This window comes from Bombina bombina, chromosome 8 (genome assembly GCF_027579735.1).
Source record: "Bombina bombina isolate aBomBom1 chromosome 8, aBomBom1.pri, whole genome shotgun sequence".
NCBI classification, from domain to species: Eukaryota; Metazoa; Chordata; class Amphibia; order Anura; family Bombinatoridae; genus Bombina; species Bombina bombina.
Window position 1 is genome coordinate 137,858,017 of NC_069506.1, and position 144,179 is coordinate 138,002,195.

At 37.0% G+C, this 144,179-nt stretch overlaps 1 protein-coding gene across 1 annotated transcript; it reads right to left on the reverse strand.

The window, feature by feature from the left end:
* Window positions 1–24,867: 24,867 nt before the first annotated feature.
* On the reverse strand, window positions 24,868–85,113 carry LOC128638888 (vomeronasal type-2 receptor 26-like). The gene is made up of 8 exons (XM_053691015.1): window positions 85,072–85,113; window positions 83,230–83,353; window positions 73,895–74,078; window positions 67,175–67,466; window positions 53,931–54,740; window positions 53,064–53,288; window positions 45,977–46,100; window positions 24,868–25,835 (listed from the first exon to the last, which is right to left on the reverse strand). Exons 1-8 carry the CDS (start codon window positions 85,111–85,113, stop codon window positions 24,868–24,870), a joined length of 2,769 nt encoding a protein of 922 aa, XP_053546990.1.
* Between the last annotated feature and the right edge of the window lie 59,066 nt (window positions 85,114–144,179).

The following is a 144,179-nucleotide window of genomic DNA, read 5'->3' on the forward strand; positions in this document are numbered from 1 at the left end:
CCAGAATTTTTTAAGAAAACATCTGTAAATATTGGAAGATCCAAGATACTCTGGATCATCCTCATATTGAATAGGACAGACCAGTTCAGTATAGCTGTCACCTTGTTTGCACCCATAGTAATATAACCTGGATACAATATATACTGCAAAAATTTAGATGATGAAACTGAAAATGAACACTTGGCAAACAGACTAATACGATGTGCATTAGTTTTCGTACAAATGCACAATCATCACTACAATTGGATTTTAATTTAGTTTTAAAGAAACGAATATTCAAATGAATGCACAACGAAAAAAAATATTGACGAAAATCACCAGTATTCATTCTCTTACTTTAATTTTTTTAAAGGGTTATTATTTAACTTAGCAAACTCCAGAGCACATTTAGGTAAGTAGTGTAGCTATAGGTGAACTTTTTACCTATAGCTTTGAAACATTTACATTTGTTTTAACGAAAACGGATGTAAATGTTTAATGATAATTCAGTATTCGTTACTTTTTTAACTAAATGAATACTGAATAGTGCAGCCAAGGAATATTCGGGGAAATTAATTTCCCTGAATATTTGGAATGAAAATTTCATCCAAAGCGAAAAAATATGGCTGCACATCTCTACAAAATATTTAACATGTCCATAGCATGTGGTGCAAGCCATTTCTCACTTATCTCTCTCTTATATGCATACTAGGTTATAGGTATCTCTAAGTTTGATCTCAGTAAAAACTTAGTATACTCCCTTATACTCCTTTGATCCTATCCATCAGCTCAGAAATTAGAGACAAAGGATAACTGTTCCTAATCATAATGCTGGTGAGCACTTTTGCTCTGTAATCCACACAGGGCATGAAACCGCCATTTTCTTTTTCTGTAAAATAATCCATCTCCAGTGGATAGGTAAATAAACCCCTTTACAAGATTTTCATCAATATATTCTTTCAGATGTTGCAGTTTAGACCCAGATAAAGGGAAATGTTGTCAAAACGGAACTGGTGCACCAGGGACTAAAACAATAGGGCAGACATAGGGTTTCTTAGGATGAAGTTGCTCTGCCCCTTTTTTCTCTAACATATAATAAAACTCTCTATGTTGTTTAGTAATAGCATTGAGAGTTTGTTGGTGACTAATTAGTATACATAATATTGAGATACAAGTTTAAGGAAAGTCAAACAAGGAGTTATATTGTAGCGATACCTTGATGTTGTCACAATATTAGGTTGCTAAAGAGACATTATTTCTAACAACTTATGGCTAAATAGCCACAACTTTAAAGGGACACTGTACCCAAAATATTTCTTTCGTGATTCAGATTGAGCATGAAATTTTTAAACACACCAAGTGTTGTAATTATCAGGACATTGAAAAGCATAGATTGTTTTTATTTTTTTTATTTTTACACAGAGCTCTGTGATTGATTGAATGTTTGATTGAATGTATGTTTGTATGAAGATTTTTCAGACAGATATGTATATCAGAATATTTGAATGTTAACATTAGAGACACCAGTGTCATTTATATTTTTACACCGTTTTTTATCATTTGTATGATGTATCTTTTTTATTAAATTTGTGAAAAAAGGCAATCACGTAAGTTTATTGTAATAGTAAGCTCTGCATTGGAGTCACTAGATCCAAACCTGCATATCATTTGCGCTACCTTAAACTTGTTGGTATTGTATTCAGATTGCTGATGGCCCATAGCTGACACTCGGCTGGAAATCGGAGAAGCTTAATCAAATATTTGAGGTTTACTCAAATATCTGAAAAAGTGAGGGAAACAGCTATGACTTGTGTCTGAGTTTGCAAACCCTTTATTCTTGCATGGAGCGAGCCAAATTTCATAGTTGTTTGGTTGTATCAATCAAATTAGCCATCACTGCTATATTCATTCCATTAGTTTGGGTATTATTTAAAAGCAAAATAGTATTACCTTTATTAATTTTAGCATAAAAAATGCAGTGTTTAGTTTGAGTGCACAGGTCAAGAGCAAGCCAGCATCAGGAACCAGAATGTAATTCAGGAACCAAGCAACAGTACATTGAGAAGAGAAGAGCCAGAAACATTAATAAGTTTACAATTTAAAATGTCAAAAGTAAGGAAATCCACACAGTTCAGACAACACAGTAGAGGATCAGACACAAAATATAACCCAAAATCAGTCAAAGCACAAACCAAGAGGGATCATAAATCTGAAATGCAAAGATTATATAGAAGAATAACCAAGCACAGAGTCCCAGTTGCACAATCAATTTATAGATTTTTGCTTCTTTCTTGGTGCCCTTTCTGTTTATTTATATAGAGCGTCATCAGATAGCACACCCTTAAGGGGTATATTTATCAACGTGCGAGCGGACATGATACGAAGTAGCATATCATGTCCACTGCACATCGATAAATGCCAACAGCATACGCTGTCGGCATTTATCATTGCACCAGCAGTTCTTGTGAACTGCTGGTGCAATGCCACCCCTTGGAGATTGCAATGCCACCCCCTGGATCCTGTTCATTCAAGAACCCTGATAGTGGGTCTTCCGAATACTCCACCCCAGGAAACCCATAATAAACAATAACTAAACAGCATTTCACATAAATTGCTCGTGGAAAAACGGAGACACAGGAACAAGCCTTGACGGAGAGAAAATACTGGTAGTCCATAGTGGACTAAACGGACAAAAGAACTTCACAGACCCAGACTGAGGTTTCTCCCTGATTGTGTTAAATGCATTTTATACTATTTATCTTGTGTTTTGAACCGTGTGCTGTGTGCCAATAAATTAAATCTTCTACCTTGAAGTGGGGTTGCGCTCTTCTCTTTTGTCTTGCTACAGATTCTTTGTGAATAGAGAGTGTTCAGTGACACAACTCTGAGTTTGGCAGCACCCTGCACATAAAGGAAATTTGGAGGACCCTGAAATTCTGGAGTTGGTAATCGCACTTCTTATGCACTGAGTTGCAAAGATGTTGACGTATGATGCCAGCTTTTAATTCCTATTTTTGATTGTAATTTTATTTATTAATTGTTTCATTTTCATTTTTATTCATTATTTTTTATTTTATTTTATTTGTTTTCATAGTATTATTAACATCATCTTCTAGACCATCCTGTACAGTTCATAGTCCCATTTTTTAACAACACTATCCATTAAGTTGCGCTTTTAATACATTTTTGTATTTTGTTTAGCTAGAACGTTACAATGTAAATAAAAATGATTGCCTTATGAGCCTAATGTCTCTCAGGATAATGCTGTTCAGGCAAGGTCGTAGCCTTCTCCTCAAATGTCCCAAGCCTCTATGGCGTCACATACAGTGCCCTGTGGTTCCTCTCAACCTCCTGGTGGGGTATATTTGCCTGCAGATTTCGCTGCACAGATATCTTCTACGGCAGAGCTTTCCAAACTTTTTATGTCGGTGACACACTTTTTAGATCTACATCATTTCGCGACACAGTGATTAAGTTGTACTAGCAAACAGGAGGTTAAACTAACTTGTTTTAAGAGATACGGACACATACAGTAAATGATATAATAACGAAATGTATTTACAAGTAACAGTAAGTATGTGCAAGAATTAAAAAAAAGTTTAATAACACCAATAGTTACTTACTATTTTAATGGGATGTATGAGGTTGATGGGATGAACACAGTTTCTGAATATTTGGTGGGATATTAGACACTCGCATTTTTAAGCTTCCCCTTCCTATCCATATATCAAGAGCAGGAACAGCAATGCACTACTGCAAAAAAAACCCCACTGACTTCAGCTCAGCGTTTAAGCTGCCGTCCTCAGAGCTCGGTGAGTCCGATTGAGTACTGCCCACGCTGCAAACACACTGCTGTGCCACTCACTGACTACACATGCAGCCACCAGCCAATTGAGGAGACTACACGTGCAGTCAGGTGCCAATGTGCCCCCAAAGCCACCAATGGGAATAGTTTCAGTTCCCACTGAGCTGCGCCAATAGGTTAAGATGATCTGTGACCCCCTAGGTATCAATCACGTGTCAACCATGTGATATGCGTAGCAGGCAGGCGGAAAGTCAGAAACCAAAAAAAAAACATTAAAAAAAATTAAAATTTAAAAAAAATTGTGCTGAAGCAGGGACACACCTACACATTGCTGCCGACACACTAGTGTGTCCCGACACACAGTTTGGAAAGCACTGTTCTACGGTATCTGCAGCTTTATCTGCCTTTCCTGTTTTAGGAAAACTCAAGAGGAAAACTAAACACTTAATAGATTGTAAAGTACCTGTTTCAGCAGCTTCTATACAGGTTGATCTTCCTCATAATTCTACGAAGGATGTTACCTCAGTTCCTTCTGAGGGTGAAATCTCTGATTCTGACAGTGTTAATCTTTTGTCTGAGGTAGAAGAAGTAAGCTTTAGGTTTAAGCTTGAACACCTTCATGTTTTATTAAAGGAGGTTTTGGCTACTTTTGATGATTCTGACTCTCCTGTTGTAGTTAACCCTAAGAAATCTAGTAAGCTTAATAGATTCTATGATGTCTCTTCATCTACGGAAGTGTTTTCTGTTCCAGACTGTGTGACAGAGATTATTGCGCAGAAATGGGAAAAACCAGGGATTCCTGTCTTCAGTTTTTAAGAAGATGTTTCCTATTGCTGAATCCATTAAGGATTCTTGGTGCACAGTGCCTAAAGTAGAAGGGGCTATTTCTTCTCTGGCTAAGAGAACTATGATCCCTATAGAGGATAGTTGCTCTTTTAAGGTACTGATGGATAAAAAGCTGGAGGTATATTTGAAGAAGATGTATGTGCATCAGGGTCTTCAATGGCAACCTGCAGTTTGTATTGCCACAGTGGCGAGTGCAGCATCTTATTGGTGTGATGCTTTATCTGAATATATTTTAGAGCAGACTTCATTGGAGGAAGTTTAGGATAGGATTAAGGCTCTTAAGCTAGCCAATTGTTTTATTTCTGATTCTAATAGGCAAGTTCTTAAATTGGGGGCCAAGCTGTCTGGTTTCTCTGTCTTGGCTCACAGGGCTTTGTGGCTTAAGTCTTGGTCAGCTGATGTTTCCTCCAAGTCTAAGCTTTTGGCGCTTCCTAACAAGGGTAAGACTTTGTTTGGGCCTGGACTGGCAGAAATAATATCTGATGTTTCGGGTGGAAAATGATCTTTTTTACCACAAGACAAAAAGATTAAATTTAAGGGACATCAAAGTAATTTTCGTTCCTTTCCTAATTTCAAAGGTCAAAAGCCTTCCTCCTCCACTCCCAAACAGGAACAATCCAAGTCCTCTTGGAGACCCAGTCAGTCCTGGAGCAAGGGGAAGCAATCTAAGAAACCCTCAGCTGAGTCTGTCAGCATGATGGTTCGGCCCTCGGTCCGGAGTCGGATCAAGTGGGGGGGCTGACTTTCCCTGTTTTATCGGGAGTGGTTACGAGATGTCCCAGATCCTTGGGCTGTGGGCATTGTTTCTCAGGGTTACAAGATAGAATTCAATTTTCTCCCTCCCAGGGGCAGGTTTCACCTCTCAAGGTTGTCTGCAAATCAGGTAAAAAGAGAGGCATTCTTGAACTGCGTTCAGGATCTTTTCTCTCTGGGAGTGATTGTTCCCATTCCAGTAAAGGAACAGGATCTAGGATTCTATTCAAATCTATTTGTAGTTCCCAAAAAAGAGGGAACTTTTCATCCCATTTTAGACCTAAAGTGTCTCAACAGGTTTCTCAGGGTGCCGTCCTTCAAAATAGAGACCATTCGGTCCATTCTTCCTTTGGTTCAGAAAGGTCAATTCATGACGACCATAGACCTGAAAGACGCTTATCTTCATGTTCCTATTCACAGGGATCATCACAAATTTCTGAGATTCTCTTTTCTAGACAAACACTTTCAGATTGTGGTTCTTCCATTTGGCCTTGCCACAGCTCCCAGAATTTTCTCAAAAGTTCTGGGGGCTCTTTCGGCAGTGATCAGGTCTCTGGGAATTGCAGTAGCACCTTACTTAGATAACATTCTGGTTCAGGCGCCATCTTTTAAACAAGCAAGCTTCCATTCAGAAATCTAGTTATATTTTCTACGTTCCCACGAATGAAAAGCGAATCTTGGAAAGAGTTCCCTTTTTCCAGCTACAAGGGTGGTGTTCTTAGGGACTATAATAGATTCCCTATCTATGAAGATTTTTCTGACGGAGGTCAGGACATCCAAAATTCTCTCTGCTTGCCTCTCTCTTCAGTCTACTGTTCGGCCATCTATAGCCCAATGTATGGAAGTAATTGGTTTAATGGTCACTTCCATGGATATCATTCTTTTTGCTCGATTCCATTTGAGAGCTCTGCAATTTTGCATGCTCAAGCAATGGAATGGAAACCATTTGGATCTGTCCCAGAGGATAGATCTAGACGTGTTAACAAGAGACTCTCCTCCATAGTGGTTTTCTCAGGAACATCTGTCTCAGGGCACATGCTTCCGGAGACCTTCTTGGGTAATCGTGGGGAGAAGTCTGGGACTTGTTAAAGGTGCAGGGATTATGGACTCGGGAGGAGTCTGCTCTCCCCATAAACATTCTGAAGTTGAGAGCGATTTATAATTCTTTGATAACTTGGCCTCAGTTGGCTTTTAGCCCGATTTATCAGATTTCAGTCGGACAATATCACCTCTGTGACTTACATCAACCACCAGGGAGAAACTCTGAGTTCCTTAGCCATGAGGGAGGTGGCTCAGATTATTCAGTGGGCAGAAGTTCACGATTGTTGTCTATCTGCAATCCACATTCCAGGAGTGGATAATTTGGAAGTGGATTTTTTGAGCAGACAGGCATTTCATCCCGGGGAGTTGTCTCTCCATCTGGAGGTGTTCTCCAGGTTAACCCTCAAGTGGGGGCTGCTGGAGTTGAATCTGATGGCATCTCAGCAGAACGCCAAGCTTTCCAAAGTATGGTTCAAGGTCAAGAGATCCGCAGGCAGCTCTAATAGATGCTCTGGAGGTGCCTTGGGGGTTCGGTCTAGTTTATCTGTTTCTTCTGTTTGCTATTGTTCCACGAGTCATTGCTTGTATCAAAGAAAAGAGAGCATTGGTAATTCTAATAGCTCCTGCATGGCCTCACAGGATCTGGTATGCAGACCTAGTTAACATATCATCTCTGCCTCCTTGGAGGCTGCCTCTAAGGAAGAGCCTTCTAACTCAGGGTCCTTTATTCCATCCAAATCTTGTTTCTCTGAAACTGACTGCTTGGAGATTGAACACTTAGTTTTGTCTAAGCGTGGTTTTTCTGAATCGATCATTGAGACCATGATTCATGCTGGCAAGCCTGTTACTCTGAAAATTTACCATAAGGTATGGCGTAAATAACTTTATTGGTGTGAATCTAAGGGCTACAATTGGAGTAGGTTTAGAATTTCTAGAATTTTGTCTTTTCTCCAGGAAGGTTTTGAGTAGGGGTTGTCAGTCATTACTCTGAAAGGTCAGATTTCTGCTTTATCTATTCTGTTACATAAGAATTTGGCGGTCGTGCCAGATGTTCAATCTTTTTGTCAGGCCTTGGTCAGAATCAAGCCTTAACCTTGTTCTTAAGGTTTTGCAGCAGGCTCCGTTTAAGCCAATGCATTCCATTGATATTAAATTGTTATATTGGAAGGTTTTGTTTCTTGTTGCAATTTCTTCTGCGAGGAGAGTTTCGGAACTCTCGTCTTTGCAGTATGATTCTCCTTACCTTATCTTTCATGCGGATAAGGTGGTCCTATGTACTAGGTTTTCTTCCTAAAGTGGTTTCGGTTAGGAATATTAATCAGGAAATTGTTGTTCCTTCTCTCTGTTCCAATCCTTCTTCTCATAAGGAGTGTCTGTTGCCCAACTTGGATGTAGTGCGTGCTTTAAAATTCTATTTACAGACAACTAAGGCTTTTTGCCAGTCTTCTCCCCTTTTTGTTTATTTCTTGGGAAAGCATAAGGGTCAGAAGGCTACTGTTAGTTCTCTTTCCTTTTGGTTAAGAAGAATGATTCATTTTGTTTACGAGACTTCTGGACAGCAGCCTCCTGAGAGAGTTACAGCTCATTCCACTAGGGCTGTCTCGCCTTCTTGGGCTTTAAAAAATGAAGCTTCTGTGGAACAGATTTGCAAGGCTGCAACTTGGTCCTCTCTGCACACTTTTTCAAAATGTTATAAATTTGATACTTTTCCTGAGCTCAGCTTCTTTTGGGAGGAAGGTTCTTCAAGCAATGGTGCCTTCTGTTTAGGTCCACCTGTCTTTTTCTCTCCCTAGTCCTCTGTGTCCTCTAGCTTGGGTATTGGTTCCCACTAGTAATTGATGATGTTGTGGACTCACCATATCTTAGGAAAGAAAACATAATTTGTGCTTACCTGATAAATTTATTTATTTACGGGTATGGTGAGTCCACGACCCCACCCTTATATTTAAGACAGTTATTTTTTACTAAACCTCAGGCACCTCTACACCTTTTTATTATTCCTTTCTCCATTTCCCTTCGGTCAAACGACTGGGGATTATTGTAAGGGGAGTGGTATTTAACAGCTTTGCTGTGGTGCTCTTTGCCGCCACCTGCTAGACAGGAGAGATATTCCCACTAGTAATTGATGACGTCGTAGACTCACCATATCCGGAAAGAAATACATTTATCAGGTAAGCATAAATTATATTTTTTTATGTTTAAACACGTTATAAAATTACTCATTATGATATGAAATAATTAACTGCAAATATGTAATTAATTACTATTATTAGTAAAGAAAATGTATTCAAATATATTACAGAGTGAACATCTATATGAATTATTTCTCACAACTTAATTTAGCTTTTTTACGTTTTGAAGAATCTGAACCTACTTGCAAACAGCACCATAACCTCTTTTTTTTTTTAAAGTTTCCAATTTGTTTTTCTCTGTAGCAAAAAATGCAAATCTGAAAATTTTTGGAAAAGCGTTGGAAAAAACAAACAAAAAAACAAGGAGATTACAAATATTGAATTGCTGTTTATAAATATAAAAAATGCCAGTGTATGCTCATTCCACATAGCTGCCACAAGATGGCAATACAGGCTTTTAACTTCAGCTCTTCAAGATAAGCCATTATTTGTAATATCATTTTTTTAGACCATGTACCTTTTTAATAACCCTCCTTTGAACAGATTCTTGTTTATTTATATACTTCTGGAGATATCGTCACCAGAACTGCACACACTAGTCACAATAAGGCCTAATTAATGATTTGTAAAGTGGCATAAGAAGCTTACTATTTCTGCTGCAAATATCTCTGCCTGTTACAATAAAGTATTTTACTGTACTTACTCGCTGCAATACAATATTGTTTATCAATATTTTTCAATTACCTCCCCAGTAGCCTTTTGCTGAAATCACTAATAAATATGTTAAGTCAAATAGAGCCCTGAACTGACCGCTGAGGAACACCATTTGTAACTGTCCCCTCTGTTGAATGCACTCCATTTATCAAGACACTGGGGGATATTTATCAAGCTGTCAACCGCAAATACGCTGGAAATCCATGTCATAATTGTTGCGAGATTAATCCGACCTCGTTATCAAAGCCTCAAGATCGTCAAATGTTGAAATATGTGACGTAACATACGAACCGGCGATCGATGCTTAAGTCATTACAGATGTTCCAAATACACATTCGGCTCTATTTGACACTTTTTGCCATTTATCAAATAGTTAACAGGTACGCTCGCATATTTTTTGACACAGTGTACCTGGTTTTCAATCTGCCACCCTTGAGGCCGTGGATGCCATAGAAATCAATGGGAATCTGAAAGCACCAAAAGCTTATGTTCGATGCTGCCAGAGAATGAAGCATATCCCATTGATTTCTATGGTAGAAAACAAGTGACGTTTACACCTAACGTATCACCCTAACATAAACACCCCTAATCTGCAGCCCCCGACATCGCCGACAACTAAATACAATGTAATAACCCCTATTCTGCCGCTCCCCAACACCGCTGCCACTAAAAATAAATGTATTAACCCCTAAACCTCTGACTCCTCCCACATCACCACCACTAACTAAACCTATTAACCCCTAAACCGTCAGCCCTCCACATCGCAAAAAACTAAATTAAGCTAATAACCCCTAAAGCTAACAACCCCCTAACTTTAAATTAAAATTACAAGATCCCTATCTTAATATAAATTAAAACTTACCTGTAGAATTAAAATAAACTATTATTAAACTATTAATTAACCTACAATAACTATTATACTACAATAAAATTAAGTTACCAATTAAATAAACTAAATTACATATTAAAAAACCTAACCCTACTACAAAATTTTAAATATACTATTAAACATTAATAAAAGTACTACATTACAAAAAAAAAAACACAGTTACAAAAAACCTCCCACTAAATTACGAAAACAAACAAACCAAATTATAAAAAAAAAATGCAAGTGACGCAATTCAAAATGGCTTCCCTTGCATTTCTATTGGCTGAAAGATTCAGATCAGCCAATAGGAATTAGAGCTGCTAAAATCCTTTTGGCTGTTCCAATCAGCCAATAGGATTGAGATCTCATCCTATTGGCTGATTGGAACAGCCAATAGGATGAGAGGTAAATCCTATTGGCTAATTGAAATCTTTCAGCCAATAGGAATGCAAAGGACGCCATCTTGGATTGCATCACTTGCATTCAAGTTTCAGTGTACGGCGGCGACCGTATGAATAGTATTTTCTGCGCCGGATGTCTTCAGGATGGACCCGCTCCGCGCCGGCTGGATGAAGATAGAAGATGCCGCCTGGATGAAGATAGAAGATGCCGTCTGGATGAAGAATTCTTGCCGCATGGATGATGACTTTGCTGGATGGATCCTTCAAGCGGGACTTCAATAACTGTAAGTGGATCGTTGGGGGTTAGTGTTAGGATTTTTTAAAGGTTTTTTTGGATGGGGTTTATTTTTAGATTAGGGTCTGGGCAGTAAAAGAGCTAAATGCCTTTTTAAGGGCAATGCCCATACAAATGCCCTTTTCAGGGCAATGGGTAGCTTAGGTTAATGTAGATTTTTTATTTGAGGGGGTTGTGTGGGTGGTGGATTTTACTGTTGGGGGGTATTTGTATTTTTTTACAGGTAAAAGAGCTGATATCTTTGGGGCAATGCCTCACAAAAGGCCCTTTTAAGGGCCATTGGTAGTTTATTGTAGGGTAGGGTTTTTTTATTTTGGGGGGCTTTTTTAATTTGATAGGGCTATTAGATTAGGTGTAAAAAAAATATTTTTGATAATTTAGTGGGTTTTTTTTGTAACTTAGTGTTTTGTTTTTGTAATGTAGTACTTTTAATAATGTTTAATAGTATATTTAAATAATTTTAGTAGGATTAGGTTTTTTTAATATGTAATTTAGTTTATTTAATTGGTAATTTAATTTAATTGTAGTATAATAGTTAGGGTAGGTTAATTAATAGTTTAAAAATAGTTTATTTTAATTCTACGGGTAAGTTTCAATTTATATTAATATAGGGATCTTGTCATTTTAATTTAAAGTTAGGGGGTTGTTAGATTTAGGGGTTACTAGCTTAATTTAGTTTTTGCGATGTGGGGGGCTAACAGTTTAGGGGTTAATAGGTTTAGTTAGTGATGGTGATGTAGGAGGACAGAGGTTTAGGGGTTAATACATTTATTTAGGTTGCGGCCATGTCGGGGGCAGCGGGATAGGGGTTAATAATTTTATTTAGGTTGCGGCGATGTCATGGTGCAGCAGGTTAGGGGTTAATAACTTTATTTAGGTTTCTGTGGTGGCGGGATAGGGGTTAAACATTTTAGTATAGTGGCGGCGTTTAGTGAAATGATATAAATAAAGTTGGGAAAAACACGAGTAGCAGCGTCATCGATGATTGTTAGTTAACAACAGTCCGATGCTCATCATCCGTACTTGGTGCGCATGTTTTTGATGGCTTTTTTTTATAAATATGGAGATCGTATTGAGATCTGCGGCCGCGATGTTAGGCAAGCGTATTGATGCCGGTGAATGCAACATAGTTGACAGCTTGATAAATATCCCCCACTGTGTCATCTATCTTTACACCAGCATTCCACATATTTCACAAATTTTGAGTCTAGAAATACAGTTAATTTGTTTTGTCGGTGTCAAGGCTTTGCTTCAATCTAGATCAGAGGTTCTCAACCCGAGTGACCTTAAGGCCCGGAAAATTTAAGCCAGACGTGTCCAGGGCCCGGTTATCATCGGAAGTGGGTTGTAAAGTGTGAAGTATTTATACACACACACACATATATATATATTTATATATATATATATATATATATATATATATAATAAAGCCACTGAATAAACCCACTGACACCAATGAAGTTTGCATATAATCTATACTAACCCACTGGCACCAATGCATATACAGTCATGGTCAAAAATATTGGCACCCCTGCATTGCTGTCAGATAATGCACCAATTCACCCAGGAAATTGTTGCAATTACAAATCTTTAGGCATTCTCATATGTTTTTATTTTGTTTGCATTTGTATGACACAAAAAAGTGGAGAAAAAAAGCCAAATCTGACACATTCAACGGAAAACTCCAAGAATGGACTGGACAACATTATTGGCACTCTCAATTTAATATTTGGTAGCACAGTCCTTGGAAAAAATAACTAAAATCATTTGCTTCCTGAAACCATCAATGAGTTTTTTTCACCTCTCTACTGGAATTTTGGACCACTCTTCTTTCGCCAACTGCTCCAGGTCTCTCAAATTGGAAGGGTTACCTTAACCAACTGCTGTTTTGAGATCTCTCCACAGGTGCTGTATGGGATTGAGATCTGGACTCATTGCTGGGCAGTTCAGTACTCTCAGCGCTTTGTCTTAAATAATTTCTGGGTGCTTTTTGACACATGCTTTGGGTCCTTGTCCGGCTGTAAGACCCATGACCTCTGATGGAGACCCAACTTTCTGACACTGGGCCCTACATTGCACCACATAATTCTTTGGTAGTCTTCAAATTTCATAATGCCATGCACACGGTCAAACAAACAAAACTGTCCACAGCACCAGTGAAGTAAAAGGAATCTTCTTTATTAAATGTTTAAAAGCATACAAGACAGGTATGCGACATTTCGAGACCGCAGTCTCTTAATCATGCATCATTAAGAGACTGCGGTCTCGAAACGTCGCATACCTGTCTTTTATGCTTTTAAACATTTAATAAAGATTCCTTTTACTTCACTGGTGCTGTGGACAGTTTTGTTTGTTATACATTGTGGAGCTGGAGGTCGCCAGCTCGACCAATTTGCATCAAAGTCTAGGAAGGCATTGCCCTATGCCGGTCTCATCTCACAGTGATGCACACGGTCAAGACATCCAGTGCCTGAAGCAGCAAAGCACCCCCAAAACATCAGTGAACCTCCACCATGTTTGACTGTAGGGACTGTATTCATTTCTTTAAAAGAATCATTTCTTTTTCTGAAAACAGTAGAATGATGAGCTTTACCAAAAAGCTTTAATTTTGTTTAATCTGTCCACAGCACATTGTCTCCTGGTGACAGTGATAGGGAAATTGTAAGTAGGGACCGCAGGAGAGGGAATCGGAAGACTGACAATCATTGCCAGTAAGTGGAGGTAGAGGCAAGACAGATATTCCCCCAAGGGTCAGAAGAGCACAAGTTCTTTGCCGCAAACCCCTACACCCCCCCCCCAAACTCTTTTTCCTCATGCTTCTTCCTGGCTCTACTCATTGTGTTACTGCCTATGAAAAAACACTGCAACCACTTCTGCATGCAGCAGCACTGCCTTGGCGGTCACCCCTGTCACCCCCCTGATGGTGGTCCCTCCCTGCTACTACTAAAGTTAAACTGACAGTCCAATAGGTACCAGAGTGTTCCCAACTTCCCGTTTCATGGAAAGGTACAACATTAGCTAACATCCAGAATTACCCAACTCTCTTTATGGTCAGTGTAAAGTGCATTTCTGACTACTTTTTTGTGAGACCTAAGCTTCCACAGACTAGGAGAGAAAGGATTAAGAATGGGTACAGAAATTATGTTTGTATGGTGCAGTGCCTCAGCCTAAAGGGATCACCATGGCTTAGTAGATAGCATTGCCACCTTTCCTGGAATGACCCGGACAGTTCAGGTTTCCATTTATGAGTCATGTGAAAGTCTAGATTTGGTGGGAAACAGCCACAGCCAAAAAGGTGACATTGTGCATTACTAACACATTGTACATGCCTACAGTTATTTCTCTCTTGCGTGTGTTTTGGTGTGTTTCTGAGTGTGGGAGTGTGTCTGTGTGTGTAAGTGTGTTTGTGTGTTAGACTGTCTCTGTCTTTGTGTTTGTCAGGGTCTTTATGTGTATGGGAGTCTGTGTGTGAAATAGTGAGTGTGTTTTTATGTGTGTGAGTGTGTGTTTGAGAGAAAATGTTTGTGTGTTTGTGATTGTGTGTTTGAGAGAGAATGTTTGTTAGAGTGTGTGTGTTAGTGTGTGAGTGTGTGTGTGTGAGAGACAGTGTTAGTGTATTTGTGTGTGTGAGAGAGCGAATATGTTTGAGAGTGTGAGCGTGTGAGAGAGTGAGTGTTAATATCTATGTGTGAGTTTGCGTTTATGTGCTATTATACATAGTGTGTACTCTGCAAAAATATGTTGCTTTGGCCTGAACTAAAGGTGGCAACCAAAATTAAAATAATCACACATTTGAAATATTACTGTGATTGTGGTAAAGTACAGCAGAGACAAATAGGCCTAGATTACAAGTTAAGCGCAAAATATTCCTTCCGTGAAATCGATATATACGCTCAACTTAGTAATACTAGCGCACACAAATGTGCAGTGGTATTACAAGTGAAATGCACCTCACGTTCGCATTGCACAAAAGTGTTGCGCTTATGAAAGCACGCTTCCATAGGCTTCAATGGAATCCTCGTTCTCATGCCGTCAGACATGGAATGAGAACTAGCGCAGCAAAGGGGGTAAGTAGCACAGCGATGGGCAGCAAATATAAATACAGGTATACCCCGCTCATACAGCGGGTTAGGGACCGGAGCCCCGCTGTAAAGTGAAAACCGACAAAGTGAGTCAAGGCATTTTTCACTTGTTTTTCACTTGCCAGTGTGTTTACAAGCTTAAAAACATGTTTGAAATAACATATATAGGTGTGCAATAGTGCTAAGTTTAGTTTAACACTAGCACAAGACAGTACACTACTGTATTCAGTTATGCAGACAGTAGAAAGGGATACATATACTGTATACAGGTACTGTACAGTACAACATGTAGTACAATACAGTGGTATGTGCTTTATTGCTTACCTTTGCTTATGATTCATACTGACAATATGACAATAATACTGTATACAGTACAGTACATACAGTAACACTGCATATACTGGTACTTGTACTGTACCTTTATTGGCCAAAAAATACTGCTTATGAAGAACTAGACTTGTGTGTACGGTACAATTACTGTATGGACTTAACAAATAATCCTGTACAGTACTGTACCTTTAATGGACAAAAAATACTGTAATGCTTATGAAGACCGGTATAATTATGGACTTACCAAATTATCTGGTACAGTACAATACTGTACTGCACAGTTTTAGCAACCCTAAAGTCTTTCCAACGTACTCTGTAAAACCGCATGCAATTTTTCTCCTTACTTGCGATGTCTAAGTCCTGTGCTGTGCCGCGCTTAGAAACTACTTCCGGGTTTGCGGCGGCGACGTATTAGCGAATCGACGTAAAGCGAATCGACGTAAAGCGGGGTATACCTGTATGATTATATACTGTACATATATATTTATACACATAATGTGTATGTACACATATTACCACATAAATATATAATTTTACAAGCATATATATATATATATATTTACAGGAAAAATATATAGACTGTAATGTAAAGGCACTTTTCAGAGCATTTTTTTTGTTTTTTTTAAAACACCACACAGTCACCAAATTTAGCCCCCAAAAACTGCCAAAATTAATTGTGGGCCAATTTTGGTCCATTTTTAAAAATTAACCAGAGGTCTGACCTCTGGTCAATTTTTTGAGCGCTAATTGCTACCGCAAGCTGGCGGTAGCAATTACCATATACAAATAAAGGTGTTTCAGCACTCTAGCCAGGTATTGCAGGTCACCTAAGGGCCACTTCCTTAAGCTCAAAAAAATTGTAACAAATAGCGGAAAGGTGACAGCAAATTCCAAAATTTATTTATAAAAGACAAAAATACAGGGCAACGTTTCGGGACCTTATCCCTTAGTCATGCCATGCCTAACAAACACATCTGAGTGATTTATATACTAGTGTGCTCTATAAATCTATACCTATAGTCTAAGTCTACAATCAACATTATTATATTCTCTACTTAAAACTCTTTATATGTAAAAAAGTAATGATAATACATAATGAAACATCAGTAAATATTGATGAAAAATATCCATCATTCATAGAAACACTGTTAAATCCCATTCTTTATTTAACCCTTTAGGTTCTAAACATTCTAATTCATACATCCAGTAGGACTCTCTCTGTTTAAGCAATAGCTCCCTGTTCCCACCTCTACGTGGTATATTAAAGCAGTCTATAATCTGAAACTTCAATTGACTGATTGAATGGCCCGCTTTTAAAAAATGAGCAGCAAGAGGGGCTTTTGTGTTACCAGTGTGTATATTGCTCTTATGTTCAATAATTCGGTCCTTAGCGGACCTTGTCAACTCTCCTATATAGACACCCCCACATGGACATTTTATCATGTATATTATAAATGTAGTTAAACATGTAAAGAAACTTTTTATATTATATTTCTTTCCAGTGTGGGGATGATAGAATATTGCTCCTTTGGTCATATTACAACAACATGAGCACCCCAGAATGAGTTAAATGTTCTTGAGCGCCACCTAGTAAGGCTAGCAGAATGCTTGGATGTATTGGTAGAGGTATTTGCAGCAGAAATAGTAAGGTCCTTATGCCACTTTATAGATCATTAGTTAGGCCTCATCTTGAGTATTGTGTGCAACTCTGGAGACCATATCTTCAGAAGGATATTAACAAATTTGAATCTGTGCAAAGGAGGGCTACCAAAATGGTACATGGTTTAAAAAATAAAACTTACCAGGATAGACTCAATGACCTAAATGTGTATAGCTTAGAGGAGAGAAGGGAAAGAGGTGATATGACAGCAACTTTCAAGTACGTTAAAGGGCTTAGTAAAACTGAGGCTGTGGGTATTTTACATAAAATGGAAAAATCAAGAACAAAGGGTCATGATCTCAAGCTGAAGGGTAGTAGATTCAGGAGTAATTTGAGGAAGCACTTCTTTACAGAAAGAGTGATTGATTTATGGAATAAACTTCCTCAAGAGGTAGTAATGACAAACACTGTGGGATACTTTAAAAATGCCTGTTAAAAGCATAAGGCTATCCTACGAACTAGATGAGTTTATACTATTAGGTAATATCGGGCAGACTTGATGGGCCTATAAATCTTATCTGCAGCCAATATCTATTGGCTAGATTATGAGTTTTGCGTTATGAGTGAAAAAGCCTCATAACGCTACTTTTTCACTACTGCTGGTATTACAAGTCTTGCAGGTATAAGTGTACCGCACACTTTTTTGGCCGTAACGCAACATAACTACCGCAGCTTTCAAAAAGTCCTTTTTCAATAGGACTTCCATAGCGCCGGTATTACGAGTTTGCCTGTCCGGGCCAAAAAGTGAGCGGTACAGCCTATAACTACAAGATCTGTACCGTAAACTGAAATTCAGTAGTTATGGGTTTTACGCTACAAAGCTGTAACATAAAACTCATAACTAAAGTGCTACAAAGTACACTAACACCCATAAACTACCTATTAACCCCTTAACCGAGGCCCTCCCGCATCGCAAACACTATAATACAAATATTAATCCCTAATCTGCCGCTCTGGACATCGTCGCCACTATAATAAACATATTAACCCCTAAACCGCCACACTGCCACATCGTAAACACTAGTTAAATATTATTAACCCCTAATCTGCTGTCCCTAACATCGCCACAACCTACATACACTTATTAACCCCTAATCTGCTGCCCCCAAAATCGCTGCCACTATACTAAAGTTATTAACCCCTAAACCTAACCCTAAGCCTAACCCTAACACCCACTAACTTTAATATAATTAAAATAAATCTAAATATAAATTACTATCATTAACTAAATAATTCCTATTTCAAACTAAATACTTACCTGTAAAATAAACCCTAAGATATCTACAATATAACTAATAGTTACATTGTAGCTATCTTTGGTTTTATTTTTATTTCACAGGCAAATTTGTATTTATTTTAACTAGGTAGACTAGTTAGTAAATAGTTATTAATTATTTATTGGCTACCTAGTTAAAATAAATACAAATTTACCTGTAAAATAAAACTTAACCTGTCTTACACTAACACCTAACCTTACACTACAATTAAATAAATTACATTAATTAAATACAATTAACTAAATTACAAAAAAACTAAACACTAAATTACACAAAATAAAAAAGAAATGATCAAATATTTAAACTAATTACACCAAATCTAATAGCCCTATCAAAATAAAAAAGCCCCCCCAAAATAAAAAAACCCTAGCCTAAACTAAACTGCCAATAGCCCTTAAAAGGGCCTTTTGCAGGGCATTGCCAAAAAGAAATCAGCTCTTTTACCTGTAACAAAAATACAAACAACCCCCCCAACAGTTAAACCCACCACCCACACAACAAATCCCCCAAATAAAACCCTATCTAAAAAACCTAAGCTCCCCATTGCCCTGAAAGGGGCCTTTGAATGGGCATTGCCCTTTAAAAGGGCATTTAGCTCTTTTTTCATCCCGAACCCTAAGTTAAAAATAAAACCCACCCAATAAACCCTTAAAAAAAAACTAAAACTAATCCCTGAAGATCCACTTACAGTTTTTGAAGACCGGACATCCATCCTCAACGAAGTCCAGGAGAAGACTTCATCCAAGCGGCAAGAAGTCCTCAACAAACGGGCAGAAGTCTTTATCCAGACGGCATCTTCTATCTTCATCCTTCCAACGTGGAGCGGCTCCATCTTCAAGACATCCGGCACGGAGCATCCTCTTCTTTCGATGGCTACTGAAAAATGAAGGTTCCTTTAAGAGAAGTCATCCAATATGATGTCCCTTGAATTCTGATTGGCTGATAGAATTCTATCAGCCAATCGCAATTAAAGTTGAAAAAATCCTATTGGATGATGCAATCAATCAATAGGATTGAGCTTCAATCCTATTGGCTGATCCAATCAGCCAATAGGATTGAGCTCGCATTCTATTGGCTGCTTCGAATGTCTTGAAGATGGAGCCGCTCCACGACGGAAGGATGAAGATAGAAGATGCCGTCTTGATTAAGACTTCTGCCCGTCTGGAGGATGACTTCTTGTCGCTTGGATGAAGACTTCTCCCGGCTTTGTTGAGGACTTCTTGCCGCTTGGATGAAGACTTCTCCCGGCTTCATTGAGGATGTCCAGTCTTCAAAAACTGTAAGTGGATCTTCGGGGGTTAAGGTTAGGTTTTTTAAGGGTTTATTGGGTGGATTTTATTTTTAGCTTAGGGTTTGGGATGAAAATGAGCTAAATGCCCTTTTAAGGGCAATGCCCAATCCAAATGCCCTTTTAAGGGCAATGGGATGCTTAGGTATTTTAGGTAGGGTTTTATTTGGGGGGGGGTTGGTTGTGTGGGTGGTGGGTTTTATTGCTGGGGGGGTTATTTGTATTTTTTTTATTTTGGGTGTAATTAGTTTAAATATTTGATCATTTATTTTTTTATTTTGTGTAATTTAGTGTTTAATTAATGTAATTTATTTAATTGTAGTGTAAGGTTAGGTTTTAGTGTAAGACAGGTTAGGTTTTATTTTACAGGTAAATTTGTATTTATTTTAACTAGGTAGCTAGTAAATAGTTTTTAGCCGGCTCTCCCCATTGATGTCTATGGGGAAATTGTGCGTAAGCATGTAAAACCAGCTCTAAGCAGCGCTGGTATTTGGATGCGGTATGGAGCTCAATGCTGACATATTACCTGCTAATGCCGGGTTTTTGCAAACCTGTAAAAGCAGCACTATAGGGAGGTGAGCGGTGGAAATAACTTGCAAGTTAGTACCGAGCCGCTCATAACGCAAAACTCGTAATCTAGCCGTATGTTTCTATGAAGCAAGCATGAATATTTTATAGATGGCTTTGTACGCTTAATAAACCTTTTAGAGATATCTGCTAATTAGGCAAATTAGTTTTAAAGACGCTTGATTTGTTGATGAAAAAAAATGGCTTACTAGGAATTCCTCTTTAATGGAACCATAAAGTCAACATTAAACTTTCATGATAGACCCTAACATTTTAAACATCTTTCCAATCTAATTCTATTTCTAATTAACTTTGTTCACATTGTATCCATTGTTAAAAAGCATATCTAGGTAGGCTCCAGAGCAGTAATGAACCTCTGGGAGCTAGCTGCTTATTGGTGACAACAGATATGCCTATTGTCAATGGCTTACTTGTTCAGCTAGCTCACAGTAGTGCATTGCTTCCCTTTCAACAAAAGATACCAAAGGAATGAAGTCAATTTGATAATTGAATTTTTTTAACATTGTTTGCTTCATAAGAATCATTAAAGAAAAATTGTTGTTTTCATGTCCCTTTAAAGGGACATGAAACCCAATACAGATGGCCCTCGTTTTACAACGGTTCAATTTACACCGTTTCAGAATAACAACCTTTTTTTGCAGTCATGTGACTGCTATTGAAAAGCATTGAGAAGCAGTGCATTTATTAAAATAGCCAGTAGGTGGAGCTGTCTGCTTGTGTTGCAGCAAAGCCAAGCAAGCTGAAATTAATCCGTTTAACCAGACCCGAGCTATCGAGCAGATTTCAAAGGAACAAAATCTTCCTGTCTATAAATCAGTGCAGATTGGAATGCATAGAAAGAACTGTTTGCAGAAAAATGCAAGTGAAGTCTGTGTTGTGTGATTATTGTATTAGGTTCATAATGCTGTTTAGCAAATGCTTTTGTTCATTTAACTTAGTTTAATTATATATTCTGTGTTGTGTGATTATTTTGTAAGGTTTATAATGCTGTTTAGCATTTAAAGTCTTCATTTCAAAGCTTTAAAACTAATGTATTAGGTGTTACTTATGACAATTTTGAGAGGGGCCTGGAACCTATCTCCCTCACTTCCCATTGACTTACATTATAAACTGGGTTTCAATTTACAACGGTTTCGATTTACAACCATTCCTTCTGGAACCTAACCCCGGCGTAAACTGAGGGCTACCTGTATTTTTAATTTGCAATTAAGATAAAGCATGCAATTTTGAACATCTTTCCAATGTACTTCTATTATCAAATGTGCCTCGTTCTATTGGTATCCTTTGTTGAAAGAATATCAATGCCTTACTGGGAACTAGCTAAACGAATCTAGTCAGCCAATGACAAGAGACAAATGTGTGTAGCCACCAATCAGCAGCTAGCTCCCAGTAGTGTAGGATATGTACGTATTCTTTTTCAACAAAGGATACTAAGAAAACAAAGTAAATTTGAAAATATATGTGAATTTAAAAGTGTGTTAAAATAACACGCCATGTCTAAATCATGCAAGTTTCATTTTGACTTTTCTATCCCTTTAAAAAGTTTTGTATATAGGAATGGGAAAATGTTTGGTACATTTGTTCAACAACCCCATTAGCTCATTCAGAATTAATTTTTAACACTTGTCAGTTGTTTAATTAATTTTTGTAAAAAAAAAAAAATAATATTCATTTTCCCCTTGATCTAATGTAGCATTTGATTGTCAAACATAGCATTTAATATAACATTTAAATATTTATATCTATACATTTGATGCTGATTCTTCTAGACTTCAAGGTAAATCTATGGAAATAAATAATGATGTAATATTTTAATGCAAACATTCAATACTCAAATATTAACAATTAATATTCACTTATTACATTCAGCCTTTGAATATGTACATTTGATATTTAAAAGTTAACATTTGTCATAGAGAAAAAACAGAAAGACTGAATTTATTTGAAAGGGAACATTTGATCCACAATTCAAATGATAAAATTTTCATATTTTACTGAGTGAAGTTATGGGGGCCCATTTATCAAGCCCCTGACGGAGCTTGAGACTCCGTGTTTCTGGCGAGCCTACAGGCTCGCCAGAAACACCAGTTATAAAGCAGCGGTCTAAAGACCAGCAGGCGGACAGACATCGCCGCAATTCAACCCGATCGAGTACGATCGGGTTAATTGACACCCCACTTTGATAAATAGGGGCCAAAGAGACAAAGTACACAAGATTTTTCTTTGCATAAATTTTTTGTAGATGATCCATTTATATAGCCCACCTGGTAGAGTTTTTGTAACAATGTGTTGTTTTGTTTATTTTATAGTAACATTGTGCTGATTTTCAGACTCTTAACCAAGCCCCAAAGTATCAGATGTAGACTGGAGTCTACAGATTCCGGCTTGCTCCTGTTTGTGTAATGGGTCTTCTCATATGCAGGGTAGGGGGGAGGATGTGCTCTTCCTGCTTTCCCAGCCCCTTTCAGTGGGTGGCACAGCCTAACCTCATCAACAGTGCTAAACTGAGAGCTTCTAAGTAAGTTTTTAAAAGGGGTTATAATAGACGTCTAGCTCAATATCTGGTCATGTTCTTCTTTATAGTATCGTCTGTTACATGCATAATCTGTTATCACCATGGTATAATATAACATTTATGTGTTCTGTCCCTTTAAAGGGATATGAAACTTTTTTTCATGATTCAGATAGAGCACACAATTTTAAACAACTTTATAATTTATTTTTTTTTTTATACATTTTTTCTCGTTCTCTTGGTATCTTTTGTTGAAAAGTATGAATTTAACTTAGGAGCCAGCCCATTTCTGGAGCACTGTATTGCAGCAGTTTTGCTATAATGTTATCCATTTGCAAGAGCAGCAGAGGGCAGCACTATTTCCTGCTATGTAGTGCTCCAGACAACGAAGAAAATGTGATAATTGATGTAAATTGGAATCCTCTTAAAAAATATTGGATTTCATATCCTTTAAAGGGACAGTAAACACCTTGACATTTTTGTATAAATGCACAATGAAACAACTTTGCAGCACACATATTATTTATTTTGCCCCTTTTTTGTGTAGCTTTGAAAAATGTGTTTTTGGTAGTGTTCACAACTTGAATACAGCTCTAATGACATCCCAAAGCTAACCCTGCTGTATAACTTTCCCTAATTGGCTTTAGCTGATAACAGATGCAAAACAATGTATTTTATATCAACATTATGACAGTGGTGGTTGGAGTTTGGATATTGAAAAGTGATTGCAGATAACAAGAAAATAAATTGTTTTACAAATGTTTAGGCTTGGCTGATATGTTATTCTATAGCAAAACAACTGAAATGTTAGTGTTATTATAAGTTATATGTAGAGCGCCGACAAATTCCGCAGCAGTAAAGACATGGGCCAAATACGCAAGGTGACAATTATGGGAGACAAAGGGATAGAGGGCCCTGCCAAGAGTTTGACTGTTGTAAATCATCTCTCATGAAGGTGATCTACAAAGCAGCTAGGCTCACAGGCTTATATTCTAATGGGGTTCAAGGAGATAGTAATGGAGGAGAGGAACTAATATAGGAAGTCTATGTTATATGCATCCCTGAACAGTAGAGTCTTTAAGGAGCACTTGAAAGTTTGAAAATAAGGGGAAAGTCGTGTAGAGGGAGGATGAGAGTTCCACAAAATAGGGAATCTGGAGAAGTCTTATAGATGGGAATTTGAGGAGGTAACACGAGAGGAGGAGAGAAGGAGGTCATGAGAAGAGAGAAGGCAGCGGGAGGGAGAGTATCTGGAGACCAGTTTGGAGATATAGGGGGGAGATTTAATAAGCAGCGGATGCTGCTTTCTCTGCCCGTAGTTTCTGGCTTGCTGGAAACATTAGTTAAGAAGCAGCGGTCATAAGAAATGCTTGTGCAATGTTAAATGCAGACAGCGTATGCTACAGCGAAACATGTCCACCCGACACTTAGTAAATTGACCCCATAGGGTGGAACAGTGTTATTAAGAGCTTTAAAAGTTAGAGTCAGGATTTTGCGTTTTATTCTGGAGGTTAGAGGAAGCCAGTGAAGGGACTGGCAGAGAGGTGCAGCAGATTAAGAGCGACGTGTAAGGAAGGTCAGCAGAGGTATTTATTATGGACTTTAAGGGAGATAGACAGCAGCTACGGAGAACAGAGAGGATGGAGTTGCAATAGTCAAGGCGGGAAATGATGAGAGAGTGTAATAAAGTCTTATTTGTATCTTGTGTGAGGAAGTGGTGAATTTTGGAGATGTTTTGAGGTGGAGTTGGAAGGAATTGGCCAAAGACTGGATGTGGGGGGGTGAAAGAGAGATCTGAGTCAAGTGTGTCCTCAAGATATCGGGCATGCAGGGTTGGGGTAATTATGTTATTATCAACAGTTAGAGAAATTTGAGGGTAGGGATTTTGGAAGAAGGGGGGGATAGGGAGCTCAGTTTTGGAGAGATTTAGCTTAAGGTAGTGAGAGGACATCCAGAATGAAATATTAGTTAGTGACAAATATCTAATAATTACAAGGTGTTTACTGTCCCTTTACGTAATGTGTTTTCATAATTGTATGTCTTTGGGAACATGCTAAAAAGTATGCTTATATTGATGATTTTTAAGGTGCTAAATTTAAAAATGGCTTTTCAGAAAGAAAAAAGAAAGAAACATGTACACAATGAGTACTGAGATTGGAGTCCATCTAAATGTTTTGTTACAAACTATATTTCCCACTGTATGTAGAAATTGAAACATTTAAGTACAATACAAAAATACAGAAGCCTGGCTGAAATATATGAAATATTTATAATAAATTTGGCTTCCAAAGAAGTCTTAAGAAATAGTGCTGGTTAGTGTGTGATCCTTTGTCTCAGTTCGGGTACTGTCTACAATTGATCGATTTCCCTTTTTTCCTATCAGGTTTTCCCTGGTGTTTAGATCTGGCCTTATCACAATAATGTAGCATTTAGGAATAAATATACAACCCATCAACCCTGCACTAGAAGACAATATGGCAAATATTTCAACAGCCACCATATATTTGCCTTTAGTGCTCAGATAGGCTGGGAAAAATGAGACCCAAACGGAGCAAAACAGCAACATACTGAAAGTTATATATGTTGCTTCATTAAAACTATCTGGTAATTTTCTTGCTAGAAAAGCCACTATAAAGCTTAAAGCAGCTAAAAGTCCAATATAACCTACAACAAAGTAGAATGCAGTGACTGAACCCTCATTACATTGTAATATCATTTTATCAGATTTCTCCCGGGTGTCAAAGTCTGGAAATGGTGGAGAGCAAAGAAACCATAAGAGACAAATGAGCGCTTCTCCCAGTGAAGACAGAAACACAAGATAGCTGGTTATTCGGGATCCCACCCATTTTCTCGCTCTGCTTCCAGGCTTTGTGGCATTAAAGGCAATAACAACAGTTATAGTTTTAGCCAATACTGAAGAAACAGATACTGCAAAAATAATTCCAAAGGCAGCTTGTCGAAAAAAGCAGGTGAGTGCCACAGGGCGTCCAATGAAAAGCAATGAGCATAAAAAACACATTGTTAGTGATATAAGAAGAGTGTAACTTAGGTTCCTGTTATTAGCTTTAACTATTGCTGTGTCTCTGCGGAAAATAAATATGACCAGTACTCCTAGGGTCATAATAGCAAAAATAATGGATATTGTAGCTAATGATATGCCTAAAATATCATCATAAGAAAGAAACTCTATGGTTCTGGAGATGCACACTGTTCTCTCTGTATTGGACCACTGGTCTTCAGCACACTTCACACAGTTTTCCATATCTAAAAAGAAATATATATTTATTACGATGGTAAAATAGGAAAGTCACAATTTATTTTCCTTATAGTTCTTTTAGATATTTACAACCAGAATATTTATTTAGAGTTGTAATGACAGATAATAGTTCCAACTCCAGTCCATTTGAATTCCTGTATGAAAACATTGTATGCACTCCAATGAGCCAATATTTGAGCCAAATTGGTAAATAACACATTCAAATAAAATAATAAAAAATAAAGAAAAAGAAAAAGATAAGAAATAGGTGTACTTAAGTCTTTTCAATCGTTTTCACAGACCGTTCATGAACTAAAAGCTAATTGGCCAAAATAAAGTAAAATATGGCAACTAATTGATTTAATAGAGATAAAGGTAACCTAATGTGTTTGAATACGTTTTAAAGGAATAGGAAAGTCAAAATGAAACTTGCATGATACAGATAGAGCATGTAATTTTAAGACCCTTTTAAATTCACTTCTATTTTCAAATGTGCTTTGTCCTCTCAGTATCCCTTGTTGAAAAAGAATATGCACATATACTACACTAGTGGAAGTTAGCTGCTGATTGGTGCCTGCACACATTTGTCTTTTGTGATTGGCTAACTAGATGTGTTCAGTTAGCTGCCAGTAGTGCAATGCTGTTCCTTCAGCAAAGGATAATAAGATAATGAAGCAAATTTGATAATAGAAGTAAATTGGAAATGTGTTTAAAGTTGTTTATTCTATCGGAATAATGAAAGAATAGTTTTCTGTTCCTTTAAATGTGTATAATTCAGACAAAGCATCAGGAGCGTAACTAGGCCTTTATGAGCTCCATAGCAAAGGCTGTGATGGGACCCCTATTTCAACAGACCCCTTCCTGGCTGTTGCAATCAGCAAAAGTTAAGCCAGCAGCTACATAGGAGCAAAAGAAGTGGCTTCTCTGTGACTCTGAGTAATCCTTTCCCCTTGTTTTCTCCACACCAAAGAAAATGTAGCCTGCCTGTTCAAATATGGTGGCAGGTTTTTCTGTACAGCAACATAGTGTGTCACCATATTTGTAAAGGCAAATCCATACCATTTCTTTACACTGTAAACCCTTATTTGCAGGGGGCACACATAGGGGTCAGATATAATATATTTTCTCAACCAGCCCATAAATATCAATACTACTTGGGACTAGAGGTAGGCCCAGTCTTAATTAAGACCTCTGAGATCCATGTAGTTATGCACTTGCAAAGCATACAATTTTAGGAAACTTTACAATGTATTCTTTATGTCAGATTTTCCCCTATCTGTCGATCTACTTGGTTGCAACTTTGTAACTTGGCCCCTTTTTTTAAGAATATACTAAAATAGATTTAGGAGTGTGCATGTGTCACTATGTACAGTATCACCAGGCTGTATAGAAGTGGTTCACAAGCAAACCATAGAGGGATACTTAGAGTGGAGTTGCTTCTGACACTCTTTGGTAAAACTAAGCTAGGGAATATATCAGCTATATAACAGATTCAACCAAGTAGACCACAAGAAAGTGCTACATTCGATAATCAAAATAAATTAAAACACTTTTTTAGCCTTGTATTCTCTGAATCATGAAAGTTTAATTTCACTTCCATTTCCTTTTCCCGTATTTTGTAATGGCTAAACACTGCAATAAAAATGCAATGAACATTTTAATAACTTAATGCTAGTTGTACAACTGTTAATAATTAAAAGTGTTATTTAAGCAATATTGTTAACAGAAAAAGTGTTGTTGCCATATTGGTCCCACAGAGAATGTTCCTTTAGTAGATTGTGATACCATTTAATGGACCAACAAAATGAAAGATCTGCATCTGAAGAAGAGACCTGTGAGGTCTTGAAATCTTATGGAATAAAAAACCTTGATTTTGTTGGTCCATTTAAAGTTATCATAATCTACTAAATGAGCAATATTGTTAAAATTCTCTAAGCCAAAACAATAATTGTAATTATAAGCATGTGACAAAAGACAGTAATATTAAAAAAAAGTAAATGCTAAAATTACCTGTTGGAAATTGGGAAAAATTGGGTTTCAAGAGGTTACAGTTGTTGAATTGCAAAATTTTGAAAACCCTGGGAAAAGATGTCACAAGCAGTTGCTGGTAGAGTGGAATACAGTTTAATTGTAGAGTCTTGTGATAAATGGGTTATCTTGGTGTTTTATAATGGATCAAATCAGGGTTGCCACCCAACGGTATTTTATAGATGCAGTTAGTATTTTTAAGGTTAGATCAATGTAGATAATAAAGAATAAATATTGAAATAAAGACTTTGCTATGAAGAAATTTCTATGTTGGTTGAAATCTAATTATAATCAAATCAGCATTCAAAATCATTCCTAGCAGCATTAGTTTCTAAATTATGCTATTGGATTAATTATGCAAAATTATGCTAATTAGCAAATACATTGTTTTTTCTTATGTTTTCCTATAAAAGTGACTTCCGTTATCACAAGGCTTTATATTTGAAAACTCTTGCAAAAGTTCTACAAAACACTTAACACAGAAAGTTACTAAAATTGATACTTTTACATTAAGGGCTAGATCACGAATGATCTACATTAACATATACCCCCATAGACTTCAAAGGAGAAAAGTGTGTGGGGGGGGGGAACTAACACCCTACTCAAAAGCAAACCCAATTGCATTTTCTCAAGTGCGCTAACCCAACCTGAAAATATGAATATTTCACATTCTAATGTTCTTCACATAGCAGAATATGTCCTGATGTTATCTATATCTATATAAAGATGATTATATATAGGTATAGCTATATACAGATATATAGCATATCTATTTAAAAATACATAGAACATATTCCTCTATGTAAAGAACATGGGAATGTGAAATATTTACAATAAATATACAGTATAATACTTTATTAAAAATTAATATTGGATAAAAATGCTTTAAAATGTTTTCATCTACTTAACTGCAAAGGGCTCCAGTGCACTTATATATACTGTATGTCTATATATGTATATACTTTTATTTATGTGTTTAAGTATGCAATTGTCTGTAAATACATACATATATATATATATATATATATATATATATATATATATATATATATATATACATAAATACATATATACACACAAATAAACAATAATGCATCCCATATAGGTGATCTGACATTTAAGAGCAATCTATTTCAAGCAGAAAACAATCTTTATTTTCATATTTGTTGGGTTAGTCCCTTCACTAGTATTCCACAATTTCTGCTTTAATAGCGTAATTACATAATTGCTTTTTTGCTAACTGCATTTGAAACCACTAAAAGGGTGCTTACAATAGTGGTCTTTCAGCTTAAAACAATTTCATGTACATAAATACATATATACACACAAATAAACAATAATGCATCCCATATAGGTGATCTGACATTTAAGAGCAATCTATTTCAAGCAGAAAACAATCTTTATTTTCATATTTGTTGGGTTAGTCCCTTCACTAGTATTCCACAATTTCTGCTTTAATAGCGTAATTACATAATTGCTTTTTTGCTAACTGCATTTGAAACCACTAAAAGGGTGCTTACAATAGTGGTCTTTCAGCTTAAAACAATTTCATGTACATAAATACATATATACACACAAATAAACAATAATGCATCCCATATAGGTGATCTGACATTTAAGAGCAATCTATTTCAAGCAGAAAACAATCTTTATTTTCATATTTGTTGGGTTAGTCCCTTCACTAGTATTCCACAATTTCTGCTTTAATAGCGTAATTACATAATTGCTTTTTTGCTAACTGCATTTGAAACCACTAAAAGGGTGCTTACAATAGTGGTCTTTCAGCTTAAAACAATTTCATGTACAGTGGGGAAAAAAAGTATTTAGTCAGCCATCAGTTGTGCAAGTTCTCCCACTTAAGAAGATGAGAGAGGCCTGTAATTTTCATCATAGGTATACCTCAACTATGAGAGACAAAATGTGGAAACAAATTCATACAATCACATTGTCTGATTTGGAAATAATTTATTTGCAAATTATGGTGGAAAATAAGTATTTGGTCAATATCAAAAGTTCATCTCAATACTTTGTTATATATCCTTTGGTCAAACATTTTCTGTAAGTCTTCACAAGGTTGTCACACACTGTTGCTGGTATGTTGGCCCATTCCTGCATGCAGATCTCCTCTAGAGCAGTGATGTTTTGAGGCTGTCGCTGGGCAACAGGGACTTTTAACTTTCTCCAAAGGTTTTCTATGGGGTTGAGATCTGTAGACTGGCTAGGCCACTCCAGGACCTTGAAATGCTTCTTACGAAGCCACTCCTTCGTTGCCCGGGCGGTGTGTTTGGGATCATTGTCATGCTGAAAGACCAGCCACATTTCAGCTTCAATGACCTTGCTGATGGAAGGAGGTTTGCACTCAAAATCTCACGATACATGGCCCCATTCATTCTTTCATGTACACGGATCAGTCGTCCTGTTCCCTTTGCAGAGAAACAGCCCCAAAGCATGATGTTGCCACCCCCATGCTTCACAGTAGGTATGGTGTTCTCTCTCCTCCGAACACGACATGTTGTGTTTCTACCAAACAGTTCGACTTTGGTTTCATCTGACCATATGATATTCTCCCAATCCACTTCTGGATCATCCAAATGCTCTCTAGCATACTTCAGACGGGCCCGGACATGTACTGGCTTAAGCAGGGGGACATGTCTGGCACTGCAGGATCTGAGTCCCTGGCAGCGTAGTGTGTTACTGATGGTAGCCTTTGTTATGTTGCTACAGCTCTCTGCAGGTCATTCACTAAGTCCCCCCGTGTGGTTCTGGGATGTTTGCTCACCGTTCTTGTGATTATTTTGACCCCACAGGGTGAGATCTTGCGTGGAGCCCCAGATCAAGGGAGATTATCAGTGGTCTTGTATGTCTTCCATTTTCTAATTATTGCTCCCACAGTTGATTTCTTCACACCAAGCTGCTTGCCTATTGCAGATTCAGTCTTCCCAGCCTGGTGCAGGTCTACAATTTTGTTTCTGGTGTCCTTCGACAGCTCTTTGGTCTTCACCATAGTGGAGTTTGGAGTGTGACTGTTTGAGGCTGTGGACAGGTGTCTTTTATACTGATAACAAGTTCAAACAGGTGCCATTAATACAGGTAATGAGTGGAGGACAGAGGAGCCTCTTAAAGAAGAAGATACAGGTCTGTGAGAGCCAGAAATCTTGCTTGTTTGTAGGTGACCAAATACTTATTTTCCACCATAATTTGCAAATAAATTCTTTCCAAATCAGACAATGTGATTGTCTGGATTTGTTTCCACATTTTGTCTCTCATAGTTGAGGTATACCTATGATGAAAATTACAGGCCTCTCTCATCTTCTTAAGTGGGAGAACTTGCACAATTGGTAGCTGACTAAATACTTTTTTTCCCCACTGTAAAAAAAGACATCATTCATTCATAAATAAAAATAATACATATAAATATATCCCATTCCTTCTAAGAACACCACTTATAAATGTTAATGTTAAAAACCGTAAAAAAATCATGAAAAATCATAGCGTAGAATAGTGATCCATATATAACATCTATAACAGCTTTCTGTCTGTATATAAACCCCAGTGCCTGTATTCCCTATATTTCCCTATAAATGTATGTATGTCCCTAATTTTATTGTATCAATACTTTCATTGTATAGGGAAACACATCTTAGCAGGGCTATTTTATTTTTGACACTGGTGACTTTTTATGGTTAATTACAAAATAGCAGCCAGGTCAATGTCTTTATTTAGACCCTGTGGATCCAGACTTCTCAAAGCGTGGATCCAAAAGGTCTCCCTTTTTCTGAGTTCCAGCAGCCTATTGCCACCCCTGGGTCCCACCTGTACCTGCTCAATCGCTTTATAAAAAACTGAGAGGGATCAATATTATTCATGTTTTTAAAGTGTCTTATAAGTGGGGGGTTTAAAATCCCTGCCTCTATATTTTTTATGTGCTCCAGGCACCTAACTTTCAAAATTCTTTTGGTTCTACCTATATATCTTAACAGAATCTGACACTTACGCTCCTGCATGTACACAACATAGTTTGACTTACAATTAAGCCTCCCTTTGATGTTAATAATCATCCTTACCAATACGTTTGTTATAGTCCTTTAAATGATGTGTATGGCTACAGCACACACAGTTCTTCCTGAAACATTTAAAGAAACCCAATAATTGGGGTATCCCTGTATTTTTCTTGTCTTTGCTTGGCTCCCTAATAATACTTGGTGCTAAAATGTTCTTAATGCACTTATTTTTCTTGAAGATCACCTCTGGATAGTTTCATATAGTGTATTTTAATAAAGGATCCTTCTTAAGTATATTCCAGTGCTTGCTGAAAATGCTCTTAACCTGTATGTAGCCTGTATTGAAGGTAGTGACAAAGCTAAAACATCTCTTATTTCTGTCGTTGTTAACCTGACCCTGGGACTTAGTGATTGTTGTATCATTATTCTTCATACCCATAACTAAATCACTCCTATTCAAACTATTTGCCTTATGATAGGCTTTCTCAATAGTATCTGGTTTGAAATGTTTAGCTTGAAAACGTCCTTTTAATCTTATGGCCTCCTCCTCAAAGTCTTCCAAATGGCTGCAGTTCCTCCTGATTCTCTGGAATTGCCCGAAGGGTACATTTTCAATCCATTTTTGATGATGCCCACTTCAGCACCCAGGAAACCATTAATATCTGTATCTTTCTTATAGCCTTTTGTGCCTACTTTGTTTCCTGCACTGAAAAGGGTGACGTCTAAGAAATTTACCTTGCTCGTGTCTGAATTGCCTGTGAATTTTCAGTTCATTTTGTTTAGGTTTAACTCTTTCATGAATGTAGACCAACTTGATAGGTCCCCATCCCAGATGATCAAAATGTCATCTATGTATCTTTTCCAGAATACTAGATGCTTGTCCTTCTAGTTACTATTTTCATAGATCAATTTTTCCTCCAGGCACCCAACATACAGATTTGCAAAATTGGGAGCAAATTTTTCCCCATGGCGGTACCTTTCTTTTGCAAGTAGAATTTGTTCTGAAAAAGAAAATAATTTTTCTCCAGAACAAATCTTATAGATTCTACTATAAAATCTTGTTGGGATTCTGGAAATTGTTCATAACTTCTCAGAAAATATTTTACTGCCTCTATCCCACTGCCATGGGGGATTGATGTATACGAGCTGATATATCCAACGTTGCCCACCTGTATGTTGGTATCCAAATGATATTTTGTATCATTTGTAGAAATTGTGGGGTATCCCGTAAGTGGGATTTTAAATCTGTCACCATTGATCTTAGGAACACATCTACGTACTCGGAAAGTTTTGCAGTCAATTAATCTATACCCAATATAATGGGTCTCCCGGGTGGACATTTCTAATCTTTGTGTATCTTTGGCAAGTGATAGAATATAGCAATATTTGGTTCATCAATTGCCATAAATATCCACTCCTTCTGGTTCAATATTTTATCCTTATATCCTTGATCTATCCCCAGGACATACTTGAAAACGAGAGAAATCTCAATGTATCCTTCCTGGTAAAATATTTTATAAATAAATAAATAAATCTATGTGTGATCTATATTCATTCAGGTATAGGGGGTAGATAGCCATTCAATATCTCATATGTCTCCACATTGGAGAGCAGATTAAACGTTTCTTTTAAATAATCAACTTTGTCTTGAATGACGATACCACCCTCCTTATCCGCAGCTCAGAGAATTATATTCTCATTTTCCTTTAACCCTTTTATAGCCGCTTTCTATTTTAGACTGAGATTGTGTTTTCTTATTTTAAAGTTTTTACACATTTCTGTGCATTCCTGGAGAACTGAATCTTTAAATTGTGAAAAATATTTCCCCTGCGAATGCAGAGGAAAAAATATTGTTTTCGGTTTTAATTTGCTATGGGTGAAATCCTCTTTTTCTAAGTTATCATCTTCATGTAGGGACCATAGTTCGAGATCATCCTGAGCTTGACTTCAATACATATACATATAGATCTTTAGACATGCATGTATCTCGATGTTAAAGCCCTTTGCAGTCCTTTTTTCTAACACCTGAGACCATATAACTTTTTTGTGCAATATATATATATTTTTTTTATTAGGTAGTGTTATTGCGAGTGTTACTGTACATTTGTTTTTGATGTGTTTTGTGACACTTTTTTGTTTCGCAAACCAGTTAACCAGAGCTCTGAGATGGCAGTAATCATTCTAGCGTAAATCACAATTGCACTCATGTGTTCGCATTTATTATCAATCTGTAATACAAGCGATCCTTCCAACATGGGCAAACAGCCATGATAAACCTGATAGCGCTCTGGCGAAATAGCGCACCACTCATAATCTGGCCTTAAGTTGTTTAAAATGACTTGAAAGTGATTAACATATTGAAAGGGATATAAACACATTTTACAAGCAAATTATTAAGGTTATTCCCTGCCATCCTCATCACCTTGTTGAAATTTAGCCTTCAATGTATTCCAGTACTGATGTATTTGCACATGTGCAACATCTTCTTGAGATATCTGCAGTGTAGCAAACCAAGGTTCCAAAATGGTAGCAACCATAATTAGAGGGAGGTACATTAAATGTATTTAGGGTTTAACATCCCTTTAAAATGATGAAAAGCATGAATTAAAACAAGCACTTTATTTTGTTTATGTTTTGGACAGACATTTTTTATTTTATGTTAATAAAACTTCTTAGCCCTCCCACCAAAAAGTGATGGCAGAAAATTGGTCTATGCCACCAGCACACACAATAAAAGCTAAACATTATCATTACAAATAAGATTTTTTGTGTATGGTAATTATTAAACAATACTGAATACATCATCATCATCAATCAAATGTAAAAACACAACAAAAACTTATGAACCAGATTCCACACCGACTCGTCTTGTCAATTTTTGTTTGAAAGCACATAGAGAAAGGCTGCTACTCGGCCGAAACGCGTTTGTGCGTTAGTGTGAATGTTTGGTTGTTTTTAAAAATAGTATAATTACTGTTCCTGTCTTTTCTTGCTTACGGCTATCTTGGGGAACTCAGTGCCCTTGGCCATCTCTGTCACCTGAAGCCGGGGTATCCTGATACCGGCCAGGAATACAGGGAGGTGGCTGCACTGTTTTGCCTTCCTTCAATAAGTGGCCGTATTAATTCGTTTTGTTTGGGAACCTAATATACACTTACTAGTGGTTTTATATTTTAATAATATGTATAATAAAAATTCAATTTTTTAAGTCACTCCAAAACCTACAAGTTGAAGCACTTTTCAACTGGCATCACCAAATAGATATTGGAATGAGTGCTATTTAACCCCTTCTTGTCCTTTCTTCCCCATTCCCTCAATTTATTACTTACAAGTAAGCACCAGGGATTTTTCTAATCCTTTAATTCCTATATATATTACTGTCACAGTGCCAAATTATTTTTTTCTGTTTCTTTAACCAGATTCCACAGTTGTAACACACAAAGAGAGAGAGTAAACTGTAAAGAGAGAAGAAATTGCAAGACCAATAGAATGAGGATGAGTGGCCTGGTCAGTTGGTGAGAGCGGTTAGACAGCCTGAAAAGCAGCTGGATTTTTTTGTGTATTAATACAGTTTTTGATGACCGACAGCCCTTATCGGTTTTTAGCATTGATTCAAATCAGTCAATAGGAATGAGATCTGCTTAAATCCTATTGTCTGATTTGAACTGCCAATAGGATTTTAGCAGCTCTAATTCCGTTTGGCTGATTTACATTTTTCAGCCAATAGGAATGCAATGGTACCTTCAGTATAAAAGCGGTACCTTGCATTTGAATCCTCAGTGTGATATGGACGATCGCATGAAGAGGACCTCCACGTCGGATCGATGGACATCCGACCTGGACCTCCGCCTTGGACCTTCGCCTGGACCTCCGCCTCCGTGCATCGACCGCTCCACCTCCGCAGGGATGAAGAAGATACCGGTCCCTAGATGGACGAAGATGGAGCCACCTGGATGAAGATGGAGCCGCTGGGATGAAGACGGTTCAAGCTGGACTTCAATAACTGTGAGTACCTAAAGAGGGGTTAGTGTTAGGTTTTTTAAAGGTTTTTTTGGTGTGTTTTTTTAGAATAGGGTTTGGGCTTGTCTTAAAAGAGCTGAATGCCCTTTTAAGGGCAAGAAAAAGAGCTGAATGCCCCTTTAAGGGCAATGCCCATATAAATGCCCTTTTCAGGGCAATAGTAGATTAGGTTTTTTAGTTCGTTTTTTTTTATTTTGTGGGTTTGGGGGTGGAGGTTTGTAATGTTAGGGGGTGTTTGTTTTTATTTTTTAGAAAAAAAGCTGATTTCTTTAGGGCAATGTCCTTGAAAAGGCCATTTTAAGAATAGCCATTTTTTATTTTTAATGGGCAGCAAAATAGCTGAATGCCCCTTTAAGGACAATGCCCATACAAATGCCCTTTTCAGGGCAATGAGTAGATTAGGTTTTACTTTATTTTTATTTTGTGGGTTTGGGGGGTGGGGGTTTGCTATTTTTTGTAATGGTAGTTATTTTTTATTTTTTGTAATTTTAGTGTTTTTTTATTTTTGTAATGTTAGTTGTATTTTTTTGTAATGTTAGGTTTTAGTGTAAGGCAGCATAGATTTTACTTTTATTTCACAAATAAATTTGTATTTATTTTAACTAGGTAGTTAGTAAATAGTTAATAACCATTTACTAACTAGTCTACCTAGTTAAAATAAATACAAACTTACCTGTGAAATAAAAACCTAAGCAAGCTACAATATAACTAACTATTAGTTAAATTGTAGCTAGCTTAGGTTTTATTTTTATTTGACAGGTAAGTTTGTTTTTAGTTTTAAAAAGGTATTATTTAGTTAATAATTGTAACTTTAATTTAGGTCTATTTTAATTATGTTAAAGTTAGGGAGTGTTACGTTTAGGGTTACGTTTAGGGTTAGGGGTTAATATAGTTTAATTTAGGTTGTTGCGATGTGGGAGGCTAGAGGTTTAGGGGTAATAACTTTATTTAGTGGCGGCGATGTCTGGGAGCGGCGGAAAAGGGGTTAATAGATTTATTTTGGTGACGGCAATATCGGGAGAGGCAGATTAGGGGTTAATAACATTATTTTGGTGTCTGCGATGTCGGAAGCAGACACCAAAGACAGTTATATAGTGTGGGCAATGTTGGGGTGCGGGGGGAATAGGGGTTAATAACTTTATTATAGTGGCGGCGATATTGGGAGCGGCAGATTAGGGGTTATTAGATTTATTTCGGTGGCGGTGATATCGGGAGCGGCAGATTAGGGCTTAATAACATTATTTCTGTGTCTGCGATGTCGGGGGCAGCAGATTAGGGGTGTTACATAGTGTGGGGGATGTTGGGGTGCGGGGGAATAGGGGTTAATAACATTATTATAGTGGTGGCGATATCGGGAGCGGCAGATTAGGGGTTAATAACATTATTTTGGTGTCTGCAATGTCGGGGTCAGCAGATTAGGGGTGTTTAGACATGGAGTTTATGTTAGGGTGTTAGGTTTAAACGTAACTTTTTATCAGCATAGACATCAATGGGGCTGCGTTATGGATCTTTTCATTCTGCGATCGTAGGTGTTAGGTTTTCTCCCCATTGATGTCTATGGGGAAAGCGTGCACAAGCACGTCAAAGCAGCACTTGTATTTTGTGCGATATGGAGCTCAATGCAACCATATCGCACGCACAAAGCAGCTTTTTCAAAACTCGTAATGGCAGTGCTATGGAGGGTGAAATAACGCAACTTTTGTTGGGTTCGTTTCGCACCCTCTATAGCACAAAACTTGTAATCTAAGTGTAAATTAATACATTCAATTACAAATTAGTTACACAGCATAAATGCAGTATTATGACGTTCATGGATATTTAATCAGAATTAATGGATGTCATAGTACATATAAAATATATTTTAAATATTTAATTTATTTTTATATTTTAAGTTTTAAATATTTAAAATTATTGATAAATTAATACTTTCAAATTTAAAGCATATGCTAGAAACCAGGGGGCATATGTATCAATGATGCCCAGTGTTTCTGGCGAGCCTGCAGGCCTGCCAGAAACAGCAGTTATGAAGCAGCGGTCACAAAGACCGCTGCTCCATAACCTGTCCGCCTGCTCTGAGCACACATCGCCGGGTTGATTGACACCCCCCTGCTGGCGGCAGCTTGTGAGCTGCTGGTGCAATGCTGAATACAGCGACATTATTCAGCGACATTTGTCCGACAGACCTTCATAACTAGAGGCCCAGGTCTTTATGACATTTGCAACTGGAAACAGTTAAATAAATACCTATTTCATTCCAATTTTAGCAAAACATAATTTCCATCATAATTTAAAGAACCTTATTATGGTAATATGGACTTATACAATAAATCACCTAAAGAAAATTACAAAGAAAGAATAAATATATCACAATTTCATGCAAACAAAGCTATAATTTTTATTTTAGTTGTATGGATCACTAAAAGATATATATATTTTTTAACTTTTACATGATATTCTTTTCATGCTAAGATCATAATATATTATTATCTCAATATTTCATCATCTCAATTTAATACATGTGATATATTTTCCTGTAATCATTAAATAGACAGTAAAATCAATTTACTTCTGTTATCTAATTTGTGTCATTCTCTTGATAGATGATAGATAGATAGATAGATAGATAGATGTTAGATGCTAAATATATATATATATATATATTTAGAGTAGAGAGAGATAGATAGATAGATAGATAGATAGATAGATAAGATAGATAGATAGATAGATAGATAGATAGATTGATAGATAGATGATAGATAGATTAATAGATAGACAGATAGATTACTTTTAATATTTTATATGTAATATTTCAATATGCGCCATAAGAATACTAAGATTTCATGTGCGCAAACCCAACCACGTTAAAATCTAAATTGAGAAACGGGATGTGTAAAATGCATATTTTACATTCCTATGTTCTTCACATAGAAAATAATGTACTTTTTTTGCATTCAAATGTTATAAGGGCTCAAAGATATGAGGTCTCAGGACTGCAAAGGGTTTTAAAGCTACAGCGCTGCGGAATCTGTTGGCGCTCTACAAATACCTGATGATAATAATAATAATAATAATAATAATAATAATAATAATAATAATTAAAGGGATAGTCTAGTCAAAATTAAACTGTCATGATTCAGACAGAGCATGCAACTTTAAGACATTTTCTAATTTACTCCTATTATCAATTTTTATTTGTTCTCTTTATTGGAAGAAGCAAGAATGTAAGCATAGGAGCCGGCCCATTTTTGGTTCCGCACCTGGGTAGCATTTTCTGATTGGTGTCTAAATGTAGCCACCAACCAGCAAGTGCTACCCAGGTACTGAACCAAAAATGGCCCAGCTTGTAAGCTTTCATTTAAATAAAGATACCAAGAGAACAAATTAAAATTGATAATAGGAGTAAATTAGATAGTTGCTTAAAATTGCATGCTCTATCTGAATCACAAAAGTTTAATTTTGACTAGACTATCCCTTTAACATAAAGATACATACATACATATGTCAAAATATGTATATGTATGAATATATATATAGATAGATAGATAGATAGATAGATAGATTTATTTATTTGTTTACTGTATATTTATTGTTCATATTTGTCATTCCAATCATCTTCACTTACAGGATAATGTCCTTTTTATTGTAAATACATATATATATATATATATATATATATATATATATGTGTGTGTGTGTGTGTATACCTATACCTGCATACCTATTCCAATAGATATATAGGTATAGGTATGTATTTTATATGAACAGTATTAGATATATATATATAGAAATATATATTTAATAATAAAAAGTACATTATTTTCTATGTGAAGAAAATAGGAATGTAAAATATGCGCCCTGGTATTTGTGATATAGATCTTAGTGCAGTCGGGTTAGCGCACATAAAAACATATTATTCTTAAGGCGTGTTATTGAAATATTACATATAAAATATTAAAAATAATTAATAAAAAATATTAAAAATGATTAAACATACTGTAAAATATTCTAAATAATTCATAGAATATATCTATTTTACAGTATGTTTAATAATTTGGAGGCCTTTGCACTCAAATACCTGAAAACATGGAAAGGCTATTAATATCTAATAATTGGCTAGATTTAGAGTTCTGCGTCAGCCGTCAAAAGCAGCGTTAAGGGGTCCTAACGCTGGTTTTGGCCGGCCGCTGTTATTTAGAGTCAGGCAGGAAAGGGTCTAACGCTCACTTTCAAGCCGCGACTTTTCCATACCGCAGATCCCCTTACGCCAATTGCGTATCCTATCTTTTCAATGGGATCTTCCTAACGCCGGTATTTAGACTCCAGCCACAAAAAAAAGTCAGTAGTTAAGAGCTTTATGGGCTAACGCCAGTTTATAAAGCTCTTAACTACAGTGCTCTAAAGTACACTAACACCCATAAACTACCTATGTACCCCTAAACCGAGGTCCCCCCACATCGCCGCCACTATAATAAATATTTTTAACCCCTAATCTGCCGACCGCACACCGCCGCCACCTACATTATCCCTATGAGTCCCTAATCTGCTGCCCCTAACATCGCCGACACCTACATAATATTTATTAACCCCTAATCTGCCCCCCCAACGTCGCCGCTACCTTACCTATACTTATTAACCCCTAATCTGCCGATCGGACCTCGCCGCTACTCTAATAAATGTATTAACCCCTAAACCGCCGCACTCCCACCTCGCAAACCCTATAATAAATTGTATTAACCCCTAATATGCCCTCCCTAACATCGCTGCCACCTAACTTCAAGTATTAACCCCTAATCTGCCGACCGGACCTCGCCGCTACTATAATAAATGTATTAACCCCTAAAGCTAAGTCTAACCCTAACCCTAACACCCACCTAAGTTAAATATAATTTGAATCTAACAAAATAAATTAACTCTTATTAACTAAAGTATTCCTGTTTAAAGCTAAATACTTACCTGTAAAATAAACCCTAATATAGCTACAATATAGCGAATAATTATATTGTAGCTATTTTAGGGTTTATATTTATTTTACAGGCAACTTTGTATTTATTTTAACTAGATACAATAGCTATTAAATAGTTAATAACTATTTAATAGCTACCTAGTTAAAATAAGTACAAAATTACCTGTAAAATAAATCCTAACCTAGGTTACAATTAAGCCTAACACTACACTATCAATAAATTAATTAAATAAATTACCTACAATTACATACAATTAAATAAACCCCCCCCCCACTAAATTACAGATTAGAGTAGGGGTATGTGGGTGGTGGGTTGTAATGTTGGGGGGGGGGTTGGTTTAGGGGTTAATACATTTATTAGAGTAGCGGCGAGGTCCGGTCGGCAGAATAGGGGTTAATAAGTGAAGGTAAGGTAGCGGCAACGTTGGGGGGGCAGATTAGGGGTTGATAAATATAATATAGGTGTCGGCGGTGTTAGGGGCAGCAGATTAGGGGTTCATAGGGATAATGTAGGTTGCGGCGGTGTCCGGAGCGGCAGATTAGGGGTTAATAGTATAATGCAGGTGTCAGCGATAGCGGGGGCAGCAGATTAGGGGTTAATAAGTGTAAGGTTAGGGGTGTTTAGACTCGGGGTTCATGTTAGGGTGTTAGGTGCAGACTTAGAAAGTGTTTCCCCATAGGAAACAATGGGGCTGCGTTAGGAGCTGAACACTGCTATTTTGCAGGTGTTAGTTTTTTTTTCAGCCCAAACTGCCCCATTGTTTCTTATGGGGCTATCGTGCACGAGCACGTTTTCCCAGCTTACCGCTACCGTAAACAACGCTGGTATTGAGGGTTGAAGTGGAGCTACATTAGGCTCAACGCACCCTTTTTTGAGCCTAACGCAGCCCCTCAGACAACTCTAAATACCAGCGTTGTTGGAAGGGTGCGTTGGGAAAAAAAAGCAGCGTTAGCTACGCGGGTCTTTACCGACAAAACTCTAAATCTAGCTGAATGTGTTTAACTATGTATGCAGTGTAAATATTTTACATCCAATTTTCTTCACATAGTGGAATATTTTCTATGTATTTTTAAATAGATAATCATATATATATTTGTATCTATCATCTATCTATATATATATAAAATAAATAGAACATTTTCTTCTATATGAAGAACATTGGAATGTGAAATATTCATTTTTTATGTCAGTTTGAGAGCACTTAGTTAAATGCAATCGAGTTAGCACACAAGTATGGGTGTTTTTGTTTTCCAGTTTTCGCACTCCACTGAAGTCTATAGAGGCTTCTCAACTCGCAAAGCTTTCCGCCCGCCTTCGCTACACACGGGCAGCGGGTCTGTATCATTACACACTCATTGGAGTGTGTAATGGCCACCCCTTCATTCGCCAATTGCGCGACTGAAGGGGTTGTCAATCACCGAGAGCGAGCAAGCTCTCTGTGATTTTCACTCGCCACCTCAGATCTAATGACCGCTGCTTCTTACATTGCGGGAAGCAGGCTCGCATATGCGAACCTGCCCCGTAAGGGCTCCAGAGCAGCTTTTGCTGCTTCGTACATGGAGCCCACTGGGTTAGTGCATGTGCGCAAACTTTTCACTTTCTCTTAAAAGTTGTAATGTTTGAAAACTGGTGCACGGGCACTCACAGCACATGTGCAAATGCTGCTGATATCAGTTATAAGTTTTAACCAAAGCATTTTTACTAATGAAAGTATAATGTGATATTGCTTCTATTTAAACATGAAAATGTACCCATGCACATTACAGTTTGGATCTTTCTATCCCTTTATACAGAAACCAGTGGTTGCATCCGATTTACCTAGTGATTTTAAAATCCCATTTTCCGAACATTTTAACCACATTTGTTCAAACAAAAACAAGATATTAGATTTAATAATAACATTTTTACTTCTTATGAAAGATAAAAGGTTTTTACCATTTAGCAATTAGCGTGAAAAAGATACAATGGCTCAAAATATATTACATTTTAATTTATATGCAACTTGAATAATTAGAGGATTCAAAATAAAACATAGGTTTTGACTAACGCATGTGTTTGTGTTTCTAAAAGGAATTTCCTTTTTTTTTTTAATCACACAATCATTTTATGAAAAATAAAAATAAAAAAAATAATATAAATACAGTAACCCACAAAAGTGAGTAAACCCCTCACATTTTTGTAAATATTTTATTATCTCTTTTCATGTGACAACACTGAAGAAATGACACTTTACTACAATGTAAAGTAGTGAGTGTACAGCCTGTATAACAGTGTAAATTTGCTGTCCCCTCAAAATAACTCAACACACAGCCATTAATGTCTAAACCATTAGCAACAAAAGTGAGTACACCCCTAAGTGGAAATGTTCAAATTGGGTCCAAAGTGTCAATTTTTTGTGTGGTCACCATTATTTTCCAGCACTGCCTTAACCCTCTTGGGCATGGAGTTCACCAGAGCTTCACAAGTTGCCACTGGAGTCCTCTTTCACTCCTCCATGACGACATCACAGAGCTGACGGATGTTAAAGACCTTGTGCTCCCCCACCTTCCGTTTGAGGATGCCCCACAGATGCTCAATAGAGTTTAGGTCTGGAGACATGCTTGGCCAGTCCATCACCTTTACTGTCAGCTTCTTTAGCAAGCCAGTAGTCATCTTGGAGGTGTGTTTGGGGTCGTTATCATGTTGGAATACTGCCCTGCGGCCCAGTCTCGGAAGGGAGGGGATCATGCTCTGCTTCAGTATGTCACAGTACATGTTGGCATTCATGGTTTCCTCAATGAACTGTAGCTCCCCAGTTCCGGCAGCACTCATGGAGGCCCACACCATGACACTCCCACCACCATGCTTGACTGTTGGCAAGACACACTTGTCTTTGTACTCTTCACCTGGTTGCCACCACACATGCTTGGCACCATCTCAACCAAAAAAGTTTATCTTGGTCTCATTGGACCACAGTGCATGGTTCCAGTAATCCATGTCCTTAGTTTGCTTGTCTTCAGCAAACTGTTTGCAGGCTTTCTTGTGCATCATCTTTAGAAGAGGCTTCCTTCTGGGATGACAGTCATGCAGACCAATTTGATGCAGTGTGCGGCATATGGTCTTAGCACTGACAGGCTGACCCCCCCCCCCACCCCTTCAATCTCTGCAGCAATGCTGGCAGCACTCATACATCTATTTCCCAAAGACAACCTCTGAATATGACGCTGAGAGCGTGCACTCAACTTCTTTGGTCGACCATGGTGAGGCCTGTTCTGAGTGAAACCTGTCCTGTGTAACTGCTCAATGGTCTTGTCCACCGTGCTGCAGCTCAGTTTCAGGGTCTTGGCAATCTTCTTATAGCCTAGGTCATCTTTATGTAGAGCAACAATTCTTTTTTTTTCAGATCCTCAGAGAGTTCTTTGCCATGAGGTGCCATGTTGAACTTCCAGTGACCAGTATGAGAGAGTAAGAGCATGATAACACCAAACTTAACACACCTGCTCCCCATTCAAACCTCAGACCTTGTAACACTAACGAGTCACGAGGGAAAATGGCTAATTGGGCCCAATTTGGACATTTCCACTTAGGGGTGTACTCACTTTTGTTGCTAATGGTTTAGACATTAATGACTGTGTGTTACGTTTATTTTGAGGGGACAGCAAATTTACACTGTTATACAGGCTGTACACTCACTACTTCACATTGAAGCAAAGTGTCATTTCTTCAGTGTTGTCACATGAAAAGATATAATAAAATATTTACAAAAATGTGAGTGGTGTATTCACATTATTGATACACTCACTACAGTGAAACCACTGTGAAAATTCTGATGCAATTAAATGTGAGTGGTGTATTCACACTATTGATACACTCACTACAGTGGAACCACTGTGAAAAATCTGCTGCAATTACATTTTTCATAGCAGATCCATTTTAGAAATGGACATTAAAGTCATATTTTTCTTTGTTGCGTTTAGAGTATAATTTAATGTATTATGGGTATTTTTTAAGAGATGCTCCTACACGGAAAAACATAGATTTGTTGTTGTTATGCTTGAAGGGTTTGTCACTCTCTACAAATACGGAGGTTTCCTTATCCACTGAGCTTCTATTCTATGGACCAGATATTAAAAGGTTAGAAATGTGTACAAACAAAATTTTCGGTTTGCCCAAATCTTTTGTTCCAAATATTCCAAATACTTTGTATTTCAAATATTCGGTGCCCGTGCTGTTCTGTATTCATCTCGTTTTAAATAAAATGAATACAAGCCATTTATTAGCCTCCAATTAACGTGGCTGGGGCTCTGTGAAGAAGAGGAGCAGGTTACCGCAGCTCTTCAGTGCTCTTGGGTCAGTATTTTTAACTATCTAAAGGAAACATATTCAGCATTATTTCTTTGTTTTCTTTAATGGGATATGAAACCCCAACATTTTCTTATGTGATTCAGAGAGCACACCATCTTGAAGAGGTTAACAATTTACTTCTGTTATAAAGTTTGCTTAATTCTCATAATGTTCTCTGTTATAGAGATTCCTAGGTAAGCATCTGAAGCACTGCATGGCAGGAAGTAGTTCTGCCATTTAGTGGTTTTGCAAATGGATAACATTTTTGCAAAACTGCTGCCCTAGAGTGCTCCAGAAATGGGTTGGCTCCTAAGCATACGTAATAATAGTAAATTGGAAAAAAAAAAAAAAAAAAATCACAAGTTCTATCTGAATCATGAAAGAAAAATGTTAGGTTTTAAAATGTGCACTGCATTTGGTCGGATATTCATCTCATTAAAACAAGACAAATATCTGTGTTTTGTTAACGAATGTGCATTTGTAATGAAATGGATTCACGTCTAGTAAAGATAAGCCCTTACTTTTAGTTTCAAAACCATAATAAACAACTTCAATGTAAACTTTATTTTATGCAAATAATATTTTTAGTATTTTAATAATTCTTTTTATGCTTTGCAGAAATAGTTGACTGTAATACACTTTTAAATATTAACTTTACCTATTACACAGTGGAGAAAAGTCAGTATTGTATATCACAATTTATCTAATGCTACTTGATAACCATCAAGCACAAACTGTAAAATCTGGACAGGTTTATCACTTAACACAAACAGAAGGTCATAGTGTGAATAGTGGCCTTGAAAAAAAACACACCAGCTCTGTTGGATATTTCCCCATCTGAACAGGGCACACAGTCATAACAACAAATGGGTTTTGATTGCTGAAGTGCTTTCCTGTATCCTGGAGGACAGCTCTTACTGCAAACAGAGCGAGGGGTCTGATGAAGACAACACAGAAAAATAATTGTAAGTATTATTATTATCGTTTATTTTATAGCGCCGCAAGATTCCGTAGCACTGGGTACAAAGATACAGGGTATATAATGACAAGGATTTGTGATAAAATACAAAATATAACAACTAAACAAATCTAGTACAGGAGGAAGAGATATTAGATCAATACTTTACCATATCACATTTCTTCTCATCTAAAAATATAATAGATGATTGATAGATAGAGATAGATAGATAGATAGATAGATAGATAGATAGATAGATAGATAGATAGATAGATAGATAGATAGCTAGATGGAAATAAAGACCAACACAGACAGACAGATAGTTAGATACATAGATAGACAGACAGATTGATGGAAATAAAGACAGAGAGACAGACAAATAGACAGACGGACAGACAGACAGACAGACAGACAGATAGATAGATAGATAGATAGATAGATAGATAGATAGATAGATAGATAGATAGATAGATGGGATAATGTGAATGTTAATGTATGATTGCAATTAAATTGTTGACATTACAAAAATGTTAACCACAGATTATATGAATTGGTTAATTGCATGGCAAACTGTAATAGACTGAAATGGGGACTATGGATTAGAAAAGAAGTGTATAATTAGTTTACTTCAATGTGAGCTACTGAATTATTTATTTTCTGAAAATTGGGTTAAAGTGAATGTAAAGTTTGATGCTAAAGTGCCCGGTTTTTAAAAGTTTGATTAAAAACAGGGGCACTTTAATTCATCAAAATTTACATTTCACTCCTGTTGTGAAAAAAAACTTACCTTTTAAACTTCACAGCAGCTCCAGCTTCCTCCACCCATTTCAAAGCCTCTTCCTGGGTCTAAAATGAGGCATCCAGCTTCCTTCAGTCACAGCGTTGTATCAGACACTGATTCCCCCGGGGGGGGAGCTGTGATTGGAGGATGACCTATCAATCATTTCTGACATCAGAAATGGCTTGTGAGACCAGAGGAAGCTGTAGCTGCTGTGAAGATTAAAAGGTAAGATTTTTTTCACAACAGGAGTGAAATGTAAATTTTGATGAATGAAAGTGCCCCTGTTTTTAATCTAAGTTTTAAAAACCGGGCACTTTAGCATCAAAATTTACATTAGGGTTTAGATCAGTTTAAAATAGAAAAAGAGTTTGGTAGAACAGAGTTGCAGACAAGAGCCTATGGCCGTTAACAATAGAACAAATTAGAAATGAGAGTGAAACATATGGCTAGACAATAATGTCTGCAATATCAAGAGAAGGAACTTAGGTGATAGATAGTGATGGGCGAATGTGTTTAATTTCGAATTCGAATGCTAGAACAAATGTTATTGTAGAAATTTAATTTACATAATTGAATGTTGATAAGAACAAATATTCTTAGAAATTCTATAATCGAATGCTATTTACAGCTTTTGAATGTCACTTTCGATTTCCAATGTTTCTATTTTTGAATATTGCATAATCTGAATATTGCATTTAAAGAAAGCATTAGAAATACTATAACAAATATATAAATTAAAATTTTCCAAATTAGAATATTGCATAATTTGAATAGAATTATTAGAAAAATTTGAATTAAATATTACATTTAAAGAAAGCATTAGAAATACTATTACATTAAACGAATGTTAGAATGTTGTACAAACATTTGAAATTCGAAATAAACGAACAAATGTGTTAAAATTCATTTCATTTTTTAAATGTTGTGAAACATTCGCCCATCCCAAGTGATAGAGAGACTACTGACTTTGCATAGGGAACATTTAGGGTGAAATGCAGCATGAAGGTTTTTTCTTGAGTATATGGCTTTGCCAAAATGAGACTAAGGTCTATTGTGACTGAGAGAGTGTAAGAGTGCAGAGGAAGAACTACGTGAGATTTAGAAGGTGAGACAGTAGATAGATTCATTAAAGGGACATAATACTCATATGCTAAATCAATTTAAAGTGATGCATGAAAATATCGCAGGGAACATCACTGTAAAAAGGGAAGATATTTTACCTCAAAATGTCTTCAGTTCCCAAGAGTAAGTGCTCTCTGAACAGTTAGAACTGCTGTAAAGCTGGAAAAAAATCAACTCAATAGCCAATCAGCATCAACAGTGCTGAGATTTAAGTGAAATTTCACAGTAAACGTCCTTAAACTGAAAAGGGAAATAACATGACTGTGCCTGCACATGCCAGATGCACACTCTCTTGGAAATCTGGGTACTAAATTCTCTTTACAGTGTCTTTTTATATAGAGATCTTCAGGTGCTCCAACATTTGGGTATTATGTCCCTTTAACATTCATTCTGGCCAATCCAGCTTCACCATTCTCTCCAGTCCCACAACTTTCTGTATTATTTTATAGTGCTGCACTTGTCTTTACAGTCTCTAATTAATGGAGCCACAAAATAACATAAAACATGAGAATGGAGAAAGTTGAAAATATAAAGAGGAAAAGACTGCTAATATCTTCCCCATTTAAAGCTTTTCTAAAGAGTGAAAGAAATAGAGAGAGTGTGTGAGATACAGAGAAAGAGAGGAAAATATTAAATTAAAGAAAAACAAACACACATGGAACTTTATATCAAATGAATCTATTTACTTTATGTGAAAAATATTACTTTCTGTTGGTTATAGTGCATAGGGTTTTAAAAAAGAATGCTGTTCTCAAAAAAAAATCTCTCATCCATATAATGAAGTATCTATCAAGTAATGAGCATTAACAGGAAGTATGTAGCAGCCAATATGATTAGTAGGGAATGCCTATCAGCATGTGTATTATTATTATTATTATTATTATTATCGGTTATTTGTAGAGTGCCAACAGATTCCGCAGCACTATAAACAAATGCGGAGTACAACAAAACAATTATAGGGATCAAATGGGTAGAGGGCCCTACCAAGAGTTGCACTGTTGTAGTCAGCTCTTAAGATGGTGATCTACAATCAGCTGGACTCTAGGCTTACATGCTAAGGGGATTCAGGGGATAGCAATGGAAGAGAGGAACAGGTATAAAGAAAGGTTAGCGTAGGTTGTATGCATCCCTAAACAGTAGAGTCTTTAGGGATTGCTTGAAGCTTTGAAAACTAGGGGAGAGTCTTGTGGAGCGAGGCAGAGAGTTCCACAAGATGTGAGCCAGTCTGGAGAAGTACTGTAAACGGTAGTGTGATGAGGTAACAAGAGAGGAGGAGAGTAGGAGGTAATTAACAGAGCGAAGGGGACAGGAGAGTATCTGGAGAAAAGGTCTGAGATATAGGGGGGAGCAGTGCAGTTGAGGGCTTTATATGTCAGAGTGAGAATTTTGTGTTTGATCCTAGAGGTAAGAGGAAGCCAGTGAAGGGATTAGCAGAGAGGTGCAGCAGAGGAAGAGTGACGTGTAAGGAAGATGAGCCTGGCAGAGGCATTAATTATGGATTGTAAAGGAGCTAGGCGGCAGGTGGGGAGACCAGAGAGGACAGAGTTGCAGTAATCGAGGCGGGAAAGGATGAGAGAGTTTATTAAAATCTTAGTTGTGTCTTGTGTAAGGAAGTGTCTAATTTTAGAGATGTTTTTGAGGTGGAAGCGGCAGGCTTTAGCCAAGGACTGAATGTGAGGAGTGAAAGAAAGATCTGAGTCAAATGTGACCCCGAGACATCGGGCATGCGGGGTAGGGGTAATGATGGAGTTGTCGACAGTTAAAGAGAGATTAGGGGTGGAGATTTTGGAAGAAGGGAGGAAAATAAGGAGCTTAGTTTTTGAGAGATTTAACTTGAGGTAGTGAGAGGACATCCAGGAAGAGATGTGAGAAAGACAGTTAGTGACACGGGTTAGCAAGGAAGGAGATAGGTCTGGTGCAAAGAAGTAGATTCAGGTGTCATCGGCATACAAATGATATTGGAAACCGTGGGACATTATTAGGGAACCTAGTGATGATGTGTAGATTGAGAAGAGAAGAGGACCGAGGACAGAGCCTTGTGGTACTCCGACAGAAAGTAGTGACGGGGCAGAGGAGGCCCCAGAGAAGGCTACACTAAAGATACGGTTTGACAGGTAGGAAGAGAGCCACGTGAGGGCTGTGTCACAGATGCCGAAGGATTGGAGGGTTTGGAGCAAAAGAGGGTGGTCAACAGTGTCAAAGGCTGCGGACAGATCAAGGAGGATAAGCAGAGAGAAGTGGCCTTTTATTTTTGCTGTAAGTAGGTCATTGGTAACCTTAACAATTGCTGTTTCTGTGGAGTGATGGGGATGAAATCCAGATTGCAGTGGGTCACGGAGGGAGTTTAATGTAAGGAAGTGGGATAGGTGTGCATATACTAGTTTTTCGAGAAGCTTTGAGGCAAGAGGGAGGAGGGAAATAGGGTGGTAGATGGATGGGGAGGTAGGATCAAGGGAAGGTTTTTTAAAGGATAGGTGTGACCAGTGCATGTTTCAGAGATGAGGAAAATATACCGGTGCTGAGGGAGAGGTTGAAATTGTGTGTGAGTATAGGGGTAAGGGTAGCAGAGAGGGAGGGGAGTAGCTGTGAGGGGATAGGGTCAAGAGGACAGGTAGTGAGGTGAGAGCACAGTATAAGTGCAGAAACTTCTTCCTCAGTAACAGGGGAGAATAAGCTAAGTTTAAGGTTATTTGGGTTGTGGTTGATTGAGAGCATTTGAGGGGGTGACAGAATGGGATTATGTTGAAAGCTGATTTGGTTTCTGGTTGAGTCGATTTTGTTAATGAAGTGGCTGGCAAAGTCTTGAGCTGACAGAGAAGTTGTATTAGTAGGTGGGGGAGGGCGAGGAAGAGTATTGAAAGTGGAGAACAGACGTTTTGGGTTTGAAGAAAGATTAGAGATAAGAGTAGAGAAGTAGTGTTGCTTATGGAGATTAAGGGCAGAATAGTAGGAGATCAAGATGAATTTGTAATGAAGAAAATCAGCTGAACTCCGAGATTTTCTCCAGTGCTGATCAGCAGTACGGGAACATCTGCATAGGTACCGTGTCAGAGGAGTATGCCAGGGCTGAGGATGAGTGTGTGATTTCCAAGCTATGGTAAGAGGGGCCAGATTGTCAAGGACGGATGTAAGGGTGGAATTATAGTGGCAGATAGATTGGTCAGGGCAGGAAAAGGAGGAGAAGGATGAGAGGAGAGATTTGAGGGAATTAGCAAGCTGTTGCTGATCTAATGACATAATGTTTCTGTGAAGTTTGGTGTGAGGAGTAGAAGGAGGGAGAGTTGTAGGGAGGATGATATGTTGCAAGTAAGGAGATGGTGGTCAGAAAGAGTAAAGGGAGTGACAGTCTGTGTGAGTGGGAGAATCAGTCCATTGTGACAAACCGAAAGAGGAAGTGAGTTGTAGAAGTTGTTTTGCAGATGAGGCAGTGGAATTGTCAAGAGGGATGTTGAAGTCGCCAAGAATGAGGGCAGGGGTGTCTGAGGAAAGGAAATAAGGTAACCAGGCAGCCAAGTGATCTAGAAATTGAGTTGAGGAGCCAGGGGTTCGTTATATGACTGCAACACGTATAGAGAGAGGAGAGAATAAGCAAATCATGTGTGTTTTGAATGAGGAAAATGTGAGGGAAGAGATGGGTTGTATTTGTTGAAAGGTGCAACGAGAGGAAAGTAAAATACCTACACCACCTCCTTGTCTATTACCAGACCTAGGAGTGTAGCTGAAGTGGAGACCCCCATGTGACAGAGCAGCAGTGGATGCTGTGTCTAGGGGAGAGAGCCAGGCTTCTGTTAGGGCCAAAAGGTTGAGGGAGCGAGAGATAAAGAGGTCATGTATAGAAGTGAGCTTGTTGCAAACAGAGCGAGAGTTCCAGAGTGCACAAGTGAAAGGGGTAGTGGCTTCTGATGCAAGAGGAATGTGAGTAAGGTTGGCTGAGTTTTGTTTTCTGAGTCTATGGGACGGTACACATGGATGTGCACAGCTAGGCATTTGTTGGGGACCAGGATTAGGGGAGATGTCATCAGCAGTTAGTAAAAGCAAGAGCAAGAGTGACATGAGATGAGATACAGATTTGCAGTAATAAGACTGCTTTTGAGATGAGGTGCAGGGGGGAGAGAGAGTGTTTAGGAATAGGTAAAGTTCATGAGTACAAAAGTAAGGTGAGTTTAAGAGAGATGGGCTAATGAACAGTGCAGGTGGAGAAGGAGAAGGATTGAATAATGTAGTTTGTTATAGTGACAAGAGGCAGCAAAAAGGAATATGAATATATTGAGCATTTTTATAAAAGTGGGACCCAATTAAACACATAAGACACTATATTACAGTAGCAATTGCATAAGGAAACAATGAGGTACATAAAACATAATATTACAAAAGTGTAGGAACTTCTTACAACTTCTCATAGAATGGTTTGATATCACAAAGGAAAAAAACTTGTGATAAGTCAGATTAAGACCAACTTGGTTATTTTTTGTTAAATAGACATGTTACCCAAGCACAAGTTACTTGAAAGTGATGCAGCATATATGTAAAAAGGTGACTAGAAAATATTACATGAACATTTCTGTATAAGAAATAGAAGATATTTTATTTACAAATGTCCTGAGTAGTCACATCCCATTGTAGAGTAACTTTAATCATCCAATGGGAATGCTAGTCCTGGGACATGCAAGGGAGTTTGCGTCTGTTTCAGGTTACGGAAATTTACTAGGAAATCTTGTGAGATTATGGTGAAATTCCACAAGTTTACAGTAAAGCAAAATGTCAGCTCCACACTGATGATGCTGATCGGCTGTAGCTGAAGGATAACTACTGACAGAACACTTACACTGGTATTTCAGGAGAAATACGTTCCCTTTTACATTGAGATGTTCATGTAATATTTTCTAGTCAGCCTTTTACATATATGCTGCATTACTTTCAGGTGATTTAGCATATGGGTAACCTATCCCTTTAACTCTCTGATTGGCAAGAGGGCTTTGTCAACAAATATACTATTGAGCCAATTAAAATTGTAATTAATAGTGAAGGTGTTTTTGTACCTGATTAAATTTCTGATTCCAATTTATGGCATGTCTGTTAATGAGAAGTTGCTCTCCCTGAGACTCGGACATGGAAAAACTACCAATCTGATTTCTCAGAATAGTTTTGTTGGGAACAATGACCCAATTTATAATGTCATATTGTGCTAGAGGTCTTCCATTCTCAAAATAAAACTCTTCTCCGGAGGTTGTATTGAAATGAAGATCCTTCAGATATTGGTTTAGCTGTCCACATAACATAAAAATGAGAAAAATGATTATATTTAGAATATACAGCATTTCCAGACTCTTTATGCTATAACATACATGAAAGCATAAAAGCAAACCTAAGACAGCTCTCTACTGAAAAATATGTGATTTTAATCATTTAGTACAGGTATGAAAACCCTTTACCCAAACTGCTTGGGACCGGAAAAGGTTTGTATTTTGGAACAGTTTGAATTTTGGAATATTCGCGTCTATGAAATGGGACAGTATGGAGAGGGCATGGAACCAAGTGTAAACAACAATATCTTATGTCATTTAGGCAATATTTACATTTCATAATACAGATTATACATATAACTAAAGGTATTTAAACAGTATATAATTTTATAATACTTTTGTGACTTACAGGCAGGGAAAATAGTAATTTTTTATAACTTTATATTAAAAGTTTGGATTTTGGAATAAGTTTCGATTTTGGAATTCCGGATTTGAAATTTTTACCTGTACACACACACACACATATATATAAAAAAAACAATAGTACAATATTAAAATGCTCTATTACAAAAGAACACTTTAATTTTTCTCTTTTATATCCATAGAGGCTTATTGGCGACAGAGAAAAAGAGATAATTATCTAATTATCAATTAATAACTTACCTTAGAGGCATGAAAAGATTCATAAACAGACTGTTGTTTATTTTTCATGAAGGAAAGCGTGTTATGCAATGAATATGCTAATGCATAAACAGCTTTGTAAACGGCATAGGTAAGTCTAAATGTGTCTACATCATAAGCTGGACCAAATACTTTGAGAGTCTCCTTTCCAGTGCAATTACGTGTAAGACCAAATGTACTGCTGTTAAACATGCTATGATTTACAGGAAGACATCCAAATGTAAGACGCCACATTCTGGCTGTTATAATATCATCTGGATATGTGTAAGGAGTAACAGTATAAAGGAAATCTTTCAATCCAGGAATGTTTCCTTTATGTATTGAAATGAGTAATGAGCCATTAAACACAGTTAAATACGAGGCAGACATGTCATCAGCGGACAAGGAAAGCGATGTGGATGTAATCCAGACTTTTGCAGGTACAGAAAATATCTGTGCTGTATAAATCATATCATAAAAACTGAAGTAATCACAGAAGAGAAGGATGACATTAGCTGATGACTTTTTAATAACATTAACTACATTTAACAAATCGATTATAAATCCGTTACTGGAAAATTTTTCAAAGAATTCAACGCAGATTCCACTTTTGATCATTTCTGATTTGAGCTGTTCACTAGCTCTCAGGTTACTTTCATCGTTAGTTGCAATTAACCCAACCCATGTCCAACCAAAGTGCAGGAGAAGTTTTATGATTCCCTTATACTGGGTATTTTCATTGGGTATGGTTTGATAAAAGGATGGGAAGAGGGTTAGATCATCTAAAATCTGATCCTGGGCTCCATAACTTATCTAATAAAAAGAGTACAATAAATAAAAATGTGACCAATATTCTTAAAAGCAGTGTTGGAAATAATGCAAGTTACACAATACAAAAATAGCATATAGCACTAGCTTTTTAAAATGCCTGACATATTATAATTCTTTGTAAAAACGAGTAATTAAGAATCGGTTGTTTTTTCACATATGCACAGCATATATCAGCTATTAAATGGACATGAACCCCCCAGAATTTAATTTTTTATGAATTAGGTAGTGCACACAATTGTAAACTTTTCAATTTATTTCTATCTAATTTAAGGCTCATAAACTGGAAGCTAGCTGCTGATTGGTGGCTGCACATATATGTGTCTTGCCATTGGCTTACCAATGTTTCTAGCTAGCTCCCACTAGTGCATTGCTGCTCCTTCAATAAAGGATACCAAGAGAAAGTAGCAAAATTGATAAAAGAAGTCAAATCGAAAGTTGTTTACAATTGTTTGCTCTATCTAAATAATTAGGTTTTAAGTACTTTATTGCAAACATTCCACATAGAACATTAATAGTTTATAAACATTTAAAACGGCATTTGTTTAACAAACTTTTTAATGTTTTACAGTCCAAAACACCCCTTGCGAACCTCTTCTCTTTATGGCCAATTAGTGACTTACATAAATAAGCTCCTACATTGATTAAAGGGACACTGGCCCCAAGTTATCAAGGTCTGTCGGACCTGATCTGACAGTGCGGATCAGGTCTGACAGACCTCGCTGAATAGGGCGAGCAATACACTCGCCGTATTCAGCATTGCACCAGCAGCTCACAAGAGCTGCTGGTGCAACGCCACCCCCTGCAGACTCTTTGCAGACACCCCCCTGCAGACTTTTGGCTGCCAGCAGGGGGGTGTCAATCAACCCGATCGTACTCGATCGGGTTGATTTCCGGCGATGTCTTTGTGACCGCTGCTTCATAACTGCTGTTTCTGGCGAGTCTGAAGACTCGCCAGAAACAGGGGCCATCAAGCTCGAGGCCACTGAATCCAAATGTTTTCTTTCAGGATTCAGATAGAGCATGCAATTTTAAGTAACTTTCTAATTTACTCCTTTTCTCAATTTTTCTTTGTTCTCTTGCAATCTTTATTTTAAAAAGAAGGCATCTAAGCTAAGGAGCCAGCCAATTTTTGGTTCAGTACGCTGGACAGCACTTGTTTATTGGTGGATGAATTTATCCACCAATCAGCAAGAACAACCCAGGTCATTCACCAAAAATGGGCCGGCATCTAAGCTTACATTCTTGCTTTTCAAATAAAGATACCAAGAGAATGAAGAAAATTTGATAATAGGAGTAAATTAGAAAGTTGCTTAAAATTGCATGCTCTACTTGAATTACATGTTCAATTTCCCTTTAAGCAATCACTGTGTACAGGATTTTGCTATATGTACTCTAGAAGGGAAATAAATATAGCAAAATATATAGGGGTTACATACTGAGCTTAATGGCACTTGTAAACATTTATTTATGGCTAAAATTCTTCACCCTAGATATTTACCACAACAAAGCAGTAACACTGACTGTTGGGACAAGTGTGGGACATACAGGGGACAGGATATACAGAAAGAAGGAAATAATAGTGCTGGTATAATGGGCCCCACAATTTTTTTTCTTGCCCGAGGCCCCGCAAATGCTAATGCATATAGCACAAGTGTATGATGGCAGATAAAGATATACAGTGGGGCAAAAAAGTATTTAGTCAGCCACCAATTGTGCAAGTTCTCCCACTTAAGAAGATGAGAGAGGCCTGTAATTTTCATCATAGGTATACCTCAACTATGAGAGACAAAATGTGGAAACAAATCCAGACAATCACATTGTCTTATTTGGAAAGAATTTATTTGCATATTGTGGTGGAAAATAAGTATTTGGTCACCTACAAACAAGCAAGATTTCTGGCTCTCACAGACCTGTATCTTCTTCTTTAAGAGGCTCCTCTTTCCTCCACTCATTACCTGTATTAATGGCACCTGTTTGAACTTGTTCTCAGTATAAAAGACACCTGTCCACAACCTCAAACAGTCACACTCCAAACTCCACTATGGTGAAGACCAAAGAGCTGTCGAAGGACACCAGAAACAAAATTGTAGACCTGCACCAGGCTGGGAAGACTTAATCTGCAATAGGCAAGCAGCTTGGTGTGAATAAATCAACTGTGGGAGCAATAATTAGAAAATGGAAGACATACAAGACCACTGATAATCTCCCTCGATCTGGGGCTCCACGCAAGATCTCACACCGTGGGGTCAAAATGATCACAAGAACGGTGAACAAACATCCCAGAACAACACGGGGGGACCTAGTGATTGAGCTGCAGAGAGCTGGGACCAACGAAACAAAGGCTACCATCTGTAACACACTACGCCGCCAGGGACTCAGATCCTGCAGTGCCAGACGTGTCCCCCTGCTTAAGCCAGTACATGTCCGGGCCCATCTGAAGTATGCTAGAGAGCATTTGGATGATCCAGAAGTGGATTGGGAGAATGTCATATGGTCAGATGAAACCAAAGTAGAACTGTTTGGTAGAAACACAACTCGTCGTGTTTGGAGGAGAGAAAATGCTGAGTTGCAACCAAAGAACACCATACCTACTATGAAGCATGGGGTGGCAACATCATGCTTTGGGGCTGTTTCTCTGCAAAGGGAACAGGACGACTGATCCGTGTACATGAAAGAATGAATGGGGCCATGTATCGTGAGATTTTGAGTGCAAACCTCCTTCCATTAGCAAGGGCATTGAAGATGAAATGTGGCTGGGTCTTTCAGCATGACAATGATCCCAAACACACCGCCCGGGCAATGAAGGAGTGACTTCGTAAGAAGCATTTCAAGGTCCTGGAGTGGCCTTGCCAGTCTCCAGATCTCAACCCCATAGAAAACCTTTGGAGGGAGTTGAAAATCTGTGTTGCCCAGCGACAGCCCCAAAATATCACTGCTCTAGAGGAGATCTGCATGCAGGAATGGGCCAACATTCCAGCAAAAGTGTGTGACAACCTTGTCAAGACTTACATAAAATGTTTGACCTCTGTCATTGCCAACAAAGGATATATAACAAAGTATTGAGATGAACTTTTGATATTGACCAAATACTTATTTTCCACCATAATTTGCAAATACATTCTTTCCAAATCAGACAATGTGATTGTCTGGATTTGTTTCCACATTTTGTTTTTCATAGTTGAGGTATACCTATGATGAAAATTACAGGCCTCTCTCATCTTCTTAAGTGGGAGAACTTGCACAATTGGTGGCTGACTAAATACTTTTTTGCCCCACTGTATATACTAAAACTGTATAAAAGTAACATATAATGTAAGCTACTTAATTACATTGTGCCATTGGCAGTCTTGTAAGGTTATATTGTCTTCCTACTTTGCTAAATAAATGTAATTAATTTCACTTGCTCTTGTTAATTTATTTACACAAACATATTCCCCCTTTCAGTGACTTACAAAAATACTGTCAACATTCAGCTGATTTCATTTTCTAGAATCAGACTTCTCTGTCACAATGTTTTTTTATCACTCAGATTGCTGAAGAGCTTATTTTAGAAATATGGTTATAAAATGTACTTTAATTATTTATTTCTACCCTGGGTAAACTGCTTCACCACCAGCAATTGTAACTCATATTTGGCACACATATTTCTCACAACCAGAGGATAGAGATGTGTGGAAAGACATGCACCTCAACTAGACAATTAATTTGATTTGTCATAAAATTAATAAATATAATACATGGAGACTATAGTATTGGGAGTGCATTATGTTTTCAATCTACTATTCAAAATGTGCTCCTCCATGACCTGAAAACTCTATCGTCAAAAGATGACATTAAAGAAGTTCTCAAAGAGGTCAGAGGCCTATTAGGGGAATTGTGCAAGGATATTACATAAGTCAAGTAAAAATATCCAAACTAGAAGGAACTCAAACAAAACTGTATAATGACATTGAATAATCTGCCAAACAACCTTATAACAATGGAAAAACAATCAGCTTTCTAGTGGACAAAGTAAAAGACCTTGACAATCCAAGAAACAACATCAGAATTAGGGGCATTTCTGAGTCCATCTCCCCAACAACACTTTATGGCTGCCTCTAGGAAACCCTTCTTCACTAGAAATGGTATTGGAGAGAGCACACCTGGCCCTTAGACCCAAGCCTACATCAAAGGCAAGGGATGTTATAGTGCATTTCCTAAACTATCTGGATAAGTTCTAAGGAATGTAAGAACTAAAGCTTCTATTACCTATGCTGGTTGCCCCATACAAATCTTCACAGGCAGCTGCCCAGCAACAATCCAGAAAAGATGGGAACTTAATTTTATTGCTGAAACATTTTGTTCGGTCAAGTTTCCTTGCCACTGGGGCTTCCCAGTAAGTATTATAGCATCAAAAATGGTGAAACAATAGTCTATCACTTACAAGAAGATCTCCCTATGCTCAAAGAAAAACTGGGAATTGGACATCACCCACCCTTCTGCTATTTAAGACACCCCTGACACGACCCCTAAGCATAAGATCAAGGAGCACAAATTGATCTGATGCTACTTGAAGCCTCACTGCCTGCAAACTACCTAAAAGAGCACAGGACTTGTCATCAGCTCCACCAACTACTCAACTTCGATCCACAGGCAGATAAGTATAACAGTTCCTTATGTTTCCAAAATCTGCTGGACAACAACTAGAGAAAAAAATATATCCTTGGTAATATAATTCCTTTTGTGTTTCCAAAATGTGGATACATCTTACTTTATGTTCTTTATTTTGGCCCTAAAGTTTGGCAGATACCTGCATGTTTTTCTAATAATCACACATGTTTATAGATGGTCATATGGCTATTGTTACAGTCTTACATTACAAGAAAACAATTAAAAATATAATTTTGTTGATTATTTTCAAACTGTTAAGGTATGATGTAACCTAATGCTATTAACTTGTATTTAAAGTTTCAAATGTTTTTTCTTGCATACCTTAATGCACTGGGAAGTTTACTATAAATCGTATTCCTCATATCATTCCTCTAAATGATCTAGTACAGGTCTAATATGAACTTGAGATTCATCTTAACATAATATTCTTATTAAAACACAAACCACAAACCTTGTAGGAGTAGAAGCTCTCCCCCCATAATTAACTCACTTCATACCCACTACCCGTGAATGGTACTAGTTTGAAAGCATCCCTTTTTTACTCCTCTTCCCTTTTCCTAATCTCTATGAGCCCTCCCTCTCTTTTTCTTCTCCCCCCTCCCTTTTTTCTCTCTCCATACTGGCTAGTTGTCAGGGTTTTTTCACTGCCTTGTTTGCCATGTGTTGCTGGCAGCCATTTTACTCACCTCTCTTGCTGACTCTGGTGCATACTGTTTGATGCTGCTCATTTCCTGCACTTCCTTTTATGGCCAGACTGGTGTACATCATCCGTATGAGACAGGATGCAGTCTCAGAATTGTGATGTCATCACTTATTATTTAAAGGGCCTCTGTTCAGTATGCTTTGCCCTTGAGTTGTCTCAGACCTGTTTGTGAGAGCTCCTGTGTATTACCTGGCTGTCTGACGTCCCTGCTGGTTCCTGATCCCTGGCTTGTTCCTGACTCTGCTGTTCTCCTTGTTCCTGATTCCGGCTCGTCTGACTACTCGCTTTGGCTCCTGACTCGGCTCGTCTGACTATTCGCTTTTGCTCCTGACTCGGCTCGTCTGACTACCAGCTCTGGTTTTGATTCCTGGCTTGTTATTTGACTTGTGGACTTTTTATTATTTTTTGCTATTAATAAAGGTGTGATTATTTTTGCACTTCTCGTCTCAGTCTGATTCCTGGCACCCTGACATTACACAAGGGCCATGAATCCTGATGGTGCTAATTTACCTGCCATAATTTCCAGGATGGATGAACAGTATCACCGCTTGGATCAATTTGTACTAGCCCTGCAAACCCTGCTGACTCGCACTGCACATTTGGACCAAAGTGTCCTGCAAGTTATGGCTGCTCCTGTTTCCACTGCTGCACCTAGTCCTACCAGGAGCATGTCCGGTTCTGCACCTCTACCTCAGCGATATGGAGGCGATCCTAATCAGTGCAGAGGGTTTTTGAACCAGGTGGGCATTTACTTTGAGATGTTATCTCAGGCATTTCCCTCTGACAGAGCTAAGGTGGGATTTCTGTCAGGGTTTTTTCCCTGTTTGTTTGCCATGTGCTGCTGGCAGCCATTTTACTCACCTCTCTTCCTGACTATGGTGCATTGTGGGGGATGCTGCTCATTTCCTGCACTTCCTTTTATGGCCAGACTGGTGTGCATCATCCATGTGAGACAGGATGCAGTCTCAGAATTGTGATGTCATCATTTATTATTTAAAGGGCCTCTGTTCAGTATGCTTTGCCTTTGCGTTGTCTCAGACCTGTTTGTGAGAGTTCCTGTGTATTACCTGGCTGCCTGACGTCCTTTCTGGTTCCTGATCCCTAGCTTGTTCCTGACTCTGCTGTTTTCCTTGTTCCTGATTCCAGCTCGTCTGACTATTCGCTTTGGCTCCTGACTCGGCTCGTCTGACTACCAGCTCTGATTTTGACTCCTGGCTTGTTATTTGACTTGTGGTCTTTTTATTATTTTTTGCTATTAATAAAGGTGTGATTATTTTTGCCATTCTCGTCTCCGTCTGATTCCTGGTACCCTGACATTACGCAAAGGCCATGAATCCTGATGGTGCTAATTATCCACCTTTACCTGCCATCATTTCAAGGATGGATGTACAGGATCACCGCTTGGATCAATTTGCACTAGCCCTGCAAACCCTGCTGACTCGCACTGCACATTTGGACCAAAGTGTCCCGCAAGTTATGGCTGCTCCTGTTTCCGCTGCTGCACCTATGCCTACCAGGAGCATGTCTGGTTCTGCACCTCTACCTCAGTGATATGGAGGCGATCCTATTCAGTGCAGAGGGTTTTTGAACCAGGTGGGCATTTACTTTGAGATGTTACTTCAGGCGTTTCCCTCTGACAGAGCTAAGGTGGGATTTCTCATCTCGTTACTCTCTGAAAAGCTCTTGCCTGGGCTAATCCCTTGTGGGAGACTAATAAACCTGTGATTTCAAATTACCCTGAATTTGTGGCCTCCTTTCGAAGGGTATTTGATGTTCCGGCTCGCTCCTCCTCTGCTGCTAAACGACTCATGTCCATTCAGCAAGGTACAAGATCTGTTGCTCAGTATGCTATTGAGTTCCGTACGCGTGCCGCAGAGGTAGGTTGGAACAACAAAGCCCTTGTTGCCGCCTTCTTTCATGGGCTCTCTGATGCCATTAAAGAAGAAGTTGCTGCCAGAGATTTACCCGAGGATCTCGAGGCATTGGTGTCTTTTTTGATCCTAATTGACATCAGACTAAGTGAGAGGCCCTCTTTCAAAGAGCGCTTGCGGAAGCCTCCTGTTCTGTTGTCTCCTTTGTGTTCGTTCCCACCCATGCCTTCCTCTCCTCCCATGCCTCCTGGTCCCGAGTCACCAGGTACTGCTGAGCCGATGCAGTTGGGATTCACGCATCTCTCCATGGCAGAGAGGGCCTTTAGGGGGAGGGAGGGGCTCTGCCTCTTTTGTGGGTTACAGGGCCACCTTTTGAAGTCTTGTCCTACACGGCCGGGAAACGCTCACACCTAAGGTCCTGTCGGGGGCAGACCTTGGGTGGTTTATCCTCGTCCCCGGAACCACTAAAGGAGAAACCTTTGGTCACGGTTGTCCATTCGTGGGTGGACTCCTCCATAGTCACCCAGGCTCTTGTTGACTCCAGTGCTGCAGGCTATTTCATTGACAGTGCTTTTGTATCAAAGCACTCCATTCCTGTTTTGCCTCTGTCCGTTCCGCTTGCTATTGAGGCCATTGATGGAAGGTCCCTTCAGCCCGCACTCGTTACTCACGAAACTGCTCCATTATCCATGGCTGTTGGGGTTCTCTATTTTTAAACCCTCCAGTTCCAGGTGATAAACTCTCTGCATTTTCTGGTTATTCTGGGTTATCCCTGGCTCCAAAAGCACAATCCCAGTCTCAACTGGCGCAGGTCCGAAATTTTGTCCTGGTCTCCGCAATGTATTTCCACTTGTCAACGTTCTATGCCTGACGGTTCCTTGCATCTGTGTGGTTTCTTCTCTAAGAAATTGTCTCCAGCGGAGTGCAATTATGAAATTGGCGACAGGGAATTACTGGCCATAATTTTGGCACTCAAGGAATGGAGGCATCTTCTCGAGGGTACTAGTGTACCCTTCTTACTGACCACAAGAATTTAACTTATCTATCTGAAGCAAAACATTTGTCGCCCCAACAGGACAGATGGGCGCTATTTTTGTCTTGGTTTAATTATGTGGTCTCCTACCTGCCTGGTAGTAAGAATGTTAGGGCTGATGCCCTCTCTCAACAATTTTCGCCTCTGTCCAAGGAGGAGTCTGTACCTACTCCAGTTATACCTCCTGACCATATTTTGGCTACCATACGTACTAATTTGACTTCTCCCTTGGGGGAGGAGATCCTGGCTGCACAAACTAATGCACCTCCTGAGAAACCTAGTGGTAAGTGTTTTGTTCCTGAGAATCTTCAAACTAAACTTTTGCACACTTACCACTATCCTAAAGCCGCAGGTCACCCAGGCAAGAACCAAATGATTTGGTCTGTCACTCGACAATTCTGGTGGCCAGCTCTTCGCTCTGATGTTGCTGCGTATGTTGCCTCCTGCTCAGTTTGTGCACAGAATAAGACTCCTCAACGTCTTCCTGTGGGTCTTCTTTAACCTATTGCTAATGGTGAGCATCCTTGGACACATCTTTCCATGGACTTCATTGTCGAGCTCCCTGTTTCCAATGGCAATACTGTTATCCTTATGGTGGTTAACCGTTTTTCTACAATGAACCGCTCAAGGTCGTTTCCTCAGGCAAATGCAAAAAAGCAGATATGCCTTTATATTGAAGAAATCACCTACCAATGATCCAGCACACTTGAACAGAGATCTTAAATTAATCATTGGACTCCCATTTGTGGACATTTTAACTTTGCAACACCAGTGATCTAAGTATACTATATATCAATTTTTTTGACAGTTTTATTGTTTTTAAAAAAAAAAAAATTTTTTATCATTGTATATTATATTCTGGTTTATAAAATATATTTTATATATTTTTTATGTTTTAGGTGCGCCCCCACTTTCGGATATCCCTTTTGGGCATCCTTGTTTTTACTTACAGAACACAAACTGGCTTCATATGCCGATGACATCTTTATTACACTTACAGATCTTGAAAACTCATTACCAGCCCTACTTGAGGAATTTAAAGAATGCAGAAAATATTGACATTTCCATCGTAACATATCTATATCAGAAATACTAAACATTGCTGTGCCCCTAGAAATTATGACCAATATCAAACTCACTTGCCCCCTTATAATACAACCTTGTAAGTTAAAGTATTTAGGCATCTACCTAACAGCCAACCCCCAAGATCTATTTGGGGCTAACTTTAAACCACTAAAAGACAATAAAACAAATAATCTCTCTAGCTGGAGTAACAAATCTATTTCCTGGTTGGGTAGATCCTAGGTAATTAAAATGAATATACTACCTTGAATCCTCTATTTTCTGCAAACCTTACCTATCCCTCTACCACGCCATTACATTCTAGGGCTGCAAACAAATATAGGGAAATATATATGGAAGAAAACAAGGCCATGAGTACAGAAAAATGTAATGTTCCTCTCAAGCGATATAGGTGAAATAGGAGTAGCAAACATAGCACAATATAGGCAAGCAACAATTCTGCAGTGCCTATTGGAATAGAGCTCTAACTCTGTTGACAAACAATGGGTACAAATTGATAGGGACGTACTGCAAATGGAAAATGTAGGAAAACAAGAGAACTAAAGAACTCTTTTTTTTTTTTTTTGTTAGAATTTTTTGATGAATGGGATGGACTACTAAATACATCCAGGAAACAGACAAGAAATCCAACGAGCTCCGGTAAAAAATAGTGATAAGTTTATTTTAATAATTGAAAAACACACTTAGGAAAAAATGGGGGTAAAAAGATTTAAGTATAAAAAATAGAGAAAAGGACTCTGTGACCATCAGCTGCCAGTCGGTCTACTAAATACATACACACACATTTTTTTCTTGCTATGCACCTATGACACCCTGTAGACACAACCCAGACCTGTTAGCCCCCCCCCCCCCCCCCCCCCCCCGGCCTACCCAACAAAATGCCAACTGTCATATTAATGATTGCATTATAAAAACGTAGAAAACTTTTGCTCAGGACTAAACTGTCAGATAAAGATGATGAAATGTTTTCATCCTGGTTCACCTATGCCCAATTAGTACACTATGTCCAAACACACAAGCAAAGGAATAACTTTACTAGACCCCTTGTTGCATTTGAAAACCTCTGTACACAACAGTCACACCATTTCCAGTATATAAAAACTCCTCATGTCAAATGGTGAAACAGCATTCTCGCCATTTGACATGAGGACCTAGAACATTTATAAATAGAATGAGGACTTAGGTTTACAAATGAATCCTTGAGAATGTGATAGGGTTTCCCATTCATGTTGTAGCATGTGTAGAGAGGAAGCTGATCTGGTACACATATGGTGGTCTTGCGATAGACTATGAACATACTGGCCAGATGTCACAATGCGTATCAATGAAATTTTAAACATACATTTGCAGGAAGGCCCTGGCATTCTTATTTATTATTCGCTACCAAACAATAAGATCAAAAAGTCCCTTTTATACATTATGCTTAATAGCGCTAAAGCCTGATTCCACAAAGGTGGAAGTCTGAGGAGGTGCCCACGTTGGAGTTATGGAAACGACAGGTTACGTATTTGGTTTAATTGGAATGGTACCGCTATATGACTACAGTGAGAATAGAATACATGAGATGGTGTTGGAGCTGTGGAACTCTTCTAGTATATAGTAAAAGACCCACATTAGAAACTGTTTTTTACTTTTTTTCTTTTTTTTCCTTCTCTCCCCAACCCCTTTTTTCCCTTACTGGCTTTCTCACAAGGATGCACAAACTCTATATAAGCAAACTGTTATTAGCACTTTAAAACTAAATATTATTAGCATATATATCCAGATACAAAAATTACTGTAGTAAATGTTATTATTGTTGTTCTTGTTACAAATTTCGTTGGACTCACACTTTATTGCATGTTGATCCAGTTGAACAAACTTGAAAAAAGACTGAGCTATATTATATGGTGGGATACAGACTTTGGATTATCACCTATCATAACATCTGGATTTGAGTATGTCCAACTGAGTCAATGGTTATAATTATGGAAATTATGAACTAATGCTTGAACATAACTTTGTACTTGTGACTCATGTAAATAATGTAATATTCTGTATAATGTTTTATACTCCCAATGTTTATATACTTTTGTATAGTAATAAAGCTCAATTTAAAAAAAAAAAAAGAAGAAGAAGAATAAACCATGGGGCTGATTTATGAAAGTGCGAGCGGACATGATACGATGACAGCATACACTGTCGGCATTTATCATTACTGCTTGTGCAATGCCGCCCCCTGCAGATTCACGGCCAATCGGCTGCTAGCAGGGGGTGTCAATCAGCCTGATCGTATAGGATCGGGCGGATTGATATCCGCAGCCTCAGAGCAGGCGAACAAGTTATGGAGCAGCGGTCTTTAGACCAATGCTTTATAACTCTTGTTTCCGGCTAACCTGAAGGCTCGCGCAGAAACTGGAGCATCAAGCTCCATTCAGAGCTTGATAATTTGGCCCCCATGTATTAAAGGGACATTAAAGGGACATGAAACCCAAACATTTTTTTTCATGATTTAGATAAGGCATGCAGTTTTAAACAACATTCCAATTTACTAAATAGGCTCAGCATCTGCTGATTGGTGACTGGACGTAGTTGCTTTGTTTGATTGGCTCACCCATGTGCATTGCTATTTCTTCAACAAAGTATATCTGAAGAATGAAGAAAATTAAATTATAATCGTAAATTGGAATGTTGTTTAAAATTGTTATTATTTATCTGAATTATGAAAGAAAATGCTTGGGATTCATGTCCCTTTAATGGCCATGTGGACATGGTTCTCAACTTGAGAACCTGTCAGCACAGCTTTGCAATGAACAGGAGGGGGACCACTGCCCATATGTACCCTTACACACTCAAGCGAGTGTGCCGCTACATATCGAGCACCCCGAGCAAGCCTGTTCGGCATGATTTCTCTCTGCCAATTTAGAGGTGGAAGAGAGTTTAAGAAGCAGAGATCTTATGTCAGTTGCTTACATTGTAGGAAGCAGACTTGCATGTGTAAGCCTGCCCATCAAGGACTTAAAAGCAGCTTATACTGTTTAATACATTAAATCTTATATGCAAAAACTTATTTTATCTTGCTGTATTCAATACTCACTTGGGGATATCTGTAGATCCCTGTAAGTCCAGCAATACTATACGTGGAAGAGGATAACAGGTGACCAATAAAGCCAGCTAGTATTCCTTTAGTTCTGCACTGGTATTTTGGAATATTTTTTTGATTCCCTGTCAGTATCTGTAATGTGCTCTGCAGAGATCTGTATTCAAACATGCAACTATCAATCATCTCAATACCTAAGGTGATGTTGGGAAGAAGCAAAGGATTTCTGTTGATTTCTTCAACTGCAAAAACAACAGCTAGTAGATGTCTGTAATAACGTAGACTTGGTCTGAAATAAGAAAAAAATGATTAGATGTTGTCATTTGGTTTACATCCTTATTTCCATCTACATAGTTCAGATGTTTAACAAAAATCAGCTTATATTGGCTGTTTCTTAGTACAATTTAGGTGACATTAAACAATTTGAAATTGTAGCATAAAAATTGTAATTATGTATAGCAAAAAAATTAATTTCAATATGCTTTCCTTATTTAGTTATTTTTATCTCTTTTCCCAGTAATTTAGCTATAAAAATTGTTAGTTTTCCAAGTCCTGTGAGACTGGGATGTGCATAATCCAGAATTCATAAACCCATCACTGTTATATTCTAGACAGACATTGTTTTTTGATTGCTCTAGTAACCCGCATATATTCCCTTAACTGGCCTCAGCAAAGAAGATTCAATAAAATGGTAAGGCAAAATATATTTGGCTTTATTTGTGTTGTATGTCCCTTTAAGCACCACAATGTAATATTTCTGGATATTAAAGGGACACTGAACCCAAATTTTTTCTTTCGTTATTCAGATAGAGCATGACATTTTAAGCAATGTAAGTTTAGATGCTGGCCCATTTTTGGTGAACAACCTGGGTTGCTCTTGTTGATTGTTGGATAAATTCAACCACCAATAAAAAGTGCTGTCCAGAGTTCTGAACTAATAAAAAAGCTTAGATGCCTTCTTTTTCAAATAAATATAAGAAGGGAACAAAGAAAAATTGATAATAGGAGTAAATTAGAAAGTTGCTTAAAATTGCATGCTTTATCTGAATCATGAAAGAAAAAATTTGGGTTCAGTGTCCCTTTAAATAAATAATTTAAAAGCACTTAGAAGCATTTATGCAAAAAACATATAATAATGTCCTAGAACATAGTCGTTAAAAAGCTAATTGAGCATTCTGTTTTTTTCATACTTTGCTGTTGATTTTTATAAAAGAGCCGCTAAAGAGATCAAGTAATCTTTGTGTAAAAATGTAAAAAGAAAATTACAGTAAAAGGGGACAAAATATTTAATAAAAGTGCATTGTAAAGTTTTTAGATTTTTTTACTAAACATAATTGAACAATAAAAAAAAATGGTAAAAAACTAACTTTTGATGTGATCTATATAACCAATTCATTCCATTACTTTCCATCTTATACATTGATATAAATATATTGTACTTTACCTGAACTGAAGTAAACCAAGGACACAAATATTGTGTCACACTACTTCATGAATTGACAAATCTGAAAAAAACGTATTTAATATAAACTTGTACAGTGCCAAAAAATTTGTTTTGTTCAAATCTTTCGGTAAAAAATTAATTTCCTCAAATATTTATTGGTGGCACTATTCAGTATTGCTTTAGTTTTAAAACAAATGAATATTTATTATTCGCCGAACATTTACATTCGTTTTCGTTAAACAAATTTAAATGTTCCTAAGCTACAGGTGAAAAACCTCTAACTTCCACGCTAACCAGTCCTCTTCTTCACAGAGCCCCGGCCACACTAATAGGAGGTAAAAGAGCGGTGACTCCCAAGGCCTGCACGAAAGGACCTTCTCCTTTAGTACGGGGCCTAGGAGCTGCCAAACTAAGCCTTCTATTAGCGCTGTTAAGAATCAATGAAGAAGAGGACCGGGCTAGTGCAGCTCTCAAGCATGCATAAGGTAATTATTTAACCCCTTTAAGGTAATTAATAAAATATATATCATTAAAGCTATACTTCCTACCTTTGATGGATCAGACTTCTACTTCCAGTTTAGTTTTTTTGTAATATAAATATTATTTCTAGCATGATATTTCCAGAAACATAGTTTATACAATTATATTTCCTTTCTATTAACTTGTAGATGGATATCAAGTTTATAAAAAAAATCCACGCATCTCATAGAAGAAATATCTTACAATGAGCTAAATGCATTAACATCTACAGGTTCCGGAATATCTAGACCAGACAACTTTACTCTTAGTTTCATAAGGTAAATGGGATGTGCCCTGATATAAAGGCAAACTGTGAAATCAGTCCCTAAAAAAATAATAGATATTACAAATATTTAATTATGTGTTGTAAGACAACATTTGCATATACTTTGTTTATTTCAGCTGCTTTTCTTGTGATTTATTTCAGAACATTATGGCTTTCCCACTACCCCCAGAGATGCTGGCGTGCATTAGGCATGATTAGGAACCCTGACCACAAAGCATTCTACAGTGGGCTTCATTTATTATTGTGTGGGCAGCTAGGAAACCTGCCTGCCCGTGAGTGCAGCAAGTAGTTCAGTGTCAGGCTGCCCCTCTTTTGAAAAGCTGCTCCCTGCTGTCAATTGCCCTGATTGATGGTAATTTTGAACTGACAGCTCAGAGGTGAAGGTTAGGTAGGAAGAAGCTGTTGGAAGAAGCTGTGGTCGTAAGACTGCTGCATTCCTAACTGTCGGCAACTCAAGCAACTCAAGCAACACTGCACAAGCTTCAAATCTGCAAAGCTGGATACGCAGCTTGATAAATAGATGAATTGATCAGCATAGTAGCTCACATATAACTGTCATTAATAAGCTATAGCAAATAAGAAAGGAAAATCATATTTAAGAAGCTTTTCAAGAAAATGTTTCTAGGTTATAAAATGCAAACATGCAAAACAAAATTACAGTTTTAAATACTATTTATTAATTTATTTATTGCATGCAGATATTTAGCAAAATAGTGCTTACATTCACATAAAACACCATTTTGTTCTTTCATGATTGAGACAGAAATACACAGTTTTATACAATTTTCCAATTTGCTTCTATTATCCTTTACTGAAAAGCAGGTAGGTAAGTTCAGGAGTGTGCACGTGTCTGCAGCACTACATGGCAGCAGTTTTGCAGCACTATTTCCTGTCATCATGTAGTGCTCCAGACATGTGCACACTACCTATCCAGATAACTCTTCAACAAAGAATAACACAAGAACTAAGCAAATTTGATAACTTTTTTAAATGTTATTTTCTATCTGAATTATGAAATAGTTTTTTTGGGTTTCATATCCCTTTAACTGGTGATAAATATATAATTTGCACATAGTAAAAAAAAAATGTAATGCCAATTTAAGAACCCCTTTAAAGTAAGATGTAATTTTTAGTGATTAAAAAAAATCACAAATATTTTTAATTATGTAAGTTTAATTTTAACATCTTTGTGTGTTAATAAAAATATACCCAGCTTTTTAGTAAGACTGAACTATGAACTTTCCTTGGAATGATAACAATGATTGGAAATTCAAATTATATTCTTTAAGGGGACAGTAAACATCTTGTAATTACAAAAAAAATCTGTTGTGTACCTATAGAATAACACAGCCAAATCTAAATATTTTTATAACATATTAACACCTTCTTTGCGGTAATCATTTTCAGTAGCTGAACCCCACCCAGCACTTGTCTTATTGGAGTAGCCAATTCGGGCTGCAGTCTGCAGACAACAAGGCTAACCACAGTCATAATAGTAGCATAAATTACATTGTTTTGCAGTTATCAGCTAAAGTAAATTCGGTAAGATAAGTAGCCTTCAGAAGTAGTAGGGTGCATTTAATGTGCTGAGAATAAGAAAATCCACATTTTCCAGAGCTAAATTACATGAAAAGGAGGCAAAAAATGTTTTTTTTAATAAAGTATATTACACAATTAAACATTTTTTTGTAAAAAAATCTCAAGGTGTCACAGTACCTATAAATCTACTCCTATAGTTCTCTATATAGAGACGTATCAAATAAAATGCAAGTGAATACATTTTATAACATTAACTTCTAGTCACTATTCATTAAAATGATAGTTTTATCTACGGTAGGTTCCAGCCTTTGATAATTAATGGATAATGATGTATGTAGCAGAATTAAGTGTAACTAGCTTCAATTGTTTTTGTATTTGTTATAGCACATTTCTGTTGTTTTAGAGGTCTATGTAAAACGTTTTAGGATTTGCAAATTTAAGCTCTACCCTCTGAAATTTAAAGGGACAGTCTACAATAGAATTTAAATTTTTTTAAACAATAGATAACCCCTTCATTAACCATTCCCCAGTTTTGCATAACAAACATAGTTATAGTAATATACTTTTTACCTCTGTGATTTCCTTGCATCTAAGCATCTTCTGACAGCCCCCTGATCACATGACATTTTATTTATTATCTATTGACTTGCATTTAGTTTGTGTTGTGCTAACTCTTAAATAACTCAACAGGCGTGAGCACAATGTTATCGATATGGAACCACATGAACTAGCTGTCTCCTGTTGTGGCTTAGAAACAGGCAGAAATTTAGAGGTGTAAATGTATAAAGTATATTAATATATCAATGTTGGTTGTGCAAAACTGAGGAATGGGTAGTAAAGGCATTATCTATCTGTTTAAGCAATAACAATTTTAGTGTAGACTGTCCCTTTAAGAGTAGGCATAATGCAAGTAGATTTTGCGGTGATAGTTATAATAATAATAATTATATTAATAATAACAATAATTAAAGTAAAAATAATACAAGGGCAGCACTTATAACAAGGCAGCAGTTATTCACTAAGGGGATTCAAACATATTGTACTATTAAGCTGCAGGCTAAGTGACTTCATATTTCAGTCTCATAGGTGAACAATGAGACACTAAATAATGAAAGTTGATCCTTTTTTTGTAGGAAATGCAAACTTAAATTTATTTGGGCATCCACATAATTTGCAATTTCCTTTGTATATATAGAATATAATACTATAAGATGTGATTCAACATAAATAGGATTCTTAAATTAATTAATAAAAGGAACATTTATAGCAGCTAAAAGACCTCTTTAAAGGCATTCAGAGAAGCCTATAGGACAAGCATGTATTGCCCTTGTTATGTATATTACTTATCTGATTATTAAAAATGTATTGATAGAAAACAAGTATATTTTAATGCACGTATTAATCAAATATTGTTATGCAGTGATTACATTTTAAAAATCACACACACACACATATCTATTTATCTATCTATCATCTATCTATTAATCTATCTATCTATCTATCTATCTATCTATCATCTATCTATCTATCTATCTATCAATCTATCTAAAATTTTATATAAGACTTAAAGATTGCTTTAGGATTTACTATTGTACATGTAAGCAATACTGATGGACTATATACCTTAATCTCCCCTAACCATTTTTATATACTGTATGTATATATATATATATATATATATATATATATATATATATATATATATATATATATATATATATATATATATATATATAAATAAAGTTCAAAGTAGACAAGCACTCCAGAAATCCAAATCACATGCCCAGGGTGCAGCAGATAGGTAAATAGAAAGTAATGAAGAGTGCAGTCACCAGGACTTTTCAAAGTTTTATTCCAATTATGTGAACGTTTTCGGGGGATTAGCCCCTTCCTCAGACATACAAAATACAATATATATAATAAATAGTGTCTGACTCCAAAAGCAGGATAGGCAATACTAAACTATCCATTATATTTGATTCCCACTCTAGGGCTAAAGAGGAAATTGAGCTCTAAATGTTCTTTAAAGTAACTAAATATTTTATGACCTAGAAGTTTTTTTTTATATACCATTGTGAACATTGTTTTAAAAAATGTATTGGATTCTTTTTTTATTATTATTATTATTATTATTATTATTATTATTATTATTTATTGGCATATTCCAATCAACATGTTTTAAAATATAGTCTGAAATAAATACTTTCTAAAATAATTATGTCTTTTAAAGACTGACATCACTGATAAATAGTGAAACACACTGTAGTTATTATCAGCAGTCTTGCATTAAAAGCAGTATTAGAAAGATTTTGCAACATGCTTAATATATGTGCTACATGATACTCTGTCATAACTGTACTGAAAGACAATATTTAATTTAAAAGTAAAATGTTTCAGTGCTGAATAAACTAACGTCTTCTGTAGGAGTGGTCCCTATAAGCTAGTTGTATGTGTCTGCTGAACACAAGAATGCACTTCATGTTAGTTTTAATTTAATTGAATGTATTAACTTTTTTCCCATCTCTCTATCTCTCCCTCTTTCTCTCTCTCTCTATCTCTCTCTCTCTCTCTCTCTCTTTTATATATATATATATATATATATATAATTTTATATATATATATATATATATATATATATATATCAGGTTTAACTGCTGCTGTTTTTTTTCATATACATCAAAGAAAACAGTGCACTGTGTCCCTAAATATTTTTAAGTTTTACAGTATGCAGGTTGTTCGCTAATACCATCAATTTGATTTGTCTGTATAAGACAAAAACAGTTTACTTAACTTCCATCTAAGCTTTAGATATATTACAAATATTACAGAATATTTTAATATTTTGAGGTGTTCTTTTATTTTTGTATTTGTTTCAGATTAGATGAGAAATGATGAGAAAAATAATAATAATAATAATAAAGATACTTACCCTACACAAGTATTAGGTATAGGTTTTTCATCAAACTTGTTTTTTGTCAGTACAGAAAAAGAATACAGCATCATTATAGCACCTATTATAAAATCTCCATTTCTATTGTAGTTCTCTAGAGTCGTACTTTCCAATTGACATGCTGTGCTTGTGTCCTCTATAGCTTCAGGATATTGTAGGGAACCTGCAGTCAGCAATACTAAAAAAGCAAGCAATACTTTGTACAGGACTACCTGAGTATACCCTGGCATTATCAAATACATTTGAAGACTTGATCCAAATGACTGTTAAAATCACAATGTGAAAATAAATATGAAAATCAAAGTGCTGCAGGCTCCAATGATTTACCTTAACAGTTATCTCAATATATAACTAGAAAATCCCAAATATACTAGAACTTAACATATTTTAATTATTGATCAATAATTATATGTATTCTATAATACCATTCAGTTGTATTTTGCTGTTATAAAATATATGAAGTGCAAAGTTTGTTCTGTTTAGATTACTGAGAAAAGGTTAAATCTGGTTAATTAGGACCTGAGATTACAATAATGGAGTGCCTTTTATTCTGCCTGTTTTTCTATTTAGTGCCTTGTTAAATAATTTGCTACTCAGATTGAAATTTAAAATCCTGACTTTGAGTGTAACATTGTCCAGATACGGACATGTAAGTTATTCAGCAAAATCATCCATTGTGCACACAAAAATCTCAGTATCAAGTTCCCTACTCAACCCTAAGAAATGTACAACTGAGGTATGGCAAATACTTTTATAGGGGCAGTCAATAGCTAAGCTATAATTTTTAAATTCTCTTTAGACCCACCTATAACAAATACCTGGTTTGAATATAATAACAGGTTACCTCTATATGATATTCTATAGGGAAAGCTGTGCTTAATCAAATGACTTAGCAAGTCACAAATTACAGATTTTTGAAAGCTGTTAAATTTTTTTTTTTTTTTTTTAAATAATGAATTATAGGACATACTTTTGCAAGTTTTAATTTTAGTACCCATATGTATATGCAATTATATATGCCTTATATATCATCTAATTCCCACTTAGATTAAATAATGTTTGCAGCTAAGCAATATGGGGTATATTGTGAAGATTTGCACTCATCAGGCTTAACGCTCGTATTATGAATGAAAAGTAAATGCGATCGCGTCAGCGCAATCGCAATTTACACTAGAATCATTACTGCTCTAGTTAACCTTAGAGCTCTAGTTAACTGTTTTGTGAAACTAAAAAGTTGCACAAATACATATAAAATGCATTACAACATATAGCTATACTCATAATAACACTATCTAATAAAATTATTTTAAAACAATATTGCACACAAAAGTTATAAAGGCTCAAAGGCAGGCAAAGGGCTTTAACACTGAGATACATACTGTACATATATTTCTAAAGATGGACATATATGTATACTGTATATACAGTATATATATATACCGGTATATATATATATATATATATATATATATATATATATATATATATATATATATATATATGTGTGTGTGTCTGTGTGTGTGTGTGTGTGTGTATGTGTGTACATATGTATTTATGTATTTGTATGTGTATACACATTTAAACACATAAATACATATGTATACAGTACAAATATTGACTTATTTATAAGTGCATTAGATCCCTTTACCGTTAAGTAGATGAAAATATGTAATAGTATTTTTATGCAATATTCATATGTAATAAAGGTTTTAACTAAGTATTTACTGTAAATATTTTACACTCCAATGTTCTGAACATAGCAGAATATGTTTTATGTATTTATATATATATATATATATATATATATATATATATACACATATATATATATATATATACACCTATACATAATCATTTAAATATATAGGTATAAATATATATTGTACCAAAATACCATAAGATATATTTGAACCTGAAGAACATACTCTGTTATGTGAAGAACATTTGAATGTGAAATATTCATATTTTCATGTTGGGTTTGCATGAGAGTGAAGTGTTAGGTTTTTTTTCTTCATTGACTTCTATGGTGGAATACGTAAATGCGCAAGCTATATTCTAAGTTAGGATTTTTGCACTCGTCGGGTTACCGCTAGAGTGAAAACAGTTTACTTTCAACTATTATTACGAGCACAACCCTATGAGCGCAAAAATCTTACTTCTAGAGCAATTAATGCTCAAGTGGGAGCATTCATTTGCACTTCACTTGTAATGTCCCCCTATTTATATTAACCCTCAACTATTTAAATGTAAGTCTGAATTGAATTTGCTCCATCACTATGACACTGGAAACAGTTTCCTAAAAATAAAATAAGAAAATAAGTAGTAAACTTAAAGCACACACGTATCTACAATTATAGTGAAGTGGGACTATCTCAACAATAAAACATAGCTTTTAATTAATCTTAAAACAATGTAAAAATGAGAACTGATTAAAAATGGTGATCTTACTCCTTCAAAAATTCCTGGGGAAACAACACTTAAAGGACCAGTCAACACAGTAGATTTGCATAATCAACAAATGCATGATAAAAAGACAATGCAATAGCACTTAGTCTGAACTTCAAATGAGTAGTAGATTTTTTTTTGACAATTTTAAAAGTTATGTCTTTTTCCACTCTCCCTGTACCATGTGACAGCCATCAGCCAATCATAAATGCATACACGTACCATGTGACAGCCATCAGCCATTCATAAATGCATACACACTTATTCCTGCACATGCTCAGTAGGAGCTGGTAATTCAAAAAGTTTAAACATAAAAAGACTGTGCACATTTTGTTAATGGAAGTAAATTGAAAAGTTGTTTAGAATGGGATGCTCTATCTGAATAATGAAAGTTTAATTTTGATTGAGTGTCCCTTTAAGCAAGTTTTCAAACAAAAGTACTCATGCTAAGGTAGCACAAAATATTATTAACTATGGCTAAGCCCATTGTAATGTGTAGATCAAATAAAAAGATCACTTGGTTAAAGGGACTATAATTTCATGAATACCCACAAAAGGGATAATAATTAGGTTTATCCTATTCTTTTTCAATCTACATGATATCACAATTGTATTTTTTTAAAAAAGGTTAAAGGGCATAGTCCCCTCTGCAAAAGTCAACAATCATCACAATAGACATAAAAAGATAACTTTGAAAAAGCAGTGGACGAAACGCACGTCATGGGGTTAACCAACAAGTATTCTTAAAGGATCACTTGGAATAATTGTGTAGAGCTATTGTGATAATTGTTTATTTTTGCAGAGGGACTATGCCTTATAACCTTTTGATAAGATAAATTACTGTCCTATTTTTGAGGGTCTTCACAGTATCATAGATTATTTGACCCATGAATCTTTTTATTCAATGTTTACACCACAATGGGCTATCTTAGCAATAGTAAGTTTGTTTGAATACTTGCTTAAATGGACAGTCTACTTGAAAATGTTTAGTGCTCGCATGCTAACCCAACACTGCTCTAGACCAATATAAATATTTTTTTTATGTGAAGAACAGGAATTTCAAGTCTTTCTAAATTTATTCCAAAATGTATTCCAAAATGATAAAAGAAAGCAGCTTACCATTAATGGTCTTTATACTTGCTAGACAGAGTTCGCCAATTAAATACTTAAATGCCCATGTGGGCTGTGTTATATAGGTGACATGACACAGGCTGTCAGGGATAGGTTCTGATAACATAAAACCTCGATTAGATCTAAAGACATGGCCTTGCCAGTTTCTGCCCACTTTGTTTAAATGGGCCATTCAGTTAGACAACTTCGCTTCCAGGTCATTGATCACATTCCCCAACTTAGGAGAGAAGGAAATAGGGAACTTAGGCTAAAACAAAAAGAGGTGTGGTGGATTAAATGCTTGAATACCCTTCATCGAAATGGTCTGAATAAGGATTATGATTTGCATTTATTTGATTTTTGTATATATAAATAAGTTTTTATTGTAAATAACAAAAGACAAGAGGGGCGCCTCATGTGTATATCAGTATGTCACAACAAGACAGATAACAAGAAGCCAAATGGGTACTCACATTAGGCCATAGTACATTTATGTACTAATAGATGCAGGCCGGTAACTCTAGGTGTTTTTCAAGTTTTGATTGTAATTGTTCACTGTCACCACTAGATGTCACTGCCTCATTACAAGTATGTCTAAATAGGTAATGGTTAAAATGTGTCAGAGTGATTTGATTGGTTCAGGTAAGCTTTTAAAATGTGTGTGTTCACCCGTACAGCTATGCATGATTAAGATAGATAGAAAGATAGATAGATAGATGATAGAGAGAAAGAGAGAGAGAGAGAGAGAGAGAGAGAGAGAGAGAATAACTCATTGTGTAGTTCATTAACAAATCTAGACAAGGCTTGCTTTTCCCACAGAAAACCTCTGGATACATTGTATCCAATGCAGCTAAGGATTCTGGGTAAGATATGCAAGCAAATGAAGTTCACAATGACTCACTTTCTTAATTAGAGCCCTTCCCATGGTATATAACAAGGTGTTTGACTGGAAAGAAAATAAGAAAATAAGTAGTAAATAAGTAGTAAACTTAAAGCACACACGTATCTACAATTATAGTGAAGTGGGACTATCTCAACAATAAAACATAGCTTTTATTTAATCTTAAAATAATGTAAAAATGAGAACTGATTAAAAATGGTGATCTTACTCCTTCAAAAATTCCTGGGGAAACAACACTTAAAGGACCAGTCAACACAGTAGATTTGCATAATCAACAAATGCATGATAAAAAGACAATGCAATAGCACTTAGTCTGAACTTCAAATAAGTAGTAGATTTTTTTTTGACAATTTTAAAAGTTATGTCTTTTTCCACTCTACCTGTACCATGTGACAGCCATCAGCCAATCATAAATGCATACACGTACCATGTGACAGCCATCAGCCATTCATAAATGCATACACACTTATTCCTGCACATGCTCAGTAGGAGCTGGTAATTCAAAAAGTTTAAACATAAAAAGACTGTGCACATTTTGTTAATGGAAGTAAATTGAAAAGTTGTTTAAAATGGGATGCTTTATCTGAATAATGAAAGTTTAATTTTGATTGAGTGTCCCTTTAAGCAAGTTTTCAAACAAAAGTACTCATGCTAAGGTAGCACAAAATATTATTAACTATGGCTAAGCCCATTGTAATGTGTAGATCAAATAAAAAGATCACTTGGTTAAACGGACTATCATTTCATGAATACCCACAAAAGGGACAATAATTAGGTTTATCCTATTCTTTTTCAATCTACATGATATCACAATTGTATTTTTTTAAAAAAGGTTAAAGGGCATAGTCCCCTCTGCAAAAGTCAACAATCATCACAATAGACATAAAAAGATAACTTTGAAAAAGCAGTGGGCGAAATGCACGTCATGGGGTTAACCAACAAGTATTCTTAAAGGATCACTTGGAATAATTGTGTAGAGCTATTGTGATAATTGTTTATTTTTGCAGAGGGACTATGCCTTATAACCTTTTGATAAGCTAAATTACTGTCCTATTTTTGAGGGTCTTCACAGTATCATAGATCATTTGACCCATGAATCTTTTTATTCAATGTTTACACCACAATGGGCTATCTTAGCAATAGTAAGTTTGTTTGAATACTTGCTTAAATGGACAGTCTACTTGAAAATGTTTAGTGCTCGCATGCTAACCCAACACTGCTCTAGACCAATATAAATATTTTTTCTATGTGAAGAACAGGAATTTCAAGTCTTTCTAAATTTATTCCAAAATGTATTCCAAAATTATAAAAGAAAGCATCTTACCATTAATGGTCTTTATACTTGCTAGACAGAGTACGCCAATTACATACTTAAATGCCCATGGGGGCTGTGTTATATAGGTGACACGACACAGGCAGTCAGGGATAGGTTCTGACAACATAAAACCTTGATTAGATCTAAAGACATGGCCTTGCCAGTTTCTGCCCACTTTGTTTAAATGGGCCATTCAGTTAGCCAACTTCACTTCCAGGTCATTGATCACATTCCCCAACTTAGGAGAGGAGGAAATAGGGAACTTAGGCTAAAACAAAAAGAGGTGTGGTGGATTAAATACTTGAATACCCTTCATCGAAATGGTCTGAATAAGGATTATGATTTGCATTTATTTGATTTTTGTATATATAAATAAGTTTTTATTGTAAATAACAAAAGACAAGAGGGGGCCTCATGTGTATATCAGTATGTCACAACAAGACAGATAACAAGAAGCCAAATGGGTACTCACATTAGGCAATAGTACATTTATGTACTAATAGATGCAGGCCGGTAACTCTAGGTGTTTTTCAAGTTTTGATTGTAATTTTTCACTGTCACCACTAGATGTCACTGCCTCATTACAAGTATGTCTAAATAGGTATTGGTTAAAATGTGTCAGAGTGATTTGATTGGTTCAGGTAAGCTTTTAAAATGTGTGTGTTCACCTGTACAGCTATGCATGATTAAGATAGATAGATAGATAGATAGATAGATAGATAGATGATAGAGAGAAAGAGAGAGAGAGAGAGAGAGAGAGAGAGAAGAACTCATTGTGTAGTTCATTAACAAATCTAGACAAGGCTTGCTTTTCCCACAGAAAACCTCTGGATACATTGTATCCAATGCAGCTAAGGATTCTGGGTAAGATATGCAAATGAAGTTCACAATGACTCACTTTCTTAATTAGAGCCCTTCCCATGGTATATGACAAGGTGTTTGACTGGAAAGAAAAGAACACAGTGCATCCCTTCTAAGAGTAAACATTTTTAATATAACAGATTATGCGCCATATAAAATTGCACTTACAGGATATATATTAAAATCTTGCAGTAATATATAAAAAAAACCAATGGCTCAGAGTCAGTGAGTCCAGCGAATTTCCAGCAGGACCTAGAGATGTTTTTAGTAGCCGCAAACTAGCACAGCGCAAAGAAACTCGTGGGCTCTTCGTCAAGCTTGGATTGTCGAGAGACGTCCGTGACGTCAGAGCGTTGATGACCTCAACACGTTTCGTCCTATAACGTTAGGACTTTCTCAAGAGGAATGAATCAATAAGGTGTTTGACAGGGAAGGGCTCCAATTTGAATATATACAGCTCTGGAAAAAATTAAGAGACCACTGCAAAATTATCGTTTTCTCTGGTTTTGCTATTTATTGGTATGCGTCTGAGTAAAATTAACATTTTTGTTTTATTCTATAAACTACTAGCAACATTTCTCCCAAATCGAAATAAAAATATTGTCATTTAGAGCAGAAAATGAAAACTGGTTAAAATAACAAAAAAAGATGCAATGTTTTCAGACCTCAAATAATGCAAACACAAAAACAGCACAATATTAATATTTTAACTTAGGAAAAGTTCAGAAATCAATATTTAGTGAGATAACTCAGATTTTCAATTACAGCTTTCATGTGTCTTGGCATGCTCTCCACCAGTCTTTCACATTGCTGTTGGGTGACTTTATGCCGCTCCTGGTGCAAAAATTCAAGCAGTTCAGGTTTAGTTTAATGTCTTGTCACCATCCATTTACCTCTTGATCACATTCCAGAGGTTTTCAATGGGGTTCAGGTCTGGAGATTGGACTGGCCATAACAGGATCTTGATCTGGTGGTCCTCCATCCACTCCTTGATTGACCTGGTTTTGTGGCATGGAGCATTGTCCTGCTGGAAAACAAAAATCCTCAGTGTTGGGGAACATTGTCAGGGCAGAAGAAAGCAAGTTTTCTTCCAGGATTCCATTGTACATGACTTGATTCATGCGTCCTTCTCAAAGATAAACCTGCCTGATTCCATCATTACTGAAGCACCCCCAGATCATGACTGATCCTCCAAGACATTTCTGCAGAAGTGGAATATGATATTATCAGTATAATTAAAACTTGGTGGGATAAATCTCATGAATGGGCTGTTAACACAAAGGGTTACACTTTATTTAGGAGAGACAGGAGTAATACATCATATCTGTCAAACTGCTCGTTTTCAGTTTCCTTTAACAACATATCTTGTGATCCTATGCCTCTCTCAGTTGTAGTACCGCAAAGCTCTGTCTTGGGGCCCTTGCTTTTCTCTCTCTATACATCCTGCCTTGGAAAACTTATAGCCTCCTTTGGATTCCTGTACCACTTGTATGCTGATGATACCCAAATCTATCTTTCCTCAACCAATATCTCTCCCTCTTTACTCAACCAGATTTCTGACTGTCTCTCTGCAATTTCCTCTTGGATGTCTTCACACTACCTCCAACTCAATCTGTCCAAAACTGAGCTGCTTCTTATCCCCCCTCTTTAAGACATCCAACACCTGACATTTCTCTGACGGTTGGAGACTCTATTCTCAACACCCCACCCCAGGTCCGTTGTCTTAAGGTCACACTAGACTCAGAGCTCACATTCAACCCACATATACAAGCGCTTACCAAATCCTGCCGTTCACACCTACGCAACATTTCCAGAATTCGTCCCTTCCTTACTCAAAAACCTACAAAAATACTTATTCATTCCCTCATTTTGTCACGCATTGATTATTGCAATCTACTCTTAAATGGCCTTCCAAAATACCGCCTCTCCTCCCTCCAATTTATTATGAATGCTTCTGCAAGACTCATCCACCTAAGTCACCGATCTACTCCCCATACACTCCCGAATACAATTTAAAGTATTAACCCTAACTTACAAAGCACTCAACAGTCTAACTCCCAACTATATTTCCTCTCTCATCGTGAAATATTCCCCATCCCATCCTCTTCGATCAACCTCTGACCTACGTCTCTACACTCCTGTTATCTCTACGTCCCACTCCCACCTCCAAGACTTTGCACATGCTGCTCCTGTCCTCTGGAACTCTCTACCCGCTCCATAAGACTGTCTCCAACCTTGTATAGCTTCAGACGCTCCTTGAAAACTCACCTATTCAGAGAGGCTTACCATTTCTCCTTCATCCCTCATCCGAACCAAACTAATACATGTACATGAACTGCCTGACTCATTGCTGCAAATACAACCGATGTAACAAGCTACCCCAACCTTATGTCTGTGCACCTTTAACATATAGACTGTGAGGCCCTCTTCCTCCTGTACTAGATTTGTTTAGTTTTCTTATGTTTTGTATTTTATCACAAATCTTTGTCATTGCATACTCCTATCATTGTACCCAGCACTACGGAATTTGGCGGCGCTTTACAAATAAATGATAATAATAATAATTACTTAGTACTTTTTTTTTTTTGTCTTCTGGTTATCATCCCCAAACCAATGGACAGACAGAAGTCTATCTCAGAACATATGTCAATGCACATCATTCCAATTGGTCATAATTGTTACCTTTAGCAGAACTGAAAGAACACTCACTGGCACTCCTCTCTATGATGTTCTCCTTTCCAAGCAGCTGCAGGTTATCAACCTCGTGCCTTTCCACTTTCCGCCCCATCCCATGGCCAGGATTGCTCTGATATGGAAATATCCCATGAACATTACAGAGAAAATGTAGAGACATTGCGGGTTGTAATAAAGAGTGGGAAATAATCCAAAACAAATATTACTAGGATCACGCTTAAATCAATTCATCATTAATGACATGGAGGAAATTCAACTGCGAATGCAAGTAGGAAAGGCTGCTAATAATAACAGTGCTGTAATTATGAGAGATTTTAACTACCCGAAATAAACTGGGCTAATGAAATTAGCAATACAACTATGGGAGATAGATTTTTAAATGTTCTCAACGGTAACTACGTGTCACAATTAATAAAGGAGCCAACTAAGTATAAAGCAATATTGGATTTAGTGCTATCAAACAATACAGTAATATTATCAAACACAGAAGTCAAAGAACCTTTTGTTTAATAGCCATCAAATAAAATAGTACAGCCTCGAGGGGCGGAGCCGGCGCTTGATGTAGATGGCCGCACTTTAGGTGAGCTCCGGCGTACTAGCCCACAACAATAACCCGGACACCTCCAAAACTATTGCCACGGGCCGAACAGTATCACCCCTGCATTCCGGATGCTACGCTGAGCATGAGGAAACCTGCAAACCCTGCAAAAGATACCCGATACTACTCTTAAGAACCATGATGGCTGACAGCAATGCAGGACTCAGTGAGTAACACAACGATCCTACTCATGTCTAACAGCTTACTCTTAATCTTAATTTTGAAGAACCGGGACCCATTTGTTAAAACAAGCAAAGCATCTAATGTGTACCGCATACAAAAGTACTTATAAAGCGTTATACGCCCTTAAAAATGCCGGGCGCCATCTTGGTTATTCAGCACACGCAGTAACGATCACACAACTTTGCCCTTAATGCGGCTAGAGAGCTCTGGTCTCCGGACAGTAAAATTAAAGAGGCACAAGGAAAACACATACTTAATCAAGGGATATTTATACAACAAAGGATTAATTCCTGAATCTGTTTAATCTGCCATTCTTGCAATAGCACAAGCAGAGGAACCCTGTCACAACATAAAGAGAGACATTACTCACTATATCACGATAGCGTTTGCTTATGAATCTCATCGCACAGATGATATATTAATCACGCAGCAAGGGATTGGAGGTACAAACAGAGACTGCAGGTCTCGCATCTTTTGCTTTTTTCTGGGTCACAGGAGGATGATGGAGAGACCAGAGTTTCCTTCACCATTGCTACAGTAGTGATCTACAAATATGTCAGGATAATCTATTCCATACTACTGCCATAAAATTACAGCTGCTGTATCACGTCCTCTGCCTATATATATAGAAGGGGAATAGCTTTCAGCCCCCCAGAGGGAGAAAGCAAAGATTAAATCACGCACACACCCCAGGCCACAATAATTGAGTAAAGGAATCAGGTGTATAGAAATAACAAAACACCTAAATCAATCTATGTAAAATAAGAAAAGATTGCATCCTACACTAAACTTCTAGTGATTGCAAGAGAGGAAAAACAAACTTTCACTGAGTAACAACACAGTATTTAATTTTGGAGTACCCTGGTATATTAGCGAGTGCTTACAGATTACAATTAAAAGATACAAGAGATGTCTCCCAGGAAAGCCTCACACAAAGGGAAAACTAATAAAGGTGGAGGATCCACGACACATACTGTGGATGAATATTTCAAAGCCACCCCCTTACCACCTAAAGACCTGGCACAAATATCGCCTAGACAGCATCCTACCTCTGGATCTTCAGAATCAGAATCCGATGACGATGGTGACATGGTCACAGTACCAAAAAATGTAATTTCTTCTATCCCCTCAAAAAAAGACTTTACAACTCTCATAGTACAAGTTAAACAATGCATAAAAGAAGAAATAGCAGATCTTAAAAGAGACCTGGGGGAGATAGGGAACAGGGTGGAAGACCTAGAAGAAACCACACAAGCTCACTCTTCAGAGCTGTCCAAAATGAGTGACCAAATGGAACAACAAGATAAAGTGATTATACAACTAGAAGATAAACTAGAAGATTTGGAAAATCGCTCTAGAAGACACAATATAAGAATAAGGGGTATCCCTGAGACTGTAGAAACCACCGGTCTACAAGAATATCTGCAATCACTATTCTCAACACTATTAAATACACCTGATACCACAGAAGTGGTTATAGATCGAGCTCATAGAGCATTGAGGCCTAAACCCCCAGAATCAAGTCCCCCAAGGGACGTGATAGCGAGGATCAACAACTATCAAATAAAGGAAAGCATTATGACAGCAGCAAGAGAGAAACGCCCGATACAAAAAGAAGGTTCAACCCTGCAGCTTTTTGCTGACCTATCCAACAGAACTCTCCTCAGGAGGAAAGAGCTAATGCCTCTCACGAAACACCTGCAAACCAAAAGCATCAACTACAGATGGGGCCATCCTTTTCACTTAACGGCAATATGGAAGAACAGGAGGGCAACATGTACATCTCCATCAGAAATTGGAGACTTTTGCAAGAAATTAGAAATTGCACCTCCACCTGAAGACTCAGACTCAAGACAAGTCATCACTACAGCTTCATCTTCTCCTATTGCCCCTTTACCCCAACGTAGAGAATGGCAGACGGTCAAGGCAAAGAAGACAATGTCTCAGAAAACATTATCTCAATCTTCACAGAAATCTGTGACCCCAATGGGTTGAAAATAAACTGATTCAGGACATTCTGTATAAGGGGTGAGATTAATGAAAGAGTGTATGTTATACATGTATGATGTAAGTCTGAGTGCAACAATGTGTTTCATAGCTCACAAGTTGGATGTTCCTTGATTATTCTATAAAAACAGATATGCGAATATGGCAAGTATTCGAGATGTGCCTAGATGATAGTCAATAATATGGTACAGTTTCCTTAATGTTTAGTGTAATTGTTTACATACTAATGGTTCGGTTTGTTTAGTTACTGTACAAGTTGAGAGTAAAAAGAGGTGAATGGTATGCAACATAAGTGAAAAAATAAGTGGGTTAAGTAAATTCCGTTTGGAATTGATTAATCATTCCCCCTTCCTATTATCATGATTTTGTTCAGTTAATAGTTATATGTATAGTTATAGTTTATGTTATTAGAAATTTCTTAGAAGTTGTCTTGCAGATTTATCCAATCCTACATACAGGTAAAATATCATGCCGGAAAAGAGGAGGAGGTAAGATTTATGTAAATGGTTGATACATGCATTCAATTGATAACACAAAATGTAAAAGGCTTTAATGTCCCACATAAGAGATCACTTGCTCTTAGAGATCTAGGACACAAAGGGGGGGAGATAGTAGGATTACAAGAAACCCACTTTAAAAGAGGATCTATACCTAAATTCATGCATAGCATTTACCCACAGCATTATCATAGTGCGCATAAAAATAAAAAGATCAACGGAGTGAGCATCCTTATACATAAGTCTATTCCATTTAAATTGTTAGAACAGAAAAAAGATAGGGAAGGCAGATTCCTTGCCATAAGCGGAATCCTATATAATAAAATAGTAACAATAGTAAATATTTATGCGCCTAACCACAAACAAGCTATATTCTTTAAATCTATCAGTCCCCTCCTTCGGGATATACAAAAAGGACAATTGATGGTGTTGGGTGATTTCAATGTGCCAATTAACCCCTCCTTAGACAGTTCAAATGCAAACCGGGTAAGAAACCAGATACACCTGCAAATTACCGACCAATATCCTTATTGAATATAGATCTGAAAATACTGGCCAAGGTGCTAGCGTCCAGAATTAATAAACTACTCCCAACTCTGATCTCTCCGGATCAGGTGGGCTTTGTGCCGCGGAGAGAGGCTAAGGATAATACCGTTAAACTATTAAATATTTTAGAATATATTAATACTAACAAACTTCCATCAATATTCCTTTCCACAGATGCTGAGAAAGCGTTCGATAGACTAGATTGGACCTTTCTTCAGACAACTCTAAACAAATTCAATTTCCCTCTTCCTTTTATAAATAGAATCATGGCCCTATACTCCTTTCCCACCGCCCAAGTTAGAATAAATGGTACGCTTTCAGAACAATTCGAAATACGAAATGGCACCCGTCAGGGCTGCCCGTTATCCCCACTTTTATTTATCCTTTCCCTAGAAACTTTTGCAAGCAGAATCAGATTAAACACCAAAATAAAGGGTATAATAATCAAAAATAGAGAATACAAATTATCGATGTTCGCAGACGATGTTTTAATGTCTTTGGCATGTCCTCTAAGGTCTCTCTCCGCGGTACAATTAGAAATGTTAGAATATGGAGAGGTTTCGAACTTCTTAGTGAACCCTAGTAAATCAGAATTATTACCTTTACACATATCTTCGGTGGAATTAACCAATATAAAAAAAAACAGTCCTTTTGCAATTCAACAAAAATACCTTAAATATCTGGGTATATATCTATCATATAACTTAGATTTAATTCGCACTTTTAATTATTCCAAACTCGTGAATAATATTACTAACCAGGCCTCTTCGTGGCTATCTAAAAACATTTCGTGGATAGGGAGAGTAAATACAGCAAAAATGACATTATTGCCAAAAATTCTGTATATATTACAGACGCTACCACTTCCTAATACACAGTGTTACCTCCTAAAATTACAGAGAGCGTTATTTAGCTTTATATGGAAAAAAAAACATGCCCGCGTAAATAAATCCTCTTTGTATGCTAATAAGGTCATGGGGGGACTGGGGGTACCCAACATAGCACTTTACAAACAGGCGATATCATTACAGAGAATAGTGGAATGGTGTAGATACAATCCGGATGAGCCAAAACACTGGATTCAGATAGAATGTGACATTAGTGATGTACCACAATTAGGAGGGGTATGCTGGATACCCAAATTACTATCTCAGATACAGAGTAACACCACACATACGGTATCAAACTCTTTATCAGATTGGAAACACATACCCGATAATTATAAAGACATCTCCAGCGCATACTCCCCCCTGACTCCAATATTGATGAATCCTGAATTTAAAGAAGGCCAGGTACATCAGTCCTGTAGTAGACACGGATTGAGAGACTTTATTCCTGTTACACTTATAACCACCTCAGGGAAATTGAATCATAGAAAGGAAATACAAAAGACAGGGGTTAGCTTCTTTGACCAATGGTTTAGATACCATCAGGTAAATCACTACATTATGACTCACAGAGATAGGAACAATTTGTTGAGACAATTAACACCCTTGGAAAAGATGTGTATATCAAATATACCACAAAAAGGGCTAATCTCATCCATATACAATATATTACTCATAGCAACTGCCCCAAAACCTCACAATTTCACAAAAGGGTGGGAAAGGGAACTTCTAGGGGCTCAGAGCCCAAAGGCTTGGGAAGAGATTTATCATAGCTTAGCCCACTCTGCACACACAACATATGCCCTGGAAACAAATTATAAAATACTTTTCCGTTGGTATTTAACACCTAATAGAATGAAATATTTATTTCCATCTGCAAACGAGAAATGTTGGAGATGTAAACAGGAAACAGGTAATATGGGCCACATCTGGTGGTCGTGTGAAAAGATAAAAACTTTTTGGGAAAATATAGTCAGGGAAATAAACATTGCAATGGCATGTGATATCTCCTGTGACCCATTGGAATGTCTTTTCAATGTGTTGAGAAGCGTTCGGTGTGTTATCAGAAGAAATGTTATACATGTTATGTTAAACACAGCAAAACAGCTCATAGCTTCAATGTGGAGAACAGATTCAGTCCCCACAGTGGAGGTTTGGAAAGAAAAAGTCGGGGGAGCCTTGATGCTGGAGAGGTACGTTTACCTCAAAACAAATAGGTTAACAGCATTCCATGACATGATGTTTTATTGGGATTCATATATGGGTAGATAACAACAAAAACTTAGGAAAGACAGATACTCACAAATGTCTTTTAAGACAAGATAGGAAGCATAAAATGTATAGACCAAATGTGATAACATGATGATTTATTCTTGCCTGTTAAACTCAAAAAAAAGATTTAAAGTCTGCAAGTAGTTGACTTAGTTAGTGATGTTAATATTCATCGGTTTATGTTTAGTTAACTGTTATTAATGTAATATCATACAACACAGGAAATACTTATGTAAGAAGAACAAATACAGAATACCTACCACTGGGACTGTGAATATTTGAACGATATAACTAAGACACAGCTATGTGTAAACACAGAATAGAGTGATAAAATGGACTTTTGCTTATCAGAACTATTGTAACCCACTGGTGATTGTACATTGTATTTTCTTTTTGAAAAAATCAATAAAGAATAAAATATTAAAAAAAAAAAAAAATAGTACAGCCTCAGCATTCCAAATATATATATATATATATATATATATATATATATATATATATATATATATATGATATATATATATTCCAAAGTAGAGTGCACTCATACCTTCAAATTCAGCTGCCAGGGTGCCAACAGTCTATGGAATAAATGTAAAAAAAGTGGCACTTGCAGAGGCTTAGAAACAAGGTAATCACAGAGGTAAAAAGTATAGTAATATAACAGTGTTGGTTATGCAAAATAAAGAGATTATCTATCTTTTTAAACAATAAACATTCTGGAGTAGACTGTCTCTTTAAAGGGATAGGAAAGTCAGAATTTAACTTGCATGATTCCGATAGAGCATGCCTTTTTAAGACACTTTTAAATTCACTTCTATTTTCAAATGTTCTTTGTTCTCTTGGTATCCCTTGTTGAAAAAGAAAAGTGGGAGCTGCTGATAATTGGTGCCTGCACACATTTGTCTTTTGTGATTGGCTGACTAGATGCGATCATCTTGCTGCCAGTAGTGCAATGCTGTTCCTTCAGCAAAGGATAACAAGAAAATGAAGCAAATTTAATAATGGAAGTAAATTGGAAAGTTGTTTAAAATTGTATGTTTGATTCAAATCATGAAAAAACATTTTTGGGCTTCATGTCCCTTTAATATAAATAAAATACTAGGGGGCCTGAAGTCTCGCCAGAAACACAAGTTATGAAGCAGCGGTCTAAAGACCGCTGCTACATAACCTGTCCGCCTGCTCTGAGGCGGCGGACAGATATCGCCAGAAATCAACCTGATCCAATACGATCAGGTTGAATGACACCCCCTGCTAGCGGCCGATTGGCCACAGATCTGCAGGGGGCGGTATTGCACCAGCAGTTCACCAGAACTGCTGGTGCAATGATAAATGCGGAGAGCGTATGCTGCGGTGGACATGATCCGCAATATCAGATCATGTCTGCTTGCACATTAGTAAATAGGCCCCTTGGTCTAGATTGAATACCCCCAAGGAATTTAAGGGAAATTAGCACTGTTATAGCCATACCTCTACTCTTAATTTTTCAACACTCATAATCCTTGGGCATAGTACCCCAGTACTGGCGTAAAGCTGATGTGGTGCCACTTTATTTAAAAGGGGAAGCAGGGCTGAAACTATAGACCAGTTACTCTGACATCAGTAGATTCTATGAGCAAGTAAGTAAAAATATAGATAAGGGGGAATCAGTTGATGGGATATAATTAAAGGATTGGGAATATCTGAAAATGTTAGCTCATGAATAAAATACAGGGAGCAACAAGTAGTAGTAAATAGATCATTCTGAGATTAGACAAAGGTAAACAGTAGGAGTACCTGAGGGATCAGTACTGGGCCCTGTTCTTTTTAATATTTTTATTAATGACTTGGAGCAAGGATTTAATAGTAACATCTCTATTTTTGCAGATGATACAAAGTTGTGTAAGGTCATTAGGTCAGTGCAGGATGAAATTGCTTTGAAGGGGGATTTACAAAAATTGGAAGAATGGACTGGTAAATGGAAAATGAGATTTATTACTGTTTCTACATTTCGGAAGTAAAAATAAGCAGGCAACCTATTATTTAAATGAGACTAAACTTAGCAAAACAGAAGAGGAAAAGAATTTGGGCATACTTATAAATGATAAGCTAAAAATGCTTGCACAATGCTTGACAATGGCATCTAAGTCTAATAAGATACTAGCATGTATTAAAAGAGGCATTGATGCATATGATGAAAGCATAATTCTGTCACTATATAAATCCCTAGTAAGACCTTACCTTGAGCATGGAGTGCAGTTCTGGGGACCAATCTCAAAAAAAGATGTTGCAGAGAATTTAAACTATGAGGAGAGGTTAGCCAAACTTAATCTGTTTTCTCTAGAAAAAAGGGCTTGATAGGTGATATGATTACTTTATAAAAAAATATATTCAAGGCCCATATAGAGAGTTGGTGGAAAGTCACAATTTAAGGCTGGAGGTACGATGATTCAATCTCCAACAACATAAACCTTTTTTTTTTCACTTTAAGAGCAATCAAATTGTGGAGATCATTATCTAAGGAGGTAGTAAATGCCAATACCTTAGATACATTTAAAAATGGTTTAGATACATTTCTGGCTAGAAACAGAATTCAGGGATATGATTGCTTGTGCTAAATGGGTAATTTTTTTATGGGATTAAACTAAGCTCACTTGAAGCTTTTATTGTAAGTCATTTAAGATCTGTATAGGTGGCACTTAATAGACTTCTGTCTTTTTTCAAAGTCATCTTCTATGTAACTACGTCACCTTTAAACTGCCACAACCTCATCACAATAAACCTCCTACACTATTTAACTTCTAAACCTCCGCAAACCCTATCACAAAAACCTGCTACACTATATTAACCCCTAAACTGCCACAACCTCAATTGCGAAAAACTGCTACACTATATTACACTATATTAACCTCAAAGGCATAAACCGCCACAGCCCCCATTGCAATAAACCCCCTACACTACTTAATCCCTAAACTACTACAGCCACCATTGCACTATATTAAGTCCTAAACCACCACACCCTCATCGCAATAAACCCCCTACACTATACTATCCCCTAAACTGCTGAAATGCCCATCGCAAAAAATTGCTACACTATATTAACCCCATATTGCAATAAACCCCCTACACTATATTAGCTCCTAAACTGCCCCAATCCCCATCACAATAAAATACCCTACAATATTCAATATTAATCCCTAAACCACTACAACGCCCATTGCAATAAATCCCCTAACTGCTAACCCCCCAAGACCCCTAACCTAAGAGCCCATAAGTAAAAAAAGAACAGTAACAGTAAACAAAAAAGTACATTAAAACAATTAAACTAAAGCTAAAGTACCCCCCAAAAAAGCTATCCCTAAAAACCTCTTAACAAAAAACTAAAGTAGAAAACAAAAATCCTATACTAAAATGATACCCCCCCCCCCCACAAAAAAAACCAAACTAACACTATAGAGAACCCAAGTTTTACTACTCACTTCTCTTCTTTTCTTGATGCGAAGGGGTCCTTTTTTTTTCTTGATCCATTGGCGTCTCTACCAATTTTTTTATTTTTTAGGTGTTTTTTTTTATTATACTGTTCTTTTTTTACATTGTCTATTTTGTCCTATTTTTGTGTAAATAAGCTCATTAAAATTGAGCAATTTCTAATTTACAGCTCTTGAAATGCACCCTGCTGACTTCTCAAGGTTAACTCTGCTACATATCTGTCCCTAATTGGCTTTATCAGATAAAAACTGCAAAACTATTTGCTTTAAGCTAACTTTATGGCAGCGGCTAGTCATGTTTTCTGTAGACTAAAGCCTAGATTGGCTACTCCAGTAAGGCAAATGGTCAGTGGAGTTTGGCTATTGAAAAATAATTGCAGTAAAAAGAATGTTAATATGTTTTAAAAACTCTAAGAACTAAAACAACAAGTACTGCTGTTATATGTATGTATGCCTATATTATTATTTATTTATTCATTGATTATTAACTGATAGAGACAGATATTGGGATCTATTTATTAATGTGCGAGCGGACATGATCCAATATTGCGGATCATGTCCGCTGCACATCGATAAATCCCGACAGCATACGCTCTTGGCATTTATCATTGCACCAGCAGTTCTTATGAACTGCTGGTGCAATGCCGCCCCCTGGGCGCTAGCAGGGGGTGTCAATCAACCCGATCGTATTCGATAGGGTTGATTTCTGTCCACGGCCTCAGAGCAGGCGGACAGGTTATGGAGCAGCGGTCTTTAGCATACGGAGCTTGATAAATATGCAGGAAGGTGAGTGGCAGGCTCTGCAATAACCAGACTTGCGCTCCAAAAAATATAATAAAAGAATATTTTTATTAGTGAAAAAATAGTAAAATATACATAAAATATACATATGTGCTTAAGGACAGTGAGATTTCAGTATTATCAAAAGGTTTGGGTTTTGCCCCAACTAATAAGCTTTCATGTTTCAATACTCTTTTGGATGTAAACAAATTTATCCGTAAATTATCATTGAAAAGATTTTTTGCCTTAACTGACACTGGTAGTGAAAGGGAACCAATTGAAAATGTTACATCAAATGCTAAGGAAGTCTGCCCTCATTTGCCGTTTATTGATGCTTGCTCTGTGGTAACTCTTAATGAATTATATAATATGGGAGGCACTGACCATGAGGACCATAAAGAGAAATTGAAAAGACCAAAGAAACATAGATCTAGTTTTTACCCTATAAGTTATAGGGGTCCCATGGTAAATGCCTACCATAGATTGGTACAGGAAGATATACTAAAGTTAGAGGCTGAAATCTCTACAAGCGGCGATGCTGCCACCCATAATCTCAAATTTCAGGAGCGAATTGCTATTAAAACTCTTAGAAGCAATGATGATATAGTCATCAGAGGTTCGGGTAAGGGTGGCAGCATCGTTGTTATGGATAAATCATATTATTTTGAAGAAGCATTAAGACAACTCTCAGATAACAGTGTATATCGGCTATTACCACATAATCCTGTTCACAACTTCAAAAAAGAGATGGGCAAGTTAGTAGCTGATAGCATAATCCTGGGTATTTTTAATGATGAAGATTTAGATACATTAATTCCAGAACACCCTATCACTCCCTTATTCCATCATGTCCCTAAAATTCACAAAAATAGGGACAGCCCGCCGGGAAGGCCTATTGTTGCGGGCATAGGGTCCTTATTAGAACCCTTGGGTGAGTGGATAGATACAATTTTGCAGCCAATAGCACAACGACAACTTAGTTATCTCAGGGACACATCACATTTGTTAACCACACTAAATACCATTCAATGGCAGCCAAAGTACAGTTGGATTACAGCTGACATAGTTTCTCTATATACCAGCATACCCCAACATGCAGGTATAAGAGCAGTCAATTTCTTTCTGAAGAGAGATACGGATTTGAGTGACCATGAAATAAATTACATATGTGAAATTTTACAATTTTTGCTTTCACATAATTATTTCATGTTTAACAAGGAGTACTACTTACAGATCAGAGGGACCGCCATGGGGGCAAAATTTGCCCCAGCATTCGCAAATATTTATGTCTCATGGTGGGAACTAACTTATATGTTTACGGCTACTAATCCCTGGGTCGATGAAGTAGTACCTTTTGTACGGTACATTGATGACCTGTTGTTAATTGTCAGAAATGACAAGGAGAATGTCATTTTGGATAATTTTTTTACTTACCTTAGTGACAACCAGATGGGTTTACAGTTCACAGGTGAACAAAACAGTCAAGAGATTAATTACTTAGATCTAACTCTGAGAATAGTTGACAATCAAATTGTCAGTCAAACTTATAGAAAACCAGTGACAGGCAATACCATCTTGCATGCGGCATCTCAGCATCCAGAACATGTTAAAAAAGCCATACCTAGAGGGCAGTTTATTAGATTACGCAGGAACACCAAAAGTGATTCAATCTATGAGAAGCAGTCTTTAGAGTTAAAAGAGAGGCTAATCAAGAGAGGCTACAATTCAAATAGATTAGAACAATGTAGGCTTGCAGTGAAATCTTATAATAAACCAGCCAATACTGAGATAAAACCTAAAAAAACTACTAATGATACCATTGTATTCACAACTGAATATTCAATGCATTACGATGTGGTAGTAAAAATTCTAAAAAAACATTCTCATGTTTTATTGGGGGATGAAGTCCTTAAACCATATGTGAAAAATTAAACGTTTCTAAAAAACCTATGACATTAGGGAAGGTTCTTGCACCCAGCATGGTCACTGATGTTAAGAGTGGTCCCTCAGGAGATTGGCTATCGAAGAAGGGCCTCTTTAAATGTGGGAGAAGGGACTGCCTGACTTGCCCTAATCTTATTAGGGGAAAATATTTTTCCTCTAGTGTAGATAATAAACAATATGTCATAGATTTTTATGCTAATTGTAAAACTAAATTTGCTATCTATCTTTTGACTTGCAACATTTGCAAATGTCAATATGTAGGTAAAACCTCACATGAAGTTAGAACCAGGTATGGAGAACATGTAAGAGATGTCAAACATTACTCCAAGGACTCAACAGTAGCTAGTCATTTTAATGGTTTGCATTTTACTCATCTGGCAGATATTTCTGTTGAAATTATTGACATTGCTAGAGTCCCAACTAGGGGTGGCAATAGACAATTAATATTAGATAAGAAGGAAATTTTCTGGATAATTAAATTAAATTCATGCCAACCCCATGGAATGAATAAAGCGTGTGATATAGACTACCTCATTGATTATTGAAGAGGTGGTTTATAATATATGTGTCTTTTGAACTTTACACCCTATTGAACATAATGGGTGATTGTGGAAAACATCCTCTTATTTTCTCTTTAATTATGCACAATATTTATTAATGTTCTGGTTCACTGTAAAATTCTATTAAGTACCCCTGTTATACCTATTTAGGTTATGCATACACTGTGTGCAGAATTATTAGGCAAATGAGTATTTTGACCACATCATCCTCTTTATGCATGTTGTCTTACACCAAGCTGTATAGGCTCGAAAGCCTACTACCAATTAAGCATATTAGGTGATGTGCATCTCTGTAATGAGAAGGGGTGTGGTCTAATGACATCAACACCCTATATCAGGTGTGCATAATTATTAGGCAACTTCCTTTAATTTGGCAAAATGGGTCAAAAGAAGGACTTGACAGGCTCATAAAAGTCAAAAATAGTGAGATATCTTGCAGAGGGATGCAGCACTCTTAAAATTGCAAAGCTTCTGAAGCGTGATCATCGAACAATCAAGCGTTTCATTCAAAATAGTCAACAGGGTCGCAAGAAGCGTGTGGAAAAACCAAGGCGCAAAATAACTGCCCATGAACTGAGAAAAGTCAAGCGTGCAGCTGCCAAGATGCCACTTGCCACCAGTTTGGCCATATTTCAGAGCTGCAACATCACTGGAGTGCCCAAAAGCACAAGGTGTGCAATACTCAGAGACATGGCCAAGGTAAGAAAGGCTGAAAGACGACCACCACTGAACAAGACACATAAGCTGAAACGTCAAGACTGGGCCAAGAAATATCTCAAGACTGATTTTTCTAAGGTTTTATGGACTGATGAAATGAGAGTGAGTCTTGATGGGCCAGATGGATGGGCCTGTGGCTGGATTGGTAAAGGGCAGAGAGCTCCAGTCCGACTCAGACGCCAGCAAGGTGGAGGTGGAGTACTGGTTTGGGCTGGTATCATCAAAGATGAGCTTGTGGGGCCTTTTCGGGTTGAGGATGGAGTCAAGCTCAACTCCCAGTCCTACTGCCAGTTTCTGGAAGACACCTTCTTCAAGCAGTGGTACAGGAAGAAGTCTGCATCCTTCAAGAAAAACATGATTTTCATGCAGGACAATGCTCCATCACACGCGTCCAAGTACTCCACAGCGTGGCTGGCAAGAAAGGGTATAAAAGAAGAAAATCTAATGACATGGCCTCCTTGTTCACTTGATCTGAACCCCATTGAGAAACTGTGGTCCATCATCAAATGTGAGATTTACAAGGAGGGAAAACAGTACACCTCTCTGAACAGTGTCTGGGAGGCTGTGGTTGCTGCTGTACGCAATGTTGATGGTGAACAGATCAAAACACTGACAGAATCCATGGATGGCAGGCTTTTGAGTGTCCTTGCAAAGAAAGGTGGCTATATTGGTCACTGATTTGTTTTTGTTTTGCTTTTGAATGTCAGAAATGTATATTTGTGAATGTTGAGATGTTATATTGGTTTCACTGGTAAAAATAAATAATTGAAATGGGTATATATTTGTTTTTTGTTAAGTTGCCTAATAATTATGCACAGTGATAGTCACCTGCACACACAGATATCCCCCTAAAATAGCTATAACTAAAAACAAACTAAAAACTACTTCCAAAACTATTCAGCTTTGATATTAATGAGTTTTTTGGGTTCATTGAGAACATGGTTGTTGTTCAATAATAAAATGAATCCTCAAAAATACAACTTGCCTAATAATTCTGCACTCCCTGTAGAATGTAATTTTGTAGTTATTATATGACATCCTATTCTTTGATAATCATGTTTAGGAAAGTCTAAGATGTCTCTCTCTGGTGTTGGTTAATCTACTCCTGTGTACATATCTTTAATATAAGAGATCCCAATGTCACTTGTGTATCTTTTTAACATGAGTTTATTTTTAAGCCAGTTTAGCACATAAAGGGTTAATCTGTTTTCCCTTTAAATAGGTACCACTCACCTGGTGCTTTAGCCTATGAATAAGCGCCACTAGGGGATGCGAAACGCATCAGGCTTGCTTGTCTTGTCCCCCCTGTTCTGTGTTTAGCCACATATGTATATTTTACTATTTTTTCACTAATAAAAATATTCTTTTATTATATTTTATGGAGCGCAAGTCTGGTTATTGCAGAGCCTGCCACTCACCTTCCTGTTACTATTGATTGTAAGCGATTTGGAGTTAATCGCTGGCTACGGCACTCTGCCATTAGTCTCTATTGGAGGATTACAGTTGTAGTTGCCGGTTCCGGTTCCGGACGCTGCTATACCGCGCACATCTTTCCTGTATCTTGATAAATATGCCCCATAATGTCAATATACATGCAAATGTACATATCAGTAAATAAGCACTAAACTGAATTGTAAAATATCTACATACAAAATAAATGTTTTAATCGTATTTAAAACTGAATTTCATTTTGAATTTAATATCCCTTTAATTATAATATAGTTGTTTTCTGTCAGCCCAACCATTCACAATGTCACCTGACCAATCCACTACTGTGATTAAAGGGAAATGAAACACAAAATGTTTCTTTCATTACAAAGAAAGAAAGTGAAACAAAAAGAATAAAAACATTTTTAATTTCTCTTCGTTTGTTGAAATGCAGGGAAGTGTGCTCAGGAGCCTACGTGTGTCTGAAGCACTATATTGCAGCCGTTATCCATTTTCTAGAGCACTAGATGATAGCACTAGTTCCTGCCACGTTGTGCTATAGACACCTACCTAGTTATCTCTTCAACAAAGAATACTATGGGAATGAAGCAAATTTGATAACAGAAGGAAATTAAAAAAAAAAAAATTAAAGGTTTCATATCCCTTTAAAGGGACAGGAAACCCACATTTTTTTCTTTAATGATTCAGATAGAGAATACAATTTTAAACAACTTTCCAGTTTACTTCTATTATCTAAGTTGCTTCATTATTTAGATATCCTTTGTTGAAAGGCATAGCTAGGTAGGCCCAGCACCTGGGTACTATTTGCTGATTGGTAGCTGCATATATAAAATGTGCAGCCACCAATCAGCAAATATCATCCAGGTGCTGAACATACCTAGCTATGATATGTAAATATTGCCTAAATTACATGAGATTTTGATATTTACACTTCTATCCCCTCTCTAAACTGTCCCATTTTAAAATTCAGATATCCCAAAATCCAAACCTTTTCCGGTCCCAAAGTTTGGATAAAGGGTTTTCTACCTGTACATAGATTCCAAATGGAAATATACATTTGCACCCATTTCATACTAGGGGTGATTAATAGAGCACATATGAATGCTAAAAGGACATGAAAGTCATAATTCAACTGTCATAGGTCAGATAATGCATGACAATTTTAAAAGGAAGGTGTACCCTAAAGTTTATCTCTCTTTAATTTGTTCCCAATGACCCATTTTGCATGTTGAAGTGTATTAAATTGTTTAGAAATAGTGACCTTACCTTTATATCAGTATTTGAAATAAAGGATTTTGGCCTCTAGTTATCAAAGCGTCTACTTCGGATCCACTTGAAATCCGCGTTGTACACGTCGCGAGATTGCTTCGCCTCAGTTATCAAAGTGTCTAAATCGGAAGAAGTTGAATTTTGTGACGTAACATACGAATCGGCACTCTCAATTCGACGCAGATCAGTTCGAGTCGAAAACCTCTGGAAAACTTGTGGAATTCACTGCTTTTGCCCTGCTCTTCGACACAATTAGAAGCTTTCCAATAGTTATCAAAAAATGACCACTTACGCTCGCGTCTTATCCGACGCAGCGTACCTCGTTTTCAATCCGCCGCCTCAGAGTGTGCGGATCCTATAGTAGTCAATGGAAATCGGGTAACTACTATATTCGGTGCTGCTCGATCATGTCACCTAATAAAACTCAATGGCAAACAAATATGTATTTATGTAGCAATTGTTACAGTTTTGGAAAATGAAAAACACATTTACACAAAGGATAGGAAAAGAATGAAAGCACAGCAATTGTTACAGTTGTGAAAAAGAAAAACACATTTACACAAAGGATAGGAAAAGAATGAAAACACTGCACAGCAATTGTTACAGTTGTGAAAAAGAAAAACACATTTACACAAAGGATAGGAAAAGAATGAAAACACTGCACAGCAATTGTTACAGCTTTGAAAAAGAAAAACACATTTACACAAAGGATAGGAAAAGAATGAAAACAATGCACAGCAATTGTTACAGTTTTGAAAAAGAAAAAACACATTTACACAAAGGATAGGAAAAGAATGAAAACAATGCACAGCAATTGTTACAGTTTTGAAAAAGAAAAAACACATTTACACAAAGGATAGGAAAAGAATGAAAACAATGCACAGCAATTGTTACAGTTTTGAAAAAGAAAAACACATTTACACAAAGGATATGAAGAGAATGAAAACAATGCACAGCAATTGTTACAGTTTTGAAAAAGAAAAACACATTTACACAAAGGATAGGAAAAGAATGAAAACAATGCACAGCAATTGTTACAGTTTTGAAAAAAAAAATACATTTACACAAAGGATAGGAAAAGAATTAAAACAATGCACAGCAATTGTTACAGTTTTGAAAAAGAAAAACACATTCACACAAAGGATAGGAAAAGAATGAAAACAATGCACAGCAAATGATAGAATTTTGAAAACGAAAAACACATTCACACAAAGGATAGGAAAAGAATGAAAACAATGCACAGCAATTGTTACAATTTTGAAAATGAAAAACACATTCACACAAAGGATAGGAAAAGAATGAAAACAATGCACAGAAAATGATAGAATTTTGAAAATGAAAAACACATTCACACAAAGGATAGGAAAAGAATGAAAACAATGCACAGAAAATGTTACAATTTTGAAAATAAAAAACACATTCACACAAAGGATAGGAAAAGAATCAAAACAATGCACAGCAATTATGCTATCAATTAATTATACACAATACAAATGAGGCTATTATTTAATTATGCACAATACTAATTAGGATATCAATTAATTATCAAAAACACATGCATATTTACATAGGCATTATATGAATTCTGATTTGGTTTGGATGGCAGCATCGTGGAAGCATAAAAGGTAAATCCCTAGGATAACGTATAATAGTCACGTTTTTCAGTCAGTTGCTAGGATCCCTTTTTGTAGCTAAAATGCCCTTATAAATTTGCTGGCTCTATGTCACTGTGTAACTTTGTACTTTCAAAATACATTGAACTGATTTCAGTCATTTGCTAGGATCCCTTTTTGTAGCTAAAATGCAATTATAAATGTAACTTGGCTTTATGTCACTGTTTACCTTTGCACTTTCAAAATACATTTAATTGATTTGTAAATGTTATTAGGAATCACATCAAGAATAACAAAATATTTCACATCATAATGTTCAACACTGCATTCTTTTTGTTACTTAGGATTGCAAATCTTAATACACTAATATTTAATATTAAAAACACAGTAATCACTGAGCTTTTTCACCTTCATAATGCTGCCATCCAAACAGAAAAATATGAAATAACATTGAAACTAGAGCAAAATACTCATGTGTTTTGAATAACTAATTTTGATAATTGTACAGACACCTGCATTTCTTACAGGTGATACACACCTGAATGGCTTAATAAGAAATGTTTATGAACATCGTATTGTGCTCGTCAAATGACGCGATAAAAAAGACATATACGTCACTAGTATTTAGTATTTGATCACTTTAATTGAGCGTAATATGACGCGATAGTTATCAAAATGTGCAAGTCATGTCTTAGGTAATGATTGCTGCACCAATTTAGTCAATTACTGAAAACGTTCACATCTGTGAAACTAGGCGTTATAAGAGGGGCTGTTCAATCACTGCTTTTCATTATTATTGTTTGGTTCTTTCTTGGAGGATGGACATCCTCAATGTTGTAAATTTTGTTCTTTTATTAAGGAGACGCAGGGCAAGACGGGTGTTGATGGCTGCAATACAACACGGAAGACGCTGGCGAGTGCCAAGGGTTTTCAAACCAAGGATTGGGCTCCATGCCCTCAGTGACCGAGAGGTGATCCGTTGATTTTGACTGGATAGGGCCTCTATTGAGAGGCTCTATGTCGAGATTGCGGACTCTCTCGAGCCACTCACTAGAAGAACGAGGGCAATTCCTGGGATGGTAAAGCTGCTTGCAGTCCTCTATTTCTTGGCAAACAAAACTGTCCACAGCACCAGTGAAGTAAAAGGAATCTTCTTTATTGAATGTTTAAAAGCATACAAGACAGGTATGCGACGTTTCGAGACCGCAGTCTCTTAATCATGCATACACAGTAATGCACCTGTCTCTTAATTTAAAGGCAGTGTCAACCAATCACATTCAGGGTCCAAGATAACACACCTTGTGCTTGGATTAACCTTTTCATCTCTTGTTTATACATATATATACAATTGTGATTTAAGTATGTAGATTCTGCCATCCATAGATAGAGACATAAATAAAAACAATGTATTTACACAAAGAACAGGTAAATTACAAAACACAGGTAAAAAGCAGATGTACACTTACAGAAATATAATTACATCTCGATTTTGCAACTCTTTTAATTTAAAGCCTTTAAACAAAACACTGTTATTATTTTTTACAATGTATGAACTCTTTATTTTAATCCTACAGAGCACGAGATATAAAAATTATCCTGCATAAACTATGAATTGATTTATGACCCTAAACCTTAGGAATACACTCATGATAAAACAATCAAGAGAGTAAGTAGAGGGGAACTCAGACTTAAAATAAGAAGTTTTTTTTTAACATCATATTGCCAGAAGGGGATTTAAAAGTGAGTTTGCTCAAAGGAAGACCGACAGATCCCATTCTCTATTTAACCCCTTAGGGTACATAGAATCCAACCTGTGGATCCAAAATGCCTCTCTTTGTTTCAGAAACATTTCTCTGTCACCTCCTCCTCTGAGCACTCCCACTTGATCTATGATTTGCCAACGTAACTGGCTAATTTGATGGCCAAATTCCACAAAGTGGCAAGCTACTGGAGCCTTATCATCTTTCTTTCTAATATTTGACTTATGTTTATTAAGTCTATTTCTCATGCTTTGGGTCGTTTCACCTACATAGATACGGGCACGTGGGCATTTAATTATATATACCACATATGTGGATTCACATGTGTAATGTGATTTCAACTTAAATTTATGACCATTTATAGGATGTACAAATTCCTTGCCCTTGATAACAGAATTACAATTACTACACCCTAAGCATGGATAACAACCTACATTCCTCTCAGTGATATACCTTTCTTTATTTGGTCGTTTAGATCCTAAGTCAGATTTTACTAGAAAGTCTCCAAGATTTTTAACACGCTTGTGGGCCATAATGGGTTTGTTCTGCAATACTTTTATTTCTTTATTACAATCCTGGATGATATGCCAGTGCCTTCTTATAATCTTAGATATCTTAAAACTGTGCTCATTGTGTTGGGATATGAAGATCAATTTATCATCTTTAGCTTGTCTTGCTTTATCTCTATCCCTTACTCTATGCACATTTTGTATCTCTTGATTAATTAGCACTGCAGGATACCCTCTATCTAGAAACATTTTGCCCATTTCCTTAAACCTAATTTTTTTGATTTCTTGCTCACTGACAATTCTGTCCACCCTAATAAGTTGACTCCTAGGTAATGAGTCCTTTAACCTGTTGTTATGAAAACTATCATACCTTAAAAGGGTATTGCGATCTGTTTCTTTGCAATGTATATCAACTTTCAATTCAGTACCCTTTTTGTATATCTCAGTGTCCAGAAACACCATCCTTTCTTCACTTAAATTTAAAGTGAACTCCAGGCCTGCTACCTCATGATTGATCTCATCCACAAAGCGGACAAGGGAGTCCCTGCTGCCCCACCATATGCCAAAGATGTCATCTATGAATCTCCACCAGGTGGCGCCATACTTCTGAAAGAGCTGGTTGCTATAGACAAATTTTTCTTCAAAAAAATTCATGTAAAGGTTGGCATATGATGGGGCAGCATTAGACCCCATGGCCGTTCCCTTCTTTTGTATATACCAAGAGTCCCTGAAAATAAAATAATTGTAGAATATCACCACTCTCAGTAATTCTTCAAAAAAATCAATTTGTTGCAAATTATATTCTCCTGATGTTATTAGCATTTGTCTTATTATACCAATGCCACTCTCATGCTTTATTGAGGTGTATAAACTCTTTACATCTAGTGTGTAAATTATGCATTTAGAGCAGTCTAATTCTAATGTGGATAATTTACTGATAAAATTACTTGTATCCTTAATGTATGAGGACATTTTTTCTACATACGGTTGCAGCAATTTATCCAAAAAAACAGCAATCTTAGAGAATACAGATTCAACATTGGAAACTATGGGACGCCCCGGAGGACTTTGCATATTTTTATGTACTTTAGGTACAGTATAAAAAATGGGGGTTCTTGGATGTTCTCTATATAAATATTCTCCCATTGTTTTATCAATGATACCTGCTCTAATGGCATTGGTTATAATACGTTTGATTTCTTTCTGGATCTTAAAAATAGGGTTGGTGTCTAATTTCTGATAGGTGTCAGTATCTTGTAGCTGTGTCAGAATCTCATTTATGTAATACTCTTTATCTAGGACTATGGTAGCTCCACCCTTGTCCGCTCTTTTAATTATAATTTCATTATCTTTTTGTTTAATAGTTTTAATGGCCTCTCGTTCAACCTTAGATAAATTCAAGTTTTTCTTTTTTCTATACTTGGTTACTTTCGTTTCCAATTCTTTAATGTCAGACATAACCAATTTCATGAATGTGTCTAGACTGCTGTTGTGTACCTGAGGTGTAAATGTACTCTTTTTGTATAGATTATACCTTTTTGGGGTGATAGCACAGCATTTGTCAGATTTACTTAACATGTTGTCATTTATGCCAATATGTTTATTACCAAAAAACAATTTAAATTTTATACTTCTGAAAATCTAAACAAATCTTTGTTTAGCTCAAAGAAGTCCAGGTCTTTATAGGGGCAAAAGGATAACCCTTTTTCTAAAAGTTCGTACTCACTGCTCTCCAATTTGGTTTTTGAAATGTTAATTACTGTTTGCGGGGCTTCCGATTGCCTGGTCCCCTCGTTTTCATCCGCTTGGACTGCTCTCTGCCGGTGTTTCCTCCCACCTCTGTGGCTCCGTCTTCGCTGCTGGATAAAAAAGGTGATGATGATCCGGATGACGTATCTGATGTAGCTCCGCCGCCTTCCTTACGTCTCTGCTGCTGATTGGTATATCGCCCTTGGCGTCGCTGTGACGTGATGGGGAATCCCCTCTGTGACTCAAAGTAACCCGACCTCCACTTGTAAACTCTGCCTTTCATATAGTCGTCTTCATCACGGACAAACTTTAACCGCTTCCGTTCCTGAATCTGCTTTTTCAGGTCAGATATTTTTTCATCTGTTTTTTTCAGGAATTCGTCCAAGGCTTCAGCTGTTAGGGATTTTACCAATTCATTTCTGCAGGTTTCTATATCTTTTTCTTGTCGTTCCACATCTTTGAGTAGATATTCAACGGTCAGGGTTATTAAATCATAACTGCATTTATTCAAAATAGACTCGAATTTATCACAGTATTCTTCATTCTCACGTAATAATGTGGGGCGGGTGTTCATCCGTAGGCCTCTCGGAATCCTTTTAACCCTATGATATTCAGATAATGTTGTGATATGTAGATCCCAAGCTACATTCTTGCTCTTTAGATTTTCAAATTTTTTCTCATGGTCTTGGATGGGTATGGTTTTCAAAAAGTCTCTAGATCCTCTGGTTAAAGTGGTTATACGTGCTGCTTCCATTTCAGTGTACATGAATACTTTGTTACCATCTGTCTTTTGTTGCTTTTCCATCTTTAAAGGTTTTATTCGTATTCAAATGTCCTTAATCTTTAACCCTCCTGCTCGTGTCCCCAGTCGCTCATATAGATACAGCACTGTGAGATGAGACCGGCACAGGGCAATGCCTTCCTAGGCTTTGATGCAAATTGGTCAAGCTGGCGACCTCCAGCTCCACAATGTAAAACAAACAAAACTGTCCACAGCACCAGTGAAGTAAAAGGAATCTTCTTTATTGAATGTTTAAAAGCATACAAGACAGGTATGCGACGTTTCGAGACCGCAGTCTCTTAATCATGCATACACAGTAATGCACTGGTCTCTTAATTTAAAGGCAGTGTCAACCAATCACATTCAGGATCCAAGATAACACACCTTGTGCTTGGATTAACCTTTTCATCTCTTGTTTATACATATATATACAATTGTGATTTAAGTATGTAGATTCTGCCATCCATAGATAGAGACATAAATAAAAACAATGTATTTACACAAAGAACAGGTAAATTACAAAACACAGGTAAAAAGCAGATGTACACTTACAGAAATATAATTACATCTCGATTTTGCAACTCTTTTAATTTAAAGCCTTTAAACAAAACACTGTTATTATTTTTTACATCCTACAGAGCACGAGATATAAAAATTATCCTGCATAAACTATGAATTGATTTATGACCCTAAACCTTAGGAATACACTCATGATAAAACAATCAAGAGAGTAAGTAGAGGGGAACTCAGACTTAAAATAAGAAGTTTTTTTAACATCATATTGCCAGAAGGGGATATAAAAGTGAGTTTGCTCAAAGGAAGACCGACAGATCCCATTCTCTATTTAACCCCTGTAAGTGTACATCTGCTTTTTACCTGTGTTTTGTAATTTACCTGTTCTTTGTGTAAATACATTGTTTTTATTTATGTCTCTATCTATGGATGGCAGAATCTACATACTTAAATCACAATTGTATATATATGTATAAACAAGAGATGAAAAGGTTAATCCAAGCACAAGGTGTGTTATCTTGGATCCTGAATGTGATTGGTTGACACTGCCTTTAAATTAAGAGACAGGTGCATTACTGTGTATGCATGATTAAGAGACTGCGGTCTCGAAACGTCGCATACCTGTCTTGTATGCTTTTAAACATTCTATAAAGAAGATTCCTTTTACTTCACTGGTGCTGTGGACAGTTTTGTTTGTTTTACATTGTGGAGCTGGAGGTCGCCAGCTTGACCAATTTGCATCAAAGCCTAGGAAGGCATTGCCCTGTGCCGGTCTCATCTCACAGTGCTGTATCTATATGAGCAACTGGGGACACGAGCAGGAGGGTTAAAGATTAAGGACATTTGAATACGAATAAAACCTTTAAAGATGGAAAAGCAACAAAAGACAGATGGTAACAAAGTATTCATGTACACTGAAATGGAAGCAGCACGTATAACCACTTTAACCAGAGGATCTAGAGACTTTTTGAAAACCATACCCATCCAAGACCATGAGAAAAAAATTGAAAATCTAAAGAGCAAAAATGTAGCTTGGGATCTACATATCACAACATTATCTGAATATCATAGGGTTAAAAGGATTCCGAGAGGCCTACGGATGAACACCCGCCCCACATTATTACGTGAGAATGAAGAATACTGTGATAAATTCGAGGCTATTTTGAATAAATGCAGTTATGATTTAATAACCCTGACCGTTGAATATCTACTCAAAGATGTGGAACGACAAGAAAAAGATATAGAAACCTGCAGAAATGAATTGGTAAAATCACTAACAGCTGAAGCCTTGGACGAATTCCTGAAAAAAACAGATGAAAAAATATCTGACCTGAAAAAGCAGATTCAGGAACGGAAGCGGTTAAAGTTCGTCCGTGATGAAGACGACTATATGAAAGGCAGAGTTTACAAGTGGATGTCGGGTTACTTTGAGTCACAGAGGGGATTCCCCATCACGTCACAGCGACGCCAAGGGCAATATACCAATCAGCAGCAGAGACGTAAGGAAGGGGGCGGAGCTACATCAGATACGTCATCCGGATCATCATCACCTTTTTTATCCAGCAGCGAAGACGGAGCCACAGAGGTGGGAGAAAACACCGGTGGAGAGCAGTCCAAGCGGATGAAGACGAGGGGACCAGGCAATCGGAAGCCCCGCAAACAGTAATTAACATTTCAAAAACCAAATTGGAGAGCAGTGAGTACGAACTTTTAGAAAAAGGGTTATCCTTTTGCCCCTATAAAGACCTGGACTTCTTTGAGCTAAACAAAGATTTGTTTAGATTTTTCAGAAGTATAAAATTTAAATTGTTTTTTGGTAATAAACATATTGGCATAAATGACAACATGTTAAGTAAATCTGACAAATGCTGTGCTATCACCCCAAAAAGGTATAATCTATACAAAAAGAGTACATTTACACCTCAGGTACACAACAGCAGTCTAGACACATTCATGAAATTGGTTATGTCTGACATTAAAGAATTGGAAACGAAAGTAACCAAGGATAGAAAAAAGAAAAACTTGAATTTATCTAAGGTTGAACGAGAGGCCATTAAAACTATTAAACATAAAGATAATGAAATTATAATTAAAAGAGCGGACAAGGGCGGAGCTACCATATTCCTAGATAAAGAGTATTACATAAATGAGATTCTGACACAGCTACAAGATACTGACACCTATCAGAAATTAGACACCAACCCTATTTTTAAGATCCAGAAAGAAATCAAACGTATTATAACCAATGCCATTAGAGCAGGTATCATTGATAAAACAATGGGAGAATATTTATATAGAGAACATCCAAGAACCCCCATTTTTTATACTGTACCTAAAGTACATAAAAATATGCAAAGTCCTCCGGGGCGTCCCATAGTTTCCAATGTTGAATCTGTATTCTCTAAGATTGCTGTTTTTTTGGATAAATTGCTGCAACCGTATGTAGAAAAAATGTCCTCATACATTAAGGATACAAGTGATTTTATCATTAAATTATCCACATTAGAATTAGACTGCTCTAAATGCATAATTTACACACTAGATGTAAAGAGTTTATACACCTCAATAAAGCATGAGAGTGGCATTGGTATAATAAGACAAATGCTAATAACATCAGGAGAATATAATTTGCAACAAATTGATTTTTTTGAAGAATTACTGAGAGTGGTGTTATTCTACAATTATTTTATTTTCAGGGACTCTTGGTATATACAAAAGAAGGGAACGGCCATGGGGTCTAATGCTGCCCCATCATATGCCAACCTTTACATGAATTTTTTTGAAGAAAAATTTGTCTATAGCAACCAGCTCTTTCAGAAGTATGGCGCCACCTGGTGGAGATTCATAGATGACATCTTTGGCATATGGTGGGGCAGCAGGGACTCCCTTGTCCGCTTTGTGGATGAGATCAATCATGAGGTAGCAGGCCTGGAGTTCACTTTAAATTTAAGTGAAGAAAGGATGGTGTTTCTGGACACTGAGATATACAAAAAGGGTACTGAATTGATAGTTGATATACATTGCAAAGAAACAGATCGCAATACCCTTTTAAGGTATGATAGTTTTCATAACAACAGGTTAAAGGACTCATTACCTAGGAGTCAACTTATTAGGATGGACAGAATTGTCAGTGAGCAAGAAATCAAAAAAATTAGGTTTAAGGAAATGGGCAAAAAGTTTCTAGATAGAGGGTATCCTGCAGTGCTAATTAATCAAGAGATACAAAATGTGCATAGAGTAAGGGATAGAGATAAAGCAAGACAAGCTAAAGATGATAAATTGATCTTCATATCCCAACACAATGAGCACAGTTTTAAGATATCTAAGATTATAAGAAGGCACTGGCATATCATCCAGGATTGTAATAAAGAAATAAAAGTATTGCAGAACAAACCCATTATGGCCCACAAGCGTGTTAAAAATCTTGGAGACTTTCTAGTAAAATCTGACTTAGGATCTAAACGACCAAATAAAGAAAGGTATATCACTGAGAGGAATGTAGGTTGTTATCCATGCTTAGGGTGTAGTAATTGTAATTCTGTTATCAAGGGCAAGGAATTTGTACATCCTATAAATGGTCATAAATTTAAGTTGAAATCACATTACACATGTGAATCCACATATGTGGTATATATAATTAAATGCCCATGTGCCCGTATCTATGTAGGTGAAACGACCCAAAGCATGAGAAATAGACTTAATAAACATAAGTCAAATATTAGAAAGAAAGATGATAAGGCTCCAGTAGCTTGCCACTTTGTGGAATTTGGCCATCAAATTAGCCAGTTACGTTGGCAAATCATAGATCAAGTGGGAGTGCTCAGAGGAGGAGGTGACAGAGAAATGTTTCTGAAACAAAGAGAGGCATTTTGGATCCACAGGTTGGATTCTATGTACCCTAAGGGGTTAAATAGAGAATGGGATCTGTCGGTCTTCCTTTGAGCAAACTCACTTTTAAATCCCCTTCTGGCAATATGATGTTAAAAAACTTCTTATTTTAAGTCTGAGTTCCCCTTTACTTACTCTCTTGATTGTTTTATCATGAGTGTATTCCTAAGGTTTAGGGTCATAAATCAATTCATAGTTTATGCAGGATAATTTTTATATCTCGTGCTCTGTAGGATTAAAATAAAGAGTTCATACATTGTAAAAAATAATAACAGTGTTTTGTTTAAAGGCTTTAAATTAAAAGAGTTGCAAAATCGAGATGTAATTATATTTCTGTAAGTGTACATCTGCTTTTTACCTGTGTTTTGTAATTTACCTGTTCTTTGTGTAAATACATTGTTTTTATTTATGTCTCTATCTATGGATGGCAGAATCTACATACTTAAATCACAATTGTATATATATGTATAAACAAAAGATGAAAAGGTTAATCCAAGCACAAGGTGTGTTATCTTGGATCCTGAATGTGGTTGGTTGACACTGCCTTTAAATTAAGAGACAGGTGCATTACTGTGTATGCATGATTAAGAGACTGCGGTCTCGAAACGTTGCATACCTGTCTTGTATGCTTTTAAACATTCAATAAAGAAGATTCCTTTTACTTCACTGGTGCTGTGGACAGTTTTGTTTGTTTTACATTGTGGAGCTGGAGGTCGCCAGCTTGACCAATTTGCATCAAAGCCTAGGAAGGCATTGCCCTGTGCCGGTCTCATCTCACAGTGCTGTCTCTATTTCTTGGCAACTGGGTCATTCCAGGCTGTGACAGGTCTAGGCATTGGTATGAGCCAGACAACCTTCTCACGTCATCTGAAGGTTGACCTGGATGCTTTGCACCGACGCCTAGTCCATCATGTCCACTTCCCAAACACACTGGAGGAGTGGCATGCTGTCAAGCTCCAGTTCTACCATCGAGCTGGATTGCCAAGGGTATTGGGGGCCATCTACTGCACACATATCTTAGTGCAGCCTACCAGGGATCAAGAGGAGCCCTACCGGGATAGGAAATTCAATCACTCGCTGAATATCCAGGTCATCTGTGACGCCAGGTTGAGGGTGATGAGTGTTCGATCTGGACTCCCTGGCTGAAATCACGATTCCTTCGCCCTCCGGAATTCTACCATCTTCCATCGGTTCCAGGAGGGCCAAATGCCAGAGGGAATCCTGATAGGTAAATATCTCTTACATACTCTAACCCAGTGATTTGCAACCTTTTTTTACCATGGCACACTTTATTACATTAAAAAATCCTGTGGCACACCACCATCCCAAAATGTTACAAAATCACACATTGTAGCCTAATACAGGATATATTTATTTATATATATATATATATATATATATATATATATATATATATATATATATATATATATGTGTGTGTGTGTGTAAATATATATATGTGTATGTATATATGTATATATATATATATATATATACATACACATATATATTTAAATACACACACACACACACTGTACTGTGCTGTCATGCCATGCTTCCTACAAACTATAAATGCCATATTGACACTCATTCACAAACAATCATAATGATTGTCTGTGAATGAATGTCAATGTCATGGTTGTAAATCATGCCTGATGAGCCTGTCACATACCTCCCAATATTTAGAAATCTGAAAGAGGGACACCCCCGCACTGTTGTCAGCCACGGCACACCTGAGGATCTCTGACACGGCACACTAGTGTGCCACGGCATATTGGTTGAAAAACAATGCTCTAACCATATGTATATGAAATATTTCATTCATTCTGATTGCTAATGTCAATGATCTATTTTGTTTGTGCAGGTGATTCTGGGTATCCGTGTCTTCCGTGGCTGTTCACTCCCATCCAAAACCCCAATGGAGTGGAAGAGGTGCGCTACAACCGTGCACACACGGCAACAAGATCTGTTATTGAGCGCACCTTTGGCGTGCTGAAGAGCCGTTTCCACTGCTTGGACATCTCTGGTGGTGTTCTTCAGTACGCCCCCTCCAAAGTCTCCTTAATTTTTATGGTTTGCTGTATGTTGCACAATATTGCCCTAAAAATCCCGGATATAGATATGGAGGGCTTGGACAATGAGTATGGTCAATTCATTGACCCAGACCTGGAGCACGATGCTCTGGGTGTCCAAGCTCGATCAGTCTATATCCAGGCGGTTTTTGGGCAAGACGCTTGATTGTGCAACATACAGTTTTTATTTGTGTTTTTCTTTACTTTACATTATTATTTGTAATCCAAAAGCTGCTATATTTTGGATTACCTTTGAGCAAATATTGTCGTTTCAATGAATGAAATTGTATATCATTGTAAAGCCATTGATTGAAAATGGTTCATTTGGGCAAATGTTGCAATTGTTTAATTGTTTAATGTAAAGTTGATAAGACACATGTTTAATAAAATCTCATTAAACAAAAATTATTGAGATCTACACTTGACTCTGTTGTTATTTGTAAGGCTATAACAAGAAATATTTATTAATATGTGTTAATATTCTATCTTTCATTTTTAAAAAATGACCTTTTTATTTAATTTATTTAGGCATACTTGTATTTTAGAATAAACAGGTTTATCACCATAAATGTCCCAGAATCAATAATTACATTCTTGCATTTACAATTAATATAACAAGATAATGAAGAACATCAGAGAATAGGAGTAAATTAAAAAGTTGCTTAAAATCTGCATAAAAAATCCAACAAATTAATTGGTTCATTGTCCCTTTAATGTGCATGAGCTCAATGTTTTGTATATTAATTTTAACGGTCACATTAGAATAATATAGAATCGAAGATACAATTTCTTTTTACATTAATGGACCTAGCAGCAATGCACTACAGTTTTATAAATGTATACATGTGTATCTCGCACTGTCTGTCTTTATCTATATCACTCTCTCTCTCTCTCTCTCTCTCTCTCTCTCACAATCCCCCCCTCTTTCTCTCTCTCTCACAATCCCCCTCTCTCTCTCACACACACACACACAATCCCTCTCTCTCTCTCTCTCTCTCACATTCCCCTTCTCTCTCTCACAATCCCCCCTCTTTCTCTCTTTCTCACACAATCCCCCCTCTTTCTCTCTCTCTCTCACACACAATCCCCCCTCTCTCTCTCACACACAATCACCCCCTCTTTCTCTCTCTCCCTCTCTCTCACAATCCCCCCTCTTTCTCTCTCTCTCTCACAATCCCACTCTTTCTCTCCCTCTCTCTCTATCACAATCCCTCTCTCTCTCACTCAATCCCTCTCTCTCACACACAATCCACCCTCTTTCTCTCTCTCTCTCTCTCTCTCTCTCTCTCTCTCTCTATCACAATCCCTCTCTCTCTCACTCAATCCCTCTCTCTCTCTCACTCAATCCACCCTCTTTCTCTCTCTCTCTCTCTCTCTCTCTCTCTCTCTCTCTCTCTCTTACATACACAATCCCTCTCTCTTTCTCTCACACAATCCCTCTCTCTCTCTCTTTCAATATCTCTCTTTCTCAAAATCTATCTCTCTCTAAATATATTTATTTTAATGTTATAACTAATAAAGAGACATTGAACTTAATGATTTTCTATGTGTTATTCATATAGAGCATACAATTGTAATCAACTTTGTAATTATTCCTATTAGAAAAATTTTTTATCTTTCTATATTTTTTTAAAAATAAATTTTTGTAACTTTAGATGCCAGCCCATTTTGTTGAACTACCTTGGTTGTTCTTGTTGATTGGTGTATACATTCATTCACCAATAAATAAGTTCTGTCCAAGGGTATGGACTTTATTTTTAAAATAAAGATATCAAGACAATTAACAAATATTTAAAAAAATGTGAATATCACATGTTAACAATGAATATTTAAAATAGAAATATTGATACAAGTAAACTTTATTATAATTGAGTTGTTTATCCAAAAGCTCAATATTAAAATTCTTATAAAAAATTAAAATTTAATATGTTTATTAAATTGAACATTTAATGATAAGAGTAGATAATATATTACTTCTGCATTCAATTAGAACATCAGTCATTTGTAACATGTGAATCAAGTAATAACAAACACATTTATTAATAATGTTTAAATATATTTTTATTTAAAAAAAGAATAATTTAAAAATATTTTATTCATATTTTTAAATTAAAAATCATAAAAACATAAACAAATTTATAATTAAAAAATATTGTATTCATATTTTTTAATTAAAAAACATAAAAACATAAACAGATTTAATAATTTTAAAATATTTTATTCATATTTTTAAATTAAAAATAATAAAAACATCAACATTTCTTTAATCTACAAATATTCATTACATATTAAAAAATTAAAAATCGTAAAAACATTTTTTAAATAATTTAAAAATATTCTATACATATTTTTAAATTAAAAATCATAAAAACATCAAGACATTTTTTAAAAAAATTAAAAATATTTTACTCATATTTTTAAATTTAAAAAAAAACCATCAAGATATTTTTAAAAATATTTGAGTCATATTTTTAAATTAAAAATAATTAAAAAATAAAAACATACGCCTAGATTTAGAGTTCTGTGTTAGCCGTCAAAACCAGCGTTAGAGGCTCCTAACGCTGGTTTTGGGCTACCGCTGGTATTTAGAGTCGTGTAGGTAAAGGTCTAACGCTCACTTTCCAGCCGCGACTTTTCCATATCGCAGATCCCCCTATGCCATTTGCATATCCTATCTTTTCAATGGGATCTTTCTAACGCTGGTATTTAGAGTCTTGGCTGAAGTGAGCGTTAGAACTCTAATGACAAAACTCCAGCCGCAGAAAAAAGCCTCGAGTTAAGAGCTTTCTGGGCTAACGCCGGTTCATAAATCTCTTAACTACTGTGCTCTAAAGTACACTAACACCCATAAACTACCTATGTACAACTGAACCGAGGTCCCCCCACATCGCCGCCACTCTAATAAATTTTTTTAACCCCTAATCTGCCGACCGCACACCGCCGCAACCTACATTATCCCTATGTACCCCTAATCTGCTGCCCCTAACACCGCCGACCCCTACATAATATTTATTAACCCCTAATTCGCCGCCACCTACCTACCTGCCGACCGGACCTCACCACTACTATAATAAAGTTGTTAACTCCTAATCTGCCTCACTCCCGCCTCAATAACCCTATAATAAATAGTATTAACCCCTAATCTGCCCTCCCTAACATCACCGACATTTAACTTCAAGTATTAACCCCTAATCTGCCGACCGGACCTCACCGCTACTCTATTAAATTTATTAACCCCTAAAGCTAAGTCTAACCCTAACACTAACACCCCCCTAAGTTAAATATAATTTTTATCTAATGAAATAAATTATTTCTTATTAAATAAATTATTCCTATTTAAAGCTAAATACTTACCTGTAAAATAAACCCTAATAAAACCTAACACTAAGCCCCTGAAGATCATCCTACCTTATCTTCACCACGCCGGGTATCACCGATCCATCCAGAGGAGCCTCCAAAGTCTTCATCCAAGCCCAAGCGGGGGCTGAAGATATCCATCATCAGGCTGAAGAGATCCATCATCCGGCTGAAGTCTTCTATCAAGCGGCATCTTCAATCTTCTTTCTTCCGGATCCATCTTCATCCCGCCGACACGGAACATCCTTCTTCACCGACGACTTCCCGACGAATGACGGTTCCTTTAAATGATGTCATCCAAGATGGCGTCCCTCGAATTCCGATTGGCTGATAGGATTCTATCAGCCAATTGGAATTAAGGTAGGAAAATTCTGATTGGCTGATAGAATCAGCCAATCAGATTCAAGTTTAATCCGATTGGCTGATTGGCTGATTGGATTGAACTTGAATCTGATTGGCTGATTCCATCAGCCAATCAGAATTTTCCTACCTTAATTCCGATTGGCTGATAGAATCCTATCAGAAAATCGGAATTCGAGGGACGCCATCTTGGATGACATCATTTAAAGGAACCGTCATTCATCGGGAAGTCGTCGGTGAAGAAGGATGTTCCGCGTCGGCGGGATGAAGATGGATCTTGAAGAAAGAAGATTGAAGATGCCGCTTGATAGAAGACTTCAGCCGGATGATGGATCTCTTCAGCCCGCGCTTGGATCAAGACTTCAGCCCGATGATGGACCACTTCAGCGCCCGCTTGGATCAAGACTTCAGCTGGATGATGGATCTCTTCAGCCCGATGATGGATCTCTTCAGCCCCCGCTTGGGCTTGGATGAAGACTTCGGAGGCTCCTCTGGACGGATCGGTGATACCCGGTGTGGTGAAGATAAGGTAGGATGATCTTCAGGGGCTTAGTGTTAGGTTTATTTAAGGGGGGTTTGGGTTAGATTAGGGGTATGTGGGTGGTGGGTTGTAATGTTGGGGGGGTATTGTATGTTTTTTTTACAGGCAAAAGAGCAGAATTCTTTGGGGCATACCCTGCAAAAGGCCCTTTTAAGGGCTGGTAAGGTAAAAGAGCTTTTCAATTTTTATTTTAGAATAGGGTAGGGCATTTTTTTATTTTGGGGGGCTTTGTTATTTTATTAGGGGGCTTAGAGTAGATGTAATTAGCTTAAAATCGTTGTAATCTTTTTCTAATGTTTGTAAATTATTTTTTTATTTTTTGTAACTTAGTTCTTTTTTTATTTTTTTGTACTTTAGTTAGTTTATTTAATTGTATTTATTTGTAGGTATTTTATTTAATTAATTTATTGATAGTGTAGTGTTAGGTTTAATTGTAACTTAGGTTAGGATTTATTTTACAGGCAATTTTGTAATTATTTTAACTAGATAGCTATTAAATAGTAAATAACTATTTAATAGCTATTGTACCTGGTTAAAATAAATACAAAGTTACCTGTAAAATAAATATAAATCCTAAAATAGCTACAATGTAATTATTCGTTATATTGTAGCTATATTAGGGTTTATTTTACAGGTAAGTATTTAGCTTTAAATAGGAATAATTTATTTAATAAGAAATAATTTATTTTGTTAGATTAAAACTGCCGTTCTAGCTGCTCTTCAGCTGCTCTGGCCCTATCAAATGCTAATCTTTCCCTATCAAACTTTAACCTATCACTATCCCTCTGCATTTCATAATTTAATCTATCCCTCTCTAACTCTAATCTGCCACTGTCCCTATGTCGCTCATATACAAATCTTTCCCTCTCTAAATCTAATCTAGCTATATCTACTCTCAACCTTTCCCTTTCTATATCTAATTTTTCCCTATCTACTGAAATAACCCTATCTAATACCTGCCCCTGTTGCTCAATAGATAACCTTAATGCCCCACGCAACTCACGGTGTTCTGCCCGGTACTGCCTGGCCAGATCTAACATTTCCACGACTGCCTCCTCATCAGTGATGCGAGGCAGTCGTGGCCAGGATCAGCATGGCCATGAGCTGATGGGGCATAACCAACAGGGGCATGAGGGGCACCAGGGTCCAAAGCAGCTGTTTGTTCGGGGTCAGGAGGGGCAGAACGGCTGAGAGAATCTATTTCTGATGTTCCCTGGGAGATTCCCATATCATGTGATTCTGGAAATTGGGTCTCTCCCGGGGACGACTCCTCTGTCAAATCTCTCAGCCCACGAAGACAACAGTCGATCTCCTCTGAAGTCTGCAATGCACGCTCGACATCTAAAGAAATGAAAAAGGAAATATATATTGTTAGTTAACTTAATGTATTTGGAAGTATTAAATGCATATGATATTAAACATATATCTTAAATCAATCATAACACGATCAAATTTGTAAGACACTGTATTTTAACATTACTGATTTGTATATTTTATGTTATCTTAAATGTATAAAATAAATAAAAATGTGGATATTCTTTTTTAATTTTAAAGGGGCTTATTAACAAAAATATATCATATTCAAAATTTTATTAAATTATTCACCGTACAACATCATTTTTAACACATCAATTTTATAAATTCAACAATATCAAAATCTGTTTATTATGACATGACATGATTACAAGCACCACTAATGGTGTTATAAGCTTGAGTATTGACAATGATGTTGAACAGAGAATATATTCTAGGCCTATTTATCTTTGTTCTGTTGGACATGATCCAACAGTGCAGATCATGTCCACAATAACTCACTGAATCTAGAGAATGCCCCCTTCAGAGTCACGGAAAATGGCCCGTCAGCACTGTGTTGTTCAATAAACAAGATCAGACTCAATTGTGGTGAATAGCGTCAAGGGTATGGAGCAGCATTCTTTATACGTCTGCTTATAACTGCATTTTCTTTAAAGCCTGCATGCTCGCAATAAACTTTGTACCTACAACTCCATTTGTCGGTTAATACATAAGAGAGAGAGAGAGATATAGAGGTCCATTTATCAAGCTCCGTATGTAGCTTTAAGGTCCATGTTTATTTGGAGTATTCTGACTCTTGGCAAACAACAGTTATGAAGCAACGGTCTAAAGACCACTGCTCCATAACCCTGTCCACCTGCTCTGAGCTCTGCAAACGTATTGCTCTCCACATTCATCTATGTCTGTCAGACCTGATCGGCACTGTCGGATCATGTCCGAAAGACATTAGTTAAATAGGCCTCAAAAAATGGTCATGCAATACACTGGTGATTATCCAAACCTTTCATTCATTTTAATTTTCAAAGAATTGCAAATTAAAATATATGTAATCATCATTAAAGTGATAGTCTAGTAACAACTAAACTTACATGATTCAGATAGATCATTTAATATTAAGCAAGATTATTAGTTAATCCTATTATCAATTCTGATTATTTTTCTTTTTATGTTTCCTTGAAAATCAATATAAAATAATCTTACAAGCAGGCACATTCTTTTTCCATACAATGTAGATCGTTTGTTGATTGTATGTTTACATATAGACAACAATCAAAAGCGGTACCCAGTTGCTGAATCCCAAATGGCCTGTCTTTTAAGCTTACATTCAAATAAAGATAATAAGATCATAATATAAAATGGATGATAGGAGCAAATGTTACGCTTAAATGTTCATGAAACACTAAATCGTTCTTTCATTATTCAGATAGAACATACAAATTTAAACACCATTCTAATTTACTTTAATTATTTATTTTTCTTTGTTATAAGATATCCTTGTTTAACCCCTTAACGACCAACGACGTATGGGGTACGTCCTGCAAAAAAATGCAGTTAATGACCAAGGACGTACCCCGTACGTCGTTGGTCTTTGAAAGCAGTGGAAGCGATCCTGATCACTTCCAACTGCTTTCATGTTATAGCAGTGATGCCTCGATATTGAGGCATCCTGCTATAAAATTTTTAAGCCATCCGATAAAGAGAGAACCACCCTGTGGCCCTCTCTGCATCGGCCATCAATGGCCCTGTTTGTTGGTGGGTGGGAGCTGATCGTGGGAGGCGGGTGTGCGGACATCGGTGGGGAAGGGGGGCGGGATCAAGTGCGCGCGCGTGCACGGGTGCGCGCGCGTGCACGGGAGTGGGTGCGCGCGCGTGCACGGGAGCGGGTGCGCGCGGGTGGGAACCCTACACTATGGAACACTGTAAGGTGGTACTCGGTGGGAGAGAGGGTGGGAACATTACAAATGTTAACGATCTGGGAGGGTGGGAGGTTGGGGGTTGAGGGGGGGCAGCTACACTACAGAAAATACTATTTTTAAAATAACAAAATAATAAAATGTTCTAAAAAACATATTTGATTTCAAACTGGGTACTGGCAGACAGCTGCCAGTACCCAATATGGCGCATAATAAGGCCTAGAGGGGGGTTAGAGAGCTGTTTGGGGGGGATCAGGGAAGTTGGGGGCTAAGGGGGGATCCTACAGAGCAGAATTATCTTTTTTTTTTTTTTAAATCCCCAAAAAACTCTTATTTTAGTACTGGCAGGCTTACTGCCAGTACTTAAGATGGCGGGGACAATTGTGGGGTGGGGGAGGGAAGAGAGCTGTTTGGGAGGGATCAGGGGGTGTGATGTGTCATGTGGGAGGTTGATACCTACACTAAAGCTAAAATTAACCCTGCAAGCTCCCTACAAGCTCCCTAATTAACCCCTTCAATGCTGGGCATTATACACGTGTGGTGCGCAACGGCATTTAGCTGCCTTCTAATTACCAAAAAGCAAAGCCAAAGCCATATATGTCTGCTATTTCTGAACAAAGGGGATCCCAGAGAAGCTTTTACAACCATTTATGCCATAATTGCACAAGCTGTTTGTAAATAATTTCAGTGAGAAACCTAAAATTGTGAAAAATTTAACGCTTTATTTTTATTTGTTAGCATTTGGCGGTGAAATGGTGGCATGAAATATACCAAAATGGGCCTAGATCAATACTTTGGGTTGTCTACTACATTATACTAAAGCTAAAATTAACCCTAAAAGCTCCCTACAAGCTTCCTAATTAACCCCTTCAATGCTGGGCATAATACATGTGTGGTGCGCAGTGGCATTTTGCGGCCTTCTAAATACCAAAAAGCAATGCCAAAGCCATATATGTCTGCAATTTCTGAACAAAGGGGATCCCAGAGAAGCATTTACAACCATTTGTGCCATAATTGCACAAGTTGTTTGTAAATAATTTCAGTGAGAAACCTAAAGTTTGTGAAACAATTTGTGAAAAAGTGAACAAATTTTTTTATTTGATCGCATTTGGTAGTGAAATGGTGGCATGAAATATACCAAAATGGGCCTAGATCAATACTTTGGGATGTCTTCTAAAAAAATATATATGCATGTCAAGGGATATTCAGGGATTCCTGAAAGATATCAGTGTCCCAATGTAACTTGCGTTAATTTTAAAAAAAAGTGGTTTGGAAATAGCAAAGTGCTACTTGTATTTATTTCCCTATAACTTGCAAAAAAAGCAAAGCACATGTAAACATTGGACAAAATTTAGAAACTATTTAGCATGGGTGTTTTTTGGTGGTTGTAGATGTGTAACAGATTTTGGGGGTCAAAGTTAGAAAAAGTGTGTTTTTTTCCATTTTTTCCTCATATTTTATAATTTTTTTTATAGTAAATTATAAGATATGATGAAAATAATGGTATGTTTAGAAAGTCCATTTAATGGCGAGAAAAACGGTATATAATATGTGTGGGTACAGTAAATGAGTAAGAGGAAAATTACAGCTAAACACAAACACCGCAGAAATGTGAAAATAGCCTTGGTCCCAAACGGACAGAAAATGGAAAAGTGCTGTGGTCCTTAAGGGGTTAAAGAAAAAGCAATGCACATGTGTGAGCCAATCTCACACTGCTTCTATGTGCAGTAACCAATCAGCAGATAGTGAGCATATCTAGATATCATTTTAAAAATAATAAGATAAAGAGAATAAAACAAAGTAGATGATAGAAATAAAATTGAAAGATGTGAACAAATGTCTTTTTTTTTTAACTAATGAAAATAAAAAATGTGTGTTTCATGTCCCTTTCATTGTATGTTCTATCTGAACCATTAAATGTTAATGTTAACTATACTATCCCTTTAAGATATATAATACAAAATTAAACTTGCAATAACATATCTATATCTATTACATTGTATTTATTTACTCTATTTTTTTTGTAAGTCGAAACAATGCACTATTGTTTGTTCACATAACACATTGTTGAGCCAATCACAATCAGTATATAAGTATACCTATCTATACATGTATGCATGTAGCAATCATCATCTATAAGCTTGGTTCTATGATACTACAGTGCTTTCAAATTAAACGTTTTAATCTAAAGTCTAAAAATATAATGATGCAAATTAAAAAATCAGAAATGTTTAAATATGTTTAATCTAGTATTCACTATCCTAATCCAATGAATATGTGTTTTTGTTTCATGTGCCTGTAAATATATGGCTAAACTAACATCATTTGACTGTCCAGTCTTTGAAATACTATGAAATTAGAGATTATATAGAAAATGTATGTTATTTACCATTAATGCGTATGAAATTTTGATTCTTCTTTTAAAATAAAAAAATAAAAAATACAATCACATTGAGCTATTGACAAATCACATACTCTGAGCACAGATAACATTCTATTTTGATGTGTTTTTTTGTTACCTGAGGAGGAGATCGTAGATCTTGGAGGTGGTCCTAAAGCCCTTCGTACATCAACTAGATAATGAAAATTGAATATACATATTTAGAAATTAGAACAATCATACAAGTGAAAACAATTAAATTAAAAGCAAAGTAATAATAGCAAACATACCTGTAGATCGGCCAATGCTTGCTACATCAGGGGTGCTGCACATAATGTCCGGGTGCGTGACGGCCGAGAAGAAGCTGTGGCTGGATTCAGTGTGGATACTGACGGGCAATAGGAGTGTCTCATCTCCATCCGTTGCATCATCACTATCGGCTGCAGCAGCAGCAACAGCAGCTGCTGCACTGGTAGATGCTTCAACAAAATACATGAATTAAAATATTATTATCACTAATATTGCACATAATGATCTTAAAAGGGGCACTAAACCGAAAATCTTTCTTTCATGATTCAGATTGAGAATATAAATATAAAACACATTCCTATTGACTTTCATATTTTCTTTTGTTCTATTTGTAAAATATCCTTATTTGAAGAAAAAGCAATGCACATGGGTGAGTCAATCACATGATGTTTCTATGTGCAGCATCCAATCAGCAGCTATTGAGCATATATAGATATGCTTTTCATCAAAAAATCTCAAGAGAATCAAACAAATTAGATAATATAAGTAACTTAAAAAGATGTTTAACATTGTATTCTCTTTCAAAATCATAAAATAAAAAATGTTGGTGTTATGTCCCTTTAGTAAACATTTGATGGAACAATCCAAAAATGTGCGACATCAATATCTCAAGTAATATCATCTTACCTGCCAACTCGTCAGTATCATGCCCCACTAAATCCAGACCGAGCGTCAGGTTTGCTTCCAGCTTCTCCCACAGCTGAACCTCATATTCGCATAGGTCAGCCACATATGGCTCGCCACCACCGGTCCGACGTGCAGACTGTAACTCCCTGGACAGCTTGGCCTTTAATTGTCTTTTGATGTCCGAAAATCTTTTCTTACAGTGTGCCACCGTTTTGGGATGATTCCCTTCAGCGGACACACTGTCAGCTATCGCTCTCCAGATCTCTGATTTCCTGTAGAGCAAGGTCTTTTGGGCTTTAGAACCAATAATAAAATCATAATGCTCTGGACTTCCGGTGGGCGGGTGGTTACCCCCTTCAGCCAATATTTAGCAGGGGGATAAACACAAAATTGAATCACAGAGCTGTGAACACAGACTAGATCTAATCAAGAGGCTCAAGAAATAACGCTATCAGGGGACAAGAGCACTACTTAAGGGACCAAAAAGCACAGAATTGTGCATACTAAATAACCCCTAGATACGCGACAGCCTTACCCAGCTATCAACTAGTGAAAGATTAAACTGCCAAGACCGAACTTTCTTAACTTTTTTTCCTTTCTTTTTGTCCCCCCCTTTATTTTTTATTTTTTGCCTTTGGCTGGGAGGAGAAACACCCTTCACCCCTGATAATCACTAGTACTTTGAGAAAGTACATGACCTGTGGAGGTTAATTAGTGGGATTAAACTACACATGCCCCAAGCCCCAGACCCACTCTACTACATAAACAGCACCCCCTGCTATTGAAATCATGCAGGGCTAGAAGCCATGGTTCCACATCCCCCCTGGTCAACCAACGCTTATTACAGCCTATACTGAAACTGGATTATTTATCACCCTGTGGCCAGAAAGACACCTAACAAGATTTACACACCAGCAAGGCAACAATCGCAGTAATATATCACAGCTGAGAAATATAGTGAAGGGACTCTTAGATCTGTATGCAAAGATATTATACCTCATATAGTAAAAAAACAGCCACAATGGCGAACAGATTGAAAAATGCAGATAAGAAAAGAAATCAAACTGAATCACTACAGTCACCTCTGGGCGTTGAAGAAGCCCCAAGTACCACTGCCGGGGATACCCACCCAATTGTTTCCCAGATATCTGCATGGTTCCTACCAAAGATGGAGCAGCTACAAACAGGAATGGACTCTCTCACAGCAGAAGTTAAATCTTTCAATGGCAGATTAACTCAAGTAGAACAAAAGGTGGCAGAGGGAGAAGCTCGACAGAGAGAAACGGAAGCCACTGTCCATACATTACAGCAACAAACCGACCGGCTGTGGGCAAAAATCGATGACCTGGAAAATAGATTGAGAAGAAATAATCTACGAATAGTTGGAGTACCAGAATCCCTCCCGGGGGCACAGTTAATAGAGTTTGCAGAAATTACCCTACCGAAGTTGCTGCATATTCCTCAATCAAACCTTCCGTGCACTGTGGAAAGGGCCCACAGAGTGGGGGACCCGAGAAGGCAAGGCAAAAATAACCAACAGCCACGGCAGGTCATGGTAAAATACCTTAACTTCAAAGCAAAAATAACCATCCTCCAAGCTTACAGGAAGATTTCTTCTCTGGAGTTCGAAGGCAAAAAATTATACCTATTTCAGGATTACTCTGCAGCAGTAGCAGCTAGAAGAAAAGAATTCTCGCCCTACTGCAAACAGCTGATGGAGCAAGGCAGAACAGCAGCCCTACTATACCCAGCCAGACTAAGATTGCACACAACAAGAGGACCCTTGTTCTTTGAGTCACCGAACCAACTCAAGCTCCACTTACAGAGAGAGAGGGAGCAACAGCATACATCAGACCGTGAAAGCTCCCCTCCTGCCTCAAGAAGCTGAGGTTCGGTGTCAGGGACACAGAAGACAGAAAGTAAAACACTAGTCATGTGAAACTATATCCTTTATAAGTGAGGGGGGGGACTTTTTCTTCACAGGTGAAGAGACTCTGTTTATCACTGTGTTGTTAGGAGGGACAGGGGAGAGGGAGATTATTGTTCTATTGTTCTGTTTACTAACTGTTTTGTATTACAATAGATTTAGTGTAACCAGCCTCGAGGCGCTACCCCAGGGAAAAAGAGGACAGTCCTTGGGAACAACAAGAGTAAGTAGTCTTAGTGCATCTAGACTCATCCCAACAGCTGCACACAACTCACTACACACTCCTACACTGGTAGACAGCCGCTAACATAGGAGCTAGCCATACACCCTTAGCAGAATGAGAATCGCTATATGGAACGTAGGGGGAATAACCTACCCCATTAAAAGAAAGGCGATCCTAAGACAGCTCAATGCCAAAAAGACAGACATTGCGATATTGGAAGAAACACACCTTTCGCAAAAAGAGCACCAGAAACTCAAGCAAAGCTGGGTAGGGGAGGTACTCTACACCCCATATGAGGGGAAAAAAGCGAGAGGAGTGGCAATGCTATTCCGTAAAGGTTTAACTTACAATATCTCACAGACAGTGACTGACAAAGAGGGCAGATATTTGATTGCCAAACTACAAATAGACACACAACACTTAGTACTCTGTGGAATTTACCCCCAATACACCCCCTAGAGGTCACTAGATCAATTAAAGCACTGCCTCTAGAGAAAACCCCTGGACCCGATGGGTTGCCAGGGGAATTCTATAAAATGCTCAAAAAAGAGACAGCAGAGACACTCACACTGCTTTACAATGCAATTTTGGAAGGGAAGGCAAACATATCTAACAGATTTACAGAGGCAAATGTGACAGTTATCGCTAAACCAGACAGAGACCCACTACTGACGTCATCCTACAGACCGATATCCCTCCTCAACTCGGACTACAAACTGCTTACAAAAAATCTGGCTAACAGACTAGCAGAGATACTCCCTTCTTTAGTACATGGGGACCAGACAGGGTTCGTGAAGGGCAGATCCTCAGTTAAAAATATGAGAAAAATACAACTAGTACTTACACATTACTGGGAAAAAGCCAAACAAGGTAGGGCCCATGATACTGAAGATGCTTGTCTGATACTTGTGGATGCTGAAAAAGCATTCGACAAGATACTGTGGGACCACTTGATTACTACACTAGGAAAATTCGGTATAGAGGGAGCCTTCATGACGGCAATAAACAGCATCTATAATGAACCTCGCGCAGCAATCCTGATTAATGGCGCACCATCCAAACCATTCCCGCTTATGAGGGGCACGAGACAGGGGTGTCCCCTGTCTCCGCTCCTCTTTGACCTCGCACTAGAGCCACTGGCAATAAAAATCAGACGAGACACAGAGGGTTTAAGTATAGGTAAAGAGACTATTCACATGTCCCTCTTTGCAGACGACATGATCTTATATACGAGAGAACCCAGAAGAAATATCCCTCATATAATGCACATTATTGCAGAGTTTGGGGAAATCTCAGGATACTGCGTAAATAGAGATAAATCAGAGCTTCTGTGGTTCCAGAATAAGAGACCTGCAGAACCTCTACAGGACAACTTTAAAATAGTGACCAACACTTTTAAATATCTAGGCATCACCTTGGCTAGGGACCCTGCCCAGTGGTATGAGATCAACTTCCGACCACTGCTCAAAGACCTACGACAAACACTACTAAACTGGCTCGCACTACCACTGACTCTGTCAGGGAGAGTTGGATTAATAAAAATGATATTATTCCCCAAATTGCTATACACTATGCAGATGCTCCCAGAGCTTATACACAAACAGGACCTCAAGATTTTAAATAGGGACATACTACACTTCCTGTGGAAAGGGAAAAAACATAGAATAAGTTTTCTCAAAATGACGTGTCCACCAGAGAGGGGAGGTTTTGGGCTTCCAAACATTGAACACTATAATTGGGCGGCCTTGGCCAAATACGTGATGGACTGGCTCCTGGACAAGGGACACTTCACCAACCATAAGCTAGAGTCGGAAATCATTAAACCGTGGTCCTTAAAAATGCTTCCAAACATGACACGCACACAACTAGATGCGATAGCTGGGGGTGCAACTCTTCTCCTCCATCCTGTAAAAGCGTGGTGGAAGATTTGCGGGGCCCTCAGAGTCTCGCATAGACATACCATATACCTCCCACTGCGAGGCAATCCAGATTTTAAGGCAGGGTTTACCACAAAACCTTTCATGCAATGGGAGGAGTGGGGAATAACGACTGTCAGACAAGTACTGTCAGAGAATCAGCAAACAGTCAGACCATTCAGAGACTTGCAGACAGACTTCAATATACCAAACAAGCACCACTTTGCTTTCCTCCAGATTAGACACTATGTACAGGATCTCCTGAAAACTGGAACCATGCCAGATGCCAAAAGTGACATCTACAAATTACTGATACTGACAAAAGGAGGAATGACCTCTATCTCCCATACTTACATGGCATTACAAACCAACCCCAACACGGTAGCTGGAACACAACTCCACAACATTTGGAACAAATTGACTGGACAGACATCAATAGACAAACAGATTGAACACAGCTTCACAAAGGTGAGAAAGGCGTCGTTGTCCAGTGACATACGCGAGTCGCACACAAAGCTACTACACAACACATACATAACACCTAAAATGCTCCACAAATGGAACCCCGAGAATACAGGTTTATGCCCAAGATGCTCATACCTCAACCCAAACATCATACATATGATATGGCAATGCCCAAGATTAACGAAATTCTGGGGGATGACACGAAGATGGATAGAGAGTATTACCGGAGAAAGAATTGACCTGACAATAGAAATGGTGTTCTTTTTACACTCACAATCAGAGACACAGCGGCACACACAGTTTATCCACAACGCAATACTACTAGCCAGAAAACTAATTTTCAAACAATGGATGGCACCCACACCGCCACACCTAACACACCTCAGACAAGCACTACAACAACAAATGATATATGAACAAATGGACACGCAGGGAGATATTACACTGAGGACTAAGCATTTTCTGACCAAATGGGAGCCTCTTATCTGTAGCCTAGATTTACCACATCAGAAACAGATTATCTACCCACTTAGAAATTCAGAACACGTGTTAGAAGCCCAACTACATGGAAAATGGAATATCTTCCATTAAAAATTCATGAGAGTGCTGGACAGACTGAGACGGGAGGTGGAGAAAAGACCCTGGGGGGGCGCCTTGGGGAGGGGCTGAGGAGTACAGACTCCAAAGGATAAGGTGAAAGGAAGGGATAGAATAAAAGTAAGTAATGTTAATATAAACTGTTACCTGAATATTAGAAGACTCTTTTCAACAGTAAAAGCCTATGTTGACTATACGAAGAAGCCAGCTTGAAACCACAAACTTTTCCGGACTTGCTAGCAAGCCCACAGAGCAATCTAGAACTACCCACATTAACGAAGACGTATGAGCAAGAAAAACTAACAGAAAGTATCTTAATGTTTAACAAGTTGTTCAAGTGAAGGACGTACATAGATTTAGACTACGAATAGATGATAGATAGAGAATAGAAGCTTAATGGAGTCAAGTGGAAGTAAGATTATAGAAAATGTAAAAGACCCAGTGCAGTTGTGGTGATAATATTCTTTACTGTACTTTGCAATGTTTACTCATATTTACAATGTTTGTTACTGTGACTTGTGCTGGAAATAAATAAAGTATATAAAAAAAAATCATAATGCTCTAAAACAAGGGTCACTAAAACTTTGTTTCTTTGTACGCTGCGCCCTGACTTAGTTTTACCAGGCGCAGACATAACAAGATAAAAATAACTGAGCAGCAAGTGAATAAATAAATATTAATCAATCTCAATAAATATATCAACTCTCTCTTGGACCTACAGCTCTTGTAAAGCATAGGTGATTAAACTCCATTTTAAATGCCCTTTTATAGACTGGTAATAATTAGATAATCAGCAGTTAACAATTATAATTTTTCATTGTAATTTTTACAATATTAATACTTTTGATATAATTTCGTCATTTATGACGCCCGTTTAATATAATGATCGAATAATAACGATCTCTTGATTTCTCATTAAAGCAATCTTAGAGAATGTTTAAAATTATATCAATGGCGCAGTAGAAATTATTTGATGACGGTTAATCCGTCATACTTGTCTACAGTGTGTCATACGTGTCTACAGTGTGTCATAGTTGTCTATAAAAGGGGTCAGCTTATTTTACATTATTTGAGGCCTATTGTCCGACAGGAGAGGGCTCTTCTTTAAATATTTGCAGATACTTTGAAGCCGCATGAATACAGGCAATGCTATGATCACAATTTTATATTTGAATAAACCTAAGTAAATTAATTGGTTTTAAGTTGATTCAATACTGTTGCATGTTTTTTTATGTTAAGGAATTACACAGTAATAGTTATGTTATGAACCCGTGAAACATCTAAACAGCCAACCAAATATTTTTAGTTACACTTTAAAGAACCAGTAATGATGAACATGTGAGACATGCAATCAGTCAACCGAATATTATGTTTATTTACACCCAAGAACCAATCAGATTTGTCTTTGTTTTGTATATCGCTGTCGCACTCATAAAATATATATCTTTTTGTAGTTAAGAATTTCATCACCATTCACTCAGGCCGAATTGTTAATGTTTGTGTTTGGGATGAATGTTCAACCTCTACAGGGTGTCAAACTTTTTTATACTAGTAGAGAAGTATGACATCCTATAGACAAGCATGACGGATACACCTTCGCAAACTTATTTATACAGCGCCACAGATGTTTTTTTAATAGTTTGGGAAATATATATTCATTGCAAACACAAAAATTAACAATTAGGCCTGAGTGAATGGTGACAACATTTTTAAATACAAACATTTTTTTTTAGTGCGACAGCAATATACCAAAATAACTTTTCACAAAGATTATGATGGTGCTATTGACAGTAAACATAGGGATATTATATTTTAATATTTTATATTTAAAGGACGTATGATTCCAGACAATCCTATGTTAATCCTATGTTAAAATTTATAATTTTATGTATTTTACATTTAAATTTAATGTTATTGACATGCAAGTAATTAGTGGCGCATGTATTATATCATTTGAGAAAGTTTATTGCATATTAATCGTCAGTAACACGTGCTACATATAATCCGCCAACCAAATATTCATATTTTATTACACTTGCAACAACCAATCATATTTCTCTATAATTGCTATATGTATGTCGCACTTTCAAAAAATTTCAGACTTTTTTTGGCTTTTTGAGAGAGAGAGAGATTAAGAAAAATTATGTCTACACCTTTCACCCAGGGTGAATTATTGATTCTTGTATACGGGATGAACCGTTACTTTCCCCGTCGCATAGGCGGTGTACAGGGGATCCAACATGAGGACAGAGACCGCATCATCTACGAGATGATGCGGAGGATGAGGAGGGTGTCCGGGATCACCCGGACACGTCACAGCTGCCTGCGAAGGTTTTCGGACCTTTGGCGGCGGGAGCAGGAGCGCTATGCAGCGTTAAGAGTGCTGGTCCGTATATGTAAGTATATTGTATATTGTACTCAGAAGTTAATAATGGATAGATGGATACTTAAATGACACAATTAATTAACAATTACAATAATTGTTCATTAATTTAGAAATTATTCATTTTTATTTTACTGTGTTACAAGAATACATTACATTTCTTAAAGAATATAATTTACATTTTAGCATGCCATTTCTTTTTGATATTTCTATGTATTTCATTTACTCAAATTCAAAAAATTATCATACAACAACCCATAATTACTGTAGAGGATCAATGCAATACAATTTATTTCACCCTTAGATTATCGACATAATGTATTTTATAGAGACTTTAAATAAAAAATTCATGCTCCATCATTTGTATTAACAATGATAGATTAAAGTTTAATCATATCTCTCTCTCTCTCTCTCTCTCTCTCTCTCTTTCTCTCTCTTTCTCTCTCTTTCTCTCTCTTTCTCTCTCTTTTTCTCTCTTTTTTTCTCTCTTTCTTTTTTTCTCTCTCTTTTTTTCTCTCTCTCTTTTTTCTCTCTCTCTTTTTTTCTCTCTCTCTTTTTTTCTCTGTCTCTTTTTCTCTCTCTCTCTTTTTCTCTCTCTTTAATTCTATATCTATCATTTGATGAAGTTATCACATTGCATATGGATTTGTCATTTAATCAAGGCATCTCTGATCATTATCAATTCTGCAACTACGGAGAATATCTAGATATGCTTTTCTTAAAAATATAATAGAAGAATTAAGTAAATTATCACGATTGAAAACATTTATAATCTCTTTATAAAAGATGAAAGGAAAAGTTTTGTTTTTCATTTACACTTTATGTATTTTGTTTTTTAAAAAAAAAATTGCAAAATTTGAAAATAGTTTTTAATGAAAGACTTGTAAAATTTTGTAGTTGTCATTGATCATACTAATACTTATTCATTATTATGCTTCATCTCTTACAGACGACCAAGTACCGGGGATAGAATCTCCAAACCCCTTATCACCAGCGGTGGAGGTGGCTAGGGAGGAAGAGGAGGAGGAGGTGGCTTTGGAGGAAGAGGAGGAGGTGGCTTTGGAGGAAGAGGAGGAGGTGCCTGAGGAGGAGGTGCCTAGGGAGGAATGTAAGTGAAAAGAATATAATGTTTGCCAAATTCGATATTGATAAATAATTTATCTAACATACATTCTTTTGTTCTGTTTCTAGATCGAGATCAGGGGACCCAAACTGGGCCATTCCTCCAAGGAATATTTGAGGAGTTGGCACAGGCCCTAAGAGCAGTTGCTAGGGCAGTGTGTCGTATGCAGGAGGCACTCAATGATGTTTGAGATATTTTATTTTATGTAAAAAAAAAAATTGTAATTAAAATAGTTTATTTCATAGTAATTAATGTCTCACTGTATTCATTTAAAGATTAATTTCTAGTTATATGAAAAAAAAAACAAGATAAATCAGTATAAATATGCTACAATTTTTAAAACTATATAGCTGCTGATTGAGGAAAGCACATAGATGCATTGACACACATTTATTAAGGGGACGTGATTCTGGCAATTATTAGGAATCAACAGAAACAAAAGTTAGGGAGCAGCAGTATAAAGACTGATGATCAATAACCCTGTCCACCTGATCTTATGAGACGGACAGTAATCTCAACAATTAGAAATTATATAGTACGATCGGGTTGATTGACACTCCGTGCTGGTCGTCAATTATCCTCAAGTCTGCAGGGTGCAGCGTTGCAGCAGGAGCTCACAAGAGCTGCTGGTGCAATGCTAAATAGAGAAAGGATATTCAGCAAGGTCTGGCGGACCTGATCCGCACTGTCGTATCAGGTCCAGCAGATATTTGTAAAAATTGAATCGTTATATGATTGATTTTCACATATGCATTGCTATTTCAAGTCGAAAAGGTTATCTGAGGAGTAAAGTGAAACTAAACATCAAATTTTATTGTTCATGCTTCAGATAGTAAGTTTTGAGTATGGAGCTACACCCTTATTGACCACTTCCAAATACTTCAATACCACGGGTCAAAGATATTTTTTTGATATAAATTGTATATATGGTGGGCAAACTTGTGAGGATAAGGCAAGCACTATAAATTTAATTGGATAAACAGCTTTATAAGGCTTAGTAAATGTATACTCTCATCCTCCAAGAGACATAAAAGATAACGGTTAACTGACTGTATGGCCAATATTTCCATTACTACCCATTGGCAATCATTCATGAGTTGACCTTGCTGATTGAACATCACCAATGAAATAGTGTTTTTTAAAGGGTGGTTCAATTGATTTTCTCTTGATCCTAAGCCTAGATTCCTCCTTTTTAAAATAAAGATAAGCAAAGAACTAATTAAAAAGGTAAATAGTAATTTTTAAAATATTTTGAACTTGAATGTTAAAAGATAATTCTGAAAGTACATAAATGTGGTTTGTGTTCCTTTAGTAAGAGTTCAAGGTTTGTATTGTCGCTTGAAATTATCGGTGTTCCATTTATTAATTAAAAATATATATTCATTTAAAAATATAAATGTATATATTTAAATTTATAATTTATGTTTATATCTATCTATTTATATCTATAATTTAATATCTCTCTATCTGTATTTATGTACATATATATATATATATATATATATATATATATATACATACATAAACACTTCTATTATTAAATTTGAAAATGACATTGAAAAATATGTATATACATACAGAGAGAGAGATATTAAGTTATAGATATAAATAGATAGATATAAATATAGATATAGATATATATCTCTGTCTCTCTGTCTCTCTCTGTCTCTCTCTGTCTGTCTCTGTCTGTCTCTGTCTGTCTCTCTCTGTCTCTGTCTGTCTCTCTCTGTCTCTCTGTGTCTCTCTGTCTCTCTATCTATCTATTTCTATCTAATCTATATTTAAATACATCTATGGCGCAGTATAAATTAGTTGGTGAATTCATCATCCTTGTCTACAGTGTCATCCTTGTCTACAGTGGGTCATCCTTGTCTACAGTGTCATCCGTGTCTACGGAGCGTCATCCTTGTCTACAGTGTGTCATACTTGTCTACAGTGTCATCCGTGTCTACGGAGCGTCATCCTTGTCTACAGTGTGTCATACTTGATTACAAGGGTTCTTCCGTTTACATGGCCTAAGATTTGTCTATAGTGTGTAGCATTTCACACATTTAATATAACGATGGAATAATGATCTGTCTTGATGTCTCAGTACAACAATACTAATGAATGTATTTAAATACATCTATGGCGCAGTATAAATTAGTTGGTGAATTTGTCATCCTTGTCTACAGTGTCATCCTTGTGTGTCATCCTTGTCTACAATGTCATCCGTGTCTACGGAGCGTCATCCTTGTCTACAGTGTGTCATACTTGATTACAAGGTTTCGTCCGTTTACATGGCCGAAGATTTGTCTATAGTGTGTAGCATTTCACACTGTCTCAGTACAGCAATATTTATGAATGTTTTTAAATACATCTATGGCGCATAATTTACACAGTAATCCTTATGAACACGTGAAACGTATTCAGCCAACCAAATATTAATTTTTTTAGTTACACTAGCAAAAACCAGTAATCGTCATGAACACGTGAAACGTAATCAGCCAACCAAATATTAATATTTTTGTTTACTTGCAAGCACCAATCAAATTTGTCTATTTGCTGTATATTTATGTCGCACTAAAACATTATTTTAGATTATTTTTTGTGACAAAGATGGAGCAACGTCCACTGATCTTTAGTGAGGGAGAACTGATTATTCTAGTTTACGGGATGGACAAATACTTCCCTCGCAGAATAGGAGGTGTACGGGGCACAGTGCACAAAGATAGGGACAGAATCATGTACGAGATGATGCGGAGAGTTTCTGGGGTCCGCCGTACAAGGCGCAGTTGTCTACGGAGGTTCTCAGACCTCTGTAGATGCGAGCCTGAGCGGTACCACGATTTTCGTGCACTTATTCGAGCATGTAAGTATTGTGTATTGTAATTAAAAAGAAAATTATACTTAAATGACGCATATCTTGCATAAAAGTAATGAGATGTTTCTATGAGCTAATCATGTGTATTTTATTCTATTCACTAAATATATTCGATTTATTTTATATATTTTTTTTATAATATTTACATTTCTCTTAAAAATGGCCAATCTTATTTTTTTATTGGTTGTTTTTCTAATTTTTTTACTTAGTTGCACTTGCAAACAAAGATTTGAAGTAATTCAAAAAAACATAATTTTTCAAGAGGGTCAATCAAATGTTATTCCTCTGTATGTATATATTTTTTTTCCCAACAGAAACAGATTACATGCATTGCTGCTGTAGATACATTACTGAACAATAATATATAGCCTGTATCCAATGAGTACATAAAACTTTATATTTTCACAGATCGCAGGAGTCCAAGGGATAGGATCCCAAGATATATAAAGCCGGTTTCTATGGCGACTCCACGCAGCAACCTGTCCCCCCCCCATTACCATTGACCCTCCTTGAAGGTCGTGGGGACGACGACGAATCGGGGACAGATGTGGAAGTCCCTGATTTACAAGGTAATTTACAATTCTCATACTATTTTTTCATTATTTTAAGGGACATAAAAAACAATTTGTTTCTTTCATGATTCAGATAGAACATACAATTTAAATAAACTTTAAATTCTATTATCTATTTTGCTTCATTCTCATGTTATCCATTGTTGAAAATCATATCTAGATAGGCTCAGGAACTTGGAGCTAGCTGATGATTGTTGACTATAATTATATGGCCATTTTCATTGGCTTTCTAATGTATTCTGCTACCTCCAAAGAATGCATCGCTGGTTCTTCAATAAAAGATACAAAGATAATGAAGCAACATTGATAACATAAATTAATTTGAAAGTTATATATAATTTTTTAATCTATTATTATTATTATTATTATCGGTTATTTGTAGAGCGCCAACAGATTCCGCAGCGCTATGATTTATGAAAGAAAATATTGTGGTTTCATGTCCCTTTAACATTCATTTTTTTTATTATTTTTAAAGGTTATTTCAGGCTGCAGGTTGAATAGACACTAGACACTAACATTTTATTTCATGATTGAGAGATAGATTATAATATTACAAAGGATTACAATTTAGTTAGAAAATTCAATTTAATTTATTTTATATATATATCCATTGTTGAAGATATAACAATGTATATGGGTGAGACATTTATACAAGGCATCTATGATCATTCTTAATTTGACAACTACAGAGAATATCTAGATATGCTTTTCATCAAAGTATTAAAGAAGAATGAAGCCAATTATAAATTCCGACAAAATGTATAAAGATTTAAAAAATTAAAGTCTCATTAGAAAAGCAGAAAGTACAAATGTGGTCTGCATGTCATTTTTTTTTTTTTTTTAATTTAGAGAGGAAGTTTTATATAATTTTATAAAGAACTATTTGCTGTAAAATATAGGAGTTGTCATTGATCATACTAACATTTGTTCATTATTGTGCTTCATCTCTGACAGACGACCCAGTACCGGGGGTTCATATGGAAACACTATTGTCACCAGGGGTAGCTGAAGAGGAGGTGGTGGAAAGAGTGGAATGTAAGTTAAAAGAATATAATGTTTTACAAATTGTATCTTTATTAAGATTTTATCTAACATATGTTCTTTGGTCTTTTTATAGATCGAGATCAGGGCACCCAAACTGGGGCATTCATGGCAGACTAGTTCAGAAACCTGGCACACGGACTGGACATTGTAGCGAGGGCTGTCCGTGAAATACAGGATTCATTGGTCAATTTTTTTTAAATTAATAAAAATAATTAGTTTTTTTTTTTTTTTTTAAAGTTTGGAAAAAAAAAAGTTTAAAAATAAATAAATAAATAAATATATATATTTTTTAAAAATAAATATGTTTTGAATATTAATTATTGTGTTGCTGTATTCATTTAAATATTTTTGTAAAAGTGACACACAAGAGCTGATGGTGCAATGCTGAATACAGATAGCATATTGCTCTCTCCGCATTCAGCAAGTTCTGTCAGACCTGATCCACACTGACAGTTCAGGTCAGGCAGATATTTGTTAAATAGGACTCAATGGCCTCTAGTTATCAAGCTCCATACGGAGCTTGATGGCCCCTGTTTCTGGCGAGTCTGCAGAATCGCCAGAAACAGCAGTTATGAAGCAGCGGTCACAAAGACCGCTGCTCCATAACCTGTCCGCCTGCTCTGAGCAGGCAGACAGTCATTGCTGGAAATCAACCCAATCGAGTACGATCGGGTTGATTGACACCCCGCTGCTGGCGGCCCATTGGCCGCGAGTCTGCAGGGTGCGGCGTTGCACCAGCAAATCTTGTGAGCTGCTGGTGCAATGCTGAATACGGCGAGCGTATTGCTCGACTTATTCAATGATGTCTGTCGGACCTGATCCGCTCTGTCGGATCAGGTCCGTCAGACATTGATAACTAAAGGCCATAATATGATTGGCTTTCACATGTGCATTGCTATTTCAATTATTAAAGGTTATCTAAGGATTAAAGTGAAAATGAACATCAATTTTATTGTTCATGATTCAGATAGAGCTTACGGTTTTTTAAAAAAATGGTAAGATAGTCACATCTTACCATATTTTTATCAGTATTTTAAATCAAACAATTCAATTTATGATTTGTGACCATTTTTAATCAGAACATAAGTTGACCTTGCTGATTGAACATCACCAATGAAATAGTGCTTTTCCATGGGGGTTCAATTGAATTTATCTTGCTCATCAGCCTAGATTCCTTCTTTTTAAAATAAAGATAAACAAATAAATAAGTAAAATGGTTAATAGTAGTAATTTTGAAAATGATTTTAAAATGAATGTTCAATCATAATTCTGAAAGTACATAAATGTGCTTAGTGTTAGTGTTCCTTTAGTAAAAGTTCAAGGTTTATATTGTCGCTTTCAATGAAATTCTATGATATTGGTGTACCATTAATTACTTTAAAATATATATGAATTTTTTTAATAAAAAAAAGGAGACATATACATAAATACATCTATCATTATTTCATTATATTTAAAAATTATAAATATGGGGGGGGCGGAGCCTACACTCACTGCGGCTGGTTGCATCTTTGTGAAGCTCTCTGGATTGGATTCTAAGTTCACTAACTAAATATCACCAAATTTAGAATATTTATTGCCTTGCATTAGATATATATCAAGATGAGCAGATTTTCTCTAGGAGCTGATGATTTGATGGAGTCTATGCCTATGTTCTCTGAGGCAGCTACGAGACAAGCTTGATATCAGGTCTGGAAGCCATTTTCTTTCTGTGTAACTATGCAGCAATCTGTGATATAGCAACAGATCCTGAATGAGTTATGGACTGTAGGTCTGGGGCTGCCGTACTATAACCCCCCCCCCCTGAACTCCGGGGTTAGGATATCCTATAATAGGATACAGTAGAACTTTCTTTTTGACATCCTATGTGACAAGGGACATATTACATTCGATAAAGCATCGCTTACAATGGCGCTGGATACTGAACTGATTCTGAGAGAAATGAAAGCCATGCTGGATGCCCACTTTAAAGAGCTATGTGCAACATTTAAAGAGGAATTTGCCTCCCTAAAAGACATATGCATCAAAGCAAAGGGAGAAACGCAGCCTCCATTAAAACTACCCACCAAACCTTTTACATGCCTATCCCATGTTCCCATGCTAAACCAAACGGGGGAGCCTCTTCAAACTTCACCAACTCCCCAAAGCACAGATTTGGTAGCTGCGAGAGTACCGTCTGACAAATCGAAGCGACTGGCCGATCTGAAGTGGAGAGCTGCACTAGTGGGCTGCACTGAGAGCTTTGTGGTTAAATCTGTGGTAGGAGAGGTGCCGCGATTGATTCAAGTTAACAGCCTGGACCCCCAGAGGCCTGTGTTATCCGAAACTGATGAGGTGCCTGCCCTCGGCCACTCCCGCAAGGGATTTGGGACTGCACATAGAGAGGATGTTAAGAAGCAGAGTCGGGCTCAATCTAAATCTACAAGGAATGCCTACCACAGCTTGTCAACTACTAGCTGACCACTCATCACTGTGACCAGAGTTGGAGGGGGGAAAGGCAGAGAGCTCTTTACTATCTTGGATATCCTGGGCAACATCGCAGCAGGTCGCTCACATGCAACGGGTACGTGGAGCATTTACTTCTTGTGCTCAGGATCCCTCACTGAAATGAGCTCTTTACAGGTCCCCCGACACGTAGTGGGCTAAGAAGATCTGAAGTTGTGCAGCCCTGCATATGGGATTCACTATTCGGACCGTAGAGGAGCACGTATCCTGTGGAGTACCTTTTAACGTTATTACAGGGCATCATTAGACCGGCTCTGGGTGTACGATATAGTGAATTGCTATTATTTTTCAGTGACATTAGCATTTTGTTAAGGAGAACCTAGGAGATGTTTACCTACCTGCTGTTGCAATTGAAGAGAGCATCAGGGTTCATTACCGGATCCAGAACTAACAAACCTTAGGGGCATTGGCTAGATGTTCTGTACGGCAGATCCCTGAGTTCAACATCTCTTAAGTGATTACTGTGGGGATCGTTAGAAGGACTTGTTTGGTTGCTTTTGGACTGTGAAATGCCTGCAATAAGGCTAATTACAAAGATAAATCTGTGTTTTAGGCAAGATAAAATGCTAGTTATTTCCTTGTTTTTTCTATTCCTTTGCGCTCCCTATTCCATTATATTCCTTTGTTTGAATGTTTGAGAATGCTGTGCTGCGTTAAGCAAATAGTTGTATTTGTGCCTGCCACCTATCGTATATATTCTCCCTATATGTGTGGAACCTTACATGTGCACTTATGTATCTGCAATGCATATGAAAATACCTGTCTTGTTTGCTTAAGAAACGATCCTTTGAATGATGGGGCACCACTCATGGAGATCTTTATACTCACTGTGGATATGTTTTATATGTGGGGATGGTAACTTATTCATATAGAACGCTCTCCTTCACATTAGGCTGTTATTTACATGTGCTTTTTGTAATTCTGCCATATTTTAGTCTGCATTTGGACCATCCTGCTATACCTAGGCTATCTGTTACTTTATGTCATGGGGGTATCAGAGAGATAAATGTCTTGGATGCCTATGTGTTTAAATATTTACAAATCGGCAAAGACCTATCTTATGAATTGTGGCTTCTAGTTACTGTTTCACTGTTGCACATCGACAGTAGTTGTTGTTGCTTAATTACACCACTAGAGGGGAGTCTTAGCCTGCTTCCAAAGCATTTCATGTGTATCTATATTAAACCTGCATGACACTTGCCGGACACATTTCTATACAGATCTGCAGTTCTGAGACTCTATAGCTGCTTTCATAATTGCTGGGCTCCTTGTTACTTATACCTCTTGAGCTGTAATAACCATAATTGATTAAGGAATGTAATCCACTCAACACTAGGCTGCTATTTGTAATGATGATTTAGTTACATTGCCCATTTTTGTGAGTATATTTGATTTCTGTCTCTCTGTGCCCCTAATAGAAGTACAGATACTATTTTTGTGTTCAAAACCTGCTTCTTAGCTTCTATTAAGCTTTTCTTACCCATTAATTAGGGCAATGTGTATGGTAACACCTTCTTTCTATACTTATAGACTTGGCCTTGTCATTTTTATAGTTTGCTAGTTGATTATGCCACTTTGAGGGTATTTTTGATTTAGAGGTGCTTTTAGTTAATAGGTGTCTTTAGTTCATACCTCGTCTCTACAACAGTTAGAACTCTATAGTACCTTAGGTACCAGCACATTTATATATATATATTTATTTATTTTTTGTATCCATAATAAAGGTTTGGCAACATAGTTCAAGTTATTCTAGTCAGTTTTGCTTCCAGGGTTGACATGGTCCTGAGTGCTTGATAGGTGCTCCCCTGTTTATATATTTACAGGGAGTGCAGAATTATTAGGCAAGTTGTATTTTTGAGGATTAATTTTATTATTGAACAACAACCATGTTCTCAATGAACCCAAAAAACTCATTAATATCAAAGCTGAATAGTTTTGGAAGTAGTTTTTAGTTTGTTTTTAGTTATAGCTATTTTAGGGGTATATCTGTGTGTGCAGGTGACTATTACTGTGCATAATTATTAGGCAACTTAACAAAAAACAAATATATACCCATTTCAATTATTTATTTTTACCAGTGAAACCAATATAACATCTCAACATTCACAAAAATACATTTCTGACATTCAAAAACAAAACAAAAACAAATCAGTGACCAATATAGCCACCTTTCTTTGCAAGGACACTCAAAAGCCTGCCATCCATGGATTCTGTCAGTGTTTTGATCTGTTCACCATCAACATTGCGTGCAGCAGCAACCACAGCATCCCAGACACTGTTCAGAGAGGTGTACTGTTTTCCCTCCTTGTAAATCTCACATTTGATGATGGACCACAGGTTCTCAATGGGGTTCAGATCAGGTGAACAAGGAGGCCATGTCATTAGATTTTCTTCTTGTATACCCTTTCTTGCCAGCCACGCTGTGGAGTACTTGGACGCGTGTGATGGAGCATTGTCCTGCATGAAAATCATGTTTTTCTTGAAGGATGCAGACTTCTTCCTGTACCACTGCTTGAAGAAGGTGTCTTCCAGAAACTGGCAGTAGGACTGGGAGTTGAGCTTGACTCCATCCTCAACCCGAAAAGGCCCCACAAGCTCATCTTTGATGATACCAGCCCAAACCAGTACTCCACCTCCACCTTGCTGGCGTCTGAGTCGGACTGGAGCTCTCTGCTCTTTACCAATCCAGCCACGGGCCCATCCATCTGGCCCATCAAGACTCACTCTCATTTCATCAGTCCATAAAACCTTAGAAAAATCAGTCTTGAGATATTTCTTGGCCCAGTCTTGACGTTTCAGCTTGTGTGTCTTGTTCAGTGGTGGTCGTCTTTCAGCCTTTCTTACCTTGGCCATGTCTCTGAGTATTGCACACCTTGTGCTTTTGGGCACTCCAGTGATGTTGCAGCTCTGAAATATGGCCAAACTGGTGGCAAGTGGCATCTTGGCAGCTGCATGCTTGACTTTTCTCAGTTCATGGGCAGTTATTTTGCGCCTTGGTTTTTCCACACGCTTCTTGCGACCCTGTTGACTATTTTGAATGAAACGCTTGATTGTTCGATGATCACGCTTCAGAAGCTTTGCAATTTTAAGAGTGCTGCATCCCTCTGCAAGATATCTCACTATTTTTTACTTTTCTGAGCCTGTCAAGTCCTTCTTTTGACCCATTTTGCCAAAGGAAAGAAAGTTGCCTAATAATTATGCACACCTGATATAGGGTGTTGATGTCATTAGACCACACCCCTTCTCATTACAGAGATGCACATCACCTAATATGCTTAATTGGTAGTAGGCTTTCGAGCCTATACAGCTTGGAGTAAGACAACATGCATAAAGAGGATGATGTGGTCAAAATACTCATTTGCCTAATAATTCTGCACTCCCTGTATATATTTCTAAGGTCAGAGCATTCTCAGATAACTAACTTGATATTGACTAATAGCAATACTTGATATAGTCTGTTTTGGGGTAATGTATAAAATTTGCTTATAACCGATATAAACATTCAAGGGAATATTTTCAGTCACACTTTTGTCTTGAACTAATATGCCCTATATTTAAATATATTACTCCAGCTTAGAGATAATCTCCAAATTTATTTAGAGGTAATGTCTTCTCTGTCTACCGCCCGTATACACAATGTAATAAGCATATAGTAATCCTCTGGTTGATGGACATTACGAAAGCCCGCTCATTTTTGTTTTTTCTTGTTATAATGTTGGTTTCCTACCCCCCCCCCCCCGCATGTGTTATACTCTGGCACATGTGAGTATGTTAATTTTTTTGTCCCCCTCTTCCCCCCCCCTCCTTCCTTTTCTGTATACTGGCATATAGAGTGTCCAATTTGATGATGGATAATAATATTTACATACTTCACAACAATATAGATTATACACTTGTCCATTTCTATATGTCAGTGCTCCTATATTCTATGTATGTGATAATGCTAGTGCACTCCTGTGCGGTTTCCCTTGAAACATACCGCGTTCAAACTAATATTTTCTCTAGATATTTTGTATGCTGACGTATAGAATATTCAGTTTGATGATGGATAATAATATTTGCATAGTTCTCAATAATTTAGACTGTACATTTGTCCACTTTCATATGTCAGTACTTTTATATTTTATGTTGTTCTAAAATTGAAAAAGTGAGGTTAAGCTTATTTCTTATTTGGTTGGATTATTCTGTGATGAAACAGAAATGACTTTATGTGTTTAATAATGTGCATATTGGTTTTTTTTCTTTTTTTCTTCTGTATTCATGCATATTTTGATATATCACAGTGGGTGTTGATGTCATTAGACCACACCCCTTCTCATTACAGAGATGCACATCACCTAATATGCTTAATTGGTAGTAGGCTTTCGAGCCTATACAGCTTGGAGTAAGACAACATGCATAAAGAGGATTATGTGGTCAAAATACTCATTTGCCTAATAATTCTGCACTCCCTGTATATATTTCTAAGGTCAGAGCATTCTCAGATAACTAACTTGATATTGACTAATAGCAATACTTGATATAGTCTGTTTTGGGGTAATGTATAAAATTTGCTTATAACCGATATAAACATTCAAGGGAATATTTTCAGTCACACTTTTGTCTTGAACTAATATGCTCTATATTTAAATATATTACTCCAGCTTAGAGATAATCTCCAAATTTATTTAGAGGTAATGTCTTCTCTGTCTACCGCCCGTATACACAATGTAATAAGCATATAGTAATCCTCTGGTTGATGGACATTACGAAAGCCCGCTCATTTTTGTTTTTTCTTGTTATAATGTTGGTTTCCTACCCCCCCCCCCCCCCGCATGTGTTATACTCTGGCACATGTGAGTATGTTAATTTTTTTGTCCCCCTCTTCCCCCCCCCTCCTTCCTTTTCTGTATACTGGCATATAGAGTGTCCAATTTGATGATGGATAATAATATTTACATACTTCACAACAATATAGATTATACACTTGTCCATTTCTATATGTCAGTGCTCCTATATTCTATGTATGTGATAATGCTAGTGCACTCCTGTGCGGTTTCCCTTGAAACATACCGCGTTCAAACTAATATTTTCTCTAGATATTTTGTATGCTGACGTATAGAATATTCAGTTTGATGATGGATAATAATATTTGCATAGTTCTCAATAATTTAGACTGTACATTTGTCCACTTTCATATGTCAGTACTTTTATATTTTATGTTGTTCTAAAATTGAAAAAGTGAGGTTAAGCTTTTTTCTTATTTGGTAGAGCAAGAAAAAATCACCAGCGCTCTAGAAGGAACACTGGTATAGGTAACCCAGCACCTACGGTGCAATAAGTGTAGTAAATTACCAGTATTGGTAGTAGTGTTGGTAATTGCCACAACTACAATAAAATGATAGTGTGTATGGGAGTGCAGCAAGAAGTGAAGATAATAAGTGTACCCCTGACACTGTAATGAATGGTAATGAAAGAGAAA

Coding starts and splice junctions, on each gene's coding strand:
- LOC128638888 (XM_053691015.1), bottom strand. CDS start 85,113: ATGTCACCATCGTCATCGGATTCTGATTCTGAAGATCCAGAG. Junction 74,079..83,229: donor TTCTTTCAGTTCTGCTAAAG/GTAACAATTATG, acceptor TGCTGACTGCAG/GTTCCCTACAATATCCTGAA. Junction 25,836..45,976: donor GGAAATATCCAACAGAGCTG/GTGTGTTTTTTT, acceptor ATTTCTTTTTAG/ATATGGAAAACTGTGTGAAG.